Source organism: Lepisosteus oculatus, chromosome 4, assembly GCF_040954835.1.
Source record: "Lepisosteus oculatus isolate fLepOcu1 chromosome 4, fLepOcu1.hap2, whole genome shotgun sequence".
Classification (NCBI taxonomy): Eukaryota; Metazoa; Chordata; class Actinopteri; order Semionotiformes; family Lepisosteidae; genus Lepisosteus; species Lepisosteus oculatus.
Window position 1 is genome coordinate 60,230,838 of NC_090699.1, and position 144,179 is coordinate 60,375,016.

The window sequence follows — 144,179 nt, forward strand, 5'->3', positions numbered from 1 at the left end:
AAACGAAGATAGCTTTTTGTCATTTCAACCATTTCTTTTCAGAAAGGTACTGTAACTTACAGTATGCTTTGTAAAGTTCTTTTTTACTTTTTTATTCAGGTGTGACTGATAATCGGTTAAATACGGGACCATACATTGTACCCTAGGACGCGGCTGTGTAGGCATTTAAACTCTGACATGTTGTGAGACTAGGAGCCCACTGCCATTTTGGGCCAGATAGATTATCCAAATGGAATTCCAGGACTGTATGCAGAGTTTTGATTTTTGAAAAGTCTGTTTAAAAGTTGTAAGAACTCTACAACAAGTATGCTTCTTTAGACAAAAGTATCACCCGTACGACAAATCATTTGCCATTATAACTTTGTTTTTAGCTCTCATTAGAGAATAGATATCCATCTCCACCCCATACTCACTCAGGGGATAGCAGTGTTTGTAGTCTTTATTTCCTGTGCGGTACATGTTGTTTATATACAGTAACTTGTGACTCATCAAACGACACGTGTGAGACCATAACTGTTTTTAACAAATAACCTGGGAATTTTCAGGAAGTCCGAGCAAGAATTAAATTTGGTTTTAGTTTTGTATACTCAAATGCTAATAAATGTTTTACTTTTTTTTAGCACTTAAAAGCATAGCAAAGTTTTAAATTGTTCATTACAGGTTGTTTTGTGTTATTTTTTCCCACAAAACCAGCAGAGGGGACCCCCATATTGTGCACGCTATTGACTATAGTTACGATGGAACTGGAGGGGAGTTCCTTTGGAAAGAAACTCGAGTTATTTTGCCGTGGGGAACTTGAGAACAAAAGAAACATTACAAACAAAAAGCAGCCCATTCCATCCCTTTTGTTCATCTGGTTTGTATGACCTTATTTATATAAAATGTCATTCAGCAGTATCCTAATGGGATCCCTGGGTGTCAGTTCCAATGGAACGGCTGATGAGTGTGGTCAGAACATATGTGATGTTGTGTAAAGGAGTGCCTTGGGGTTCTCCTTTGATTTCTTTGACCCGAAATTTAATTAGGAGGAAAAATATTAGAATTAATTGCAAAGGTGCCACAGGCACAGAAAATATTAATACCATCTGTGTTTAGAGCAGTAGGGTATTTTAACTTTCATTTAACAGTATTGGGAAAATACAACTGTGAGTTACAAAGAGTAATAAATACACTCAGAATGTACGTATAAGTACATTAAATAGTAATTTACTTTTAAAAATTTGTAAACATATCGTGTTTTTTGCCATATCTTTATAAAGTGGTATCATTTCTTCCCATTTTAAACTCTCATACATTTTGGATATCACAAGAGCATATTGAGTAAGTTGTTGATAACATTAGAGAATGACACACAGACCTCGCATCCATCAAATGAATGTGTCTTGCAAGATTATTTTCTCAAGCCTGCTTGTCTGGTGCCTTAACGTGCTACCAAACACACACTTTTCACAGCCCCTCCACAAAGCTGTGGACCAGCACCTGAATCAACACATATAAGGACAAATGGCAAAAAAGTTTTTTTTTTTTTTTTAAATGTGCTCGGAAATCAACAGCCTGCTGCAGGCTGCCACTTCGGTTTTAGCTTGAACTTATGTCTGTGCCTAAATGCCACTTGGTCCTCTTTAGTTAAGTCAACCATGTAAAATATGGAAAGAAACGTTATGTACGGTATAAACGTTTTTAACGTTATACCACTTTGCCTGACCTCATGCTTCAAGACAAAGTAGTATTGTATATATGTTGAAGTAGTTCAGGTGATTAGCTGCATCAGCATGCGTTGTCTGCAAAGGAAAAAGTAAAAGGTTTATTCCATGCTGAAAAGAGATGAGAGAAAACACAATGTTTCAGCTGTGAAGCACTTCCTGAGTGGCCTTTCCGCCCCTCCTGCCTCCTCCCCTCTCCCAGCTTTTGTTCTTCTGTGCTATTTAATCTTTGCTGTCTTTCTCACACCTGAAGAAGGCTTCACAGCCGAAACGTGTTTGCTCTCTTCTCTTTTCAGCATGGAACAAACCTACAGTATTACTTGTTCCTTTGTATATACTGTACTGTATATTGCTTAATTGGTTTCAAATCACTAATTCACAGCCTTTTGTCTTGGATTATTTCTTGTGCAAAAACTTTGCAGTCACTATAATCATTATAAGACTTAATGTCACTTTGTCCTTTACACAGTGATTCACATTATATTGGATTTAGAGCCATGTTTTCTTATGTATTTGAGAACAACGTTTTACATTACCATAGCAAAGTTTGCTTGTATAGGATATTGTATCCAAATATATTTAGGACACCTGAGAGTGCACTCATGGAACATTTAACTCTTACTAAATCATTGGTATTTTTTCCAGTTTAACTATTGTTATTGATGTCTTAGTGGATTGTTACTGTATCATTACTACACAAAACCACAATTCTTGGAGCTTAATTTACTGTAACCGTATCCCAGATTTGATCTTTTTCTTCTATAACAGAAATGGTTCATTACGATTCTTACTGTACACAATGTGTTCAAGTAGTAGATTGTCATTGGTATTACAATGCTTCTTACTTTAAAGTTATATCTCATAATGTTCCATTTTGTACACATCATTGACTGACAGCTTTAAAAATGCACAAAAAAAGACAAAACAACAGACGTATCCTTAGAATTCCAAAATGTTTTTTAAATTTATTTTTTCCCATAAAAATATAGGGGTATTGGGACAGCTTTGCATGCTGTCCAAACACTTGACAGTCTATCAATGCCTCTGCTGAAGCAGCAATTAATTGCAAATAAGCATGTTTAGTAATTATGCAAACATTCTTTGTATCTACAGACCAACTATTTTAGGACAGCGGACATGTAAAATGATTTCAGAGCTGCAGGGCAGAAATCAATCACATACCTGCTCCTGCAGAGCAGCCTGTTGCATTTTTTTCTATTTCACATTTGTTTTAGTCTGTATTATTATCTCGTGCTTTGGAATGCAGAGTCATTTACTACTGCATACTAATGTATTCTGGGACTCGATTCTCTGATATGCAAGTTTGGCTGTTCTCATCTGATCAGTGGATACTGCAAAGCTGTCAAACATGATGAGACTGCACTCCTTCCAGACAATTTGTAGCTTTCGCCTTCAACAAAATTGCAAATGTAAAGCATTCAATCATGTGTAGGAATGGCAAACACCCTTTTTGAGAAAGAAAGCATTTTGGCTATATAACTTTAAGGGAAATCTATCTGTAGGATAAGATATTGACTTTTGCCCCATGGTTTATTAAAAACAAATACAGAATTTAAGCTTTATACAAAAAAAAGATATTTGCATTTTGAATAGAAAATTTTAAATTATTACAAAGTTTAACACAAAATGTCCATTCCAATGCTTCTCCAAAGTGGTCAGCAATTTTGATTGGAATTTAAAACAGCTATTCACATTCACAGTTTCTTATTTAAAAAAGTATCTTTCTTGTGCACCGCCCCACTTAGAATAGTGTGCAAATGCTCACTAGATGTGTATCCAGTTAAAAAAAAAGACTGATCATTTAACTTGTGAATGTAAGGTGGGGAGAAGTGACATTTTAAAAGTACTGTTTACCTAATGGTGAAATGTGACAAAAAACAAAACAAAAAGGCTTTTATATTTATAACCAGACAGCATCATAAAATGATATTTTTTCCCCTTTGATTTTTGCCTGACAACAGAACTGCAACAGTTAATGCCAAACCAACTTTCATCTCATTAACATTTTCTGCTTTTATGCAAGTTTACATTAAAATGTCTCCGCAACGGGGACATAAGGTCTGTGTAATTAAAAGATACCATGTTACAGTGCAGCTATTCCACAGCACTCTGTTACAGACTTGCTTACTTAGCAGTGAAAAATGGATCTGACCTGAAAGACCTAGCTGCCACCACTTCCTAAACACAGCTGCAGATATAAGCTCTGTTTCTTCCTTCCTTTTGTGCTTTGCCTTTGTTCACACACACATGAGCAAAACCTAAAGCTCTTGGAAAGGTGAATATAGACAAGAGTAAACGTATTAAGGCTAAAGCAGAGTAAAAGTAGAATAAAAAAGGTAACTGCCAACCCTGGATTATTTCTTACACTGTTTTCCTACAGGCACTACACTGAAAATACAGTTTATATTTAGTGACTTCACTAGAAGCCTTTGAGGTCTAGTCAAACTGCTACAGGCAAAGTGCAGCAATATATATTTGATACATTTAGGGTGACACCTTTTGCAGCCATTGTGGTGAGCACAAACCGCCATATTGAAACTTCCATAAGTTAACGGATTGGTTTAAGATGACTTTGACAGTTTGTAAATTCCTCACACAGTCTGACTGAGAGCTGCGGAGCTTCTCCATTCAAAATAAAGCTGTTGATGATTTAGTTTTTATTTTTTTGTATTAATCCAAAAAATGATATATATACAGTATGTGTGTGTATTTCAAAAAGAAGACAAACAGATATTTTAGTTCTTAGGAAAAAGGCATTAGGAGTACTTTCAATAAGGCATAGAAGGCATGGTGATACCCAGAGCTGAACACTCTGGCAGCAAGATTAAATTTGACCCTCTGCTGTATTTTTCTGTGGGTAACTTTCTCCAGAAATGGAGCGACCATCTTAAATGAGACTAAATTAATCTGACTTCAGATAGAAACTCCATAAGCCTAAAGGTTCATGTCACTGCAATGCCTGTTCCAGTGATTTCAAATCTGCTTGCTCTTCGTTAAGTTCTTTTTCCAACATACTGTAAATTAGCAACATACCTGTACTGTCATTGCAAACAAGAATTGAAGCTAGCAACAAATAAGCAACAGAAGAACAAAATTCTAAGAAATCTCTAATATTGTTATTTTCACAAAACTCTCTCTGCATAGTGTCAGAATATAATTTGACTTGCCGCACTAGTATTTAAAAAATGTCTGACACAAAAAGTGTGCATAATTATACAAACTGTACAACACTGGAGCCTCAATATTGCCAATCAGGATCATTTAGATATGTTGCATATTTCCATTTTTTTTTGTTTATGATTATGATTATGAGGATTTGTGATTGCACTGGTAAGTTTTAAGTAGTTACTCATTTTCAAATTTTTTCTTCCAAATGCATGTTTTTTTATTAGGCTGTATTATTACATACTTAACACTTTAATGTTTACTAATAGTGTAGTAAACCTAATATCATGGTGCAAATAATGTAAATACATGCTGATGAACATTAGATTAAAATAATTATCGCTTGTTGAGCAGAACTTTCTGATTTTTATGGAAAGTGACAAAGGCCCTAATGCTCAGGTCATATTCATAGCTGAGACCACACAAATTCCAAGATGAATCTTGTAGTTTTAGAGGATTTGTTATTTAAGACATAAGAGTGTGATTGCTTTGATATGCAATGCATACCTACCTGACCTACTGTAGTACTTACAGAGTACCTACTAGATCAACTAGCAATAAATAACGTTGATGCAAAAAACCAAAACATCAGAAAATAGTACATAAATACAGCCTTTAAGGCCCTCTGCCAAAAAAAATTAAATTGTGAAAAAAATTTATAAAACAGCTCAGGTAACATGTTTTCTAACAACCTAGAGTGCATTCAATTCAGATTCAAGCAATGTGTCTAAGTGGAAATACCAAATACCTGCTTTTGATGTTCTTTACATATCTTCCTATTGTGTTGTGTAGCACATACAGTATGTGATCACAGTAGCCCAGACTATAAAGTTATCCGAGCCAAATAACCTCTAGAATTAAAAAATGTTCTTTAATACCAAATGTGATTTGCTCGAAAGTGCCTGAAGCATTTCAGATATATCTGACATGTACGTGTATTCACAGATGCACGCTTAAATATTTAAGAGCATGGAGAGAAAAACTGATGTTGTTCAAGACAAGATTAATTTCTCCCCTTAAAATCCCCCTGGGCTATTAATTTAAAAGTAGTTTCAAAGCAAGGATCCAATCACATTTTATCAGCATACACACAGGCTCAGAAAAAGCTGAAAAAGCTGTACAAACTGAAATTTTAAATACAGAAGAATGAGAGAGTAAATTCATCTAAACTTCAAGTAGTAAGGTATGGAATAATTGAACAGCAGGAAGTCCATTTTGTATAAGTTGTAGAGTTTCTTCTGGTAGAAGGGACTGATTTTCCGGAAGAACTGGGCAGTCATGTCGTCTGTAGTCCTGGTGCTCTTGGAAGAGGCTGGGAACTGGACTGCTCCCTCAGCTCCTGCCAGCTCCAGGATATAGCGGGCATCCTGGTCCAGGGTCTCGTACTTCCCCACCACATCGTAGTGGACGATGCAGGGGTGGCAGAGGGAGTGCACGCGTTCCCAGTGCTCGTTGAAGGGCTCCTCGCGTTGGGTGTGGGGATCCACCAGGTAGTACACAAACTCCTCGAAGGAGACATCATCACCCTTCTCTAGGGCCTCCTCACTGGGGTCAGCCCTGTGCCTCTTGATGATCTTGGTGCCGTAGCGTTTGTGGAAGGCTGTGTTGTACTTGCGCGTAAACTTGTTGCGGTACGCCGAAACGAGGCGCTCGAAGGGCTCCCGGACGAAGACGAACTTCAGGTAGTTCCGCAGGCGGTGGTTGATCTCGGAAGTGCTGTACTCGGAGAGGGTGCGCAGGTTACCTGGAATGTGGGCCTCGTTAGCCGGGATCTTCAGTGGGTCTTGGTATTTGCCATCCCCTGTCAGCACCATCAGGACCCGCTTCCAGTTGGTGCAGGCCACCTTAGGTACATAGCAGTACAGCAGCCCGTGGCGGTCATCCACAATGAGGTGCTTGAGGTCATCGGGGATCAGGACCCGCCTCTTCTTGGTGTACGCCTGGCAAGCCCTGCCCAGCAGCTCTCTCCGGCCCTGGTGTAGCGCCTGGACAGCCGACAACTCAAACTAGGAAAGAAAGAGACAAGCCAACACATTAACAATAAAAATCTAAATGGTTCTCTTCGGCAGGCTTAGTCCAATTATAAGGCGAGGAAAGCACTTCAGAGAGGCTTTTTCCATCAGGCAGCAGACGACTTGGGCCAAACAACACTCCATAAAAAGAGAGAAAAAAGTTTTTAATGAGTTCTTTACAGGAGTCGAAGGAAATAGGATCTGAACTCCTAAAATAAGGGTAAGGGTCCTGGTAAGATCTGATAAATTGACATTTTTTTGTTGTTGATGACCAATGTGGACATGGCACAAATTCCAATAATGTGTTTTGAAAGTGTTTTACAAGACAATTATCTTGTTGCTCATTTTCTGTCTTCATAGGTCTATACAAACCTGCCTAAAATGGAAATAGAAGAAAACCAAACGCACAGAGGAACTGTGTTCCCCATCTGTAGAATACATTACTAACTTCCATGTGCACATTTTTTTCCATAGGTAGAATAACCTAAACATTTATTTCAGAAACCATTTCAAGGTTCAACATACTGTATGAAAGAATGGCTAATTTGCAGGGTATATTTTAACATTCTGAAATCTAAGCCTCCCAACAACGTATCTCACGCTGCTCCATCACACCATAGAGAGTCTTAGTCTGAAACTTGATAACATCTTCTCCAAAACATGTGGCAGTTTCTGCTAGGGCAGCACAAATGTCTTCCTTGTTCTGCATGAAAATAAAATTTTCAAGACTAGTGATAAGAAAAAAAAAAACATTATTGCCCAATGCCAATATAAAACATAAGGAAAATATTAAACGAGAGGAAAAACAGCCAGCTGGCCACAGTCCCAGAAGAAAGGAGGGTAAGTAGATATTGCCTGCTATATCAGATGCAGCAAAATGTGTTCCCAGTTTTAATGAAAAGCATGACTCTGCAAAGTGCTCTTTGCTTTCAGTGCATGGAGTCTTCCCTATCCAGATTCTGGACTCTTCCTGCCACCTAGGAGAATCTGCTACTTATTTGGATTTTTTGACTACCCTGGCGTAGGGTTAGGATAATCTAGGAATTTCAACTGCTGCACATGAGACATGCTTGCAGCAGAATTGAACTGAAAACTCTGCTGATCTATTTCTTATATACTAGTAAACACAAAAGAGTCAAGGACTTTGAAACAAAGAGGTCCAGTATACCCTTCATACCTTTCCAGCACTTGTCAATGAGTTACCGAGTGACATTACATTTCCTAGGTGAATGAAAACATGAGGCAGCATAACTGAAAAACAATTTATTTTTAACAAGTAAATTACCCACTATTCAGAAAGTAATCTTCTGGAACAAGCCTGTTGAAGTGACTTGTCTTTTGAAAATTGCACTGATATCTCCTCTCATATCAGACAGTAATGTGTGCTTCCTCTAATTTGATAATTAAACATGTATTTAATGTTTACACATTTTAAAAGCCCCACACAAGGGTTAGAGCAATAGTGTAAATCTATAACATCATTATATGATCTTTTCACCAATGATCAACATTCTACAAGAGAAGGTTCCAAGTTCATACCCTGATCCATTGCATATATAATATGCCTTGTATATAATCTCCAACACCATAGGTAAAATATAGTAAGTTAAACAGCAGTACAGTCCTAGTGAAGATAGTGGTGGATGTCACACATATCTCTAAACAAACAGGTCTATACAGAGCAAAAGAAGATTTATTAGCCTAACCATGGAAACAGCACAAAACACTAAGATCGACTTCTATTTTTTCAAACAGAACTAACACACCAGTGTTTCATGTAAATAACCATGCCATCAACTCCATTCAAATATATGGATGTGTAAATAAGGCTGCCAAACAAATCATACTGGGGAATTCTTTGAGAGACCTTTAAAAGGGTTGAAACATTGCTAACACCGTGATCTGTTACTTTTGTTGCTAAGGACTTAAAAAGTTGCAAGAAGACCTTTGAAAAACAAAAATCATAGTAATCCACAAAAAGATAATTACACGTAAATGGAATAATGTAATAAAATAACAATGCTACAGTATATCAATATCCTACTTGTGGTCCCTTTAAGACACCCATGCCTGAGCAGATTGCAGTCGTCTAAAGTCATTATGGACAAGGTCATCTGTATGTTACATTCTTAAGGTATATTTTTCCAGAAGGCAGCTGGCGTGTCTGTCTGAATGTTACTCCATAGACTTCCTCCTGTTATTTTAAAACCCTTGGAGGCAGAGTCTGAGCACCTTAAATAACACATCCTGACAGATAGCCAGTGTCTGACACTGACTGACAGAGTCGTGCTTTGTGAGTGGATGGTGAGTACATGTGGTGAGAAAATTAGAGCCTGAATTCAAGCAGAACACGCTCTCAGTTTATGCAATTGTTCTTACTTAGCATGAAGGATGTGAGCACAAAAGAGGTACAGTATATGTATTTATAAAGTAAGAGTGTCTGTTTCCAGATTTGGAGGGGCCATTTAAAAAGCAAAGTATTGTGGAACTTTTATCTACTGTACAAATACAAGAACTGAAAATGCATTTGAAAATATGTTTGTTTCTTTGTTCAAGTAAGTTATGTATTTTTTGCCTTTCTCAGAAGTGTAATACTAAGTTTTGTAAGATCACTTTTCAGTCTGATTTACCTTCAGTAGCAGATATATGTTAAATACAAGTTCGCTTGTATTAACAAAACGCTTCTTGCATTTTTGTCCAGCTCCAATGCAGTTAATGAACCAAAATCAGCTCACAAGTGGACTAATTTATACCAGCTTCTCTAAGGACTTCAGGTGCTGCCTCGTAAAAGGCCCTTAGAGGTTGGACTACCTGGGCTTGATATATCAAAATTGAGATCCCGGTTAAGTTACCAGACAAGCAAGATGTACTGAATGACTTCCTCTCATTTGCAAACTTTGGTCACATGTCCAATAAGGATTATTCTGTACATCTACATTTTTAACCACGTACTCTCAAAAACTGGTAAACACTGCCACCACACTCGTGTTTGTGGTTGTTCTCTCTTGTCATCCATAATGTTCTTTGGGTTTGGAGAAGAAACAGGAAATGGCTAACACTTGTTTTAAGATGCGTGGGGTTATGCCAGTAATTTGTCTGTACAGTACTTCCCCTTTTCACCGACTTCTGGGTTTGAGAAGCAAATTCCAATCACCATTCCAATCACCAGTTCCATTGAGGAAAAAGTTATATAAAATTCACGTACCGCAGAGCATAGCTGGAATGTACACAAGAAATACAGCCCTCGGTTTTACAGCCTGGCTTGTATGAGGATCTCCTTGAACCACACTTATTTTATCCTCAGACATTTTATGCCTTGTACCTAGTCTTGGCCCCTGACACAGCACTAAGAGGGCAATGGGGTCCTTTTTTTCTGAAACTGGCACGCATTAAAATAATCCTTAAAACTATGTTGCAATGTTATATGGCCTGTACTGTATAGTGACATCACAGAAAGCCCAAAGAAGTGCATTCAAAGCATTTACCATATGTAAAAATCCTGTAAAACAGGTGCATGGATTCCAGCTGTAACTAAAACAAGCTCTTAAGGGTAATTTGTTCAAATTCAATGATGCTGCACGCTTGATGTTATAGATGACTCTGCATGATAAATGTATCCCGATTCCATAACGCTCACTTTTACACATGGTTGCAATTCTTGCTTATACTGTGTATTCCCGTCACTGAAATCATAGGTTTAACCAAATCTATAAAACTTTAGAAGACAAGGCCCAGACATTACCACTTCAAATCTGGATCATGTCACCCGTCTGCTATGCCTGGGATTTCTTAAGTAGTGTCACTCGGTTGGCAGAGTGCTGCCAGGGTAAGGCAGGTGTCAGTTAGCTTTCTGCAACTTGCCAGGAGCCTGTGGATTTGCAGTAACATCAATGAGGCACATGTTGCTCCTCCAGTTGACACACACTCTTGTCAGGGCCCTGTGAAGCCTCCAGTAATTGAAAAGATTAATTGTTCTAACTGGCAGTTATATACTGTAAACGGAGGATAACTATAGGTCTTCGATGTCCCCCTAGCTGGACAGCCACATCTCAAAATAATTGAGGATTTTTAATTTGGGTTTATTTTTGAAGATAAACAAATGCAGACGCCATAACCAAAAGAAATGAAGCACAATAGCTTCCAATGTGCAAATTGGGTGGATTTCTAGAGTGGTGGGTGTATGGAATTCTGTCCAACTGTATTTTAGATACTGGTTCTCTGTTTTCCAGGAAACAGATTTACAGGTTTCTAGAATGGATAAGCTATAAACCATACAAAAGCAGTCAAAATGCTTCCTCTCATTATGTTTTTTTTATTCTCGTATTTTCATAAAGCTCTAATACATGAGCCCATTGAAATCACAACAGTCAATTCGCTACACTTTCTTGTGCCAATACAAATGATTTAATAAATCAGCGCTATTCTGCTGTTATTTGATAAGACTCGTTATTGCAACCATCTCATGCTGTACTCAAGAATTGTATTTTTAATTCCTGGAGGACCTAGTGTTTTGTGGCTTTTGTTTTAACCTGGAATTTTGACACTCCTAAAGTAAAAAAAACATGTTACAGTAAATACAGTATAAGAGTTTTGTTTGAATGAATTTTAGTGCTGTATTTATGAATTTAAATTTCTCAAGTGACTAATGACTATGATTCCTAAATATCTGCAGTGTTTTTAATCAAACAGAACAGCATTTTGCTGAAAAATAAAACTGCTCAAGAAACATGCACCATAAAGCTGTCAGAAAAAGGCTTTTGCAAAGCAACACACCTTCCCAGAATTTAAGAATTAGCTCTCAATGTAAACCATGTGTTTCTTGCATATTGTACATGCCCTACTAGGATAGCTTTGAAACAGTTCTGAAGGAGTGCTGTAGCTTGTTTTGAGGTAGTTTTCATCAGTGTGATCAAACCAAATAAAACATGAAAAATGAAAAAGTGTGAAGAGACCCAGGGAACACTGCCTGTCTATGTGTTACACTGGCTACTGAGCTGGTGTCAAAAGATGCAAAAAAGTAACTGAAAATGTTAAACCTATACCAGACTTCTTCTGAGTTCCTTTAACTCTGACTGTCCAATATACTGTACAGGGGCAGGATTATTTTTTGCAGAGTATTTAAATCACATTGGGACATTGATTGTGTGGGAATTTCATCTTCATCAACCATTGAACTGCAGCACCTGCAGTCTCCATACTGGGGTAATGGTTTGGAAATTTTGTGTCCTGATGAGTGTCATCTACTTTTCCATCGACATTATATCCAGCGGAAATTTTTTTTTTGTTAGAAGCCTTGCTTAGCTTCAGAGATCTAATAAGATCACCTGCAAGGTGGTAATGTTGCTGTCCTATCACTTGCCTACTGTATGTTGCAAAATGTTGTGCTCTGTGTCACAGTTTTGCATAGCTCAGTGAAATCATTGTGCACTGGCAGCCCCTCACTGTCAGAACAGAAGACATTTCACTAACAAGTCTGAGCAGCAACAAGCTTCTCTGTAAATCCCGATTTGCATACCAAATGCATTTGACTATAGGCCTTTTAAATGTGTACCCTAGAACACAAAATTAAAAAGATGGACTATAAAAGCACATTAAAACTGAAAGTTAAAGTACTATATTAATATTTAAGCCTTTTTTTGCTGGGTAATCATTTTACCTTTAAACATGGAAATAATTCAAGTTATCCTATTATTTTTATTGGTCTGTTCCAGATGAATACGTTTTGCTGAAATTACTTAAGTACTGTGTTTTTGTTTGAATTCAATAAACCGCTGACTGAACTTCGGAGGAATTTTTCAGCCATCTCGTAGCACAACTGGCATTCATCATTAAAAGCAAGATAATACTCCCTCTCACTGAAAAAAATCTAAATACTTGGGTGTATAAAGATAGCATTATCTTTGTTGACTTTAGTAAATCCTTTACGAGTCCCAAAATGGACAACAGATTAGCAAAACAAAATTTTCACATTTGGTCATCCCAATAATCCATTTAAATTCTCTGACAAATCAATATGATGTTTTTTTTTTACTTTGACTTGACTGTACGCAGAATTGCAAAATTGATTGAAAGTTTAAGCTTTAAGGTACTTAAAGTAGAGTTTTGCTGTCTTCTTGTTACCATAATCAAACCCTCATTTTAGCTTCAGAATTTGTTGCCCACTTAACAAGGAGGAAAAAAAAATCCGGCAGAGATTTGGAAGCAAAATGTATCCAAGGCTAAAACATTTGAGAGGAGTTAGTTAAAAAAAATATATGTTCCCTTTTTTCCCTGTCTTATGTGTGTCGATACCTGCTCCAATAGTAGTGGATTTCCAAAAGAGCACCAATATGTAATGCATACTGTATATACAGTACCAACAACTTAAAATTATTAATCATACTGTACTGTACATCCAAGGAAATACAAACTTTGTCTCCATCATATGAACCAAAAGGGGGATATTTGAGACCACAATAGTATTCATAACCAGATTAACCTTGCCTCAGTTTTCCCCCGGGGAATTTGTTTGAAGCACTTCATGAAGAAGGGGTATTTTAAAAATGACAAATTTCAATTTACAATATCTCTTACGAAGTCTGGTTTAGGATACTTAAAAAGTATGATGTAAACAAGTGATGAATGAGGGCACATATTTCACCACTCTGCAGTTTAAAAACCAATCCCGATGATACAAACGTAAACTGTTTCAGCATGTACTTTATAACAAATTAATTTGTTTAGATTTTGTCTGCCCACCTGGTCACTATCGTACAGGGTCTGCAGTGGACTTCTTCCAGATTTCCCTGGCCAGCTGTTCCCCAAAATAGTCTGTTCAGCAGCTGGAAGAACAAAATCATGGTTTGTTAGTGGGAGCACTCCATTTTCTTACTAAAACAGTAGCTTGCTGCTCACAATTATCTTTTTGCATAGTTTTAAATGTTTACACCATCTTTTTTAATAAGCTAACATTTTATATTATTATGATTACAGTTGCTTTTTGGGGATTGTTACTTATTTGGTTAAAAGATATCCACATATAGATTTAGCATTTATAAAAAGCTTTACCATGACAAAATGGTACGAGAAAACCAAAGGCATGTTTGCCAAAAAGTATTTAAAAAAAAAGCAGTTTAATACAATTACAAAAGAGGCCCAGACACGCTGCTAGTGTAAGTGCCTCCAAAACACAAAATAAAAATTGAAGTCATGAAAAAAAATATTATTATTTATTACCACCTGATTATGTTATGTGTGTCAAAACCACAGCAAACACATATACTGTAGATAGAGTTGATACAGAGCAGTAATATAAAAAACATAATAAAGCTTATGAATGAGAAGAATAGGCCACCGGCCCTATGCTGGAGCTTGTTTGGTTGACAGTAATTGATCTCATTCAGATGGTTTCCCGAATTAAACCAAAGCATCGGTTTTCACAACATGGCTTGATAGTTTCCTCCAGACTTTAATAACCTTTAGTTAAAGAACTGTCTCCTTTGGAGCAAGGTAGAGTGTGAGCTGCAGAAGGATTGGTTGCGAGCCTGAAAAGTGGTCATTTGGTCAGCTGAATGAACTTCTGTAGGTAGCTCATTCCACCACTGAGGATCAAGGATTAAAAATGAATTGGCCCTGGAAATAGGAGAAAAGAGACAGCACAGAGAGAAAATCTGGCAAAAGAGGAGAGGAAATAGGGCGTTTCAGGTGAGCTAAGAGACTGAGTGGTTGAAACAGCAGTAAGGGTGAGCAAGTGACTTGCCATACAAATACAATTCAACAGGGAGATAATAGAGGGACTGGAGCACTACACTAGCATGAGAAAAAACAAGGTGAGCCACAGAGTTCTGGAAGGGTTGGAGTAGGTGGATTGTATTTCAAAGGAAGAAAGTCAAGAAAGCTGCATTAGTCTAGGTGGGTCTAGAGCCTTAATTATAAACTGTATAGAACTGCCGGTAACAAAAGGGTGTATTCTAGAAAAGTTGCTTCAGAGAAGAAATGTTTTGGGAATAAAAAAGGAAAAAGGAGGGAGACAGGGTGGTGGAGTCCAAGAGGAATAGAGATAGGGAGTTCCATGCCTGGGGAAGAAGAGGAAGGGAGGAGGAGAAAGGCAGACATAAAAAGACTGAGTTTACGTTGATAGACGTGCGTCCAGAAATGCAGAAATAAGAGAGGAGACATTGAGCATCACAGGGAGGAAAAAAAGTTCAAGTGTTCTGCATTGTCAGCAATGAGAGAAGAGAGAAACCAGGCAGCAGGTATAGAAAGAATAACAAACATACAGTATTTTACCTGCTCTCCTAAACCCAGACAATTCAAAGCTGACTCAATCTTATTTTAGCAATCGTATAAGCATACCTGTAAGAGAGTTAGTATATATTGCAAATGCTAGATGGCTTTCTAAAGTCCACATGATTGCAAAGATACATTTCCCCTTAATCGAAAACATAGCCCTGTTCTTGAGCATTAAATTTGAAGGGCCTGATTGTAGAATTACAAGTCATAATGTGCTTCTACATAATTCACAGTCAGAAAAAGAACACAACAGATCTGATCTGGCACATGAAGAAGAGGTATGCTAGTCAGATCTCCGTACTGGTCTGAAACGGTGGTAGAGGCAGTGATAAACCTATGGTCAACAGTAAAAAATACACAAAGAAGTCTGGAAGCATCTAAGCACATCCTAAAATTCTTGACATACAGTAAATTAAGGTCATGCGAAGAATCTCTTCGTCTGGACTCTCCCTTATTCCTCCTTTTGCTTTCTCCCTGTGAGACCACCTCACCTAACCTGGGGCCCATTCTGCAAGAATGCAATAATTGGTTTTGCAAATGTGCCAACATTTGCCAACAGTGAAAAAAGAGATCACTTTACAGAAAAGAAAGGGGGCAATCAAACCACATGCCCCAGCCAGACGGTCTTAATGAATCTGTGCTACAGGTTCCTGCCTTGCCCGAGCCTTCAGTGTTAAATGCATTGCAAAACAGCGCACAACAGTATATCACTGCAAATACCTGATCATGGTAGCACTACCTTTAGTCTGCTGTATATTAGTACTGCGGCCTAATAAATAGACAATAATAATGCACTTTATTACCACCTGATTATGTTATGTGCTTACAAATCTCCTAAGGGGGAAAAAGTATGAGCCTAGTACATAAAAAAGGAATGTGTTGGCCTATTATAAAAGAAATATCCCTCATACAATAAGATAAAAAAGGCAGACGCTCTCCTGAGAATGTCAAATAAAATATGAAGGGTGTGGTCCGTGCTGTTAGGAAAAGCAAGTTATTTCACAGATGAACCCTTTAATTAGAAAGTGAACATCTTTCTGTAACTTACTATTGAAGGATTTTGAATATATATAGTTTATATATGCAGTTTCTAATAAAATGCCTGTAAAGGCCAGCATGTAATTTTCTCAGGACATTGGTGTTTTATAGCCATATGCCTAATCTGGCTTGTTGTGTAGGCGGTAGACCTACAGAGTACAGTGTAGATTTAGCATTTGTGAAAAATACAAAAAGTGGCTGGATCCATATCTTTAGGGAGAAACTACTGAAGGGTTATATGCATATCTTGTATGTAACAATGGTGTCCAGCATTTCTGCATTTTTCTAATTCTTTAAAGACAGCTTGAAGGAAACACATTGAAGCTTGTGACTAAGCTGAGGTAAAAAAAAAAAATAGAACACTTAATATCCTATTAAACTTTCATTCAAAAGTGCATAGCCTAAAACTGAACTCAATAGGTAATGTTTTGATAACTGAAGTCACATTTTTTAAAATGAGTTATCATTCCATAGACTACTCCTACAAGTAAGACACAGGAAATGATTTCATCACATTTAATAATGATCTGAAACGTTTGAGGGGGAGAACAGACTACTGAAAATTACACAATAATACTGAATTTACTTCTTACCCTTCAAAATGTTTGTGAAAACAACTTTAAGAAAATGTTACATTCTGCATATGCAAATCGGCGTGAAGTCAATAACATACAGGCTACAACACTACTATTAAGGTTTTGTTGGAAGATAATTCAATTTGAAACTCTTTTTACCTTTATTCTGAATGGAGATAAGCAACAGTATAATACTTTCTTCACAAACATTTTGCCAAAGGTAGGACCTTTTATTCTTATGTAAGTTACATACAGAAGTCTTACATGGCAGGTTTATATAACTCAGAATGACCAGACATTACTAAGTTTTAGTGATTCACAACAACTTTTACTTTTGCAAATGTAAAGGTCAATTACACTCTGAAATGTTAAAAGAAAGAACACAATGTTTTGGCAGTGAATACTTCTTCAGGTGACACCCAGAAGAAGGCTTGACAATCTTTTGTGTTTCTTTTTTTCTACTTTTCAGGTTTTACTGAACCTTTACTTGTACCTCTGCAGCCAACACACACTGATGCTACTCTCCACTTAACCATTTACTTTTTCCCATAGTCTCCACAGACAGACATTGAAACTGAAATCCTACACTGAAATTGTATAATTTGGCGGGTCTGTAGGTTTTATGGGTAGCTCAGTACTGTAATAATGAAATTAAATTCACAAGTTATTCTTTGTTTCCCACATTATTATCAGATACGCTGCAATTCTGCAATTTCCCTCACAGGATCAATGAAGTATCTATCTATTCTAACATTAATGACCATTTGAATTTACAGTAGGTCTGTACCTTTTTTATTTTGAAACGGGAACATTGACCAGTGTAAAATAAAATATTCCTGTTGCAGTTCTATTACTATTCCCCCAGACTAAGCACAGAAATTCCCACACGCACACAATCCACAGATGCACATAAAAATGTTGCTCCAGCCCTGTTAAAATATTTATACAGGAAGTTCTTGCTGGGATTAAAGACCATCTCATTACAGATGCTTTCACAAATTGCAAGACACTGCACACACAAACCAACATGAGAAGAATTTATTAAAGGCTACTGGTGACATTATTTCAAAGACTTGCCTAAACTCGCAGCAAAGGCTCAAGCTGTTCTGCACCTAAGTTGGCACACATTTCACTTTAATCGCTTAAAGCTTATACTAAATGTCACTATAAGGCACACTACTAAGTTGAGAAAATAAATATCCATATTAAAGATTTTAAAGAATTCACATTATAAAGTTCAGTAGAAATTTGGCACAGTAAAATCCATATAAAAGAAAAGAAAAACTGCAGTAAGCAAGCGATTTTTCCATGTAGATTTACCATGGTGGACATTCCAAAGCGGAAATCTATAAACTTTTATTGATGTTCATTTTATTACTGACTTTTTCTGTGAAAATCAAAAGACAGCTAAACGAGCATACAAACACCTGCAGGTTGTCACCACCCAAGGCACGGTCAACCTATCCACAGCAACATTAAAAACTATTCTAGAAATAGGCAATAGGGTACAAATCCGTTTATAAATCAAGATATGCTAAATATTTAGTACTCTATTCATTCATCAACTGTAGGGAAGAAACAGTGAGAAACAGTTTATTTTATTTATTTAGCACTAATAATTAGCACGTTAATAACATGTTCATTACAATGATACTGTATATGACAAAGAAACTGAGGGGCCTAGGGGTGTTTAGAATATAAAGGTATTTTAGGCTTCTGTTAAAAATGTCTTCGTTAAGTGTTTTTACCCAGATAGTGTAGTTGTATTTTGATGTGATTTCCCCTTTTTTAACAATAGGAGAATTAGGTTTTAAAAAAAAGAGAATTAGGTTTTTCTTATCTTCTGCAATCGTAGATAAAGCTTCCTTTTTTGCAATTATGTCAACAGTTTAAACATGCACATGACTGAGGTCTGGTGCATGACTCTGTAATATTTCCTTCTGATAAACATCCCTCTTTCAAATATAACTGTATTAACATGCTATTGTAACTATGCATTGCTCAACAGGTCCGTTTGTAGAAATAAGAAACCTCCGTTTAAAATAGTGAAAGAGAAATACCACCTTAACTTCATGGCTTCATATACAGTCAACTCTCAGCTGTTGTATTATATTTCAGAGACAGTTAACCTTTCGAGCAGCTACTGTATATGGTACGCATTCTGTGAAACTAGTGTGTACTTCAGTGTGAAAGACTCAAGGTCTTCCTTATATGAGTAAAAAATGAACACACATTTAATGCAGGAATCAGGGACAATGGAGGCAACTGTAAATCTGGATGGAATCCCTACATTTATCAGGAGTTACATTCTGTTCTGTAATATATCGATAAGCAGCAGAAATGCAATAAATCTATTGCTTTGAAACTGGATAACATACACTAGGCCAGTATATTTTTGGTCAGGTATCCAGGACTGTATCTACTACTCCACTTAAGGAATTTTAATTACCCTTAGTTTGTTTTCTGAACAACAACAAGCAGGTTTTCTGCATTTCGTCCGTTGTTTCTTTATTTAGTATCCCACTGTCAATAAATTAACAGAACTGATTGCTCCATCCTCAACATAGCAATTGGTTTCTCCCACATACAGTAGCTGTCTAAACAACCCTTCATGTGCAGAGGCAGGTGGGATTTAGATGGTCACAGACTCCACTAAGAAGCATTCTTTGTTTTGGATGCACTCCTGTGCTTGTGTTCCAGACACCTGGGCATTGAAACAATACCCCCAAAGAAAACAGAGCTCTAATACTAGCCACATAAAATTGCTAGTATTTGGAAAAAATCCAATAATGCCTTTACAAACCGAAGGTGAAGATGTAAAAAAAAAAACAGAAGTTACAAGGAATCACAAGGTCCTAGTTGCATAAAGCTTTGTAAGTATCCCAAATATATTATTAAATAAGAATTTCTGTTCCCTTCCATAGAATAGTGTTCAGCTACTTAGTGTAACACCCACTAAACTCAAGAGACACGTAAAAAGTGACAACAAAAATTCAGCTGAAAGCAGTTTCTGTAAATGTCCATAGGTCTGTAAAATTTTGTGCTTCAAGATTGATTTTAATATGAATGGACTGAGGGTGAAGCACTGCAGTGACTTCCCGCTGCTATTAGATCAGTGATTTACAGTTATGTGCAAAAGTGGTCAAATCCTACTGTACGTTTCCCTGAATCTCTCTGAAAAAAAGAAGCTGACAACGTCTGTGGAACACATACTTAAACATGTCATCTTTCTGTTTCTGTTTCAAATTTAACTGTAATAATTATTATTATTTACAGTCTTGTATTTAAAATACACATTTTATTGTGGTATTTAAAATATTAAAACATAGAATATGGCACGTGCTAACGTTTGGGCACCCTGTCAGTCAGTATTTAGTAACACCTCCATTGGGAGAAATCACAGCATCCAAATGTTTCCTGTAGCCAGCTTTAATATGTTCTATACTTGCCTTTGGATTTTTTTCCCATTCTTCCTTGCAGAACTCTTCCAAGTCTGGGGACTGTGAAGGCTATTCCAAAACCTTAATCTTTCATTCCTGTAAGTACTTAATGGTTGATTTTGAGTTATGTTTGGGACTGTCATTTTGCTGAAATATCCAATCTCTTTACAGCATCAATTCCTTCACTGACTCTGGGAAATTTGCTCTAGGATTTGTTGATATTTAGTTTAATCCATTTTGCACTCTACCAACACAATATTTCATGTGCCACTGGCTGCCACACAACTGCAAAGCATAAGAGTTTGACAAGGTGTTCTTTTCTTCAAATATTTCACCCGTTTTTCTCCAAATGTATCTTCTGTAGTTGTGGCCAAAACGTTCCATTTTAGCACTTTGTTCCAAAAAGTTTCCAGGTTAAAAAAGTTTTGTTTTGCATACTTTAGATGGTAACTTTTGTGATGAGGCTGTAGGAGAGTTTCCTTCTCACATTTTTTTCATGTAGATCATTGTAGTGTAAGCAATGCTTTACTACGGACCTGTGAACACCTATTCCAGTGTTACATAAACTTTTATACGGGTAATTTGTAGTGATCTGTGGGTCCTGCTTTGCAGATCTTCAAGCAATTCTATCTAGATTTTCAGGGTTTTCCACATCTTGCCTTGACTTCAACAGTCCCCATTAACTTCCATTTCTTAATGATGTTTAATTGCAAGATGGAAATGTTTAAAGACCTTTTTATGGCCTTCCCCTGCATTGTAAGAACAAATTATCTTTATTTTCAAGTCCTCAGACAGTTGCTTAGAGGAGCCCATGGCTGTTGAAAGTAGATCAACAATCACAACCTGGTCAGAGTATTTGTTCAACCACGGAAATGTTTACATGTAAATGTCTAAATTTTGTCAAAAAGAACCTAAATCTGAATCTACAATTAAAGAGCATTCTCCTTTAAAATCTATATACATAAAATCAGTGCAAAACATAGGAACACTACCCGGAAAAATAATAAAAATAAACATTAAACCAGGACTCATAAATATAAAATCTTCAAAAATTACCTACTGTATCAGTTTTACAAAACATCATTTGGTACTGTAATTTCCTTATGCAGGGCTGAACAAACAGAAGTGAGTTACCTGCTGCATTAGTAATAAAACTGAGAGTATTTATAAGAATGAGACCAGACTGCTTAATTTATCAGCGATTACTCCAATTGAAAACAGAAATGTCTGTATGAGACCCAGACATGACTTTGTCATCACAAACGGTTTGTATGTGTGGAGGTATTTGTTGAACATTTCCACTTAGAGGAAAATCTGATTCTTTCACACCGTGTTGAAAAAAAATAACAGACAAAGGCTCTGAGGTGTTTCTTTTAGGATTTTCATTTGAATACTGCTTGAAAACTGTTCGTCGTCTTCTTGCCCTAGTAATATTATAGAAATGTTTTCTTTAAAAGCATAAAAATATTAATGAAATAATAATCTTTCACTTTGAAATGTGTGATCCTGTAAATACTGAATAAATCTAAGTATCAATATGGAGGTCCTAAAAGTAAAAGCCAAGTGTCTCAAGAGCCCTGAGTGACAGACCTAAGAAAGAGAGGTTATAACCACTTCATCCAATTCAGGGTCACTGGAGGAGCTGGAGCCTACAGGGGATGTATCAATGTGGTGAAAAGGAGTCTCAAAGTAATAGTAATAGTATTAACCTGTTTAGTAGAATAGTGGGAAAAAAGAAGGAGTCTAGTACTACAGAGAACCTAAAAAATGAGCTACTGTAGTTTTGTTTTTTAAAATGACCTCAATGTTGTTCAATACTGCAGGTTTACCAACAATGAAGCAACAGAGAAGCAAAAGAGGTGGGTGGTTCCAACTGGCAAACAGCTTAATCTTCCACAAACCTCTACAGTACAGCTCCATTAAAATCCACATCCTGGTTAAATAACTAACAGCAAACCATCTCTAACAGACCCCTGCTTCTTTTAAAAACCTCTGAATTTTCATTTCAAGTCCATCTTTCTTTTTTAATGGGGAAAGATCTTTTTCTACACTGTTCCTTTCAATAAAAGTCTTTATTGTAGAGTCAACGTAGCTCCACTGTATTTTAAGGACGTTTTGTCTAATCTGGTATAAAAGCAAACAAATGGATCTTATATTAAACGCCCTCTCCATTTCAGACGATATGACGGGTTTAAGACTTTTTTTTTCCATTAACTACAGCTAGGCAAAATAATACCCTGTATTCTCAGGTCAATTAAAGCGGTCTTAAAATAATCTCCCAAGACCCTTAATGCATTTATTGTATCTTACCCTGCAGGACAACTATGCTGGTGAAAGATTTATGTCAAACAATTTCAACCTTCTTAAACTGCACTGGCATTCAGCAGTGGGTTTCTTTATATGAATGACTGAACAACAGCCATTCCAGAGATTTGCACTTTCAAGTAATTACTGAAATTGACTTAGTTACCCTTTTGCACCACATTTTGTTGGACAGTCATTTTGCACGATCAGATTACACATCAAGATAGGAAGGCTTTAAAAGACATTTTTGCAAATGGCAGCAACATACTGCCATGTTATAGCTAGGGCAGACCTGCATTATATCAGGACTTGAGCTTTTACGATAAAAGCAAAAAAAAAACTGTTATTGTAAGTAAAAAGTTTTGACCTCAGACTTAAATTTAAAACCTTTAAAAGCAGAGCCACTTTCTTTAAAAAAAATAATCTGGCCCTGTCATGTCTGGGGAAATATTACGTTGGTGGAAAACAAGAGTTAAATTAATCTAATTAAGTAATTTTTTTAATCACCTAATTAAGACCTTTGAAGGGATGCACTTTGGGATGCATTAAAATAGAACTTTTCCAGCTACAGTTTCATTAACCTTATAATAATAATTAGGGCCATTATTAATTAAAAATGGGAACTTCTATTAATTTTTTTGGGGAATTAGATTTTTGACATCCATAACCAACATCAGGCTACATTTGATATATATAACTAGTTTTCCAATGAAACAAGTTGGTGATTTGCTTGATAACTAATTGGTGAATTGTTTACTAACGAGTTAGAATTTTGTAAAACTAAACAGAGGCACTCTAATAGTAGGAATGATAATACACAATCAAAATTATACTTCAAAATAACTTTTTTCTTTTCTTTTCAAATGGACCTTCTTTGCCACTGAAAGACAAACAAGGAAAATTCATTCAGAAATGACAACTTTGTCAACTTTACAATGGTATTCATTGAAGAGCACTAGTCCCCTATTAGGAAAAATAGAAGCCAAGATGAATGAGCATATGTAACGCAGAATAGCAATAATTTACGATAAAGATATGGTGACAGGAAAGTGTACATAATGCAAAATTCCTTCTTTAACACTTTTGCCCTCAATGGAACATCTGTCTCCAAGGTGATTTTAAGGTACATAAGTAGCCACAACCTCATGAATTATTAACATCATCTTCAAATGTTGGTTTGCAGAGACCTTTTGAGATTGTCTTACTGCATTCTTTCTCTCCTCTCAGTAAGCAACACAAACAGTTCTGTGAACTAGGACAGCCTTTTTTTCATAACGTAAGCACATCGCAACAGTTTCCATCTCTGAATCAGGTTTTCATCTCAAACGCTCTCAGTCACCTTGTGACATGCTTTTTCCAGCCTGATGGCCTGTGTACTCGCATGGCAAAACGCCTGCAATACACACAGCAAAACAACAGGTCTTTCATAGTGGCACTAAGCAAAAACCCAGAGCTAGAACCTGCTCTGAAAAACAACTTACATGTACAATACAATTTTGGCATTAGCTGGTCGACAAGTTACACTCTATATAATGACTGACTTTTCATATGGAAACATATGACTCACTGGACAGGTTTACAAGCTGCAGATGAACATAAATCAACACTGGGCACTAGGTATTTAATCTGTAAGCTTATTTTGAATGCATCTGCATAGGCTTTGAAAAACTGTAAAAGAAATTAACTTTAAAAAAGACACACTAAAAAGGATCATGTTTAGAAAGCCCTAACTCAAAATTAATGTACAGTATACATATTTGTAATGATGCAGTTTAGGTGTTGATATGCCGCTCAGTGTTCTAAAGCAGGGCTATGTAACCTGCAGCCCTGCCTGTCACCTACGTGGCAGAAGATTGTTAACTCCTCCATTACTGAATTAGTCATCAGCTGGACCAATGCAATAGTTAAGTTGCTAGCTGTGTTGAAGTACAGCAATGGAATGGAGGGGGCTGAAGTTGAGTAGGCCTGCCCAGTTTTACCCAATTGCTGCCATCAAAAATCCACCATACTAATTACTAGCAATTAAGTGCTAGTGCTAGCAATTTTACCACAGCCGAAATGAAAACAGATTCTTACATGTTTAGAGGTTATTCCACTCAGCCCTCACTTGTTCAGCTCAAAAACAGGCACAAGGTGCTTTCAGCAACCGATTAGCAAACTTAAACAGCCCCTTATCGTTTTCAAGGAAACACAATCCAAAACATCAGGAGCAAGGAAAGGGTGATTGTACATTGAAAAGCAAAAAGAGGAAAGGCAACGTTTTGGCTGTTGAGCCAGCCTTCTTCAGGTGTGGAAGCTCACCAGCCCAAACTTTGTGTTTCTTTATTCTGCTTTTCTACCTAGAATTGACCCTTACTTGTTCCTTTGCAGCCAATGCATGTTAACAGAACTTCCCACACAAACGTCTTTGGTTTAAATTATCAGTGAATTGTCTTTTGTGTACATCAGACAGAGACAAAAATGAAAATCAGAAGACCTTAAGCATCACCTCCCGAAAATACCACTTAGCACACATTCAAATTCGATTCATCACTACTCAGTAGCAGGGACTCAAGGGACTGTCTTGAGTCAGCAGATGTCACATCTGAACCTTGTCCAAGGACAAACCTGGCAGAGAGCTGTCACCCTGATGAATCCTGAAAGCTTGCACTCCAAAAACAAAGACAGCACTGTATGCGCTTCATTTCCTGTGGCCAACTCCTGCCAGGAGTTCTTTTAGCAGCCATGCATTGTCCTTTTTAGGGAAATGGGGCTTTCCTTGACTGGCATTAACTTGACATTTAGTAGGGTAAACATGGTAAATATTTTTTCCAATATTTTCAACAGCAGGGTGACACTACCAAAATTCAGTTCTGTACGATTCTATCACTTTTATTTCAGTATAGGTTACTGGGCATTCCTCTTACTGAACCTCCCCCCCAAAAAACAGAATACAGATTTAAAACTCCTGGTTACACTGTAATCAACAGTTGCATTTGCTGTCAAGAAGTGAAAGGTACCACTGTAATTTTTAATATAAACTTGATTTTTACATTTCAAAACTCAAGTTCATAATCATAATTACATAATTACCATTATAGTCCGAAGGACATTTCATTGGGGACCCCTTTATTTCCTTCTGCATTTTGCATTTGACTTTTTTTGGGGGATGTGACCTTAAATTATTCTGGTGAAGTTAACACATGTTTCAAAATTCAAGGCACACACACAAAAAGGAACAGCTAAAAACTGAATAAGCAGTTAACAACTGCTGAAACAGAAGTTTCATAATGGATGCCTTCTGGAAGAAGACAAAGATGTGATAAAAATATTTTACTTTAAGGAAATGCTAGTGTCACAACACCATCAGAGCTGGCCTTCTTGCCTTAATCAGTCACCAAAAACGCTGTTCTTGTGAAACAGAAAGCACTCTGGTGGTAAGAGGAAGTGGTTAGCTATCTTATCTTATGGTACCTCATCTGTTGAAATGTCTCAAACATATCTCATACAGTTAAACGCTATTTTAACTAATATTTTATGCATGTAGATTCAAACACTTTGGTCCCAAAATTTTAGGTTTACTTTCCTTTCTTCAGTGAGGAATCACAAAAGCAAAACGTAAACTGAATAAACAGGCATTTTTTCCACATGTGCAAAAACAAGTTCTCATATGCTAATTATTTTGTCTGATGCTCTTAAAGAACTGTTATCACACAGCTATCAACTGTTATCATTAACATCTAATGACATGTTTATTTGATTGGGTGTTATCAATTTTTGCTGTTGTCTTCTACACATGGAATAGATCAGCTAGACAGGCTAATCACCCTCTGCTTCAGAGAGCGAGAGCTTCACTGATAGAGGTTTATAACCAATAATGCTGATATCTGTGATTCCCAAAACAAATGGACTGCTGTCAACTTTGGGTATTTCGTTTCAAGACCTTAACTAGTTGTATAAATACGAAACATTTCTGTTTGAAGGTGACAGTTCCAAGAAAAGCCTATTATTCACTTTTTGAGGATTTTTCATGTCATAATAAAGGCTTTTTGTAAGGAATGCTTTCCCTCACCATATTGTGTTTTGGTTTGACCTCAGGAAGGATCTTTCTTTGGTCTCTTTTCTTTGACCAGCTGGACACAATTTGTTTCAGACATTGCAGCATGTCATCATGAGTTATTTATCGACAGTTCTTCAGGTTACAGACATCTTGTGCCCATGTGTCAGTTGATAAACCATTTTTATTTAAGCTGAAGCTTTTCTTTATGCAATGTTCGGTTCGGAATTACTTCTTTACAGTATCTCCATACCTGGCTGTTCTCTAACATAGCTGTTGTCACTTGTCATCCTGTCCTGCCATTGAATTGTCATAATCTTTGTAAGACCACAGTGTAGGGTAATGACTAGGGCTCTAGACTTCCAGTTAGAAGATTATGAGATCAAGTCTCTACACTAGACACTGCTGTTGTACCCTGTGTGACCTTGTGTTTAAAATTACTCCAGCCCATCTTGCAATGGGTACGAAAATTGCTGGGACTTACTCTGCAATGGACTAGTTTCCCCATCAGCTACGAGTCTCACAGCCTCAGTCCACTTAATCCTACAGAGTATAAACCAGAATGAGCTCCAGCCTGATGAACCATTAGGATGCATCTGAGAATTTTTGTTGCATCTTTTCTTGAATATGTACTTAGTTGAGGATAAAACTGGTCTGAATCTCTTTCATGATAAATGTTTTGTAGATAACATGCCACAACCATTAGACGCTATGTACAGTATACCCTTCATACAACATGTGCGTATTTATACTAACCAACTGGAAGCACAAAGACCTTTCCATCAGAACAGATTTTGTTTTTGTGGTATTTGGCCCAGTTTGCATGCTTTTGCATGCTATCTTATAAGCCTCCATAACATTTTCCAGGCAGTATCACATTATTATTTTCTATTGCTTTAACCCTTATTTGATTTAAATAGTGCAAACAAAAATGTCTTGCATTTGTATACAGAATACCAGTAAACAACTTGAATCTTAGAATGTAAACATTCTTTTCCTATAAAATATTATTTCAAGATTTTAAGCCAGCTACACCAACACAGTGAAGAGAACGTCATATTAACCTATACAATATTGACTTCATTATTAATTTAGTACTTATCTTGTAATTACCTACTCATACCTAAAATAATTTAATAAGGGTTTTATTTGCTTTAACTGCTGCCTAAAATATTTTTAATCTAAAATCTACTAGTAGTAAAGTAAAATTCATTTAGACATTACTATATAGCATATATATAAAAAATTAATTACACCCTTCTAATAACTGTGTTTTTCACTACTCTATGTTGTTTTTACACTTAAATATAACTCTCTCATGATATTGCGGATACTGTATAAACTCATATGGTTTTACATATGTAATGTTATAGGAACATCTGACAGTTTGTTATTAAATTCAGTATTACCATAAACATGTTGATAAGCAAATATACCATAAAGCAAGGCATTGTGCAAATATAATGCTTTGTTAAACTTCAAAGATTACCATTAAAATAAAACTGAAAAGACCTACAATTAAGAGTTTTTGTCTAGAAAATCTAGAATGAGTACTTCAAAGAACAGCTCTGTAGGTGTTTCCTGTGAGATAAAAGACATTTTAAATACAAAAACATTAAATTCCGGCAGTGTTTGGCCGATGAAAGGTGCTTGAGTGTGGTTTCAGTAAAATACAAGGTGTACACCAAATGAATACCCTGGAGTAAAACTAATAAAAGTATTTTTTTAATGCACTGTACACAGACCCTGCATTGTATTACCAACTCTGGCTGCATTATTTTTTGGTAAGAAATATAAGAAAGATTACACATACTGTAGGAGGAAAGCATTAGAGTCATCCAGATAATTTGGTTGCTAGAAGTGATTCACAAATTTCCTTCTGCGAATTCTGGAATGAAGTAGGGGTATTAGCTTCAGCACTGCTGGGTAGTTCATTCCAGATTCCCATAAACCCTACGTAAGGTAATAGTGCCTGTTCTGAATCTTAAATGGAGTGCCTAATATTATCCAAAACAACACCAAGAAAACTAAGCAGAAGTATTTCTAGTACAGAAAATGGGAAGCACATCTTGTGTTGGAATGTTGTGGGCATTTGTAAGAAACCACCAAACCGTTTTTTCCCCCCTTTTTAACCCAATTCAGTTCAAACCTTTAAAATTTAACTTCTTGACAACATTCAAATCAATTGCCCCCAAATAAACTAAAAATATGAGCCAAATGACCATCTCATTTATAAAACATTTGATTTCATATGCTTTATGGCCCTTAAAGCACTGACTAACAAACTTAAAAAAATCTGTAATATATCAGCTGTAATATATACTCTCCTGACCATTAATAAAGCAGACAATGGCTGTTAATTCATTATATATCACCACATCCAGTAACCTTAGAACAAATGAATGCTGAGTAATGAAGTTTCAGCAACTGGCAACTATGGCATATTGTATCTCTGATGTTATAAAAGCAGTTGTAGAGGTATTACAAACATCTATGAATTTTTATTTCAAGTAAAAAAGGCAAGAGTGTTATCTGACATAAACACATGTTTCAACGGGCCACTACACTGTTTATATGTTGGATGGAATTAGCTGTTTTATTGTTTTAGGAGCCACACAACACATATACTGTACCCCACATACATACCAACACAGTATACTGTATGTAAACTGTATCTAGCTCCTCTCACTACATTCTAAAAATAAAGCAAGCACGCAAAGATACCCGCTAAAATTTCGTTTAAAACGTAAAAGTATACAATTCCATTGCTGTACCACACAAATACCGCCAGAAAGTACTCAGTAAAGGACTGATCAAATCCTGAAGTGCCACAGTATTCTTTGCACAAGACTGCCTCTGCACAAGACAGAATGTGACCTGACATAACAGCTTTGGGCCCTACATTACTAGCAGATGAATAAATGGCAGCCAGTTAGGATCCAGCAGGAGGATCTCATAATATGCGCTGTCATGCAGGAAAGCTATTTGCATTTCAATTTCAGATAAAATACTGCCTTACACATGCAAACACACTGCACTAATGAGGCATCTCCTGTTGATGGAAATTTCCACAGAATGCCCCACTGAAAAAAAAAAACATTATAGAAGAGACTATACGTATAGCTTATGACCAATCCTAAAAGTTTACTATCTGTAAATGTTTCTGAGGGCTGCACATGCAATTCAGTTAGACCCTCCCCAGTAGGTGTTTTTAACAGGAGCTCCACGTTGTTTTGTTCACGAGTGTTGAGGTTTCACTTGCTTTATTTTTTTGAATTATTTATTCAAATGGTAAAAAATGAACCCTTAAATTTGAGTCTGATTTTAAAAGACATTTAAACTAAGAAGAGATGCCACCTTCAAGGAGTGTGGGGCTCTTCTACTGTACTAACCGGTATTGGAGTGTACACCAGACCACACAATCCAAAAAAAAAAAATGACACGAGGGACACAATGAAAAGCAGTAAAAGCAGAAAAGGCAAACTGGGTTTCTGACCTAGACACCACGGGATGAAAGTGCAGGCAGGCCAGCTATACACAGTCCAGTGATGACATGTACAGTAAGTACACAGAGACAGTGGTTCACAGACCGTTAAAACCTCAGCACCATGTGACCCCCTTCAAAGAGCCTGGGTGTAACGTCGTCATCGAGAACTTTTCAGCTCGCAGGAGGAACAGGCGGTGGAGAGTTCAATTTCTAAGTTTTTTAGAGCTTCTTCTTAACTGTTAAATTTGGCTAACTGGCGCTTTTAATTGATTGAGGGAACTGCCCAGTGATGCCTGTTATGACATAAATAAAATATACACTCTTTTCACAAATAATAATGTCACAAGAATACTAATGCAGGCAAGATACAATTGGAAACGCAACAGATGGAATGCTTAAAATAACGGAAAAGTACTACAAGAGACAAAACTGGAAAAGTATTCCTTCTTTTGTTAAACATTTTGAGTTCTTTGCCGAGTTCTGTATGTGGTGGACATGGCAACACTTCTATAAATGGTGGTGGTCAAACTGTTTTCTCTGAAAACGGATGGGGGAGCCAAGGCGAGCAGATTTGGGTTACCTCCTCTGTAAGCAGAAGTAAACAAGTCTGTTGCACACAGGGACAGCTTGACCCTAAAGTGGAGACATCTGAGCTGTGATGTTACATGTAACACTCCAGGGAACCAAATACAGTGCCTTGGAATACACTGAAATACACTGAAATTGAGGCAAACAGCTTTTAAAAGCCAAGAAATAAAAAAAATAATAATAATTACAAGCTGTTACAAGCTAGTATCAAGAGTTGCAGTTCTTTAAAACGAGAGAAATCCATCAAATCTGAAAGAACATGAAGCTAAAATATAAAACTAAAGTGTCGCGGCAGTGCGGATGCACACTATGAACATGCAGGCGTTGTGCGTGTGTGTCTACACGCATCTCTGTGTGTCTGCGAAAGAAGGGAGTGTGGATTCCAACGCTGGCAAGACCAGCATCTACGTCGTAAATGTGTCTCATGCTGCCAGAAGTTATTGTGGTTCCAAAATAAAGAAATCTAACGTTTAAGGAGAATGTGTGTGCCATTCCAAGTAACTCACTAGAGAGCCTTATACTATATTTTGTGTTCATATTCTTAACGGTACTGTAATAAAAAAAATCAAGATACCAGAACATAAAAACATACTAAAGAGTACAGACAAGATGAAGTCATTCAGCCCTTTCTGCTGTTTTTGGGTGCTAGTAGCCTATCAATGAGATCCAAAGATCTTATTGAGACATTTCTTGAAGGAACAGTGAATCAGCTTTAACAACTAGAGGAATTTGTTCGGGGCCGCTTTGTGTAAGGAAGCAGCTCTTTATTTCAGTCCAAAACAAACTCCTCCTTCTTGCACAGTGAACTCATGTAGTGCTTCCTTGGCCTGGTCATCAAACTAAATCATGACCTGTAATTTTTTTTTTTTTAATGGAAAACTGATCAGCCCTTAATTAAAAATACCCTATAAATGACAATGACTATCTTCTACTAACTATGCTTTTAGAAACCAAGCATCCTTTGCTTAGTTCGCAACTGCATTAGTGTTCCAATTCAATACTGCACCTAGATTACAAGTCACAGGAAAGGAAACTGACCAGACCGTACAAAACCGTTAGCCAGTCTAGGGATGACTATTAAGATGACCAGCGCTCAGAAGAAGAAAAGTTAAACTGTATTCTCGCTGGCTCCCAAGTCAAATTCTTATTAGGAATATAATGCTGCTTTTGTGCTTCTTTTCCAGTGAAAGAATAAAAACGGCAAATTCACAGGATTTGAGCCCATCTTACAAAAACATGTTAAAGAATCACTTAGTATTAAACCGAGAAAAAGTTTCAATTAGCTAGCCAAACAAACTTTCCATTTGGAGCAGCCAGGATAGAAACGTTTTTCTGTCCTAAGGGAGGCTCCTGCAGCAGCTGAGAAGGGAATGGCTAGAAATCTCTGTCTTGTAAAAGTTGTGAAATCGGCAAATGGAAGACTGCATTTGCTCTCTTGTTTCCATTGTCTTACTTCACCCCTGAATTACTAATTTTATAGAAAAACTGCAATTTCATACAGTCCTCTTGTAGCCAGCAGAAAACTTTTAACTTTATTGCATTAGCATTGTTCTTTTCAAAGTAAAACAAAACTTAGAAAATAATAATCATACTTGACATATCAGTTTCCAAGAGTGTTTTTCCAACCTTCAGATATTGACATCACTTTTAAATAAGTTGCTCATATTATCCAGCGAAGTCAAATAACTTATTATGATGAAACAATCCAGAAAGAACTACTAGACTGCAGGGTCACTCCCAGTAATGTAATCTACAGCAAGCACATTTCTTTGACCAACAAAATGTAGACAGGTCAGATAATAATGACAAAATGTGTCCCAGATCATTTTAAAAAGAACCTAAATGGTGAACTTTTAAGCAAATATAGAAGTTTACAAGATGGAGTAAAGTAGGCTTTCACAAAAGAATTTGTCTATCAACATCTAAAAGTACAACGGAAAACACCTAAAATACATTAGTTATCAAATCTCATGTCAGTAACTTTATCCTTTGCAACTGACAATCACAAACATCAGTACAGCATGTCTGCAAATTGTAGGTTATGTGAGGTAGCCTAAAATTACTTAAAAACAACATACAATTTTTCAAGTCCTGCCCAGACATTCTGGTGACAGTTCACTGTAAATCCAAATACATTTTTTAAACTTGATAATGAGAAAAGAACTGTACACAGTGTATATGAATTTCTACATAAATTTGACCTAAAATGTGATCAGATCTCCATCTAAGTCTTAAAAATAGATAAAGAGAACCCAATAAAACAAATAACACACAAAATGATGTACTTTGTCATTCTCTTCTTGATCAAAATGATCCAACATTTAATGTCTTTGTTGGAAAGATTATGTGAACGTGTGGTTTCAGTAACTGGTGTGACCCCCTTGAGCAGCAATGACTTCAACCAAATGTTTAAGGTAATAGTTGCACATCGGCTTGGAGGAATTTTGGCCCATTCCTCCTTACAGAACTGCTTCAGCCCAGTGATGCTGGGGGGCTTTCTTGCATGGACTCCCCACTTCAGGTCCTGCCACAACATTTCTATTGTTAACTGACACCTCAGAAAGGTTTCCCATGTGTGTGCCCAGTGATGTACTGTCATCCCAGCCAGGGTGAATTCTGCCTAGTCTCCACTATCATCCGCGTTAGACTCGCCACAGTTGTACTGAAATAAGAGGTTATTGAAAACAGATGGACAATAGTTGGAAAGTTTGATTTGGAGAGTGAAATGTGAAGCCTTTCTTGAAAAACTGCAGTTGTCTTAGTGGCTACTTTGGGATAAAGTGAATGGAACAATGGAAAGTATATTATATGAATAGAAAAATATAATACACAACAAAGTGATCTAACGACTCCTTATTTTCCACTCTGTGAAAACTTGTGATACATCATCTATAGCATTGATATTAACTCCTGGTGTTGGAGGGCCACCCTGTCTTCTTGTTTTCATTCCATCCTGGACTCTTGACTAAATAACTTTACTTGAATCAGCTGATCAGTGGACTGCAGTCCTCCAGGACCAGGAGTTAATATCACTGGTCTACAGAGTGGGTAGCTGACTCATGACACCAAAAAATGACTCATATGGCCTATTCAAAAAACGTCATGTCTCAGGTCATGAACAAATTTAGCGCACTTTTCTGATCTACATCACGTCTTTTCACAAAACGATTTAGTGTTTAATATGAAACACCTAACCATACTATGGAAATTGTTTCAAGGGAAGCCCTTTGGTCACAGACTGATGATGTCAATGGACCAATAAGCTACCTGCAACCAAACGAGTGAGGCAGGCTGGAAGTAACATCTTCTTACAAGGACTGTCTTCATAGGAAAGCACTAGCACTTGCCATTAACGAAAAACAGGTATCCAGTAGGGAAAAAACAAGAATGTTACCTTTTGAGCTCTTTTATTCTGACTTTACATTGATCCACAGCTTCACATTATACCAGGGCTACCAGCTGCCCTGCACAGAAAGTCTGTGGTTAAGAGTTATTACAAACCCCTTGCTTAGGCTGCATCGCCAGCTGACCTGCCTCCTGCAGCAAGAAATCTACAGAGTCTTTCAACCATCACCTTCCCACACTGCCCTTTCCTCAGGCTTGATCTGTGGTGCCAGCCTGGGAGTCTACACAGCTGGAAAAGCTGTCCAGTCCATTCTCCTTTTCACAAGGGGATACTGCTCCCTTCTGATGTTGTTTTATCCCACTCTAGATGTGCTGCAGATGTTAAAAAATTTGGATGACCAATGGAACTTTGAGGTGGAGAGTGAAAGAAACTGGGATAAAAGAAGAAAAAAAGCATATTTACTTTCCAAGTTACTATTGCCTAATTCACAAGCCACTTTTTAATTAGCAATGCTCTGGGTGTGCACTTAATTATAAACACATGACAGTACTTGCTTTCATCATTCAAAACTTAGACTGACACAATAACAAAATATTCGAATTATCAACTCTACATGATGACAAACAGGCAGTAAGAAACTCCTAGTTTATCAAGAAATGAAAGCATGACTGTACATTTGGAAGGGATAAAAACTTTCCGCTTAAGGGTGACTCAGAATACGGCAACTTTCTTAATAAATAAAATTGTTCTAAAGAGATATCAGGGAAGAACAGAAATCACCCATCTTGGTACAGAGCTAGAGCTAATGTTTAAATCCGTTCGGGGTTTTAAGAGCTTAAACAGGCTTTTTTGGAGAACAAAGTCAAACCAAGTAAACAATTCAAATAAAGCAATGAATGAACATAATGAACCAAAATGAAAAGGCACTGTTATCAGGTGCTGATTATTAAGGAACTATGGCATAGAGATGTTGAGAGAAAGGTTTTGATTTCAGAGGATTAGGGTAGAGACTCAGGTGCACACCCGTGGATTATGAGTGTAATGCACATACCAGTTTGTACAGTAGGTGTTAGTGTTACTGATCTAATATACAATTTCATCCCCCATGGATTTCTGTCTATAATATGTCTATTTTGTCTATTGTATAATTCAGTCCATTTTGGTCTATAATACGACCTAAGTATATCCTGGTTCTCTAATAAATTCTAACTGACTTGACTGTGGAAAAAATAAATTTTCTAGCTAAAGAAACTAAAAAAAAATGCAAAGTAGCATTAGCTAAAAAAGAATATATAAATACTTATTTATTTTCAATCAGTTTTACTGCACTTTGTTTTTGTTTTTTTTAAAGCTCTCATTTGCTCCTGTCCCTGGCCCTTGCTCGGAGCAGAAAAGGCTTGATTCATGGGTCTCTGTCAGCGCCAGTGTGAAATTTGGCGTGGGCTGCTCACTCCTGCCCAGTCAGGCTTGCAGAACAGTGATGGGCTCACAGACCGTGCCAGCGCCAGACTGGCATTGATTAATGCGCCGTCTCCCAGTGTTCTTCCCATTAAACACACAACGCTCTGCTAATGCAACCTTTTAAAAAAAAAATCATATAATCAAGAGCCAGCTGGCTTAGGAGAGTTTGTGCAACTTTTCATTGCAGGAGAAAAAAAGGGCCTGTTTTATTATTTTGCCTGATATAACTGTACCATGGTGTTATCATGTGAGAAATTACAAATCATTTATTAGAACAGACAATCTGACACAGGGAAAGTTAAGCTCATAAAAATCAAAGGCTTAAAAAGGCTGTGCGGGATGGAATACAGAATGGACTCTTTGTTACAGTCTGTCTAGCACAATAACACTTTTGCTACAGTATTATTACAGTGGAAAGGTTGCTATGATTATACAGTAATCCCTAAGGGGAAGGGTTTTGATTGTACAATAAAAAAGAACGTATGATGTATTTCCAGTAATCAAGGAAAGAAGGTACCACATCATAGAGCACCATGTTCTGCACATTTAAAATTTCATTTTTGGAAAAAAAAAATTACATTGGAAGTTTATTATAAATTGTTGAGTGACAAAGTACAACAATTTCCTGTTAATTATAAGTATTTCAACATTTCAAATGGGATTCATCACATTAAGTTCCCAAATACATTATTGTCAGTCATAAATGATATTAGAAATGATGTGCCATGTTAAATTTATACACATTTTGGAGTGAAATCTAGAGCTAGGACTTGGATAGCACTCAGCGCACAAGGGGGTTGGTTAAGCAGGTTAGTCTCTAATCCTTGGTGGTCCTTTGATCAAAAAATCACCAACTCAAAGCAAATTGCCTCTTGTTTGAAAGGCAGCAAATAGACATTTGTTGAGAATGTTAAGGTTTTCAACCACAACACAAGGTTCTTATAGGCCCATGCTGATCACATTAAGTTAAAACACACTGACAAGCACCACATCACCTGACACATGAGTAGCGGCCAACCCTGGAATTAAAGACCAGCAATTCAATAGGATTTAGATTGTACAGCATTGCTTCTACTGGCAGTTTTGGAAGAACAATCCCCCTTGACACTTAATTTTTTTAATTCAATTTCATAAATTTGATAGAATTTTGGAATTAAAATAAGAAAACCATTCATACAGCTTGCAAAGACCAGAGGCTGCCACTTCTGTTTTCAATTGAACAATCTAACTTGCTAAACAGGACCACAGTCTTTAACAGTTTAACAGTGAAGGGAAACTTATCTGCTGGATTGCTGGACTGTGCCTCTCTAGGATATGGATCAGGCACCATTTTATAAATTCTCATGTAGCAACTTTTAATCATCTTGTCAAGTGCATGATAATGTGTTTTTTGTCTCAAATTTGTGCTTCATGTTCTTCCTTCTTGAAAAACAAGCAAGATTGAGCTTAAAAATACACCCTTGGAAGTCCCATTCCTGCTTTGAAAGTTTTCTGAAAAAGTAATTACTGTGCACATACTGTAATGCAAAGCACTGTAATTGTCTGTTCTTGTACATATGTATGCTAAAAAGGTAGTGCCTGGAGGTGCAATAGAAAAACAGCTGCTATTATTAAAATGTAAAACATTCTTTGGTCAGAATGAAAGTGGTATTTTAGGTGGTATAAATAATGAGATAACTAAATTATTTTCATGCAGTTCAAATCCAGCAGTAATATTAGGATATGGTGTTTTGAAAGGGCAAAATGGGGACTACAGAAGTGCATAAAACCTTAAGTGTTAGGCACTCTAACTTGGTTAGTTACGGTGACACAGTGGTTAACATCACTGCCTCACAGCACTGGGGTCCTGGGTTCAATTCTGGACCTGGTGGAGCTAACTGCGTGGAGTTTGTAGTTCTCTCTGTGTCTGACTGTCCAGTGATGAGCTGGTGTCCCGTTCAGGGTGTACCCAGCCTTGCACCGGTTATTTGCCGGTACAGAATCCGACTCCCCTCTGGCCCCGAATGAGAGGAAGCGGTTAGAAAATAAACGGATGGGTTAGTCAAAAGACCTTCACATGGCAAAGAAGAGGCCAAAAGAAGAATGAAAAGTCAAAAATAATAAATGGAAATGAAAGCAGAACCTTTCATGGAAAGTCAAAGCAGAAGCGTAGATGAGCAATCCAGACCACTGTTCCCTTATGAGTTTCTGCTGCAAACAAGGCGACAGAAAAACCGAAACTCAAATCATTTTTAAAAGGCGCAACCACAGCTCCACTTCTCTAGTGTCGGAATCTCATTGCATTTCTAGAGCTCTTTCATCAGTATCAGAAGACCTGTAGAAAGCATAATATTGGTCCTGTTAAGATAATAATTAGTTCAATAAGGACATCAAGCGTGGAGATAGAGAGAAAGCACAACACAAGAGCTATCTAGGTTAACTTTGTTGTTATTTTTGATGTACTGTATATTGCTAAACTCCACCTACAGTATGTCTTTCACATGAGGTATATCCACACATTGTATTGTTTACCATTTTTCTTCATTATTGATACTTCTGTATTCCAATTACATCATAATCACATGCTTATGCAATACGAGGTCCTATTTCTGTGCAATTTGTTCTTAATACTATTAATTTAGTATTAGTATATTACTATTTATATAAATAGTATTTAGGCATAAGCACCTAATTACCTGGTCCTATGATAATTTGTTTTTTGTTTTTTCACTCTACTCTCTCTTGCGGATCTTGTTAGGATCCTCTCCTCTTCCATTTTTCTGTCTAAACACTTGGTAACATTTAAACATTAAAAATGTTTATGATGTTTATCCTTGCCCCTGGCTTTGGCTCTTTTAAATCAGATGTAATCCATCATGTCTGGATAACCAGTTTCAATCACTGAATTTCCTGAAGCAAAGATATAGAGTTGCTCTATAGAAAATTGATTAATGCTTTAATATCCATATACTGTACGCCTATTGTCATACAGAAAATGCTTATGCAGCATATAATTATGTTTGATTATTTGTACAAGAGCAATTCTTCCAGTCTACATGTAAGGACTCTACAAAATACAATTGTAACACTTTAATGAAAACCAATTTTATATTAGTCTTCTCACAATGTACAGTCTTGAAGACTGGTACATTTAGGATGATTGGGAAACTAAGAAAAGAAACAATTTTATTAATTTCTGCATTGTCTTAGGCAGAGATGTGCAAAATGACATGGAAGAAGTTTAGACTTGGCCCAGGATTTCTAGTTAGCTAGATCAACCCAGATACATTATTTCCTGATTAATCAAGTTATCAAGCACTGTGCACTGGTCAGTCAGTTTTATCAGCAATGCCTAACATTACCAGATTGCTGAAAAAGCTGTAAAATGCCAGCTCTAACCCAATGAGACCCACAGGCATCTTCTAGCATGTCCAGGCAAAGAAGGTATGAAAACACCCTACCCTCGATGTCAGCTTGATGTGAACATGTCACATCTCAGATTTAAACCACTTTTCATATGGAAGCCCTACACAAGAGACTCAGAAGCAAATCTGCTTCACGGTGGATACAAGCAACCTTTTAAATCCTTTCATGGAAGCAAAAAAATTATTGGAATTTTTTCTTTCAGCACTGCAGTTTACACCATAATCACAATTCACATACTGCAGTGTACACTAAAACTGCAGTATGTGAATTGTGATTATGGTTTGACAGTTCCAGACCACTTTTGGAACCCCAATAAACAACATTTTTAATGTGCTGACAGAATGGGTATTTAAAAATAAATAAACAAAAATGTTTATTTCTAACCATCACAGTCTCTTCTAAAAACTACAGATCGAGGATTGAAATTTACTCTGATTAGCTGTCTAACATGACTTTCTGATTGTAACCTAAAGTGTAACCAAAACTGTCTACTTTACCTATGATGAGATGTAATTAAATGCCTTAAGTATTCATGAAAACAATGTTGGAAAACAAAGGGGCTAAGATTAATATTATTTCTTCCTCAAGGGTACAGCTGAATTCCATTATGAGCAGTTAGAGCAAAAAAGCACTCAGCAAGCACAATGCATGCATATTATGTGTGAACACTCAACCAGGAAAAGCTCTGATGTCATCATATCCTCCCTGTCAACGTTGTTGAGATTTAGGCTGATGTAACCCTCACAGGGGAGTTGTATACAATTGGATTTAAATACTTAATGAGATCATGTGGTCTCTATTTAACTTGCATGCCTCCTACCTTTGTTTAACAAAGATCCCCACATTGTTCAGACATATTGAGGTTAGCCCCAAGCACTGACAGTCAGTTGAGGGTTCCCAAGACCTAAAACAGCAGCCAGGCCTTTGTTAAAGAATATCAATATTAAAACAATGAAAGCAACTCTTAAAGCCTCCTGGCCTTACCAGAAACATATCTTCCATTCCATGCCAAAAGTCTTCCTTTGCAGGAACCAGCCTGTAATAAACTTACTTTATACTTTAATACCAGATAAAAATCCCAATCCTAACTGCATTGAAGAATTAAATTTCTTAATTATAGAAATCTGATCGCTACAGCCATGTCCAAACTGACAATGGAAAACTTGTCCCATTGATGGAACTTGAGTAAAAGATACAGCAGGCACAGCTCACAGAACCTGTGAGCTATGTTAATCCATTATTGATTAATGGAGAGGCTACAGTATACTGGCAATTATATTATAAAGAAAATCATTCAAATCCCAGCCTTTTAATGCATGCTCCTAAAGATGAGATAAAGGTAACATGTACAGCCCTATATGGTGCACATGTTTCCATTGGGATTAAATGCGTTGTTCCATATCTAGTTCAACATCAAGTACAAATAATTAAAACCATCTTAATGAAGGAAATGTGATGCTCCCTTCAGCTGAATTACCACATTCTGAAGCAGCAATGATCAAGCCGAACCAAAGCTGGGGTGTATGCTTTCTAAGGAATAGCCAAAAAATATTAACTCTGATAGCACATAATAAACAAAACCTCTCACGGTAATTTAATTGTTAAATATTTACTTCAGATTTCAATGCTACCATTGTGTCTGTGGTGTAGGATCAGATTCTTTAGGGTCCCCTGAGATACAGGGATGAAAGACCTGCAGGTTTTTTTTTTTAATGCTTAAACAGTTAAGTTCATATGAACACTGTGATATAACAACATATTTTACATTTACAGAAATCCTTTAAGAGCTTTGTGACAAACCACAAATGCCATTTACTTACTGAGCTACCAAACCCCTATTTTTTATACCATGAAATGACAACAAAGGAACGTCCTTCTGTTTTGTGCACTTGTGTGAACAGAGTAGAATTGAAAGTGTCTCATGTGTGGCTACAAGAGAAGATGACAATGTGGCTCTTGGATCACAGTGATATTATTATCTACAAATTTAAGACATAAAACAGCTTAACCTTACTTTACAAAAGTAGTATCAATTACAAAAACTGATACACTTGTAATGAAATATCTCCGACAAGATTTTCCCTGGACAGAAACATAGTTCTTGAACAATAATGACCAGTCGACTGGATCTAGTTTAATTAAAAACATAATACAGTACGGATTTTAGCAGAAGAAATAGCCTTAATGAGAAGCAGTCCATTAGGATTTAAATTTAGAAATAATGTTTTTCCTTATGACAGGAGTAAAAACGTTTGGTAATTGGACTTTACATGAAGCAGAGAAAGCCTGTAGAATTTGTGATTGACTGGGGATCACACACTTTTTATAATACAAATAATGACATCAGATGATTCAGGTTTCACATTTTCTACATGCTTTTGTTACAGTTTTAGTGACTGTGGATACTAAAAAGAAACATTTGCCATGTTAGTAGGAAGTAAGGACCAAGGACTTGCTTTAGATTGTAAGACCCAATAAAAGCACATTACAGATTAAAATACTTCATCACAAGATAAGGCAATTTAGTACTTTCGCTCACTAAAAGCAAAAAGGTTGTATTTCTTCCTCTCAACTATAATAGTAACTAGTCTGCAGTAAGAATATCCCAATAGCCTATACTATTTACAGGCTGATGGTAACATAGTGTTTCTCGTACTTTTCTCTTCCAAACAAATGCATCTAACTTATAACATCTAACATCTAACTGATTAATTGCTGAAGTCACTTTTATTGGTTTAAACTTTTTTTTAAAGCTGTGTCCCCAAACACAGATATAAATTAGTATTATCCTAAGGCAAAGTGCTAACTGTAATGGTTCCATCACTTAGTGAAGACCATTCACACAGTTAGACCAAGGCAGGGCCCGATCAGCACCAGGATGGGGGATTTCCAAGCAAAAACAAATAACTGTTGCAGGACCAGTATACCAACAGCATTCCCCCATCTGGACGAGAATTTCTAAAACCAGTGCAATGTACAGTGACAGCAGACACTGCGCTGCAGGGCGTGCTGGGACGTACAGTGATTAATCCAAGCCCTCTCCTATCAGGGGATCCTGATCACAGGGAGGTATTAATACCATCCATTCAACCATCCATTTTCTCACTGCTTCATCCAATGCAGGGCTGTGAGGTAGCCGGAGTCTATCCGGCAAGCAATGGGTGCAAGGCAGGGTACACCCTGAACAGAATTCCAGTCCATCGCAGGGAACACACAGATACAAACGCAGACGCGCACACACTCACACCAGGGCCAATTTTCCCAAAGCCAATTAACCTACAGAACCAGTACATCTTTGGACACTGGGTAGAAACCGGAGACCCCAGAGTTAACCCTCGCTAACATGGCATTCAAAGTCGTTGTTGATAGCACCCCAGGAAATGGACCCAGAGCTACTGTATGAGGCAGCAATGCCTCCCCCTGTACAGAGCTCTGTTTTCTAAATACCTTAGAAACCACAAAATGCACTCATCCATGTGGACCAAATGGTAAATACTCATGTCCCAGTAAACTAATAAAAAGGCTTTAAAAAAAAAATCTCACTAATTAAACTGTTAAATTAAGAAATCAATTAGCCTAAATATGAAGGTTATTTGCACAAAAAACCTGGATGAATATGCTTTAGAAAGTTCTTTTTTTCTTCTTTATGGAAATAATTATTTATCTTATTTGGAAAGTATGTTCTAAACCTAAAGTCCAGTCTTGGTTCCTAGAAGAATAATTGGAAATTATGCCATCTGAAAAGCTTTAGCTGTTCTGCTAAAAGACTGCTAATGTGCAGTATTTCAGTCCAACTTAAAAAGGGTGTTGTAGACCCATAAACCAAGGCAAAGATGATATTTTCTACCTCTAATTAATCAATTGAGAATGGTGCTTTGTTCCCAAAGCATACAAGCATGTTCATGTAATTTTTAAGTAATCTGTTCACGTACAATTAGAAGAGTACAGGTATGTCTTTTAATCACTGTTGTGTTTGTTGTGTTAATCAAATTCAGCCACAACAAAAAAAGTTTACACAGAGAGTTATTCACAGTGGTTTGAGAATGAGACGAGTGCCGAATATTTCCTCATTTGGATACTGGACTCTGTCCCAGAACTCGAAGACGACTGTGAAAAGACTGAGTACTCAAAAGCCAACAGCCTTACTGTGATGTCCAGAAGTTCACAAGTGACACACGGGGTGTTTTCCCAGCAGTGAACGTATACAGTACTAAAGCATAAAGACAAAATGACTTTATTCACTTGTTTAGCTCTCAGGGAATCAATTATGTTGTGGCAGGCCACTGCTGAATGCCAGTAATGTATGACTGAGGAACAAGAAAGGAGCGATTAGTTCTGTACCGAATGACCAGAGCAATTAAGAACTTGGATAAGCATTCATTAAAATTGTCTCTACATTATTTAGTACACGGACACTCTAATTAAATGTTAAGCACGGATTTTCCCGAAGACCATGTGTGTGCGCATGACATTAATTCAACGTCTGTCAAATGTATTTTATATAGCGTTCCTCGTAAATCCCTGATGTGTTCATTAATCTTACATATTTTTATCAATCCGATATTTATCATATCCGCATTTATATGTTAAGAATACACCCAGGAAGAAAGCAAAGGCTGTTTCAAAACATATCTGTTCTTACCAGAAATACTGTTCCTTAATGCATTAAAAGGTGAACAGTATTAAAATGTAATTTGCGGAACAAGATTACACCAAGCGTTCTCCTTCAGAACAGACGTTTGCTTCTGAGACTTCCAACGGTAAAAATAGTACATTAATTCGGCACACAGCCATCAAATATACGACCCTAGCATTCAAACATTTTAATAAAATCAGAAATTGAAAAGAGAGAGAAACTCAGGTGATGTCCTACACAACTCGCAGTGTGAGTTGGATAGCCGACGGATCCGCTGGCACTGTACAAGCCAGAAGCGTTTTCCGCTAAGCAAGCCAGTCACAAGTGACAGATCCGAAGTTCAAGAGAATTTCTGCACTGAGTTTTTAAATTAAATGGAAATAACCATATTGTAATACATAGACCTACATATAGTTATTATATTTCAGAACTAGTCTAGACTGGTGGAGGACTATAATGTCCAAAAAAAGAGGTGGTCAAAATAGGTTGGTCTCTTTATATATACTGTAATGGGATATCTCTACAATAAACGTTTGTTTAAAATTCTGATGTTAGAACATTTCAGGAGCTAATAAAACGGAATTCTAGAACTACCTACTAAATATAGCTACATACAGTACATACTTTTAAAGGTAAGATTCTTACCTTGGTTTACGTTACCGGTGTACTGGAAGTAGAATATCACAAGGACAAAAGACCCCAAACACATAGCCAAAACCATCCGGCAGATCTTCGGTTTTCTCATCCTGAGCTTCCTTTGGGCTGCAGATCTTAGTTCCTGACGGGTAGCTCATGCGAAATGTTTGGGTGTGCTTTACTACTCCTGCGGAGATGACAAGTTTGAGGGGACCTCTCTGCCTGCAGGTCATCTTCTTAAAAACTCCATGATCCGGACCACAACGAGTCCCTTACCCCCGGCCGGCCGCACTCGTAAAAAAAAAAAAAGATCAACTTTGTACAAGACAAAACCACCATCCGATATTCACATTTATGGTTCCCACGGTCTTTTAAACGAGGCTTTAACTACAGCATACAGTATATTCCTCTGCCTTTGCACAAAGACGCTAAAGTTAGAGTACCTTTTCCCGTTAACTCTAAACTTCCCCGAACATGGCAGTGCTACAGAAGCTCCCATCACCCTACAGTGAGCTCTGAAGTTGCCACCCCCTTTCAATGAGTTACTAACTAGTAGTCGATGAACGTACGTGGTTACTCAAGGTGGCTGCTCGATAGTACTGCAAGCAACCCCGAACAGTACATTTCACCAGTGCAATGCAAACTTGTTTTATGTGACAGTACATTTATGCAATCTTAATTTTTATGCACAAAACGCTTCATCTTTAAATATCACTTGCGATGCCTTATTCCATATAAAGCACAAAACGTTGGCAGTCCAATTAGATTGTAAAACGAATTGAAATGGTATTTATGCTCTTCTTGCTGCAAAAAAACTGCACAAAGAAGGATTTACTCTGAGTCTCTTGATTTTTAAATGACCGAAAAGAGCTTTTCATACGACATCAACTTTAACGTGTTGATTGAATTTGCTAAAATAACGATGTCTACATACATCGTTGAATTACGTCTACAAATGTGTTTATTTTTTTTATTTTCCGAGTTGAAGATCCCCCTAGTGGATAAAACGTGTAAATAAAGATATATTTTCATCTAGAACCTGTTGTCGTGCGCTTGCATATGATGTACAATATAGGGCCTTATTAGATTAGTCCTTTTAATGTCACACTTCTAAAAATTACTCTAGATTTCTCCGACTATGTCCCTTTTGTATTTACGCACAATTATTATAAAAAAACATTAGAACTGAAGACAGTGCCAATTCAATCGCTGCTTTTCATATAACGTAGGAAGACTAGAATCTTACAAGCATTCAAATAGAAGACGCTCCACCCTGAAAAGTGTTCACTTGATGAACACATTCTTAACCCGCAAGCAGTAATATTGGTGTTCAAAAAGAAAATTATACACTGTATCCGATACTTGCATTGGAAAAAGACAGATATCTAAAACTAAACGATATCACACCACTAACCAGCACAAATCAAAGGCATTGAATGTCCCAACAGATGTAGATGCTAAATAAGCATCTTCTTGGAGTCTTTCCCAGATGTTTGCAAACAAAATTCTACACTGATTCCGCAGGAAAAGGTGAAACATACTGTGAATATACTGTATAATACTCGACTCCACCTCCAAAGCAGTCAATAGCCATTGCATTTGTATTAGAATTGTATTCGTATGACTAAAAGTAAAGATATTTGAACACTTTAGATCTATTTATGCTGTCTTGGGAATTCTCAGCGCCAATATAAATACTGTATACGCAGATATTATGGAGGCAGTCGTGGTGTTCTTCGGCCTGCGGCTACTTTTAATGCAACACGTTGAATTAATTTAATTAAAACGAATTAATATTTGCAGTTTCTAATGTGCTCCGTTTAATTTTTAATTTAGGGTTTTCATAGCGCCTCTCTATCATAACAAAAGGCTAACATCTAACACTGTCCTTCACCTTCGGTCTCACAAACATGACAAGATTTGTACAATTACTGGGCATTTCTATTTAGCACCCAGCGGGGACGGAAGTCTCCGTCGTCCACATCACCGAACCCTGAATAATGATGGACACTTGGAGTGGCAGGGGCTACCAGATTGGAGTATTCTTTCCGAAGGGAATGATCTCTGATGTGGACATTGAAGGGTGTTATTCCTGCTGTTTCCAGGGTTGTTTTTCAGAGTTTCGATTAAACACAGTGTAAAATATATTGTCTGATTTTGATTGCTTATTTTTTTTATACTATGTCTTCGCTCATTTAAAATGAATTTTGGCAACATTGTTATAAAGAGGATACTGATGACTGGAGAGAGCTCAGAGAAAAGTGACTGGAATAATTCCCAGTCTTAAAGGAAGATAGGTAATACAGGCAGATTAAAGGAAATTCATCTTTTTAGTCTTGAACAAAGGAGTCTATGAGGGTTTTTGGTTCCATGATACAGGATGCTCTGAAGTATTAGTAATCAGCCCAAGGGAATATAATGTAAGCAGAACAAATGGAAAGCCAGAGAAACTGCACAGAGAAAGGAAAAAAAAATGAACATTTAAACAAACTACCAGCCATGTTGTTAACTTATTAGCAAATTATCTTGTTCTTACCTAATTCAATGACCTTGGGTTTTATCTGCTGTAAAAAGGGTTGATTAAATCCAAATGCTGTCCTTGTATTCAAAATAATCTCATCAGTTTCCTAGTGTATATTTAATTTAGATTTTAATAGTGTTGTGAAAAATAATAGCAGACTGTACACTTTAACATAGCAAACATTTAAAATATCTAAAGTCTTTAAATATTGAGGCTGTTACCATAAAGCATTTATGTCACATTCAGTCTATTACCCATTTTGAAAAAGTCGTATTGCAGGTATCTTGTATGCTGTTTCCTTTCTAGGATAAAAAGGTGGTAAGAATTTTGCTTTGCAGTAAAATTTTACTAATATAGCCCAAGACATTTTAATGATTTGTAAAATGGCACCCACATTGTTACACTAGCTTTCCATACCACAGTGGTTAATGAAAGTATCCCCTTCTACAGAACACTAATCAGAAATGGCATGAAGCCTTCAAGTTTCTGCAAGCTTAGATGTAACCCAGTAAGGATTTTTTTTTTATTTTTCACAATGGGGTGCCTTTTTTGATTTTTTGAAAGTAGCATAATTGGGTTTCAGAAAAGGAACATAACAGCTCCAGACTTCAAAGGCAGCCCCCTGCCAGATGTGAGAAGCTTCTTTTGAACTCATTCCAAGACTTTACCTGTAAATTGCTCTGATTATCCATCAAAATTCCAGACAACTTTAAATGCATCACGACTCTGTCTCAATTAGGACATAAAAGGTCTTGTTGCGCATTGTAAATTGCAACCTGATTTAAAAATAACTGGCAATATTTGATAAGTTCTTCTTCTGGGCAAATGATAGTAATCTCTGTTAAATTATATGAACAATACATTATTTGTAAACTCAGTGGTTTATGCATTCAATTCTTAGGTATTTAGTACAATCCAGTATACTGTAGATGTGAAATCCATCTCCTTTGCGAACATTTAAGAGCAAATGATCCTTACTATTTTGGTTAAGTCATAAGAAAACCTTTGAAAATTGCTGACATCAGATGTGTTTTATATCCACAGAATGACAACGGATATTCAGTGTGTCATGTGTGTATCTTCCTTGTCTTTATTATCCAATTTCCAGAAAACATAAGCATCCATAGTTGTTTTTAGTTTCTAATAACAAAACTGACAATTCCCCCATTGCACTAAACCCACATTACAGTTCTTCAGAAACTGACTATGAGTTAAAACATTGGGATAATGCTCTACCAGTTTTCGATATCATGCTGAATCACCAATTAAAACAACAAATCTACTCTTCAGTAGTCCACAAATGTGACCCAAATACTTACTCAGTGCCTTACTACTTAGTGCCTTGTTTGACCAACAAGTTAAGGTTCTCAGCTAGTGAGTCTGAGTTCTCTAAAGTGTATCAGTATACAAAATATGTATATGTTTCAAAGCATTCTTTTAGAGAAAGTCAGTGTACAATCAAAGTGATCAACATTTTCTCATTTGAACATGTACAGGTATTCATAAAAGAGCACAGTACTTAGAATGTATCACATACTCTCAGTATTTCACACCTCCTTCAAATGAGTGAAAGAAAAATGTGAGCAATTTAATTTTAGAAAAAGGAAACTATCTCAGTTAAAGGCATTGTGTCTATCCATCTTGACGGTCTATCAGTCTTGTCAGTTGATCGATTTAGGTGGTAAACAGTCAATTAATGGAAACTGTCTTTATTTTCAGCTGGAAGTAATCAGAAATGTAATTTATAAGGTCCTCTGAATTACTGTATTCTAGTTCACTCTAGGTTTGGACAAGAAAACAGTTTAACTCAGAATAAGTAAAGGTTTATTCCATGCTGAAAAGAGAAGAGAAGAAACAAGTTTCGGCTGCAGAGCCTTCTTCTGGTGTCCTACACCTACGCAATCTGACGCAGCTACAGTAGCTACTTGAATTAACTCAGAATAATGTGGTGTAGTAAATTCATATGTGAGGAGGGAATCATACTTCTAAAATTATAAGTAAAAGGTTTATTCCATGCTGAAAAGAGAAGAAAGGAAACACAATGTTTCGGCTGTGGAGCCTTGATACACCTGAAGAAGGCTCCACAGCCAAAACGCTGTGTTTTCTTTCTTCTCTATTCAGAATGGAATAAACCTTTTACTTGTTCCTTTGCAGCCTACAATATGCATCCTGACGCAGCTACCTACTTGAACTACTTCTAAAGTTATTTATTAAACCAAAGGTTAAAAGTTAAATTACTTTTGAAACTATTTTGAAGAGTTTTGTCATAATCAATTCTCATTTGTTTAATCTGATCATCTTTGATTGTTCTTGAATTCATCATCATGCTAAACCCGAATGAAAAAATGTTGGATACATGTAATTCAACCAAGAAGCAGAACATCATAAAAGCAATACGAACAATTCAGGAAACCCTTGTTCATTTGTTGCAAGTGTGTACAGTTCTTCCCGAAACTCCTCTGTTATTGCACTTTACAAAATACAGTACAGTATAATCTCATCTTGTGTCCTTATATCTACTGTCTCATTGATAAGTAAAAAGAAATGCGTTGGACTGACTCCATTAGTATTTTTCACATTTTTTAATACCTGAATCTAATTCTTTCACATTGGCCAACAAATAAACATAAACGTTGTGTTTATTTAAGGCTTTTTGGCTAAGAGTACTTTTAGATGCACAGACACTTCTATTTTATTTAAAGCTTTACCTTATTGTATTGTACTTCATATGACAAAAATCACCCTTTTTGTAAAGTTTCTATCATGATCAACACAATTTAATTTACATGAACAGATTAAAAAACAAAAACAAATTAAGAAATAAAGGAGACATTTCATCAGCAAGACCTATAAATTGTTGACAGAACATGTTCCATCCTGCGGCTAAGCTCTTCACCTTCTGAGCACTATTTATAAAAAGTTCAGCTGAGGTCTTTACAGAAGGCAGCTTGCCCATGTTTCTTGCCAACCTAAATCACTCTCTGAATGAATTCCCTGTGAGGCAGAAAGAAATCTCTGCTACTACAAACAATTATAATGAGAAGATATGTTCTCTGGATTGTATGTCATCAACTGAATGTAAGTAAATTGCAGTTGCCTTTTAAGAGAGGGAGTGAATCGACTTAGTCAACTAAGTGCGAGACTATTTAAATGAACAGAGTAGTTTAAATTCTGCAGAAACATACCGTAAGAATACAATTAATACATCACAGTGAACTACATCAAAGTAGCAAAAATTGCCACAAATTACAAAACAATGCTACAAATTTTAACCAATCCACTGCAAGAAAAGCCAAATGCATACAAACTGATTTTGACATCTGAATACCTTTCTTATCCGTTTACCATCACATTCTGTTTGGGTGGATGCACACCACTGTACAGTACGTCTCCTGTCCTCAGCAACGACCAAGGCCATCTCAACTCCAATTCTTTAACATACTGTAAACACTATGTAATTCACATATTGCATATCACTATATATATATATCACTATATACTATATATATATGCTACTATATTTGACATGTAGTAAAATGAACAACATACATTGAATACCAGTGCAAGACATCCACAGAATGTCCACGATGTTCTGCAGCCTTGCTGGGCCTTATTAATCATGAATCAATTTTCTCAGCTTCCTTGGATCCCGCTGGGAGTCCCTTCAACCTTATGTGCAAACCTAAGCCCAGGAAAGTGTGATCATTAAAATGCAGCATTTTTTTTTCAGAAATAAATCTATTATAGTAGTTCAGTTTTCTCAATTTAATGTTATCTGCAATAATATTTCCCCTATTTATTAAGTGACCACTACACATGACATTTTTTCCTCCTGAATAGTTCTGCACCAATATGTACTGTAGTTACTCCTCATTACACCACACCTTCTAAAAACCCATTTCTCCATTATCCTAATTTGTAAAACACATCCAAATGTTGGTTGTATGTATCAGGATAACTATAATTAAAGGGATATTAATATGATCAAAGTACTACATCTGAGCAGTTTATTTTGTACAGGACAATACTGGTATAGCTCACCTTGCACAGAATGGCTTTGAAAAAGTGTACATGTACTGTACGTACAACTGTACTTTTCTACCATGTTGGAGGACTGTCCAATGAGCTAATGTAATACAACAAAGAGAAAAGATAAGCCCACCTTTTGCTGGGGATGGGTTTACTGGACTGTGGTCTCTTGAGCATTGAACAAACATCAAAGAGATCCTCAAGTCTCTTTGTCTCTGCTGGCTTCATAGATATTGGCTGCATACAGTATACTGTATGAGCATCTCTGTTGCAGCCTGAAGCACATATTGGCACTAAAACTGCTGAGCCTGGTTCCAGATGCAATGAATACACAAAACTATTACTACAGTGAAATAAAGGCCAAGTGATTCTGAAGCAAATGTGAATATTTTTGTGATTTTGTAATGTTACAGCTGAACTTTTATAATACAATTACAGTTACAGACCAAATGTTTTGAATTGACAAAGTTTTTGTGTACAGTATGCAGACTTTAAATATCCATGATCTGTAAAAAACAAGTTTTAAATGTATACTTCACTGCTAATTATGATATTAAAATAATAGGTTTTAAATTGAAATGGGATAATAAGGTCTCAAACCATATACTGTATATAAGAAGCTAGATTATAGGACAATATACAATGAAGCAACATAAGCAATAACTATAATGCATATCTAAAATCCTGTGCTCTATTATGAGAACTTTGAAGAACTGAAAGAACCACAGTATACAGTACAAACTATAAAATGTTATTAAAATAAAAGGTGGGAAATTAATAAAAGAAATGGAATAGAGACAGCAAAAACAAACTGATGTAGACATCTCAAATACAATTGTAATATTTTGTCAATATCAAAGCCTTTATTCTGTGTCCAATATAATCAGGCTATCCATTCAAAAATGTTAAGGGGACATGCTTGAACAATTTCTACATTCCAAAGTTTACGGCTAATTGCAGCATCAGTGCTCCCTTCCTTTGGATCAGTATAGCTAAATCGCCAAATGAAGCCTACACAGAAAGCACTTTAAATGAAGTGTGGTACTGGTGTGTATTATATACTGTAGGGTTCTAAGCAACATGACAAGAAAGAGACATATGAAATAAGTAAAAATGAAATGAATTGGCAGACGTGTGAAGAGTTTTGTATGAAAAACAATTTTGAAGGTTAACTCTCAATTTTAAGTTTCCAGGTATCCTTTAAGATGATTAAGAACCTGCTGTATTTTTAAACGGATTGCCTGATTTTCCTTCATTTTAAACATACTGGACAGTTTGTGCTCCAGTTCATTCCAATCAGTGGTGAAGGGAAATCTTCCAACAATCTAGGTAATCCGTAGTACCATTCAGCACATTTCACAGGATAATTGCTTTGGTGCCTAAACTAGTCAGTTTATCCAGCACTGTAAATCTGGGTGAACAACTTTATATTTTTATCTGACTTCAATTCCACCCAAACCAGAACTATGGGATTAACTAAATCAGTGAAAGACCTTTACAAGCTCTTTAAGAAGATGCCGGGTTAAGACCTTCAAAGATTACTTGACTGTGGTTCTTTAGAAGTGTAGCTAAGCACTAATGGTATAGGCTAACATTGAGGAGGGTGTATCCAGCAATCCTCTTAAAGAAGTATTTGTTGTGAAAAAGGAATAAAACACTACTAAAAACTATCATTGGTAACCAGATCAGATGACCATGTATTTGTCAGTGGTGTCACTGATCCTATAGCCTGGAGCTGCCCTGTTGTGTCTTTTGTGGATTTACAATACTGGAGCTAATTATATCTACTGCAAGAACTAGAACAATCTCGGCCAATGGGATTAATATTCAAACACACAAGGATTGGTTAAAGCAGCATGTCTTGAATTTATGTTTGTACTTATTGTAGCTCGTACTTCGAAGGCCTGTCAGTTTCGTTGTTTACAGTACTTCTTAATCAATATAATTTAATCCTTGAGCATTTTCATAGATTTCCAAAAGCTGCTGCATATAGTAAATAACATTTTTCTTACTGTATATTAATAAAATTATAGTTATAATCATAATGAGTCGATATGGTTGTATTACTAGTTGTAGTACTGCTGTAAATTAATAATAATTGCTTACACTTATACAGTAGAGCACTTTTCTGGACTCTCCACTCAAAGTGCTTTACAGGTAATGGGGACAATTTAAAGATGGGGATTATTAGGAGGCCATGATTGGTAAAGGCCAATGGGAAATTTGGCCAGGATCCTGGGATAACATCTCTACTCTTTTCATAAAACACCCTGGGATTTTTAATGACCACAAAGAGTCATTGTGTCTGTTTTCTTTTCAGCATAGAATAAACCTTTACTTGTTCCTTCGCAGCCTATGCATGCTGACACAGCTACCTACTTTGAACTTTGTTTCTTTAGACATCTTTTTTGTACTCATCTCATTTGTATAGCAGAAAAAAGCACAACATGGTTTGCTAATATATCTGACTAAGTATGGTTGAGCTGGTCATGCACATACTGTTTACAGTACAATTAAAAAAAAAATCCTGGAAATCATATTGTAATTCAAAGCAAGCATTTTGAAATAATAAAAATTAAAATCAAGTATAGTTGATCAGAAATTAAGTGATAATGTAAAGTACAGTCCTGAACATCAAACCAGTTACTACAAAGTGGCACAAGAACACTTTGCACATATGTCCCCTGCTTGGAAAAAAACCTCAAAAGAGAAAGTAAGATTAAATGTGGTAGATCTTGAGGAAAAAGTTTCACTAAGAGTTTAATCTGTTGCAAAACTAAAATGAATGCTGGTGTGTAATCTTTGTATCATGAAAAAGAAATGTAAAATACTGTAAACATGACGTCTGAACACAAAATCTGTAACAATCATTTTACCACTTATTAAAATCTTGTAAAAATCAGACTGAGCACAGATAAATGAGAAAGTCAGTGGTTGGAGAGTATTAAAGATACAGATAAGTGGTTACTGTTTTATTAATAACTGGCTATTCCTTATGTGCTACGCTACAAGGGGTTGCTGTGAAACTACTGTTGCACTTTTGTGATCATCTCCTACAGGCAATAAAGCTAGAAATCCCTATAAATTAAAGTGCTCTAAAAATGCAAAATATAATTTTTAATAACAAAAGTTATTTAAGTGGAAAACAGTCCAGGGAGTAACAGTATATAGAAATTGTGTTTAAATGCAACACAAAGAGCAGACCTTTAGTAAATCAACAAAGCACTGGCATTCATAGACTAAACCAAACTTGCTTTTAGAAGTGCTGGTGAAAAGGTTATATAAATGTGTACTGTGTACAGATGTGTATAGATGTGTGATGTTCACCTTATGGAGCAGTAATGGTTAAAGTTCTAATACTTTCTGTGCAATAATACACTAGGGTATAGTTATAAAAACATTGCAAAATAGAATAAAGATTGTCTACAGACTATTTTTAGATCCACTGACCCCAAAAGATTCCCTTGAGTATTATCTTATTCATCTTTAGCCTGCTGAATGAAATAATGTTTTATGCATGAGACATTTGGCACACCTCTAGTCTAAAATACCACAGTGTAATCTTCTTTTTATGATAAATATGAGAATAATTTTAAAAACATTTTTAAGAAATCAAAAGTAAAAGTGACTATGTAATAATAAAGTGCAAGTCATTATTCTGTTTTGTTTTTCTCAACTGTTATTGTCATAATCAAAATGTTTTTTTAAAAGAAAGTAATATTTAATTAAGATATAAGCAATTAAGCTCCTTATCAGTTACATAATAGTTGAAGTCTCATTCAGATCCAAAAGCTTACCTTAATTTCTTGGCTAAGATTGGGGTGTTTCTTACTTCTGCATCTCACTGTTGTGCTTTCCAGCTTTCCTGAGGTCTTCTTAGAAACACGGGAGGTCTGTAGTTGAACACTTAAGATGAAATTGTATATAAATGTCAAATGTGACCATTCTAACTGCAACTATATTTTTGTTAAATGTAACCAACTAGTTTACTTTTGGGTCCAGTTTAAATAGTTTAGTGTTTTACAAGTAAAAATTAATTATTGAGTATTATTTATCCAATATGAATCCCACAGTTTATGACCATTTCCTTCATGTTGTGAAAACTGGTCACAAACAGCAGTTAAACAGGCTGTTAAGATTAATTTTCACAAAGGTCCAATGGGACAAAACCCATTACCCCTTCTTCATCGCAATTGCTGTATTCGACTGTTTAATTATCCCTTAGTCCTTAAAGATGAAAGTTTGGCTCATGTAATGTCATTATCTACATTTCTTTGAGAACAGGGTTATATTTTATTGTTTGATGACATCAATATCTTGTGTACAAATGGTTTCTGGGGCCAGGTTTATTTTGATATTTACTGCAGTCTCAGCAAGTGCCATCTTATTGTCCAGGCACAGTTCCCATTGCTCTGCGCATTATGAACTGATTCATCACTGTACTGTGAATGGTAATTTCCCTCTGTAAAATGAGACATGAAACACAAGTGTACATGACCATGAAATCTTATACCAGCATCATATAGGAATATAAAAAACAAGTCAAGCCAAGTGTGGAATACATGTCAGAATACACACTGTTTGATAGAATTATATTTTATGCTCGGCTCAAGCTACACAGTGTGTTTTACCACAAGGTCCAACAGAGCATTAGAACAATAACAAACATTAACAACAAGAGATATAGTAAGACTTTGTTGTAGATTATAGAACTACATCTGAAAAAGAAGAAATTATTCTGTACATTGTTTTTTCTAATCAGTTTCCTGAAGCAGCCGCATTCCTCAATGTTTGAGGTGGATTATTATTAGATATAAAAAAATTCATAATGAGTGGTGCTTAATGGGGAATGGTCCAAATTCGTTCACTTCCTCCCCCATTTTAACCCCAAACAAGGACACAGCAAAGGAAACGATTGATCAGTGGAGTCAAGGCATCAAAGACTACGGAGGTCATGTTCTGACACGCACATTAAAATGTCTTTAAATCAAGTACTTAAATTAAGTGTGACTAAGTGTTTTTTTTTTTAGTTTTAATATATCTTAACGTTTGTGATGAACTTCAGTATTTCCTTTCTAGGGCTCCTGTTTCTGAGGAGCTGATTGAACACTTCATGATTTCCTTATCTTTCTGTGAAGTGAAAAAAATTGCTTTAAAGAGCTTGATAACACAAATGGAATGTTGTGCCCTGATGGCAGTTTTTGTCCTTAACTTATTTTCATAATTTAACTCAATGTTAACGGGAACCTATTTTTTCATGTTCTGTGTTTTAAGTGTTCGTTTTACAATGATATACTGTACCTTCCTTTAAAAGGTAATTAGCAGTAAGTACATCTTTAGTAAATCTACAGTACTTATAGAACCCACAAGCATGTAGGAACAATTTAGAGACAACTATTAACCTGCAAGTCAGCAGCACTAGCCATCAATCTATTTTAACCGTGTACTGTACGTATACTGTACAGTATACAAGGCTACTTGAGGGAAATGATTAGGCAAAATGCTCAGTAGGTGTCTCATTGACTCACAGCAGTTTGCAAGTGTTTTGTGATAAACATATTTTCAGTGTTTTAAACTGGGAAAGAGAACCAGACAAATATCAGTTTAAAAGGGTATCAAATGACAAAAAATAATAAATGAAACCATGAAACGCTGATTTGTATAGTAATGTAGGTTTTACCAGCAGATGGTGCCAACAATTCATAACTTGCCTTGCTTTAGTGCACTTTGGCACTGCATAAATACTATTAAACATTTAATAAGCCTAAGAATTAACTGTCCTTCTAAACAGCAAAAAATAAAATATTCATTAAAAAGCTTAGAAAACCCTTACTAACAATGTCAGCTTTTGTTTTACTTCAGCCATTATGTTTATTTATGCTACAATGCACTTCATAACAATTCAGCTGTGCAACAGATATGCTTGAAAAGGCCACTTGGCTATCATTTTGTATTCTAATGAATGCTTATGTCAGGAAATGGACTTTCAAGTCAAGGGTGTCAGATATCATGCAAATGTAAGGACCACCCACTATCACTAGCTACTTTTACATACTGTATGTTTTTCTGATATCTATGTTTATGATGGAATGTTATCATATACAATTTGTACCTACAGTACAGGTATAGAATGCTTTTTGTCAAGTGTTGAAAATGCTTTTTTTTTGCACCTGTCACAATGTGACAGTGATTGCATTTTTTGATGTAGACGTGACTGAGGAGACTGAATTTTAAAATGAAATCCACAGATGAGAGAAAAAAAGTAAGAATATGTTTTGCTGTAGCTGTTTTACTGTAGCTATGATCACCTTCAGTCTGAAACATGTAACATTTGTAACACATTTCACATTTATTGTATATCTGTACCTTATTAGTTAAAAACATGGTATCTGATATTTGGAAGGTGATTTCTCAGTTGATGAATCATCCAGCCCTACAACATAAAGAAAATCTTTTCACACCACTTCTTTTGACTTTTGCACTAAGTTCTGCAAGTATAATGAAATATTTACAAAATGTAGTGCAAAAATAAATTCACAAATTCACTTTTAGAGCTTTTTGCTCCTTCCCCCCCCCCAAGATTTATTCATTACATTTCTTCTTTTGTAGAAATGTTTGCAGAAAAGTTTTCAAAACCTCCAGAATTTTTTTAAATTACAAGCACAGAGCCAAGATGGTCATATTTGGACACATTTTCTGGACAGAAATAATCTTCTCCTATTCACAAGCAAATTCATCAGTAATGTAAGATCACTGCATAGGATTAAAAATCATTCAAAAATAACGAATTTAGCTACATTCGATTAGCTAATATGATAAATTGATACATTCACTTGGCTCAGTTACAGGTGTCATTGAGAATACTTATTTACCAAACTTTTCAGCTACCTGTAGATACAAACAATTCTACTAGATGGAATTATATGAGGGGTTGTTAACTAAGGCAGAACATTACTGATCCAATAGCAGTGACACAACTAAAATGAAATGGACTTGGAGGCAATCTGACATTCACAATTAGTTTATATTCTGAGGGACTCCATTCAACTTGTACTTGGAAGCTTTTTGAGTCCCACTCTAGAAACATCTACTTTGGATGCTTTCAAATGAGAAGCGATGGCAATTGTTGATATAGCCTGTGTGACCACATGTAGATTTATTCAGGATGCCTGAATGTACAGTACATTTTAAGAATGTAAGCTGATGGAAAACTCTGCAAAGAGCTGTCTATATTGTTAGACAAAGTGTAGAAAATGAAATTTAATCTTTCAGACATTTGTATAGTGTTATTCTGGATAATCTCCATTTATGTATTGTGTTAACTAATGTCATAGCCAGAATGGTGGTTTTTGGCAGTTTGACCTGTTTTTTCTATGAAAATTCTTACACTGAATTAATTACTAAGTATGGCTAATATGCTAGAGCCTTTGAAAATCTATCTTGATGCCTCATGTTATACAGTAGATGCACTAAATATAGAGGATAATGGTAATCTCGTTCTGACAAGAAAACAAAATGATCAGTGGTGCCAATGCAGGGATACCTGCCTCTGGACTGAGTTCTAGGGTTCCTTTATTCTTACAGTACATTCCCGTTTCCTCTAGATACTGTACATTCTGTCAGCAGGAAGTCAACTGTAGCAACAGCCCCAGATTTATAGCCCAGGAACAATGAGCCCAGCTGAAATTAAATTATTACATTAAGGTAAACATTCAGCATATCTTTCCATCTGTTATTTCACTAAGCAGTTAGTATGGTGTGGGACTTTTCTGTATACTTCTACAAGACAAATGAAACACACATATATCCTCTATATTTTTAACACTTCAAAATCCCCCACAGTTAAATGACTGATGGAAAACTGATGCAGCTCTCATTGATATTAACACACAAGACTACCAACATCTGACATGACAGAAGAATCACTGTTGATGCTATCCAGCTGAACACTCCACCCTTGCACTCTTTCCAGGAGAAAACAGCTATTTATAAAACAAAGAGCTAAACCATAGATCTCTGGACCACCTGAATTCTAAGCTGAACCTTGAAGTCACCGCTTACATTTTTGATTTTTGACTCCTGGAACTGTATATTACTACCTGGGTATCCATTCTGCCAGCATATGGCTGAATCACACCTGCCTTCTGCAAACCTTGTGTTTCTACCAAGGATTTTAGCACTGCATTATCAGTAACACCATGTGAAAAGTAACAATACTAATAGTAATAATAATAATAATAATAATTATTATTATTATTATTATTATTATTATAAACTTTATTTTATATAGTGCCTTTAAAGGTGGCTTCTCAAAGCACTTACAATTTAATTATAATTTAATTTTATTGATGATAGATTGGCCAGATGGCTTTTACCAAATATCACAATAGGCATTTATCATAATAATAACTCTGCCAATAGATAAGTGAAGACTGTAAATGGAGTAATATTGATTGTTTTTCATTTAACTACATTTTCCACAGTTAAACACTAATTAAATCTGGCATAGAGATATTCATTATGAGTGATTCAGTCTCATGTAATGCAACATTAACAACTAGAAGTGCAGACTAATTTAACACTCAAGATGGTATTATGGAACATTGGTTCATAATTAGGATAATTAATATCTCGGAAGCAGATGAAGTTGTACATCTTTTTCTAAGAAATCTCTAATTTATACTTACCTTCTTCCTTTATAGTTTTTGCATGTAATTATATCCAGTGTTATTTTCTTGTAGGACCTATACAAATGTAAGACAACAATAGGCTTTTATGATAAAACACTAAGTCATAATAAAATTAATTATTCTTATATCAAAAATGCCTTTTTGGGTCCTTAAATCCACATAGGAAATAATGAGGGTTAAAATATTTAAATTCTTGGAATATACAGTATAGCCCAGTAGTTTTACTTTAGTTAATGCATACTTGCAGCTTAGTGTAAGTTTTAAACCTCAAAAATAATATATCACAAATCAGGAAATTTAGCTTGTGGCTGTTATTGGTCTGCATGAACTGTAAGATTCACAAATACAAAATTTTAATGACAGTAAATGGGGAAAAAAAGATCAGTCTTTATCGCAATCACCAAGCATCCTAGTGAAGGCAGTCACACCATTAGATATAGCAACCTGATATGAAAGCGTAAGCACTGGCAGATTCCAAATTTGTATCAGCTTGCTTGTTAATTCCTGGCACATGTTCAGTAACTGATTGTGATCAACAGCATGCCTCAATAGAACCACCTGTTTGAGAATAAGAGACAAAAGAAGCTTATGAAGGGTGGTGCTCTGCTCAAGAGAGCTTTTCCACAGACAAAACATTTACAAATGAGTGTGAATGCTTTTGATTATGTCATTGAAATGAGCCTTTTAACAATATAATATGAGATAAGCAAAGTGAAATTTGATCTCTAAAAGTAACCGACACTATTCAATGAATTCTGCATTTAATAACACACCCATAAAAAATATATTATTAAAAACAATGCTAATAAATAAAATCCAGTTCTCTTGCACTTTGTTTCTGAACAGTTATTCTACTATAACAATACTGTAGCTTTTCCAGGCAATAAAGCAATGTTCACACAGATAAATAGATGAAGTGTTATTTTTTAACTGCTCTTCTTTCCTAAAGCATAGAAAGTTACCAATGTGTTCAATGGGAAAGAACTTGACAGGGTCAAAGCAATTGAAACCCTAAAATGTACTATATTTAAAAAATGTACTGATATAGACAATCCCTGTATGTACTGTACTTCATTAAATTATATTTTATTTTCCAGACCTTTTTAAGTACAATACGCAGTTGTATCTAAACAATCCTTTTAATTCAAGATTCTTGACCTTCTTTATTTGCTACATTTGTTCATGTTTTATTCTTATTGTTATTCCTATAGGATGAGATGAATTAGTCACCTAGTTTCAAAGTCTACCAAGGCAAGGACATCTAGGAGCAGGGGGAGGTGGAAGATGATAGAACTGTACTCTTGTGGGTATTCTTTAGATGCAGAAGCAGGCTGCCATTCATATCATGGCACAAAAGGCCTGGATCAGAAAAGCAGAACAACCTCTGCATAGGGACATCTAGCTCCATTGTTGCATACTGGCTTCCATCAACCAGTTGATGCTCAGCTCTGCAAAGGCGACAGTTAATCAATATCATAAAGCAGGGATGGTGTCTTTCGTGTCTCAAAACCATAATTAACATTGTAGTCTCTGAGTACTTAATGGAACTCAATAACAGCTGTTTCTGTTTACTTTACCCCTCAATTAGGCTTAAAAAGAAGCAGATTTAATTTTGATATATTCCTTGAATGATTCTGATTACTATACCATCAACTGTATCATCTTTTTTATGACCCCAAACTGACATTTCCAAAACTATAGGTTCTCTCGTCACTGTTTAAAAAAAAGAAGAAAATATGTTATTTTCTGTAGGGTTTAGAAATTCAATTTCTGACTTATAATGCTATATTTTCAGTATAAATGTACCAGTTTAAACTTCTGCCGTATCTTTTAAATTATTCCTTTTTGGATATTTTATCTTCCTTCATTTTTTAAACATCTGGCACTCAATAATTTACACTTCCCAAAACTTCAAACAGTAAATTCCGTGAGGTATTTTTGTGACATGGAAAACATGTGTTTAAGATGCAGATGTTTCATGAACAATATAAAATTTGAATATAACAGTTTCAATGTTCCAAAATACCAAAAATGAGTTTGAAAATTCTACTACGAGATAAATCAGACTTTCACAATTGATTAGTATCTGAGGTGACTGGCTACAGGATACAGTACATAAATCTGGGAAGCATTTTTCTCTTGAATAGGAAGGGTCAGCAGGCTTGTATCTGCCATGAGGTGGGAGCTGAATTGGTTTTTAAAATACCTACAGTAGTGCTGACAATGCAATATCTCCAGAAGGAGTCATAGATAACTAAAACAAACAATCTGCCAAGTTCTCACAAACAACTCTCTCGAATCTATAGGTGAACAGCTGGATAACCTTGTATCAATTTAAATAAATTGTTTTATAAGGTTTAAATGTCATTTTACGTCTAATCTATGAGATGTACTTTATGCACAGATCTGAAATACATTAGAATGTTATTACATTATAATATATACAAACTAAATAAAATATTTTAGATAAAGAATATAAAGTAAATCTTGTAAACCAACATTTATTTAACTTAACTGTACACGAATTGCTGAAAGAATGGATGCTCCCACTGGAACAGCCCCAAGAATCCAATATTTCAAACATTTGAGTTCTGCTCTTGTACTGTAACTAGTTGAAAACAATTAAAAAAAAAATATTTAGCATGCTCTATTTTTGCAGATGCCCGAGAATAGCAATAATTTTATGACTCGTGTTGTAACAAACATATTAAAGTTCAGTCTTGAGCACTACAGATAGATTAAATTATCCCGCTCACCATTGAATTTCAGAGGGCGTTAAATGCGTAGACTGCAGCTGACAATGTAATGATCAAGTCTTGATTCCAGCTGAGCTCATAACTACCTAATTCAATGTTTTGTGGTCAATCTCAAAATTTTAACATTTTATTTTTGCCATTTATGTAAAAGTAGGGGGGTCCTCCTTCCCTCTAGATAGAACATCAACTTCTAACCAATGCTCCAGATTGGTGCAGTAATAGGAAGCTACTGTATGTGCTGTTGCTGGTGGCATTCTACAAATTCAATGTTAAAGTCCTGACTGCTTGGTCTTAAAGATCACATGGCAATGTTTATAATAATAGGGGTGTTGACCAGTGTGCTGACTTAATTACACTTTAAGCTTACAGAATTATGTACTACGTAAATTCCCTTTTAATTTAACTAGAAATTACATCTGCATTGTTGTCTATTGGCACATAAAGGCACCATAGTGTCATCTAGGTAGGTGCTATAGGTGGTCGAAGAAGTGGATGCCTTCCAAATTGTAAGCAGCAATGAATACTTTTGGACTAAAAGCACTACATAAATTAAAGGAATGTTTAATTATTATTTAAAAAAAAATTCTGACTTCAACCTTTCAGGACCACATTTGTGCATTTATTTTGTAAGCTTGATGGTTTATTCCAAAATTACACAACTCCTGTGCTACTGTCATCATTTCCTAAAAAAAGTGGTGAAAGCTGTTCAGGCAATAATTAGATCAAACTCGTCGTTAAGAACTCGGGAGGAAAGAAAACCTGCACACAGGTGGCGTTCTGAAACAAGAGTTTTCACCAGGTCTTTGTTTAATAAACGGTGGCACTGTGGCTAAGGATCTGGACCTGTGGCTGGAAGGTTGCTGGTTCAAATCCCACGGCTGGCAGAGGAATCCTACCCCATTGGGCCCCTGAGCAAGGCCCTTAACCCCAACTGCTCCAGGGGTGCTGTATAAATGGCCTGCGCTCTGACCCCAAACTTCTCTCTCCCCATCTGTGTGCCTCATGGAGAGCAAGCTGGTGTATGTGAAAACACAAATTCTTAATGCAAGAAATTGTATATGGCCAATAAAGTGATCTTATCTTATAAAGTATAATATGACAATTGTCTTCCCAAAGCATCTCAAAGAAGGAAGGAACCTATGAGTAATTAATACTTTGACGCTGTTGACTACTGAAATTGAATTTTTCATGACCAAAAAGCCAGAACATGAGTTTAACATCATGTGTAGGACTGTACCTCCTAGAGCACAATATCCCCTATCACCATCCTGGTGCATTGGTATGGAAATTCTGGTCCAGAGGGGACAGTGCCACCTAGCGGATTCCCAATATCACCTACAGCAGTAATCTTCCTTCGGTGGAAGAGTTTCCTTGGAAGGTCAGTATCTCTTTACTAACCAAGCCCAGCCTTGCTTAGCTTCTAAGATCTAAACATATCAGGCTATAAGGTGGTGACACAGCTTTCAATTAATTCCAGCAGTTATATCTTCATGCTGTTTCACTAATTAAGCCAAAAAGTATTCCTCCGTTTGCTTAGTTATTTTAGTATTCTATTGCGTTTTTAACCTGAACTCTTGGTTGTTGCTGTACAACATTGTGCAGGAAACACAAAATGCATAATTTCCTGATGAAAGGACCACTTGAGAAATGAAAACGATTCATCCAGCCTACCTCCTATTATGTCTGTGCACTGCTTTGGTTGGGTGAAGGTTTTCACTACCCGAGGACCAAATTTGGGTGAATGAAATGATTTAATCATGTTCTCTTGTGATCTGGGAATATGCTGCTCCTGTTCATTTATAGCAGAATTGTGGTCTCCCATCTCTATTGTTTCATGCTGACTAAATTAAAATATTAAACGCACATCAAAAGGAAGCAAAACCAGACACCCAAGATCATTAATATTTCACACAGATCTAATATTAGCACAATGTGAATGCCTCTTGATAGCAAAATAATGTGATACAGTACATTTGTTTCTAAAAAAGACAGTTTGATACACCTCTTATGGCTTGGGGAAAGAAATTAGTATATTTTCTTGAACCAGTCCTTCCCCACGCAGACAAATGTAAACGTTATTACCACTTAACTGTGGCAAACTGTATTCTGGATTCTTAACATAATATTCTCAAACACAAATTAAAGACTAAAATCTAAAATCTCCACAACCACACAAAATATTTGTTTATGTAAATTATATGTTTATTACTACGTAAATGTCATAATTGAATTCTGGGATTGAAGAAAAATAACAAACCAATTCATATCAATTCAAACATATTCATATCCCGCAGCCGGCAGAGGAATCCTACTCCGTTGGGCTCCTGAGCAAGGCCCTTAACCCCAACTGCTCCAGGGGCGCTGTACAATGGCAGACCCTGCGCTCTGACCCCAGGCTCTCTCCCTATCTGTGTGTCTGTGTGTAAGCTGGGGTATGCAAAAAGATAACTCCTAATGCAAGAAATTGTAAAGGGTTAATAAAGTAATATTATTATTATTATATCTACTGATCTTCAAATAAAACTTGTCACTCTTTTCAAAACATACACATAATAATGGAATAATTTTGGTTGATCAGTGCACTGAGGTCACTCGGATTGTTGCATAAACACAATATCAGATCATTAGTGAGAGCTGACAGGATACAACTGATGAGGTGATTTTACCTGTTGAATATCAAGTCTGTTCAAGGTTTGATTAAGTCACAACAGCTGGGCTCACTGGCAGTGGGGTCAAACTCAGTTTAGCAATGAATAAGGATTGTGTAGACCACACTGATGGATAGCAGTGAGTGTGGCACAGATGTATAAAACAATCTAAATTCCATGTCAGACAAAGCAATGGGGGAGGCCTAGGCGTGTCTAATCACTACAGAACTCGGCTTGTAGTTAGACCTCATTTGCTGCCCTTTCTTATGTACAACATTATTCTGATATCTGATGCTGCTTGGGTAACAAACACCTTTCTTGGAAGAATATGACAGTTATGCCAAGAATGACCTTCATACTTTGTACTCAGATCCAATTAATGCATGTATGATAATCTGTGGGACACAGGATTCAAAGATCTTTGAATATGCTTAACCAGGCTCTACAAGAGGTATCGAACAGAATTCCACAAGACCGTTTCAGGAAACCCATGTAAAGAAGGCATTATGAATGAGTGTTTTGCTTGTAACTTTGGCCACAGATACTACCTCCCTTTGACTTTCATTGTTGACCCACTGTTGATCACCTTTTTTTTTAATGACAAATTTTAAAAAGCATAGTTTACCAATGCTGTGTCTCTTCGACAAAAGGTCTTTGTACTATAAAAGTACTTTCCCAACATCTACAGTGTATGTGAGAGTTTCTGGGTTATGAATGATTAGTGATAATGTGTTTTGTGCAGCCTTAAACCTGAGTTTGACCGAAACGATTGGCAATTATTTCAGGATTTTGTTTAAAACGTTAAACGTTTTTCCTCACAGTACTTGAGAAACTTAACATCTAAAAAAAACTATATACAAACTATAGAACTGTCAAGAGAAATCAATTATATTTTTAGAAAAAAAATGTACACTGATTTTTTTTTTCTTGTTATAGTGAAGGATAAGAGGAAAAAAAGAAATTGACTCATTTTAAGTTGCACTTTTTCCAAATGAATTCAATTTTTACCGTGATAACGTCTAGATCCATACGGCAAGAAGAGTAAACGTGAGCAAACTCTCTGTATTGCATGGTTAATACAACGGAAGGCCAACCATTTTGATTAAAGTATTAACTAAATCTATTTTAATTTTTCAACAGGTCAGGTTAATATTAACTTATTTCATGACTTAACTGTACCTGATACCGGCTAAAGGTAGATCAGGAAAACCCGAAAGGGAAACATACAGTACTGGTTGCTAAGCAACACCTACATTTAGTAATTGCTTACACTTAACATCGCTCTTTTCTGGACACTCCACTCAAAGCGCTTTACAGGTAACAGAGACTCCCTTTCACCACCACCAATTTACTTTTCCTGGAAGGAAAAGTAGGCATAGCATTAAGATAATACGGAAATCGGTTTGATTTTGCACAACTCCCATGTATTGTACAGTCCACATAAAACGTGTGCCCCATACAGATGATTTCAGCCTTCTGAAAAGACGGTACTGAAGAAGGTTAAGATACTTAATGCTCGAAAAGTGCATAAAACAGCCACTACTTTAAATAATCCTTATTGAGGTATGCACGACTCAACAAAAAAGAACTAATGTTAAGGTGTAAATAAAAGCACAACCAGTCTTGTTTAGAGGTATTGGCAATGTCAAAGCCGACGTACAGTATGCAGCCGCATGAAAACGAGTTAAAAAAAGGCTAAATCAAGAACAAATAAAAACACCACGCAATCATCAATGGCGCATTTCTAAATCTGCAGTACAAACGTTTCACTTTTAAAACTTTCCAGCACTTATTTTAAAAGATAGCTCCTTTGGTCTAAGTAAGTCTTCGCAGGAGTAAGCCTTTGCCTTTAAGAAAGTTTTATTAATATGCCAGCTTAACTACCAAGTACTGCATTACACTACATAACAGCGGTTATTAGGTTAAAATCTATTATATTAGGTTTTCCTATCAAACTATAATCTCTTTAAAACAGGCCACTTAACTGTCAGAGCTCAATCCAGCTCTGAAAATACTGGATAAACTGGATTTCAGATCTTCAATAGGCTGAATTCATAAATCTATTAAAATCCAGAAACCATATGGTTAATGGGTAACTATTAAAAACAGAAAATACACAAGGAAGATATATTTTTTATTAAGAACAAGAGATTTCATCCCCAACTATCACCTACCCTTAGGCAAAAGTGCATTTAGGACTGGAACAAAGGAAAATGTTCAGAGCCTACTTACACTGAACCATGTGAAACAAAACCTTCAATATTGTTGAAAAACATTACAAGGCACAACTTGAGGATAACTCCTGGATAAATACATATCACAATGGGCTGGATGCCTTCCTTTAGTTTGTAACATTCTTTATCGTGAATTAAATGATTCAAGTAGTATCACATCTTCTGTACCTCGGCAAGGACCCAAAACCCAATTCAGTTTTCACTTTTACATATTTTAACTTTATTTAGAACAGGATACATGTCATCTGAACATCATAGCAAGATCAGGTTGATAATAACAGGCATTCACGTTGTGAATGAATACTTAATTGTTCCATGACAGAGGGCTTAAAACATTCATAACATTTACTGTAATTGACCAAAATACAGAAAAATAGACAAAACAGGCAGCTTTTAAATGAACATTAGGTAGAGCTCTATGAAGTCTCTATAGCACTTGCACATTTAAAAATCTACCAACATACCCTTAGCTATTTTATCTTCTTTTGTGATGTACCCCCTTGATAAAGGCTTTGGTAGATATGGGGATATTATTTCTTTAAAGAACAAAAACCAATGTGGAAAAAATAAGTGCCAAGAGATTCATAATTCAGTGAATAAAAGCATTAAAACACATTAAATAGTGCTTCCATTTAGCCCAACGATGCCCACCGAACACGTTCTTTAAATAAACTAGGCTGTGACTGCAGTCAAGGTATTTTCACACACAAACTAGAGAAACCTTTTCCTCAAGCACACAAAACAGTGAGCAGTTTTGTAAATGTGGTACTTTTGAAATGTATTCTGGAATGTAAAAATACTACCACATCTACCAAAGACTACAAGTTTATCTTCATATAAGGATCCTAAGCTTCATGACAGTCAGGAACGATATGTGCACTGATGGTCCTTCTGGAAAGAAGTGTAGATATCTGAATGGACGAAGAGAATCCTGAAGACCGCTTAGAAGACATCAGTCTTGGCCCACCTCAGAGCGGTTCCTGGCCAAGACGTCAAAAAAGCACTAAAGTACATTTCTAAGCATGTCCAGGCGGAAGGCTTATAAAGATAACCCTGCTGATTAACAGACTTGTCCTGCAAAACATCTCTAACCTGTGACTGACACTAAGTCTGTCTCTATGAAGTGATGACTTTTTGCTGTTGCTTAAAATTACCTGAGAGTATTCAAGTGTAGTTTAAGCCAGTCACAGGACATTACAAAGAGATGTTATTTAACAAGACAGCCGTTAGTATCAGCAGGGTTTAACCTCAGCAGCCTTTCTGAGTAATATCAGCTCCTGACCGCTTGGTGATTTCCATCGTGGTAAATATCTGCAATAGAAAACAGGGAAAATCCATTTGATCATCTTTTAACAAAGACCTATTAAAATGCACTGAAAGGAAAGAAAAGCTTAGTATTGCTTAATGTTGCCATCGTGGAGGCAGTGCCAGAAGTGGGGGTTATTCATTTATGACATGTTTTTTCAAAATTATTCTTATGCTCAGATTGATAATGCTTAAATATTGATTTAATTTTCTGTAGAAATGCCCCCAAATGATCCAATCTGAAGGGCAAAAGTCACTTTGTAGCAGGTCTGCTACAAAACAAGGAAATAAAAGTTCTTACATTTTATGACGTTTTGATAATAGCTACAGATTAACTGTTCCAGCTAAATTTGACCAAATTCTAAGTATGAGGGGAGATTAATACTTTTAGCATGGCACTGTGCTTTAGGAACAACACCTTACATGCAAAACACACAGGACTGAAGAAACCCATTACCTCAGCACAGGTTGGATGGATGCCAATGGTGTTATCAAGCAGTTCTTTGGTAAGTCCACACTTAATTGCAGCACCAAAGCCTTGTGTCACCTCTCCAGCATTGGGGCCCAAGTAATGGAATCCTACCACACGCTCCTGAGGAGAGAGAGGCATGAAGAACATCAAGCCCAGGATAGGTCATTCAGTCCTTACAGTGCATAGCGGGTTTAGGATTGACACTTCCAAAGACATTTTGATTAGCAGCCCCCCCTTTTGGTATAGAGAAAAAAAATACATTTACAGTATGCCCAGTTATTCTACTATGACAGTCATACAAAACTGAAAACAATCTGTAAAGATAAATCAAGATATTTCAATTCCAAGTATTTCTATCAGGCAAAACACACTCAACCCTTCCTAGAAGCAGCTTTTGATACAAACGAGGAAGTTAGAAGACAACTTCCTTATGCATGTCATTGCTGTAATGTTAAAACATGAGGATATTAAGACCTCAGGGACACTTGGACAAAAGGAAATTTGTAACTGAAGAAACAATACCCTCCTCAAAGCAGCTCTCATGGTCTATTCGCTTGTATCTTTGATACACGTTTCTAGCACTCCCTAAATTCACGTTTGCTGTATTTTGGAACAGGTCTTGAGGTAGAAAAGCCCCTACCATGATTTCATAATTTAGCACGTTTTGCATTTTTGTATACAGTTAGTAATGAATTAAATCTGTAAACTGTAAATGTCCACCAAAAAACAGAGCAGGGAGGTCTGTCTGAATCGTGTTAAAAGGTTTGAAAATACTGTATTTATCATCTAAGTCAAAATTAAATATACTGAACTGATAGCTGCCATTGACGATCAATCCTATGGAATTAAAACGGTATTTCCTCTTTAAGAGCATACATGGTTATTGCTAGAAGCTGCACTCACATTGTCCAGTTTATTGCAGATAATCTTGGAGTAGCATTTGTTGTTGTCCCTCCCCGGGACTGTGCATTCTAGTGGCCAAAACAAGCTGTGGTAAACCTACAGAGAACAAAGAAAAAAAAAACCCACAAAACATTAACTGAGGCACATTAGCGATATTCTGTTCCATTATGTATTCTACTGAAGTAAATGAGTAACAGAAGTGATGAGGAACTGCAAGTTTAATGAAATTAGGCATTGAAATTAGGTAATAATTGTTCATAACCGAGAATGCTATGCCCGCATGATTTCAACATTTTGAGCGAGAAAAAAAAAAGCTACAAGACAGCACTAAGTGGAGAGAAGATTGATGAATGTAATTAGCACACTTTAAAATAAAAACAAATGCAGTTCACAAACAGACCAGATACAGAAGATGCTCGCTCAGAGTTGACGCTTATCTCTACAATGCAGATATCGATGGCCCAGACTTCAAGTTGCCAGGAACTCAAGTCTCTATCTGCACTTTCAAAATTTGAACGGTATATAAAGTGAGCGTTTTGTTTTATAGTAGAAAAAAAAAGGAATAAAACTGCAGACGGCAAAAGGAGGACAAGGACAGTGCTGCTTATTAATTCTTTCGGCATGAAACAGTTTTCTGGCGTGGTGCACTAAAAACATTATGCCAAGTCATTCTACAGAGGAAGTTATATAAAGGGAAAATCTGTTCCGACAAATCAAGATAAGGTAGATCTTTTCTTAGAAAAAGGCACATTCATCCCTCAGTACAAAGCAAACAAGCCCCAGTATGACTGGACTAAAACAAAATCTACGCTGGTTGAAAACGTTTGGCAGCACGAACTGCTGGAGATTCAAACTTTGTTTAATGATGAATTAATGAAATTGATACTTTGCTCCTCTGTCATTGGCTTTCTTTGTTCTGTTTCCGAAACAATACAACAAAGGAAATCTGAAAGTCACATCTGCTAGAAGATCTCGATCATGCGCACAAGGAACTCTAAAACTAACCTCAATGTTTTCTTCCCCATACAGTTCGATGGCCTTCTCCTCTGACAGGCCACAGCAGCCATATTCCAAAGGCGTAAAGACTGTGGTCGGAACATTGATATAATCACACTTAAAAAAAAAAGAGAATCAACTTAAAATACTCTTCCAGCCTTTGTTAACATTTTGTAGAAAATGCCCAAATGGCATTAAAAAGTGGATGCCCATGACAAAATAAAAGCTTAGACTTTCATATTCTACATTCATATTTAATTAACACTGAATAAAGAGATGACACATTAAAAAAAATCAGCCTAAATACTGTCAGGATTTTAGGTTTTAAAGCATGCTGGTAGCTTTACAAATTAAAGACTGGTGATCACACCTCAGTAAGCCAGGTCTTTCAAGATTATGAAGTGTGTGTTATGTACAGGCAAACATCCTACACACGTATCGGCAGATCACTAATGGTTAGCCATTGAAGCAGGTGTCGCCAACACTGACTTTTCTCAAGGGAGAAAAAGTTGAGGAAGACAAGTGCTGGGGCAGCTCACAAATCTTTCACACACTGGGTAAGGGTATAGCCAGTGGGTTAAAAAGCGTCTTACTTTCATTGAGGAGCCCCCATAAAGCCTTCTTGCCAAAAGTTTTCCAGCCTGAATAGCGACTGGAGTCAGTTCCCACTTGCCCTCAAGAATATCCCCAACGGCATAAACGTAGGGCACGTTGGATTGTTCGTTGTCGTTTACTGGGATTTTGCCATTCCTGGAATAACAAACAAATTACGGGATATATTAATTCCACCACATTTCCTCACAAATGTTCATCCTTGTTTGCCGATATGTTTTTCACAAGGAAGAACGCCACACGATGAGAAAAACACATTTAGGAATGTTAATTGAGAAGTTAGGAATAGGAAGCGTTGGTATAACCCTCTTGGCTAACGGCAGACCACCAGGCCCGAGGACGAGAGCATAGTTCACCCAGAGGTGGCTGCAATAGTGGAAATGAGGTGGAAGAAGGATGCAAAAAGCTGAAGCAAGAGAGAGCCCAACAAGGATATATAAAGCATAGGACTTCAGAATGTTATACCATGGAGAACAATGAGTTAGAGTAACAGGCATGAAGACGTCATTGGTTATAATCATCCCTCACAAACTCAAGCACAAAAAAAAAACCTTATTTTCTTCCAGAGTGATGTTTGGCATGTCCTGAAAGGGACAGGGGTTGACCAAGTGAATTACAAAAGATAAATCCACATGTCAAAATACGGAATTGGATCAATTAGTGAGAAATATTTGGTGGCATTCCAAAACCTTGCGCTTTGCAGAGCATTTGTTAAACAACGTAACCAGGCTTGCATCATTTCAGAAGTGAAACACCCTCTCTACAAGGATCAGATGGGTCATAGCACATGACTTTTTAGTGGTTCAACACAGTGGGGAGAAGCAAAAAGGTCTCAAGTTCCAGTCCATCTCATCATGAGTACAGATCAGTAAGTTGCTGTGGCCATTTTGTATTATTGATCATGCATCTTTTTCCAAACCGCTGTGCAATTAGACTGACCGCATCTATGCTAGAGATCAAGTTCAATGATACATTTGTCTGAACTGATAAAACTCAGAAAAAATGACCAATACTAATTTAACAATTTGGGTTTTATCAGTAGGAAAAAAAAAATACTAATGCATATATAAATCTTTTAAATATTTTCTAACACATCCGCATTAGTAAACTAAGAAAGAGCATACTGTTTACCTCGTCACAGTAACTATTTTTGATCTAAATAAAATGCATATGATTCTTGCAAGTAAAATAACCATCCACCATGGAATTTGACCTTAATAACATTACAATCCTGCAGTAATCTGCAGCATGTCAGAAAAATCAAAGTGTAAAAGATCATGTAGTCACTCTATTACTGCTTCAGCAAACCCACCTCCACTTAACATCCAGACAACATCAGCTGAGTTGTATTAAAGAGGCTTCAGGGGCAGCAGTCTCCTCACGCACAGGCGCTTGGGCAATCACTCAGTCTCCCCTGCTGCAGGAGCTACTGCCCCTGCAGACTGCAGATTCTGCTGAATCACCGTGACCTCTTGGAAGCTAACTGCTTTAAAGGGACAGTGTCCCTTTCCTCTTCTAAAGGGGATGAATTAAAAAAAAAAAACAACTCACTTTTCATTGACTTGAACTCCAACTTTATCCAGACCGATTTTGTTGGTGCAGGCATCGCGGCCAACAGCTATCAAGACCTGCAAAAAAGGACACTGTTTAAAGCCTCTACTGAAAGTGTTAAGCACTTGAGATGTTAAACATTACCCACAAAAACCTAAAAGTACTTTGACTCTATATAGTCTTACTGGTTATTATTTTTGAGAGGAAAACTTTTACTGACATTACTCTACCGTTCTAAAAGATGGAAAATACTATTATAATTTAACCATATCTGACTTGGGCTGATTTAGGCTTAAAATATTGACCAAAAAGAAAAAAAAAATCCTTACAGTGTTGTATTCTCCTTCAATAATGTCTTCACTTTCTGTCGACTTTGCAGTCACCTTCAGTCTGCCTGGAGTGCCTTTCTCCAGTTCTTCAACCTTTTGTGTAAAGGCAAGAGAAAAAGTTTCAACATTAGCTAAAAATAAAACATGCCAAACATCTGATATAGAAGACAGAGGGAGGGGGGAAACTCTGTGCCAAGCAAAATCTTTCATTTCCTGCTCAGCCAGTGCTTTGGGTCATCCTACAGTCTCACAAGCCAGCTCTCCACACGAATCAACCTCTACTTGAAGCATCCAATGGCCTACCTTAATGGGGACAAACTTCCTGATGAACTTGACCCCGTGCTCCTCCATGTAGGCTCCTGCTCTGTTCGCCATGTCCTGGTCGAAACCCCGGAGTAAGATGGAGCGCACCATCACGGTCACATCCAGCCCAATTCCTGCCAGGAAACCGGCACATTCCAGGGCAACGTAGGAAGCACCAACCACCAGCGTCTTCCCGGGGCAGTGGGGCAGGTAGAACAGATCATCACTGCAAACACAAACCAAGACACCTCAAACAGAGCTCTCGCGCAGCTCGGCTTTCCAAAGTGTGCTTTTGCTCTTACAGCCCACATATGCGGCTCATTTGTCTTCGTGGCACTTCTGCATTTAGCAACACCAAGCTGGAGGACTTACAAGTGCAAAAGCACATCTCCTGTACCAACAGCTTCCCTACAAAACATCACTCATCTTCTTGTATTGGGATTTGCGATCTGCAGCTCTGATATGCAGTTTGTTTCCAATCCAAAGACCACCTCCGCTTTGAAAAAAAATGATTAAATCATTGGTTTTTTTGACGTTCTGCATTTTAAGCCAGCTAACACCTTGCAAATTATGCCGATAAGAAAATTCTTTGAAAGATTAAATAGAATAAAACAAAAAACCCACAGCTCTTATAGTTGTGTGATACACTGTTGTTATTCCTTCTGGCTAATTCCATTTAAAAGTTACAATTCCCTGCTGGGGTTTGTATCACATAAACACTAATGAAAAGAAATTTTGCAATGCCAGCATCTCTATACATACTTCCATAGATGGAAGAATATCCATCTTTATGAATCTCTCAGAACTGTACTCCTGGCAATACAATCAAGGACATTTAAATAAATGGATGGCCAGGTGTATTATAGCATTCAATATTTTGTTACAAGGTGACCTGAAAACCTTTAACTATGTTCCCTTCTGAAGCTACCGCTGTAAAGAGATCTGATTCAATGAACTGAAACATCTCTTTTCCAAGCAAATCAAAAGGTGATATCTGCCAGAATCAAAAGAATCCATTCATAAAGCTCTCATCACGATAATGAAAAAACAAATAATGCATGGGATACCACAACATGAATATTCACACTGTACTCATATTCCTTACACAATAGGCCCAGCGGGGCTGCTTGGCACAACTAGCAGAAAATGGCAAACAGCTTTGAGCAATACAATTCATTTTCTCTTTTACAAGTGCAAACTTGCTTCCCTCAAATTCCTTTAGCCAGCAAATTTAACAAGCTGCAGATGAACAACCGATCATGAGAACTGTCAAGAGTACTGAAGAAAATGTTAACCTCAGGTTATAACAGCTGCCCATCGATATGCGTGCATTGACAACGGCAAACAAATCGGACTAAAATCAGTGACATTCCCATACTTAATCAAGAAATCACGTACTACCAAAAAACCAAACATGTTTGTCCAAACTGCTTATTTGGATTCAGGAGCTTCTATCAGAGCTGAGGCCGAGAACGCCAATTCCCATCCGGACGTGCAGCCATCCAGGCATAACCAGCTCACCTGGTAATGCAATGTTCTCGGTCTCCTGGGATACCCAGATACCGAGGTCGCTCTCCTGTTGCTATCACAAAGTTTGCTGCTGTATGGAACGTCTCTTTGCCACGCTTGTTTGTAGCCTGTGGGAAAGGGAGCATTCATAAGTTCAATTTAATAATAGACATTTTAAAACCACACATTTTGACAATGAGAAGCAATAACTAGTGGTGTGGATGGATTTTTCCCCAAAAAATCCATCATTGAACATAATGCTGATTATTGTAATTTGAATATTCCCTTCTCTGTGCTGTTAAATGAGGTTTTCACCTCAGCTCTCAAGTACTCTGTAATTAAAGAAAAATATTGCCATATTGACTCCATTACCTTTATTTTATGTGGTTCCACAAACTCAGCATATGAATTGACATAAGTGACATTCTTGTCTCTTAGATCAACTCTGTAGCCCCAGTTCAAGGAACCAATGTAACTGGAAATGGCGGTCTTCATTGTGTCCCAGTTGTGCTGGACTGAAAAAAAAAAAAGAAAAACATTTTGAAGCAGATTTTTTTCTCCAATATGCTTCCATACTCTTACAAGTCCTACTAAGGGTCATGGCAAGGTTGCTTCAGGAGCTCATGACTTCCCGGAATGTGTGAAGACTGCTGAACCAGGAAAAATCTGACAGAGTCCTACATGAAATTGTGTTTAAAGTGGTACAACACACTACAAGGCATCTGTATCTCCTATACTGCCGGAGGGAAGAATGACAACCTAGAAATACAGATCGGATTCCCTTACGCTGAGCGACTGAGGGCTCCCAGAGAGCACTGAAGGGTAATGGAAGAGAATGACAAGGGTTAATAAATGTGTTTGTACCAGAGGGAAAAGGGCTGATGGCTTAGAGTAACAGCATTTTCAGTTAAATTAGACCAAATCAAAATCTAAAAATAATATATTTAATCCAGTGTCACACCACAATCAATATTTTTGACTCAATGACATTTAAAACACTTTGCAGATGACTGCTTGAAAAGTGTTTAAAATTATCTACAATACACATGAATAATAAAAACTGGGTATATTAGCACATCTGGAAAACAGTCTTCAGAAACAAAATTCTATAGCCATAGTGATAGAGCTCACATCACTACTTTGGGAAGGCATTTTTTTTATTCTAAAAAAATGATTTTAAGCTGCTTCTAGGTGAGTGACCACATATCTTCTGCTACAGGATGCATACTGCTCTTATTTATGGTTAGCTGATTTAAAAATATCTAGGTGTACTGCGACATCCTTTCCTTCCAGACTTGAGAGGCTTCAACTCACTTTGTGGTCCCGAAAAGTCACCCACCTTTCTCCTCGTACTCCCAGCCAAAACTGCGCGAGTCCTTAAGTGCCGTTCCAAGAAGGGCTGCCTGATGCATCAGTTTCTTAGGAATGCAGCCAACATTCACACATGTACCTCCCAGCCCTGGGGGAAGGAGCAAACCTCCAATAAACAAAAAAAACTTACAAGCGAAGCTACAGTATGACAAGTGACAAGGCTCCAATTAGCAAAGTCTTGTAATGGCACTTTAGACAACTGCATAGAAAGAAAATAAATCTGAAACCTGGGCGTTAAAAATACCACCCTTGCAATAATGGACCTAGGTACACTGTTTGAATGCCAAAGGATGCATGACAGACATTGTTTAACATACAAGATAAAGATGACCGAACATTCAAATAAAGTGAAAGCAAACTGAAACAAGGCTATTCTTACCCCAGGTTGTCCCTTTTGGTGTTGGAACAACATAGTCCAGGACCATCACCTTTTTGCCTAATGTAGCTGCTTCCTGTCAAAAACAAAAAATTGCATCGCTTGTTACATCCCAGTGTGTGGTCTATGTGTTTGTTGTTATGCTCCACACTGACTTTGATTGTTCTCCCTTCCCCATTGGCCCACCATTACACTATTGTTTCTGTATGACATCATCTTCAATTAGCTTCTCGACCAATCACAAGTCATCTTATCCACTATAAAACATGGAGGTTTTCAGAAGGAAGGGGCCTTTCGTTTGACTTCAGTCCTGCTCGGCTTTGGTTTTCGCTTCGGCCTTGTCGGTTTGTCGTTTTGCTTTGCGTGTTTGCATTTTCGTATAACTTCGGTTTTGTTGGTTTCCGTTCGTCTCTTTGTCCTTTCGTTTGTTTGCGTTTATCCTCGTTTCACCATTACCTTGCCAAAACCCATCACTGCATCAACCTCTATGTTCTTTTATACCTTGTTCCTTGTCTACTCTCATTTGTATTCGTACTTCACTTGTGTATTTGTGTGAACTTTTGTGTATATAGAGTTAGTTCAGGTTGTTGGGTACATTTTGCACACACGTAGTTGATTCTTGTATTAGTCACACTAGTTCAGTACGGGTGCCATTTGTCTTGTATGGTTTTGGGTAGTCAGTAGAGGTTAGCTAGGGTGTTGAAGACACCAAAGACCATGTGTTTTGGGTTTTCTTTTGCAGTCAGGTTAGCTTTCCCTCGCTTTTCTAGCCAACTATTTTGTTTATTTTCTTTGCTTTGGCACCACCCTAGTTCCCTTACCCCCTGTGTTATTGTGTACAATTACAAACCAGTCACTTATTCAACTTAAAATCATCACTTTTGCACCGACCCTCGTTATCATGCTTCCTAGTCCCTAACCGTCCAAAAATTATCCTAAATGTTACACCCCTTTACCCCTAGACACTTGGGGTCATAACACTTATCCATCCATTATTTTCCATCAGCTTCTTCCAATTCAGTGTTGCAGTGGAGTCAGAGCTGATAGGCAACAGGCACTCGGCAGGGTACACCCTGGTTGGTACGTCTGTCCATCATGGGGCACACACAGACATGCACACACTCACACCAGGGCCAATTAATCCACCAGTCTTTGGCATGTGGGAGGAAACCCACGTGAACTTTGGGGAGAACAAAAACTCCATACAGGTAGCACCCCAGCTGCAGAGGCAGCAACGCAGTATTTGTTAAATTACATGATATTTATTGAAGTCAACTTCCAAAACAATAAGAATGCAAGACAGACAGTGCAATGTTGCAACTTGTGACACAACCCAAGATTGGTAAATATACCACGTTGAGAACAATAAGGCACAGCAAGGAGAACAAACGATGTAAAGGACAAGAGCAAAACTCAAGCTTCAAATCTGAATAGAAAAAGCAAGCAGCAGGTCTTAAAGAAATAGCTAAAACATCAGAGCTTCATTTTCTTTTCAGTATTCTAAACATACTTCATCAGTATATCTAACGTCTTGGTTTTGCCGGTCTTATTAGGAAATAATCACCGAGCATCTGGGAAAGAGCTAAGAATCTTTGAAAGGTTTGAGAAGGCGATAAGAACTTCCATTTTCTTTTAAAAGAAAGAAACACTGCATTTACTATAGGGGGTCTGACACAGGTGGAGAAATGTTGCTGGTAAAGGACCATTCCTCACCTTTGAGCACGCCAGGCCTCCCGAGCCCCCTCCGATGACAATGAGGTCATAGTCATACACCTCCGTGCTGTCCAAGAGTTTCTGGAGCATTCCGTTTTTATGAGCCTAGAAGACATCCTAGTGGTTAATAGCTGTGGTAAAACAGCTTTACATCTAAAGAAAATGTCAGCATATAGTTAATCAGTCTCTGATTTTGAAAGTTATTTGTTCAGTGAAGACAAAGCTGTCCATATATGCCCTTTGAAAGCTGCAGGATATTCAGCTTGTTTTGCCAAAGGTCTAGCACAGGGCTATGAAAATATGCTTTGCACTTCCAGTCAGAGCAAAATACAGAACATTTATTATTTTAATACATCCATTAATAAAATTATTCTTAACCATCAAAAGATGAAGTCTATATGGAAATAAAGACCTAGACATTGTAATAACAGCTGTTAAAATCTGGGACTGCCAACCCTGCTTCTACAGTATCCCAATCCAGTTAACACTTAAACATACCACAGTTATGAAGGACAATACAAAGAATTCGGGGCAAACTATGGTATTTTGTCCTTTCTGTGCAAATGCACGCATTAGCAAATATCAGATTTCAGTGGAAGATTTCGCTTTACTTCCTGTTGTTGCAAATGTAAGCAAGAGGGTTATCTAACTATAGACTCAACTGTGCCCACGTACACAGTGCACAAATTAGGCTTTGGTGCACTCATTTCAAAGAAATGAAGTAAATCCATACTACACCAAGACCATAAAAATATGGAAGGTATGAAGAATCCCTGCCTACTGTTTCTTGTGCTAAATTCAGTTCCACTTAAATCACCCCTAGTCCTTTCTGGGGATTTTCACCATTTAGCCTGAAGCAGTCCATTTGATTGATAACCATTGAGAATTTGGGGATCATGTGGTCTAAGTTCTTATCTGGCTGAGGGGGGGGTGGAATATCATTTGTCAAGTAATTTCTTTTCATAAGCACAACACAATTAGGCACTTAGAACCCCTGAACCCAGGTTATTTCCAGCCCCACTGCGTGAACACTGCTGTTATGGGATTATCAAGGACTGCAAGTACACTAATCAGACCTCTATCAGGGTGGTATCATTTATCAAACATGATGGCACCCATTGTTTCTGAATGGATAAGTTTAACCATCCTGGCTTCTGCAACCATCAAAAACAAGTAATTTCAACTAAAGTCTTAAAGTACACTCCCAAAACCTTCAATAATAGAAGGAAATTAAAACAGTTGAACACACAAGGTTTAATGACATGCATTATGTAACCCAGTGGTCTGAGAAAGTATGTAAAAAAAAAGTATCAAAAGGCTAATGTCTTTATACTTGGGAGTGTGCAAAGATATTTAATTATACATATTCTAATCCATTAGAAGTGAATTTACAAAGCTGTATTGCAAATTAATTTATGCAAACAGAAACTAATGCCTTTTAAGCACAAACTGAACTTCAGTCAAATACCTCATTCTAGCTACTGCTATTAAATAGCTGACAACAGCATTTATGCCCTTATCTCGAAAAGGATGTTGGAGGAAGACTCAAAACCAAAATGATTTATCTATAGTAAACAATGTAAGTTTTAAAAAAGGCAAAGATCTGCTGCAATACGAGGGCTCTTAATGTTCGTAGATCACACATACATTTTAAAAAGATTTTAAAATCAAGTTATTTTAACTTGATTTAAAATGAAATGTAAGAGTAAGCAATGACTCCACACTTAACAGTAGTGTGCATGTTGAAGAAAGGAGATAACTAACAAATGAGCAAACCTATCCTGTCCAGGGTTCTTCAATACCAGAGTGGGCTCCACAAGCAAACTTCACAACATTTTTCATTTGTTGGAAAACAGTCAGGAAGTGTCTATGCACCCACATGCCATGTGATGCTGTAGCTGTGGTCTACACCGATTCAATAGTCTTCAAACATGGACTGAAAACACCTTTGGCTCACAAGCCTAAATAGACATTGGAAAGTTTGCCTCCCAATGAAATTCCTGCCAAAGCCAAAATATGTTTTTAAAACAATCCTGTTCATGAAAAGCATAAAGGACTGGATCTGGCTATTGGGTTCAAGTGACCAAGGATATTTTTCTCCAATGTCCACCTACCATTAGATACTGAAGAGTTTTGTTGGTGCCCTCCACACTAATCTCTGCCTAAATTCCTATTAGCCTACCCTGAACAGTTTCGTAAGACCTAGGAACTTACTAACTCTTGTGCAACACAAGCACTTCTGATTCTGACAACTTGCTCAGTGTCCCAAAGTGAGTTTGTTTCATCCAACTGCCCACAGCAGAAATTCTATTAAGGAGGCAAGCTTTTAAAAAGTATCACCCGTGCAACTGGCTATTGGCCAAGACATTTTGTTTCTCGTTTTATTAAAAGACCTTCATTTATTACCCGTATTGTCTTGTCGCATCCACCCACGTGAGTTTTATTCACAAAGACATTTGGGACTGTATTCTGCCCAGTCATTTCCAACAGCACCTCCTGGAAGTTGCCACCCTCATCTGAGAAAAACAAACAAACGGAGTCATGCTTTACACAATGGGTATTTAATCCTGGTTCCAAAGCTGCAGTGAGTATGCAGAATTTCTAGGTTTCCTACAAAACACCAGCAACTGATTAACATGATCAAGTCTTTAAATCAATCCAGTGAAAAATTTAATTATGGCTGTCAAAAACTGGGTTGGAATGAAAACCTGTGGTCAGACCAATCCTCCAAAATCGTGACTGGAGATGCCCTCTTATACTACTGTCTTGTAATAAATTCTGACAATACTTAAGCAGATAACCAATAAAAATTAAAAGTTAAACATGTCCTGGAGAACAAATAGGGTATTTTTACATATAGAAAATAGGTAGAGAACCTATCAATTTGCATTTCATAGATCTTTAATAAAAATATTTAAGTATCAGTCACAAAGTATACCTGACAAATTAGAAGTAAAAATCCAAGAAAAAAAATGACAAGACTTTTAAAATATTTAACATTTTCTAGGAAAAACCAAACAGTAAGAGAAACATGAAGAAGTACTACATACTCAAACTATTATCGTCATAAAAGGACTTAAGGAAAATGAGTTATATTTCTGAACGGCTGTAAATGGCGATGGAATGAAGCCAAGCAGCTTCCCGAGAATGATTCAGCAAATTTCTTGTTGCCTGAAGAAAGTCAACAGTACTCTCAAATGTAAAACATTAACACTTTACACTGCGGAGAACAATGTTCAAATGAAAGAGGAGGAAACATTCATTCATTCATTTAGAGAAGCAGCAGAGCAACTGCTCAGGATATATTAATTTTGTATCTTTAAAACACCAAGTAATTTTTTGGATAACCCTTTAAATTCACCTGAATTTAGACCGGCTATTACTTGATGAACCTATTTTAGCACATCTTTCTGCAAAATAGAGAATTTTGCCCTGAAATATTGCCAAAGCTATCCCACCCCATTTTCCAAGCAAATGAAAATTAAAGCTCTTAATTTAGTTAACCAATAAAGCAGAGGCTACAAACCAATAAAAACCCAATACCTGCATATCCTGCCTATTAAGCAATTGTGGCAAACCAGAAAAGTTAATCACTTGTTCTGCTGTGCTCATTGTAGCCCTTATCACAATCCAGGAGTGGCCTTGACCACTGCCCCAAAGAAAGTGATTTCAGAGAAGAGGAGGTGAAACGCTCATGTTCCGATCCCAGTCACTCCTGCCTAATCACGTGCTGCACTTTAAAAGTAATTTCTGCATTATTCTTTTAAAGCAGGGGCTTTAGACTTGGATCCTGGAGTACTCCAGTTTGCTGGTTTTCATTCCAAAAGAGATCCCAGCCTCTTAATTAACATGTAGGGCACTTGTTTACGTAATTAGATCCCTTCTAGTTTTTAAGTTCCTACAGGTACTAATACAGTTAAGGATTCGGAAACCCACATCTATTAAACTGACCCCTCCCCTCAAAGTTATTTCCTAAATTAATGTTCTGTTAAATAACTAATAAAACACTCAAACCATACCATTTTAAAACACGAGACAGGCCTTCCGTAACACTTACCCATTAAATCCAGCTCCACTGCATTGAACGCTACGTTCAGGTCTTTAAAGAGACCCTTCACCTGTCAAGCAAAAGAAGTGAGTTGTTAAAAGAAACTGGTTCTTAGGGATGGCTCCACACGTATTCATACACTTGAAACTACGAAATCAGTTTTAATAAAAGACTATTTGCAAGAAAGACCTCGCATCTCTTTTCAACACAAGTTTTTAGGAATGGACACGTGTTGACCCACATCAAGACAATTGCAGTGATCCTACAAGTCTAAAGCATTAAAAACAGGCAAAAGGCTTATTATTTCCTCCCTTTGAATCTTGCCTTTACCACCCAGTGTAATTTAATTGCAGCACAACCAACAATGAAGGTGGACAAAAATACTGGATCAACTTCTCTTTCCAGAACGGTCAGCTTTGACGAGTCCTAACTTGAGGGAAGGGTTATGAAGACATACGAGACACCTAGGTACTTTAGGTCACCTCCTGTCTTTTCTTGGATCGGTAGCATTGAAAAGGCATTAAACCTTAATATTTTTTCGAAACGCTGTAAGAGAAATATTTATCTCCTTCCTCGGTGCAGTATCAAAAAAAAACCGCACTGGCGCAAGAAAACTTTGAAAGTATTGTGTGTGAAACGCACGTTAAGCAAAACAGCTGGCGTAACAGCGTTTCAGAAACTATTGCAGAACACGTCTTTCACAACTGGAACAAGTCCATTATTAAATTTCCATTTGGATTTTGAGATCCCCATTGCCAGACAATTCTCTTTAGTTGGGCAAAACAAGTTACACGTTGTTTGGTAATGGAACTCCGTATACTACAGCTTTTGCTGTACACCAAGCTTTATTGGAAAAGCACAATCACGAACGTTTTAAAACACACACGACACCCCTTACTCAATCGGATGAGACGACCTTCTCTGCACGTTGAAAGATTTACAGCAGTTCCTGTTTCGCAATGCAGTGTCACCGTTTGATTAGGAACTGTACCATCAGTCTGGGGCAATAGCCTTACGCTAGCGTTGCTTGAAACACAACTGAACTACGTTCAAAGTTTGGAGGAAACAATCTTGATATGCCCGATGCACCTCAGTAGGAAAGGTTTTCTCCTGAACAGTGAAAACGACGCCTCTTAAAGTGACTAAGCAGGATCTAAACGTTAAGCTAAAAATTGCTGTTATTAAAGAGTAGGTGAATTTAAGGTTAGTGTGGAGGGATTTGCCATCGTATTGTTTCTTTGCCAACATCTCAGCCGTGCATTGTAACAATACCGGCAGGTACAACATTTACAGAAGACTTCAGACGTCTACCGAGTGTGTCCATTCACGTCGTGACAGCTGCTGCCATCCGTGAGTCACAGAGCAAAGTATGCGCTGACTCAGTCGTGTATTAAGTTTCACATCGCAGCAGGGGATGCGTCTCACTACAACACAACCCTGTTGTAACCACCTCCCCAGTATCTACGAAAATGAATAACATTCTTTTCATCAGAAAACGCTGTACCATTTCAATACGTTCACACATAAAAAAACAACAACAACAACAACGACTTGTACTTCACTTAGGGTTAAGTTCAACTACGGACGTATTATTGCGAGCAGGAAAAAACAAATTAAACGAGTTTCCAATCGCAGTAACCCAGGCAGACTGACACACCCGCATATCTCCTTTAGTGGCGAAGGTGGTCACAGCTGAGCTACAAGAAACCCATTTCAGGATCCCCGAACTCCCTTATCAGGCAGCTCGTAACCCCAAACTGAACGTGAAGACAACTCGACAAAAGATCGCACATACCTTGACGCAATAAGGGCAATAGCTCTTGCTGAAGACCAGCACCTGGTTTGACTCGATTAACTTCAGGATCTGGGATTTGATCACATCCCGCCCCGAACCGTCACCCGTCGGAGGCATGGTGGAGCGAATCCTACCGGTCTGCTGCGAAAGGAACTGTAGTTTCACGCTGTAGTCGAGATGGATCGACAGACCTTAGGGGGGCAAAACGAAAATAATCTTACTAAAGGAGCAGAAAGTTCGTCAACATCATAAACTGCGCTGCCCCAACCTCGCCATCTTCAGCCCCCGGCTGTAACCCCGCGAAATGCTTCTGCGCGATTCTTATTCTCGTCGTGATGGGCCTGAAGGGCGGTCAAACGAGTGCCTGCTTAGATGTACATAATGTCAGCAATTGAAAGTTATAATAAAAAAACGAATTCGACCAATTTAAATTAATGAAAAAAATCTATGTTACAACGTAACACTTTAACTTATTTATTTGCGATTTACGTATTGCAAGGACCTTCAGGAGATCTATAAGGCCGCCTAATCCTCGCCAACATTTTTCACCGTCTTGTGTGGGAAGCGCCATCGTGTGGTACGGTCGTGAAATAAAATGACGGGTTTTTATTTATTGCAAATTAAAGTGTTTTGCGGTTCATAGAAATGTTTGAAATGTTTTTTTATCTCTTAGGTTGCTTTTATCAATTCATTTTAGCATATTTTTTGTTGTTTTACATAAAAAATAATTTTAAAAGCAGGACACAATAGTACAAACCGCTCAAAGACAAATACTATGGGCACAACATACAGTAGTTTAAAATAAATGGGAAAAATAATTTCAGTTGTCATAATGATTCACTGTAAAAACACAAAAATGAACTTATTTTACATAGCCATTTAACAACAGAGAAGCAGAATGAATTTAACCACATACCTTAGTAGAAATCAAGAGTAGTATAATTTCAAATAACAAGAATTCTTAAAAGGTATTATTGAAGCTATTCCCCAGACCTCTTGTTTCGTTTTAAGACATCGCATTTCTCCTTTTCTGGGAATCTGTGAGACTGAAAAAAAAATGTTTTGAACTCCATATGAGTACTTCATCCATTTGAAAATACTTTGATATTTGTGCTTTTTATCCCCGCAAATCATGTAAGACGTTTCTTTTAGCATTCAACGGTTTTCACAGAAGAATGTTTTATGTTGAGTGTTTTCCCCCAATAAATATAAATTACAGTGTCTTTCTTTGTTTTTCTACTAAAGAGGTTAACATTAAAAAGTAATAAAGTAAACTAAATAATTCACAATTCTTGAAGAAACACACTTAGAAGCTTTGCCTAAGTGTGGATAAAAATAATTTTAATTAATTTGCCAATCACAGCAGAGAGAACAGAATATATTACCCTTGAGTAGCATTTGCAAAACGTGTAATTCATTTGGGCTTAAATGGAACACTGATACTGGCCTTTATGAAGCACTTTGAAATGGATTTGTGCTTCTCAGCAAAACTTTCGTTTGTGCCATGGAAACCAGATTCAATGATAAATAACATCCAGCCAGTCTAAGGCATCAGCAAAGGTTACATGATGCTTACTGACTGAGGCTGCATGCACAGGCCTGTTTAAAATGCCACTCAGAAATCTCTGTAAATGTGGAACTACAGGTATGGCATGTAATTCAATTCTTGACAAGAGACACTTGTTGCGTCTTGTAGTCTTTTAAAGATGCTGGTATTTTTTTTTTTACATTATAAGTTTACAATAAGGCCTAGTGGTCCAGTGATCAAGAAAAGGACTTGTTACAAGGAAGCCCCTTGCTCAGCTTCAGAATCACTCTCTGTTCCCCTGAGTGACCTGCTCAACATGTCCTTCTGTCCTCCAGATGAGACACTAAAGCAAGGGTGTTTTGTAAAGTGTAGCTTGTGGATAAAAACCTTTCCTAATTGACTAATTTTGTGATTTTTACTGTATGACTTACACTGCACACTAAATTACAAATGTTATATCTAATTTTTATAGCCTCTGCTGTAATAATTTTATTATAATACATAGAAGGGAAACACTGGGAACCTGATCCCTAATAAAAATGTACTGTATGATCAAACCCATTTTTGGATACAGTAATGGTGTTTGCATTATTTCTATAATATGAGTAAATACTGTATGTTGTGTTTTGGAGTTTAATTATCATTCCAGTTTTCACAATTAATGACAGTACTCTATAAAATATATATATATAGTTTTAAAAGAAACTACTTTATTTTTGTATATTTTTGTATGTTGTGTAATGTTATTGATCCCGGAGTGACACTAGAATCTGATATCATGTATTACAGTGCCATCACCTAGTGCTAGTGATTCTCTACAGTAGTTTGCAATAAAACAAGGTGGTGCTGCAGGGGCTGAACTAGGTTTTCACAATTGTTCATGGCTGCAGAATTATTGTAATGTACAGTAATAACGATCTGAACTAAAGTGTGTGCATAAAACTGCAGTTAACATGGAATGGTTATTGTGGATCTAACCTAATCTGCAGATTCCTATAAAATGTAACACAAAGTATTATGAATAAGATAAAATGTTTACTGTTCATTTAAACATTGTGTACAATACAAAATCTTCCATTTCTTTTTTAGTCATTTATTTATACACTGTCTGGATGGCTAGATAGTTTTAGTAAAAAAAAATCAAAAACTCTCCATCCATCTGTCCATTTATCCACCTCTGAGACAATTTCTGTGTGTTTTGTCAAGTAGAAATGCCAACTTAATCCACCTCTGGGTAATTGTGCAACATTATATACAGTATGTACTGTATAATGATTTGAAAGCCATACATCTTTATTTAAAAACATATTCAAGAAAGCGGATGATATGAACTGTTGTACACCAGTACTTTAAATATGAACTGAAATGTCTGCCATTCTTTTTAGTTTTCTTGAGAGTCCAGTCCTGGATCACTGCCATCTAATTCAGCATCCAGGTGGATGCTGCACATTGGTGGTGGTGGAGGGGAGTCCCCATTACCTGTAAAGTGCTTTGAGTGGAGTGTCCAGAAAAGCGCTATATAAGTGTAAGCAATTATTATTATTATGTCTAATTTTCTAACATTAGGGAAATAAAGAGTGATTTTCATGCAACTTTCATGCATGAAAGTTACATAATCTGGACACATGACTCACTAAAATGTATTTTTTTTCACTCAGAAGGGATATGGGACAAGTAACAACTAAGATCAGATAATTCAGAAATACTGTACAATTCAGTATTCAGTATGCCATTTTTCTGCCGTCGATATACAGTAAAAGGAAGCGATAGGATTCTACCACTGGAGGGAGCAATGACATCATATATCTGAAAGTTAATGCATAGTTCTTTCCTGCCACCACACTCTTCACAAGCACTCATTTACAAGAGCAACAAAAAAACAACCAAGAACTGATCAGATAAAGGCAATATTTTACAACAAGCTAATAAAGACAGTATAAGATAACTTTGCATGTCTGCCTCAGGTAAATGTACAGTGATGATTTTGGATAATAGAGAAAAGGGACCTGCATCTTCTTGCTGGAAGATCCATACAGTATACATTGTTTTTTTTTCAACAATTACTTCAGCGGATGACATTAAGAATCACTCAGATTCTTTTTCGTCACCCATTACGTTTCATAAATAAAAATTTGGATGTCAAATAAAAATTTTACAGAATTAATATGCTCATGCCTCGTGGATTGGGATCATGTGTATTTGCACAGAAATGCAATTGGTTATCTTTGACCATGCAAACAGTAATCTCTACTGCAGGAACTTCAGCTTTATAAATCAATATTCTTTCCCCTTCTCATCAGCCTCCACACTTGCAGTTAGACAATGAATTTCTCACCAAGATGTTCTATTTTTTATTATTTCTTCATAAGGAATGGCGCAAAGAGAAACTATACATTAATGTTAGAAGAAGAAACATATGTATTTTAAAAACTAACATTTATGAAGATAAAAAATGTTATTTTGCTGCAGTGTTACCTTTCACAAAAAGACTGTAAAAATAAAAATCCTGCAGGATCTTTAAACAAGATACTGACTCCATCTTCTCCTTTAAGTAAATGTTTGCAGGACTCATTAAATAAATAAATCATGGACTCCTGAAGGTGTCCCAAAGAATAGGTTTTGTCATCATAATCCTGAAGAAATTCCTTATGAACCCTGTACAATTAATTTTTTATCATGCAGGATTATTTTATTTGTGAGCTCCTGTGAATTTCATATTCACTAACTTACACCTACAGTGTACAGTTTGTTGCATTAAACCCATTGAGTATGTGGAGGGACATTGTACCAACAAGGTTAGGGATTATACATGAAAAAATCTACAGTACAAAATCTATGTTTTGTCACTAGGCTATTATTAATAAAAAATAGGAAAGGCTCATTTGTAACTTGAAACAATGTAATTTGTATGCACTTCTATGAACGAAATAAGGCCCAAATATTTTCCATATACAATACCTATTTGGTGTTTATGGCAATTGCAAAGGATGTCACTTTGACTTTGTGAGGTTTGCATTACGATTAAATTTACATTCTCCTGACGATTTTGGTTTCGAAAGAGAGACTCTGAAGATGAACCTGCTTTTGAAAGTCTTTTTGAAGCCATGCATTTGTTTGAAGAACTCACTGTGCCCACATGGCCTTTGTACAGAAGCTGGGAGATATGAAATGTTGATAAATCTTTCATTAAAACCCCATTCAACTTTGAATAATAATGACTGCTGTGTGTGCCCAACAAAAAAGAGGAAAGGAAAGACTGCATAAGAGGAAAAAAAGTTGCTGGTAAAAGCATGTTTTATTGTTCGAAGGTACACAAAGGCCTTCTGAATAATTAAAAGTACACTATGCAATACTGAATTGATGAAAAAACATTAAGAACATAATGCTTCAATTAATTACTTCTTTCAGGAGTCTTCTGTAGAGGAAATGTGTAAATCCTTCTTATTATTTCAACATTTAAACCCAATAACCACAAGCAAGAGGATCAACATTTAAAAGGGAGAATTACTTTTCATTTGACTTATCCTGCTTGGGCAGTCTCATTAGTACAGTTCTCATTCTTTATCACAAAGCTGTTTTGCTGAATAAAATGTGTGTTTACGTTGTTATGCTCGCCTTTACTGTTTTCCAGTGGGGCATGTTGCAGTTTCAGTGGCTGGAGGCCACACCCCTGCTCTTCCTTGATCGCCACGGAGACGTCTTACTCTGGCTCTAGTTACTGTAGATCTCTCACTACAGCGGGTTCTCTGAGGGTATTTAATCCCTCCTCTTTTTCTCTTCGGTGATACGGCATTGTCATATTGACCTGACCTGGTCTTTGGGGGAGACCCCGCCTTGAATCATCCAGCTCCTGGCTCCCTCCAGTTGGACTGCCCTGGACTGGAGTTTCCTTTCCGGCATGGGAGGTCAGACCCCTCTGCACTGAGATACCTTCTGGACTAAGCACAGCTCCAGTGCACTGGTCATATTCAGTGACAGAACTTCTTTTTGATTTAGAAAACCTCCTGGTAACAACCTCTTCTCCTCCACCTCTAGACAACTCAGACTCCTGAATCAAGTGCAAGCTGCATCAGAAATCTGGGTTTTTAGGCCCTAGCTCAGGACTGGTCTCACACTGATCCAAAGGTTTCATTGAAAAAGAAAAGATTTGCACAGCAATTAATGTCATGTACCACAATTTTCTAAGTATTAAATCACTTGTGGCAGCATTTTGTATTAGTAAACAGGTTCTGGAAATTAAAATGGAAATCTCCTAATGTTTTGTTCCTCACTAGGTTCTTAAACATCTTTTGAGAGATTGCTAATTTATATCTTTTATATTATTCGAAAACTACTGTCTACTGAGACAGGCCATTGACTAATATTCTCAATGTAGGAAAGGTCCCCAAAGATAGTTTGTCAAGCACCGCAGACAGTTTTCATACTAAAAGGAGGACACTGTTATAATTGTGAGATGGTCTCTTCATCAATATCAATAGCACATTTTGAAAGAAGGAGATGGATATCTGCTCAGTGCAAACAGGATGTTTTGTTATCTAGGGGTGTGAGTAAGAAAAAATGCTTTCAGAGTTCTGGCCAGGAGTGCACATTTGACATTTTGAAATGACTAATTTACAGAATTATATTTGCTTTTTTATTTGATGGTAAAGTATATATTAGAACTTCCAATAACAACCACACATGCCATTTTTATATGTTAAGATGGTCTTTCTGTTTAGTAAAACATTTGCTAAAAATGTTTTAGTTTTTGTTTAAAAGAAATACAACAGGAATCTTATAAAATGTACTACATGGCACTGTGCCGTTATTGCATTATCCTTAACTACTTTCCTGTTTAGAGATGGCTAGCAAACAGGATAACCCCAAAAAATAATGTTCATGTTTTAAATATTTTGTTTAAGAGTATAGGCTCAAATACAGTCTTACTCAAGAAAATAAAAAACTCTAAAAAAACCTACTGTAACTGTCCATAACTGTGAGTAAATGAGGAATCATTCAAATGCTGTATAGCCAATATTCAATTTGTATACAATTACTTTCAGAATGGTCGGAGAAAATTTAGTTATTAAAACAAAAAGCTTTAAAAATGATTTGTTAACTCTAAATATAAAACCTCAGTAGGAAGAGGGCTAAACCCACTAGTTACTGTAGGATCACCTTAGAGCATGTGTTCAAATCTATAACTACCAATCATTTTTATAACTTCAATTTTAACATGCTTATGGAGCTAGGCTTAAAGGGACATTAAGGAAACTACTGTACATCTCTGTTTAATAAGCTAGGTAAAAACTATTCTTTGCCTTAGTGTTCTGCACCTCCAGCCCTTTATTTTGTGTCTTTAAGCGTTGCTGAAAACATGCAGTGTTTAGTGTTTCAGATAATGAATTTCAAATAAAGTCCATCAGCCCTTAGCATCTAATAAATCAAGACATTTTTAATGAATATTCCTTCACATTCTAAAAAGGATTTGGCTGCTTTGGGATGAGTTCTTCTATAGAAGAGAGACCAGAGTTTCACTTAGCCTGGAAGATATGTCAGACAGAAAATCTCTTGAGTCTCCAATCATTCAAAATCCAGAAAGGTATTGATGATTTGAAGACTACTGTTAGGACCTACAGTAGGTAGAAATTTACTACATATATACGTTTATAAATGAAAATTTAAAAACATCTGGATTAAAGTCCCAAACCATTTTTAAAAATAGGATTTTATGGGTTCCTTCAAAACAAAACTGGTAGAGATTCTGTGATTAACTGCTAGTAGCCACTAGCTACTAGCAATACAAATAGGCTTGCTATTTTTATTTCTGGCTCTTAGCACAAAAAGAGGTTGGTGGTATGACAATACATGCATATTGTTTCTCCCGGTCCAGGTCTGATAATGATGAGGTAAGCTGAGTAATAACTGTCCTTTTCATATTGATAGGTTTAAAAAAGTAAAAAATATTATTAGTCTCACATTTTGTTGCAGATTTCAGTTATATTACTGCCTTAAAAATACCTATGCCTAGCTCTGTCTGGATTAAAACACCCTTAGTGATGTTTAAAGTAGAATAGACTCTATAATACAATACCAATTCACTTTAATGTTCTGAAAAGGTGAAACACTTCAGACAAAAGCCTGCCAGTACCATGGAGCTATGATGAATGTAATTTGGATGTTGGTTTTCACCAGGAAATGAATAGGAACTGTCACTGAGTCACAAACTGAATGTGCTTCATATGAAATAAAATACTGATGATATCCATGTAGCCAGCCTTATTTGAAGAACTTGCGCAAACCAGTCAGAAAATGCATCCTTTGATGTAGGGGATTTAAATGTACACCTGTAAAACCTTATAATAATTTAAAAGTAGCAAAACCTAATGTTTAATTAGTTGGAAAAAAGTGAATACATGGGAATGATTGAAATGAATAGCACAGTACTTCAAGGATGTGTTTCACAGAAAATATACACAGAATGTTTTGTACTGTACTACCAATGCTAAAGCACAGGTTACACTGTACAGTACATTTCATATTGACCATTATTCAGGCACTAAGATAGATAATTGCTTCAAAGGCACTCTTTGATTCATCTTTTATAAGGATGCTTTTTAATGTGCAGCTCTTGAAATCAACCTGCACTCTTAGTAATTATGATTAAAGTATACATGTTTTTTTACTGACCTACATTTTGGTTTATATTGATAGCAATATTCCTGAGAAAGTTTGTGTCAATTATTTTTTTTCCAGTGGGCTTCAGTAATCCCGTGTAAAACACATATTTGCAAAATTAATATCATACTGTCTATACCACACTGATATTTACTTTGCAGACAATCTCCCACTTTTTTGGCAATACTGTAAGCAAATTGCGTTCACTGTGTTTAACATAGGAATTTGTCTACAGACAAATACAGCTAACAATAATTGTTTACCCACCTCGTGATCTAGAACACTGATGAAGGCGCTTGCAATATCTCAAGTGAAGATTGTTTTCCTGGCTTGATTTATTTACACAGCCAGTGAAAAGATTACTCTTGGTGCTATAACCCTGCTGAATTTCCAAAAATGACGCCATGTGCGAGCTGTGTGAAAATCAAATGGTCAGGTTGCTCACAGTTAAACACTTGCAATAATGACTAAAGAACGCATACAACAAAACAAATGAAATGTATTAAACTGTGAGAGGCATGGCAAGCCTTGGTGTTGAGAGCTGGAGTTGTGAGAAGCGAGTCAAAAATGATTAAAAAAGTATTTTGTGAAGTTTCCCTGCAAAGCTTGACAGGTCTCAGCAGACCTGTTCCTCTTCTTAGTCTTTCAAAAACTCTAAAGGCAGTGTGGGATTATGGAGCTACTGTAGGATGTTTAGCCCGTTTATGTCATGATCTTGTAAGAGCTCTGGGCTTTGAATGGTGACACACAAGCTTTTAAAAAAAAAAATTAAACAAGTATATTAAAGATTGCTTTCTCAGGTTAGAATTAACATAAGTAGATTATGAAACATAAATGAAGACTGTCAGCTATGACAGTCTATTAATCTGGAGGTAATTCTTTCATGATCATATTCTCCTTGATCTTTCTGCAAGTACAGGTATAGCTGAATGCCTTTGACAGGGAGGTTCAGACTTACTTTAACTTCCTTGGTGATTTTTTCTGTATACATCCTTGAGATGCATAGAAACGTGAATGCCTGAATAAGCTCTGATTGTTGAACAATATTTGCATTTCCATTCCTTTTTATTTGAGGCAGAGCATGGCAATAAGTACAATTCTAAATGCTTTCATTGGTATGGATTACATTTAAATAAATCACTTGTTTGTACAGTAGGAGTTTGTTATTTTCTCATATTCAGAGAAATGACAAAAATATCAGTGGAATGTAGCTGAATCCTTTTTAACTTCCGTCTTTTATTGTAAAGAAAAAAAATCAGCAGGCAAACTAATTGCAGGTGACTGATTTCAAATGTTTGGATGCACTAATATTTACTTCAAAACTGACACATGATAAACTGAGAACATGATAAAAACTGTAAATCGAAACATGTAAAAAACTGTTTAAAACATAATCAATAACTGAGAAAATGGCAAATATGTTGTTACCCATGACATTGGTTTCTTAGCAATGATGATAAAAAAAATGACCAGGGACTCATTCAGATGTGTATAGACAAAGACAATGGCACTCATTTCCCTATTACTACAGTACATTCCTTATTATACAAAATAAGAAACACAGAGAGCAAAGATGGATTTATTCAAGCACAAACTGAGCAAGGTGATGCAAGCAACATGACAGATGTCAATGTCAGGCATTGCTGCAAAATTCAGATTGGCTCTAGAATTGATTGGCTCAGAATTGGTGCTATTGCAATAGAATTGGTGTAATGTAGGCAATAAAGTGTCATTATTATTTGTCGAAACATATATATTTAATACAAGGGGTGTTTGAATATGTCCTGCCTCAATGCTTTACAAATTGACGGCAGTAATTAAGCAGAACATTAACAAGACATAGTCACTTCTCCAATGTCAAAAAAAACTTTCTCTGTTTCATGTCATGGTAGAGGTCATATTAACAGGCTTTAATAATCTTGGAACGAGACCACAGTAGCACAGTAGCAATTTGTCAGAAATAGCCATAGAACTGAAAGCTTTGTAATGAGGATGAAGTGCTTAGCTGTCTTACACATAAATTAAGGACCAATTGATTAAGAACTACATGACATTAAAAGTAATTCCAGCTTTTAACAGAATAGTATAATTTATCTTATCTAATACAGTACCTTAGTTTCCTAAAGAATATCAAGGAAAAGTGCTCTGTCTTTTCTGACTCTACATCTCAGTTCAAAAATGTAAGAAAACACTTCATATCCTTCTTCTGCCTGAATGTATCTCACTGATACCACTATGAACTCTTCCATCCACATCAACTGAGAGATCACCTTAATTTATCTTTCAGTTGATGTGTCTGGAAGAGATCATAAGAAAAATGTTTCAGTATACAGCATGAGCTCAATTTGGAAAAACTCTGAAAATATTAATGACGTGTATGAAACAAAGAATTGCTTTGGTACCAAGCTTAAGAAGGTTTTATTCAAATAAACATACTACCAGCTCAGAGCACACAAATTATGTATTTAGTTTTTTCACAATTTCCTGTGATATAATCCAGATTTTAATGAGAAAACATTATCATTACCATACTGGTGCTCGACAGAGAAACAATAGTTAAAGAATTGATGACAAGAAGTGAAATCATTTAGGACAGTAGTATCTCTAGATGCAGTCACATTTTGTGACTCAGTGACTCTGAATGTGTAAATCTTGAGGTTTTGTCACTGTTGTTTCTTCACTAGAAAATTCTACAATATACCATACTGTAGTAGGGCTTCCATTTGAATTTGAAAATAATTTAAAATAATTAAAAGTCAGTGTATTTCTTTTACTGTTACAAAAGTACTATATAAAATATGGCCAAGCTTTTAGAACTCATGCACCACCCAATGTCAAATAAATGAATTCCCTTGGTATTTGTTTGGCAATGCATAGTTGCCTTGAGAAGTTTCTTCCATCCCCAAGAACATTCTTCAGATCTAAGTTTTTCCTATGAAAAATTGGTGGAACTATACACACATAACATTTTCTTTGTCACCATCTGATTCGAAGGACATTTTGGAATACGAATGGGATTGGATTCAACTGTGAATACTTCAGAACTTTGTGGAATACACACTTAACTCCTGTTCCAGCTATTTTTGCTGCCTATAGAGGACTCAGCTGGTAAAGGTTACCAATATTTTGAAAGTATGTTGGTTATGTTTTATTGACTTTGTTTGTGAGCAGTGTATCTGCAAGTCAAATGTTATTAATCTATTAAAATGAGTGCGAACGTGAATTCCCTTTTCTGCTACAGTATGTTGAAGTGGCTGTTGAGATCAAATCTGAACCCCTGACAGCGTACTTCATCTCAATGACAAATTAATTTAAAACATCTACAGTTAAGTGCATTTTACTAATTTAATACATTTCTTTAGTAGGAAAGTGAAAATATAGGAAGCTCAGGACCATTATTCTTTTTTTCTAAAAAATAATTTTAGTAGAAACAAGTGTCCACATAAATCCAACATAACTCCAAGCCACTGTGTGTCAGTGATCGCTCATTAAACCCCCCCCCGACTTTGCTGACATCTGTCTCTTTTTATATACAGTAAGTTCAGAATAAAACATTGGCTACAGTACTTATTGAGAAGACCAAGTCTCAGAACAAATTGTACAACAATCTGAAGTCCATGTTACAAAGAAACATCAGAAATCACTAAAGCATAGTATAAAATATTTTTTCCAACCAATCTGAAGGGCAAGTTAAAGGGTTTTAAAAACTAGATGATTATTATATATAACATTTTTTCTACTTCTGTTTATTTTCATAGTTCAGATCTTCTTCGAAATAAAAGAATTGTATTCAACTAATTCTGGATGCCTGTTCTTTCACATGCTCTTTTTGATAGAAGAGGATGACCCCCCATTTTGATATGACCTTTGATCCCTTCTTACAATTGCAAGAATTGTACTGGCTGATTTTGATGGCCTACACTATATCTCAGATCACGCAAAACACAAATATTGACCCATGACATGAGATCAAGGGGAACAGAAATGACACTTCTTGATTTGTTTTGAAAATATCCAAGGAAATAATAGAAGGACACTCTATGCCCCCTGTACCTACAGTAAAACACAATGAGAAGAAAATTGGATAGAGTTCAGCCCTTTACTTTATTAAAAAAAATCATGATGTCTGATTTGGAAAGCTAGACTTCAGGTGTGTAACGTACTGTATATACTGCTTGTCTTTAACTCATCTGCCCCTTGAAAGAATTTGTTTTCACTTGACACCAACAGAAGCCACTGTGATGACAGTATATTTTTTGCAGTTCTTATTTTCAAGAGAAGCAACCTTGACATTTGATTTGACACAAATAATAAAGGAAAAGGAGTGTCCACTACCATGTCCTGTCTTTAAATCCAGAGTAAAAAAGAGTCTTGATAATAAATGACTGACGTTTTATACTTTTCAATCAAACAGCACTAAAATTATATGCTTACAATTTATCATGCATTTACAAGCTAAGGGGACAACATTCTCATTCCTCTGGCCTGCATATTCCACCTCTAAGCCTCTAAGCAGATTATAACAAGAACTTCAGCTTTCAAATCATACTGCACACATGATGATAGGAAATCTCCACAACACTGGATTGATTGAAGTGAACATCAAGTAAATGTGAATTAACGGTGGCTCTCTGAGGAGATACACATACTGTACAGTAAGCCCTTTTCACGAAACAAAAATAAGGAGCTAAAATGAGAAAGTTTCTTGTGCGTGGTAATACATTTATACATTCCTTTCTTCCACTGTCTCCTTCGGGACAGGCTGGAAGCTATTTAATTCAATATATTAAAAAACCCATTGTTGTCATTTCAATTGAGTCTCACCCCATAGAAATTACATTGATTGAATGGGGAAAGAAAAAATAACGCCTTTCCTCTAAAGTATGACTTTGATACAATTTGGCTCATCGCACAAACTTCAATTACTGGTTTAAGACAGATAATCTGATGTGCTGAATGGTACTCATTGACACTCCAAAAAATTGCATGGCTAACCGGATTACTTTTCTTAGTAGAAAACTCAACTTGAAAGGATGCATCACAACATAAACCCTTTCTTCACAAAAGGGAGAGGATATTGAAACTGTTCACCCAGACCTTTAAGTAGAGAAAAAGGAAAAAAAATCAAGAATTGTTGAATCCTCATTCTGCTGCTAGATTTGCTCAAGCACGTCAATCAACAGATTTCGCTTTGATTTATCCTTTGTGAATGAAGCTTTCTGTGCATTGTTAACAGACACCAGGTCCTTTTCTTAGAAGCAGTATGAACATTTTTCAAGTTTAAAATATGTTTTGAATTGTGCAAATAATTGTTCATGATGTCCAAGTAGGTTTTAAAATCATAACAAGAGAAACTGTGTTTTGTTAAGTATTAAGTAAGATAGCTTTTTTCCATTTAAAATAATTACATTCTTCAGTACAATCAGTGGCTTCTGATTTTCATCCTCGTTCAGTCCTAAATTTCAAAATTTACTTTAATTGAAATAGTGACATGCTAATTTGACCTTTTTAATTGTGCTCCGCTCTGAAAGAGTTGATTTTAAGTTCCCAGCAAAAAGGAAAAGATTTTGCCTTTTATTTCTTTGCTAATGGATTATTACAGTAATGTGTAGGATTATACTCTGGGATAAGCCTTTAGTAAGAGAGTTGCTTTCAAGTGATAGCAAGAGTTTTCAACCATAGTTTATCCATCTGCAAATGATCAGATGATCAGCTACATTTGCCATCTTTCCACATTACTAATCAATTTTGCAATATCGCCTATAACTGTAACTTGAAGATATCACCTTTGCCTTTAATAATGGAATTTCCTCATCCTCCATGTATTTGAATGGGTGTTATCTGATTCCTCTCACTTCCTAAAGACATGCTGGATGTTAATTGGTCCCTCTAAATATTGCCTGTGTGTGAGCATGCCTTAACACGAGCTGGTCTACTGGATCTAGTACACAGTTTGCACCCTTACACTTTTGGGTTAGGCTGGGTTGCTATGATCCTTATCAAAAACAAGTGGCTTTTGGTTAATGAATGAGTGGGGCAACATTTTACTATGTACAGCAGAAAAAATATTATTTTACTGCATTCACAAGTTTTGTAGTTACTTTCTGTAGTTATTTGCTTCCAGTATATGGTACATATTACAATTAAGTTGGTAATAGCATTATCCTTTTCTTTCAATTTGCTTTACTTGTTTATGAGAGGGAACTCTTTTATAAGAAAGAGCTGGAACATTGTTCTGCGCTCATTACTATGATTTGAAACTTCCACACCATTGAGGGGAGAGCTTGTACAATATAGTCTTTCATTTCTGCCTTCAGAATTCATGCAACTGCTTGGTTACAGTACGTATTAGAAATGAACGCGAGAAATGAAGAATGGGTCTGACAGCACAACTTTCTAGCTGGTGGTGAAGACACAGGCATGATGGTTTCTTAGGGAATCCTTCACAGGATGAGGCTGCAGATGAACTGCTGGTCTGTGCGCACAAATATGACAGAAGGGAGTTTGAAGTGACATAAAAATGAATGAGGATGAAGTTTAGAACTTTCCTGTAAGTTCCATTTTTTTCCCAAGTGTCTTGTTAGTCATTAATTTATATGCATTTGGAATATATTGAATGCAGGTAGATGATATGGATATTTAAACTGAAATTTTAGTTTTTATTAAGCACAAGAGGGAGGCACAAAAAAGCAAAATGATAGTTTACATTCCTTACCTAGAATTTGTATATGCCTTGCAGCTTACCTTAGACAGCTCTGTTTTTTTTCTTTCTTATTTTATTAAAAAATAAAACAGTGACAACAACCTTTTCCAGGGGGTTCATTTTATTAAAAGTGGTCAGGATTTATAAACGCTCTTAAGAAAAAGGTGAAACGCATCCTGTTTTTATGCCCATTCCCTTGAGAATCCAAACAACAAACAACACATACCCTTTAAAAATGCATTTTGTTCCTTTGACATTTTAAAGACCAATGATTATGTCCGAGTGGTTTTATTTCCTTCCTGAAATATGATTTAATCTTGGATTATCTTCAATGCACAATTTTTAAAAATAAATATATTTGTACATTAAAACATATGACCGTGTGTTTCAACTTCATTATTGTCACCTGTAAAAAAAAGAAGAATCTTTGATCAGCAATTTTATACTCACTTATGGAAATGTGCATTTAAAGGGAACTCCAATTGCATACTACTTTTGATTCATTTTAGATTTTAAGACCTGCAAGTTGTTTTACAAAAGTAATGAAGAAAAGCAATAACTTTGATGACATTTTAAATGTGCAAATGTTTCCACATGTCCACAAATGCGTACACATGTATTCACAATAAGGTAACAAGGCTAACATATCCAGCACTTGGTGTTGATATATGTAAGAGCCTGCAGCTTAAATGGACCAGTTTGCTACCTTTATATAGTGGGAGTCTCATTAGTTTGCCTGCTAAATTCTAACAAAACCTGTTCTCTGCACTGCAAAAGTCATACTATGTGTATTGATTCCCTATGTTTGAAAAATTATTTGTGTGCAGAGAGTACCATTGCAAGCTCCTACAGCAGCCAGATCCAATATGTTGACCGTCATAAACAGAAACACAAAGCCTTCTTCTATCACTTCAAATGATATACCCTGTTGCCAAGGAAACAAACTCTAAAAAGAGGATATTTTGTCATTCTAGGAAGCACTTAAGAAAAAAGAAAGAAAGAAAACAGACCGGTCAGTCCAATGTAAATATGTAAATTTGTTACCTGTGGATTCCAACTTAAAAAATAAAAAACACAGGGCTCAACCAACATCTCCATTGTCATAGTCATAGTGCACACTAGATTAAGGGTGACACACACCACAAATCTGTTCCTCTGCAAAGGAATGTTTTTTTTCCTAGAGGCATAAATTGCTACACTATTTACATCATAAGATGACCCCAATGCAATGTTATAATGTTATAATATTCTGTGAAGACACAAGATTATTTTCACTATTAATTGTTTATATGTCTATACACTTGAGGACAGGTCAGTGCATAAATATAATTTGTAACATATCCACTAAATACACTATAATACAGGTCAGGAAGATTCTTCAGCATAAATCCATTGTGCACCCATACAGTACATTTCTGCAGCTAGTTGGCAAGGTTCTGGGTGATCTCCTAATAAATGATGTCTGTTAGTCATTAAACTATCCCTGGACCTTCCTGAATCTTTGTAGTCATCAGCAAAATTATGATCTCTAAATGCTTCCTACAGAAATGTACACATACAGTAGCACAAATGAAGGAACATATAATTGCTTTGAAATGTGAAAACTATACAGTTGGAGATGTTTAGTTTATGTCCCTCAAAAAATGTTTTATATAATTTGGGAACTAATTTGGGTTTTAAAAGTTAAAATGAGAAGACTAGAAGCCTATGACGTCTTGTATGATTAACCTGGATCACACAGCATACAGAATATACTGTATTGTCTGCAGGATAAAAAGCATTGTTACAACAACAGTTACACTGGGTAGCATGACAGCAGAATGGTTTGCATTGAATGATGTCCCCGTGTATGAGTGGGTTTCCTCTGGGTGCTCTGATTTCCAACCAGAGTCCAGACACATACTTGGAAAATTGGCCAAGGTGTTTAAGTCTGTGTGAGTCCTACTTCCTGTCCAGGGTGTATCCCATCTTGAGCCCATTGCTTGCTGGGATAGCCTCTGGTTCCCTGTGACCCTGTACTGGATAACATGCTTAGAAATTGATAGATGGATAATAATTCTATATTAAACACAGATATTCATTTTAACAATGCAAGTTTAATTTGTGTCAACTGCCAGTAATCTTGAATAACTTTACAATAAAAGATTGGCAATGAAATATATACTTTCAAATAAATATATATGTGAACCATCAGGTCCATCATCTCAAATAGGAGTAATTGTCCAGATACAATCACAGTCTTTGATGTCTCATTTGGATTTATGGTAAGTCAGAACCCCCTGCTGGTGTTTAAACTCTGAATTAACTAATAGAAAATGAAGTAGCCTCAATGCTTTATTGTTCCACTAATGGGGCCTAATAGATTTCATCTGAAGAAGAAGTTAAATATGATTGCATATTAAAAAGAACCTTTGAGTTCAGATGACAAAGAGGAAAAAAAAGTGATCAATTAGGTTGAACAGCTGTGACTGCATATGAATTAGTCAATACAATAAGGTGATAACTATAGAGGAACTTTTAATTTACTTATGTTTTTTTGCTGCCCTTAGTTGTTGATTTAAGAGAAAAATATGAGGCATAAAGCAATGAAATTGATTTTTCTTATTGAGAAGAAAGTGGTTAGAAAGAAGAAGCAGCTGTGCATTTTTTATTGCTACTATAGAAACAAAGAAAGACAAAAATCTCCCTCTATTAGGACTTCATCCTTTTTTTCTTCTTTTATATCAGAATAAAGGACAACAGGTTTTCAGAAATGTTGTCAGAGAAATATACACAGAAAAATTGTTTAGATTTATTGTGTCATTTGGTCAGTCTTGGGATTCTTACTGTAGTCTTTGATTAAAAGGAATCATAAAGTTTCAGTGAAAAAGAGCAATTTTCAGATTTTTTCATGGCCGTTTGTTGCACCCCTGTACTCCTTATATCATAATCATTATGACAAGAATAGTAAAATGTCATAAGTATTTTTATTAATATTAAAAAGCATACAGATGTTCACAATAAAAATGAATGCCACATATATCCTATAATTTATTCGCATATAAAAAGCTGTCAACCAGTCTACCTTCTTTGTATTTAACTCAGTTTTAATGGATGGCACAGCAAGCAGTGTGCAAAGATAATAATACCTTTTTTTGTATAATAAATGCTTTAGCCAATGGTAAGCCATTGAATTTTTGAATCAAAGCACTCATCTTTTTAGTATCTTTCAGCTGGTCGATACCTTGTTACTACTGAGAAATCAATTACCTTCGTAAAGTCGAGAGAAAAGGAGTAAAAATATTTATTTTTCCAAAGGTATCCCTGCTTCCCAAGTGATAAAAGGAAGGATTAAATATACGTTCATCCCTTTAGAATTCTGCAGTATTGCCAAGTTGTGAATTGGAATACAGAATGTCATTCCTATTTGATGTATATTGTTTTCACAGTTTGAGCTGGGTGACAAATTCAGCAATTAAGTTATAACGTTTAATAAGATAAATTTATAAGTAGCAAAACCATTTAAATGTATTCCATTTTGAACATGCCCATTCGACAGGCCTACCAATGATTTATGCTGATTGCTCTTTTACTCTAATGTGGATTTTTAAACATGATGAAATATGATATGAATTCATACCAGATTGTTCTTATTATCTTATAATTCATACAATAATGTCCTTATTTAATTTCCTAAGCCGAGATGACTGCCATATTGCTTTCAAATTTGAAACTGCCTGTATTAAAAAAACACTTGAAGAAGGTACTGTATCTCCAATCATGCTAGACAACATCCTTGGCATAAAAAGAAATGTAATGTTTTAACCCTAGACAACTCCACCCCAAAGATGCATTGCATTCAAATTTGAAACTATCTGTATTAAAAAAACACTTGATCTCCAATCATACTAGACAACATCCTTGGCATAAAAAGAAATGTAATGTTTTAACCCTAGACAACTCCACCCCAAAGGTTTGCAAAGGCAACTTCTGACTGGAAGAACAATCTTAAAACATCTTGAAAAGTATGTACTGTACAGTACATACTTGTTTAGACCTTGTTTAGTTCCAAAAAATGTTAGTCCCCTTTTTAGGGCCAGTAAACACTTTTTTTAAAACATAACAAATTGAATCAACATCCACACCTGCCTTACTTGGCTCAGTGTGCTGTAGGTCGCTGTGATAAATTGTGATGTTAAAACAGCAACAGTATAATACTGTAATAGAGACATCTAATTTAAACTGCTCCTGTTTAAAATCTCTTTAGTCAATTAAAAAGACATTTAACATTGATCTTAAAGGGGTATGCGTCATATTGTTTAATGGTATTCATGGCGAAACCAAGACAGACTACACAATTTGATTCAAAGTCTGAAACCTAATGATCTTAATGATGAAGTTTCACTCTTTGTGAACACTTTTTGGGAAAACAGATCTGTTTGTAGTTTTCTGGTTTCTGATAAATGCATCAATATTTTGACTATTATCAGTTAATATCACTATACTTAAAGTAGCACTAGTACAGCTTACAATAGTACGATGTTACAGTTTATTTTTTGAAGGGTTTTGTCAGTCTTTTGAAAAAGTGTAGTATATAAATTTAATTCAGACCAAAGCCAAAATGATTAGAATTGGAAATTTACCAAACATCAGTTATTAATTCACTTGAATTTAATACTTTACTAAGGCACTCATAATTATATTTTTTGTGACTACTATCTATTCCTTTTTTTAACTGTAGTATTTCATGACAATTGAACCAGGTTGGAGGTCATCAAAACTGCATTAGTTCTTGATCTGGATTTTTCTTCTATTGGACTTTTGTCTTAAAAATACCAAAACAAAACCCCAAAATATTATATGCTATAGAATCATTTTAATTTGCATGTAGTGAATACATATCCCTTGTATTTTATTTTGGTTTTGTAGGAAAAGCATGGCTTTCTCCTTGAAAAAAGATCTTCTATAGATCCTGACAGAATGTCTTATTATAGAATCCATGTTACAATATCTACCCAGAAAACGTTATTATCCATGTATCTTACATTGTTTATGCAGTGAAATGTATGTTATAGTTGAATGTCAGTTTACACAGCCTTACATGATCCTCTCTGTCCATAAATAAAATAACACAGACAGAAGAAAAGAAGATTACCTTTTGTCTATGGTATGTGGCAGCAGACTCTAAATTTAGCTTGTTTCATTACTTTTCAAGGACATGGCACAGGATATAACATTGACTCAAACGTGGACAAAATGAAAAAAATAAGAATTTTGTATTAAATATGCAATGAATTAAATAAAAGGGAAAAAAAAGCAGATGAAACTTCATCACTGCATAAAATAAACAGAAGGCAAGCACTCTTAACTGCAGTTCTATCTCTCTGCCTCATACTGAATGACACAGATAAAAACATTTGGTTTACAAGGACTGAGTCACTTATCTGTATCCCTTAATTAGCCAGAGTAAAAAAGTAAAGTAAATCCAAAAAACAAAATAAAAAAATCTGTGAGGCTAACATTGCTGTTGTAATTAATATTGTCTTGCTTTGTTAATATATTTGCACTGACAGTGTCAGACATGATTGTTATCGATGCTACTCTGTTCTTGGTATGATAATACTCAGCTTTAAGCAAAGCACATTAAAATCTTCTTTATGTGCAAAAAACCGACAATAATTCCAAGGATTTCTTTGCTAGGTGGGACCAAACATATTTCCGTCTTTCACAGTGTGACACGGGAGTATCAAAGGAAGAGGAAAAAATGTGAAGAAAAGGGATTTCTCAATTGTACAGTCTGTACAATGGATTTGTGCATGGTGCCTTCATATCTCACGTATCATTACGAGAGATACAGTATGGCAATTAACATCATTGTCACATCACTTTCATTAACCACTTGCCCAATAGAGGGTCTCGGTGACCTGGAGCACATTCCAGGAAACACTGGGTACAGAATACACCCTGGATAGGATGTCAGTCCATCAGAGGGCACACACTCAATTAAGTCACTTAACCTTCACCTCTCCCAACTTCACACCACTTGAGTACCTACTCTGCTTCCCTCCTGCTCCCCCCTCCTCTCCACTCCTGGCTTTTGTCCTCCCATGCTTTATCAGCTGCTGATATCCCTCTCTTTCTCACACCCGAAGAAGGCTCCACAGCTGAAACGTTGTGTTTCTTTTCTTCTGCACGGAATAAACCGTTACTTGTTCCTTATTAAGATAACCGACCCTTTTACCAAACTTGGTAATGTATTGGTCAATCTGGTGATTTTAAGATGAGCAAGAGCTTTTTTTTTTCAGTTGATGCCGAAGCCTAGGCAATTCAATCCAGGATAATCTTTGCTTGCATATTTTGGTGTGCAATAAGTAAAATCACATTTACTGTACATCTGCGTTTTTTTCTCATCTGTCCTTGAGTATAGTTTCCACAATGTCAGGATAGACCTAACAATACTACAATCTTTAATGAATGAGGTACCAAGATCTGTTTACAATACAGCACTGTGACCTTTTCGGGGAAATCAGAGATGTGCTTTCAGGTGCTTGCTGAACAAATACGTTCGAACAAATCAATCTCAAGAAAAACTGCTACCTGGCAGAAATAAACAGCCATTGCTTTCATAATGTTTTGGCACATTTTATTACTACACATTCTTTTATCTTCTAATTTAAGAATACCCCATATTTTGAATATTTGTCTGCTGTTAGTTTGATTCTAAAAGCAGTTCAGAAACATCAGTATCTAGGTACACATAAGATAGAATAATGTATGTTTTATTCTTTTAGATTTAGCTCTGAGATAACTTCTTCATCGGGAAACACATTTCTCACATTTAAAAACCAAATACTATGTGTTTTCGAGTCTGGTACACCCAACCAGACTCGAATGTGTCCCCAACAATGCTGTGTCCGCTGTGAGCTCTAACTGAAACATGAAGATGAAACATGAATATGCACAGATAATTTTTCTATCATTCAATCTGTCAAGGAGCTGCTAGATATATTTTGTTATATGGACTCATACGGAAAGTACTGAGTGATCTGTGCTGTGGATGGACATTGTTTAAAATGACACTAGTGATGCTGTAATAGTACAGTAGGTGAATGAAATTTCAAAATATGGTCAATATTCTGTAAGACCATTCATTGAGATTACCATGGACAAAGAAATCCCTTAAATTGGAATTTATGGCTCCACACAATTATGTTGCTGCCAGCAGCCATATCACCCTGCAGCTCTCAACTGGCTACCTACTGAAGCTAAGCAGGGTCAAGCCTGGTCAGTACCTGGCTGGGAGACCTCCTGGGAAGCTATGGTTGCTGCTGAAAGTGGTGTTAGTGAGACCAGCGGGGGGGCGCCCACACTGCGGTCTGTGTGGGTCCTAATGCCCCGGTATAGTGGCGGGGACACTATACTGTAGTGGGCACTGTCTTTCAGATGAGACGTTAAACCAAAGTCCTGACTCTCAGTGGTCTTTAAAGATCCCAGGGCATTTCTCGATAATGGCCCGGTGTCCGGGCCAAATTTCCCCTCTCGGCCTTTACCATGGCCTCCAAATTGTCCCCTTGTATGATTGGCTTGCACTGGCCCTGCAATGACTCACTGTCCAGGGTGTACCCTGCCTTAAGATTGCTGCTTGCCAGGTAGGCTCCGGCTTTCTGCGTGATCCTCCTGAATTGATCAATTCTTTGAGTGGTTATATGTGATTGACAGCATTTAGCATACCCTAGTGATTTCTTCTATAAAGTTTCAGTCAACAGTATTTCTGAGGTGCATTCTTTCAACTTCTTCCTTAGTGTGGCAATGACGCAGTGTGATCAAAACTAATGAACTTGTACAGCATGCATTCTTCAGAGGTGTCAGAGGTACTGTATAAGACATGTGTGGTACATGTGTTATTTTAGGGACTTCAGTTGAATTGTTCAGGTAATCAGTGCAGCATAACTGTAACTGAAGACAAAAATAATGTATGTTGAAAAAAAGCAATTTGAGAACACGATGCAGTATGTATAAAGTTGTCTCTATTGTAAGGCATAATCACAACATCTGTGCGACATGAGCAACCTCTTTAACTTAAGGCAAAAATTGTCTGCTTAATACCAGCAGTAAACCTTAATACAAGAATACTACAGCAGAGTTGCAAAAATAGGAGGCAAGAAGGTCACATGTAAACATGACAGAGTCTTACAAAAACCTTAGTTTTTGTGTTCTTAAACAGTATTAATTCTCGGTCTCTTTGAAAAATAACACACAGAATATGTATCGGTTCTATGGAAATGTCTCTATTCTTTAAAGAAGCCAATCAGTTTCCTAATTGTTTCCTAAGGGATACTAAAACTGGACAGCAAAGCACTAAGAGGAGCCATGTAAAACTAAACCGATAGAAAATGATTTGTTGGGGTTGAAGGTTGAAGTATTTTTGCTGCTTCTTGTTTTATTTAAAAAAATAAATCTCATAGTACAGTCTGTAAGCAAGCAGATATATCCAGAAGGTGATTTAAGCTAGAACCGAGGCAAGTGGTGAATAATACCACCCACATAATATGGGTTGTTTTTCACATGCATTTCAGACATTGTTTCTTATAAAGCTTGACTGGCATTGAGCAGATCAAATTTTGTATGTCACAAAAGCAGTAAGTAGCCTGTCCTTTTCCTTGTGTAGCAGCTCGTTTGAGTCCTGGCCACTGGCAGCAATCCCCTGACCTCAGCGATCATGCGGAGGACCAGGGGAAAGTGTATCTTGATAATTGGATCATGCTTAGCAGCACTCTGTCAGATGTTTAGCGATTTGTGTTTGACTTGTCAATGCGCGGGCATCAATTAAAGGGCTGAGTGCAGCACAAGGTACTGGAGCTGAGTCTTGCCATTTGGGTTCATAATGAGCATTTAACAATGAATCTGACAGCTGTTTGTGTAAGAGCAGTCAGTCTCTGGAAGGAGGAAAAAATGCAACAGCTCTTAAGGCAGCAATAAATTATGTTTTAATGGGAGATCCATACCACCAACCACTCAACCGTCTGTTGCATCTGATGCCAAATTGTGCAGAATAAACAGGTTTGTTGTGCAGCTGCTTGTTTTTTTTTTCCTTTTTCTACCCCAACAAGAAATTATATGAAAAAAAATATATATAAAATCTTTTGATTTATTTTTCTCCTCAGCTGCACACATCTTTTTCATCAGCTCAGCTGAACGGCTGATTGCGGCGGGGGTGTCTCGTCTCAGCTCTTTGATTTTGTGCTGTGGGAAGAGACCTGGATAAGATCCTCTGGGGAAAGCAGAGCAACATTACACCTGAAAAAAAAACTGTGGTAGCTGAATGTACGACAGGAATATGCAAAAAAATGAAGTGGTTCTGCGTGTAGAATGTTGATTCCCAATCTTAGAAAAGGCAGCTGAAAATGATCTAGGCCCAGATAACCATGTTGTTCCACATGTACTGTAATACATCCAATACATTTCTGCGCTTTATTTCTGAATTACCCAATGTCTATAAAACCTTTACACAGTTGTATGTTCCTTAATGAGTGAGATCGTTTTAAGACATTTGCCATTTCTTACAATTGTGTCTTATAGAGAGCCCTTTCTTGTAAAAGGTAATTATGGACAAAAATAATAATTTATTATCTTGCTTCATGATAACTCATCACTCTTCTTCAGAACTAGCAAAAAAAAAATCTTCTGACTGTGAGAAATACACCCTATTAAAAGAAGCAATAGTTTTAGTGGATTAGCTGGGGTAAAACGTCAGTTAAACAGAATGATATGTAATTGCCATAGAAAACAAATAATCAAAAAGTACATTTTGCAATACAGAGATAGGATGTTGCTTCTCAAAAATGCCGTCCCTATATAAATTAAATCTTTCATAATTTATTTTGTTTGTTCAGCCTTTTCTTTGTTCAGCTGTTATTGAACTTTTGCTTTCACAAATTTGTGAAGTGACATCCGTTTTTAAGAAGTTTTATTTAATCATCAAAGAAGCCATCATTAGCCCTTCCGAATCAGACAAATGAATTTATTTTTTGCTTGGATTGAAATTATCCATTAAAGTTAATGATTTTGCAGGTGACTGAACTGTTAATTACTGATGAGCTACAGTTTGTAGAAAAAAAAATGATTTTAGTCCACATCTTGGCTGAGAATGGGAAAAGGTTGGTATTTTAAATTAAATTTAGAACAGTTTAATTGCTTAATTGCACTGTTATTTTATTCGCTTTATTAACATAAGCAATTCATAGTCAGTTGCGCTAGTATAGCAGAAAATTGGCATTTGAGCCAGAGGGAATTAAAAAGGCAAATTGTGTAACAGAAAAACGGCGCTCTAAGCTAGCAGAACAGACATTTGAGCCTTTTCTCAAATTATTATCTGTTATCCCGCACCCCACTCACCCTCCTTTCTCTAGTACTTGAAAAGTAAAAATGTCAGATATCAATCAAAATGTTGCCTTCTTATTTGTGAAAGGTTGGTTAAATTAGGCTAACCGTAGACTAAGGGAGCCAAAACCCAGCTATGTTTCGAAACACGTTTACATCCCCAAGGTAATGTCCTTAAATATAAAAAGAATTGGCAGGATCCTGTCTCATTACTTTTATTCTGGGCTGAGGCTCTGCGTTTCCAGCTGGACTAACAGTCAACTTGATAGATCGACATCACAGCCCTGAAGACTTCAGTCTTGCAAATACAAAACAATGTGCTGCCAACTTGAAGCTTTTCTCTTTTGAACCAAGAAGCCAATTCTGCTGCCAAAGAGGCACCTGGAGTTAACAAGAAAAGTTATTTAATCAATTTTTTTTAATTGGTCTTGTCCTTGTTACTCTTCTGTGTCTTCAGTCAAAAAAATATGAAACTCCCTGCATTTTCATCACTGCTGGTTTCCTTTTAATCACCCACTGACACTTCACTTTGATAAGGGGGATTCAGCCTATTTTTGAAGCAATTATTAGTAGCTTTTTTAATTGTTACCCTTCTTAAACATTATGGTTCTATTTTGGCTTTTCTTGCTTACATTTTGCTTATTCATCCAGAGAAAAAGATTTTTAATGAGACTTACATAAGCATGTAATCTTCCTAAAATGACTGGCGAACACATGCTGCTTTATGTGAAAATGTAATTATGCCTTTGGTTTCATGTACTGGGCCGTGTGCAAGAGTACGTGCATCAAACTGATGTGAATATGAAGAGCACACCAAGCAAATAGAAATCTAGCCAAGTTGTTTAGACATTTGTGTTAATCCCATTGCTGAATCATTTACCGATAGAGAAATGGTTTTACATGCTAAAAATGTGTTTAACATGGGAATGTTGCAGGTTCCCATTTCTTCTGCCTTTCCTGCTCAGTGTTGTGGATCAACATCAATACTGTATGGCTCAACATTCTTGTGTTTATGTGTGCATAGACTTTTGTTCTTACAGTAAGAGTGTCAGAAAAAAAAAACATGGACAGAAGCAGATAATCGAATTCAGAATCTTCTTGTCAAGAGGATCAAAAAATGGATTCCAGGGAAACAACTTCAGCAATATGTCTCGGTAGTTTATTTCAGATTCCCACAAAAACGGAATAATTAAATATTCTCCTACCTGTGCACAACTTTTACTGGTTTTCTCAGCTTCTTCTTTTTGTTTCTTTTCTTTTGCTCATATACCTATCACAGTGTGTGCTAAATATTTGCACTTGCAATATACAGTATGTCAAAAAACTTTTGGCCCGCGCTTTTTTAATGCTCCTTATATAAAACAATAAATTCTTTATTAATCCTTAAAACAGCTTCCACACATAAATGCTGAAGTCAGCTGCTTCTTCAACCCTACCTCTCGCACAAACCCTGAAAGGTATATTCATTTCTCAACAAACCTACTGTATGTTTCAAACAAATTGGTTCAACCTACATACTATATAAAGGATAGGTTCTAGGTGCAGGAATGAAAAAAAATATTCTGTCAGTCCAAGAGAGAAGTAATGTGAAGTACCCGGATGATAATGAACCATTGAACTGAATCATAGTGTTTTTAACTGGTCTGCATCCAGATTTGGAGTCGGGAAATTAAACCATGTTGAATTAAATAAAACCTATTGGTCCTTTATTTCTAAAAGAAATGTCCTGACATTTTGCACAGAAGCAATAACAGTCACAGAGAAAATGAGAAGAGATTCCAGACCATTTCTCTCTTTAATGAGCCACTGGTAATTTTCATTAGGGGCACTAAAGCAATTACATGCTGCATACTGGCCCCAGGTGTATGTATATGAATTAGAGCCACAGCATGTGATGCATTGACGTGATTTGTAATTTGCAACAATTTTTTTACATTTGCATTTTTTATTGCTTTAAATCCTCTGTACAATTGCTAATCAAACACTTACACTGTATGGAAACTACTGAACATCAATACAACAACTCCGTTTCTGTGGCTTTTTAGATCACACATTCACAAAGGTAATGAAACCAATGATGAAATCAGCTGATTTCAAGAGTTTGCTCTTCAAAGGAATTACAGCTCCAAGTGCTTCACTACTTTTTTGAGAAGTATTATTCCATGTTAATTTTTTACTTTTTTCATTCCATCTCATATCCCTGTAGATCTCTCTTATGTATTTTCTATAAAAGGCAAAACTTTAAAATACATTAATATAATACTGAAATATGTAATTATACATAAATTCTATGTGCATAGGCTCAGTGAAATTAACATGTCATTTATTTTACTGCTACTTACAAGTTGGAATTGTTATGCTTATTTAAAAGGAAATATATAGTGGCATACAGTATGCTTGTGAAAGAATTTAATGTGAATTACATTTAACAATGCATAATTTAATTATGAGTAATACTCTATAATTAGAAACAATAAAAAACACAGCCACTTCAAAATCATCATGCAATGGTTATTATACACCCCAGTTAGAGCATAACACCATGAAGTAGCTGAATGCTTCATAATATACTGTAGTTTAATAAGTAAAAAAAATACATAGCAAGTAAAATGCAATGAAAGCAATACACATTCATATAAAATGGAAGAGAAAAGAATAAAGAAAATGACAAATCTGCAAGGGCAAACTTGAACAAGAAAAGACAACATTGGAAAAAGCAACAGACATTTCTAATAACAGAGACACTTAAAGCTACAAAAGCACAGGAATTCAGACTACTCAAGCTAGCAGCACAGCCCAGAGGAACATAAGGATTTTTGCTCTGTGGAATCACTTGTCTGGAGGGAGAACAGTAGTATCCATCCCCATGCGCCTCAGCTTTAGTGTATTGTATTGCTATTGCCCACAGACACGATCAATTTGCTAAATTATCTGAATGTAGCATTTATTCTAAAAGCAAAAGAATTATCATCAGAGATTGCCCATTGTGATTCATGTAATAACAGAGCAACAGACATCTTTACATAAAGAACAGAAAATAACTAACCGAGAGAATCAATTCAGAAAAGGCTTTCATTTACACTGAAAGCTTGCAGGACAGCAAAAGAGGCAGTTTGACTTTTTTTTTTAATTTTAGAACTTGTATGACTTTTCAGAGGTCTAAAATCAATACACAATATCATACATTTCCCATGAGTCAGGAATAACTGCATTAAACCCTTTACACAGATAGAAATGTGTCCCCCAACCTAGCTAAAATGAAAATAACTGGAATGACCTGCAGGTAATCTCCTTCAGAAAGAAAAGGAAGAAGTGTCACTCATGAGAAAGGTACTATGCTTTAGGGAGAGTCATTGTGATTATGGTTTTGCCGGTGGTACAGTAAATTAAACTTGATAAACTATTTTCACTAGTGTTATTTTAAGAAAGGAATGCCTTGGGTTTTTTGTTTTACAGTATAAAAAACTACATCACCCGTTGTTCATTAATATTTTGATTAGTCTTGTTTGCCCATTTCTAGATTGTTTTTTTTATTGTTCTATATTCTGAATCACTTTACAGCACTATGAAACATTCATCAGTGGTCTCCTTAAAATTAGCCGTTGAAATAAAGATGACAAAATTTTCTCATTCCAGCGACTATATGAATTCTCCTTGTGGATGATTCTTTCCTGAACTTAATAGCACCTTTCTAAACAAATCAGTCTAATTAAAATTTCAACTGCCTGATCAACATTCTCAACAGCAAAATCCGAGTCTACGCATCTCCACTGAAAGGCAGATTATATAGGCTTTAGCATTACTTTACTGAGCAAAGTGCAAGAACAATTAATATTGAAATATTTTGCAATGCAAGATAAGAAAACATAATGTTGTCTCATTTTCTCATTGATTTGACCTTTTCTATCATACAGGGACTCTACAGAGTAGAAGAGTGGTGTGTCATAGTAAAAGCCATACAATATTTTAAAGATTACAGATTGATTAATAATAATAATAATAATGTTTCTTTATTAGCCCTATACAATTTCTTGCATTAGGAATTCGTCTTTTCGCATACCCCAGCTTTTTCTCCATGGAGACACAGACTAGATCCTTTGTGAAAAATACTTCCTTGCAGCCTTGTTTTTGTGATGAACAATATTTAATTCAACATTTTTAATTGATCAATTGTTAATTAATTAAATTGTTTATCCATAATAATTGTATATAGGCTAACAAAAATGTTACTTTTCTGATTTCATGAGTTTTTTTGTGTTCTGGAGAATGTTTGCGCTTACTTTAAAAATGGAGTAATTGTCCTTTGTGTACTCTATTTAATAGGCCTCTACTGTATATATTGAAAGTTCAACCATTGACAGCAATGTCTAGATGACAACAAGCACATACTTTAAGGTCTTCTGCTGTTAGAATGGGATCTATATGGAGGCTACAAAGAGAAACAAATCCGTTAGCAAACAATGCCTTTCAAGGTTGAAAGAAATGAAAGCAAAGGCAGCCCTGGATGTCTGATATTCAATTTTCATCTTGGTGAAAGGCCACTACAGATTTAGCTAGTTGGAAAAAAAAATCTTCTTTAATGCTGTGATTGTTGCCATTTAACAAAAGGACAAAAAAAGAGGCAAAGTTCGAAAGGCAAGAGGGCAGCACTTTAATGACTGACAAACGATTGTGCCCAGCATGGAAGTATTAAGCTCTTAATGCCTGATAAATCTTCTGGTCCATTAAACCAGAGAGCCCATGGAGGCTTTTAATTGGTACTCTCATATGGCAGATGGCTACTTTAATTTGACACATATTTTTATGGACCACTCCACCCCAGTTTAGAAAATGATCTGTGCTTTTTTTCCAAGTCTTTTTCTGTCAACTCTTTTCCTTCAGAGGTCACACTGCATCAAAAAGAAAATAAGTATATGTTTATGTTCTGGACAAAACCTTTGTCTTCTGAAATAGAAAGGGTCAAAACTGCAAAGAATGATAGTCTTAATCTTGCACAGTGCGATGTTTCTAACAAGATGAAGAGAATTTGAAGACAGTCCATCAGATTTAACACACTACTTTAATCCTAAAAGGTACAATGCAATATCAAGGGTTTGAAATTAATAATTTAACTAATAGCTATAATGTCCTTCAATAACTTTTGATGGTGCCAAAAACAGGGCAACCTGATGACATTTTCAGTGCATTAATAACATTTAATTTAAACTTCAAATGTCTCTACAATGTTCTCAAGATGCTGGAGCACAGGAACAAAGGAATATCACTGGAATGTCGTTAATAACTTGCCTGATTTATTTCAGATGTTTTTTTTAATTATACAAATCCAAACCTATATTTCCCTGAAAAGGTGATTTTTAATTGGTGAAACCAGCAGCTGAATCCAAGAATCTTGGTGCTTGAGAGGTGTCTGTGTGAGACAGCCACCTGTTAACTGGGAAAATCTGTATGTTGAATATTTAGCATTCAGAAGGAGTTAAATTCCATGTGAGGAAAGGGAGCTGTCGGGACAGTTTAATTCAGAATTAGCCATTCCTCTGGGCTAATTAAGAGTCTTAAAAGAACAGCTACAGTAGAAGGAAAAGAGCTTCAGTCCATGTTTAGGCTCCAGTCTACATGGAGAGAGTGAGAGTTCTAGAGCAGGGACCTTTGGATGCTTGAGGATAAAAGTTTAAGCTGTGCCGAGGGAAGTCACAGGATCAGAATGGATGGGTATCATGATAGCTTGGCAAATAAACTCAATGGATTCTAAACAGCAGGGTTGGTCATCTTGGCAATATAGCAAGGCATTTTATCCCTAGAGAGATTTAAAATGGTGGAGGAGTTTAAACTTGATTATTCAACAAATAAGTGTTTTAACCAGAAGGGCAGACAGAAGGTATACTGTATTTAAGAGTAGTCTCAAGCTGGTAAGTTTGACTTAATCGCAATTCATTTTATCAGCGTATCATGTTTAACAATAATGGGGGTGGAGAGATTTACTCCTGACCAGTTACTGCACAACTATATTAATGGACTGCCCAGCAAGTACTAACCTCTACTTTTACCCTATTGTTCTGGATGGATTAGCTGCAAGCAGTATGGCTGCACCATTTCTTGCACACTTTAAACACCTTACCAAAACTAGCCTGTTCCGACTTCATATGTACAGTAGATGCTGGGATGCATGCGTCTTATTTCTCAATTGTTATTACAAGCCTTACACAATATGAGCCCTTTTTAGAGAAAATCAGATCAGAAGCCATTTTTGTTAATTGTTTTGTCCTGTGTTATTCTCTGGAATTCAAGATTGTATATAGTCTCCATTTGTTTAGTTGTTTTGCAATGCACGTCATATGGTAGTCCTGAATCCACAGTAACTAGGAGTCTATTTTGACATCAGATTATCTTCTGATCTTAACCTGGTCTGAAATGCTAACGGTGTTGAAAAGAATTTTTATGCATTGACCTTAACATCTCTAAATCTCTTTCAATATGAGTCATAACATAAACTGAAACAGCAGAAGATTTGTCTTGTTGAAGTCCTACTGGGATGTAACACTAAATGAAACATAAATGTTTTAAGTTACAGTACAGTAAAATCATTCTGTATTACAATTTAAGTTACATGCTGTATTGAAATGGAAAATGTAATGAGCATCTGATATGCAAAACATACCTACCTCCTTTGGCTTCTGCACATTTTTATGAAGGATTCTAACTAAATGAATTACTATTCTAAACCTTTAAATGAAAGAACGGAAGGTCTTTTTATCTTACAATTCTGTATATTAAAAGGTTTAATATAAATTGCATTGAAAGTAAAAAAAAACATGCATAAAGAAATTGGCTAAAAAGATACAGAGTAGCAAATTCTATTTGTGATAGCTTCCAATATAGTAATAGTATATACAGTAGTAATAAATTGCTGAACTGTTTGTTGCTGTATATAAAGCACTTTAAGAACTGTCACCAGGTTTTTGATGTTATGTAACTACATTTGGTGCAGAATACTGATGTGAATACTGACGCTCTGCCTTCTTTCATGGATGGCCTTCAGCTCCAGAAGATACTTTTGTGCAATTAATTTAAATAAAAATCACATACAATATGTAGAAACATACTTTTTGTCCTTCCTCAAAGGCTCTGTGAGTGGTTCTTGCCCTAGGCTTTTGTTTTGGTTATTTCGGAGACATCTCATGTTCCACTGTAAAATAAGGACGATTGCCACATCAAAGTTCATGGGAACTAATATTCATCCATTAATTTTCTAACCACTTCCTCCAATTCAGATGTCACAGGAGTTTAAAATATCACCTTTGTAAATGCACTGTAGAAACCAGCACCTTACTTTTAATGGATCTCTTAAAAAACAGACAAATACAACCTGAATAGAGTATATCCGCTATTTTAGTTGGTATATAATGTGTAGGAATTTCAATCAAGGTAAAATCATACAGCTTCACTCCATCTGTTTCTCAAAGCATGTTGCAAGAGTCACCTGAATGCACAGTGTCAAAAACTGCAGATACATCTAATAAGACAATTATGGGGGGAGCTCACTACTCCATATTTATTAGCAGATGACTGCATGCCTTTCGCTGTGCTCTCTTGCTATTCCGACCTTTGCAAATCCCAGCTGAATGTTTTTTGAACATACTTAAATGACAGAGACATTTACATTTGTGAAGCCACTGTGTTCTTTACAGGCTTACAATAGAGAAAAAAAAGGTTAGAAATTGCTCTAAAACTGACAGCATACGATTGGAAAGATGTTTCTTCATTATTAAAGTTATCAAAGCAACATTTTCCAGCAGAACGAAGAGTCGTGCACTCTACAAACATAAAATCAAAGCACCTGAAAAAAATGAAATCCAATAAGTCTTTGAGGAAACGTTTCGGATAGTGTTCGATTTGACAATGGGCACGACCCAGATGAGAAATAAAGCTCGCTCACTATCTTCAGTTTACCTAAGCTTAGCATACTTTAAGGAAGCAGAGGAATATTTTAAAGCTCCATATTTTCAACAGCTTGATTTGTGAAGGACAGTGACACATTCAAAAAGATGTAAGTTGTTAGTCTTCTTTTTCAGAAGCAATAATCTGAGGTAAACCCAGTTACAAAGTGAAAAGAAGACATGAGGTGGGGAATCTTGTACACTGTTGTCATAAGGCAGAAAGAACAGCAAACCGCAAGGTCTAAATTTATTTAGGAACCTGAAATACTGCACTGTTTTTTAACACAAGCGATGCTCTCTCCCTAGGGAGAAGCACTGGTTGGAGTTAATTCTGCACACAAAGACGTGCAGTGCAGTGAAGAATGCAGTGCATGTGAGCTATGCACTCTTGCATGACCGCCAAAGCAACCAGGGGCAAATCAAGCTGTCAGCCCCCATGATGGCTCCATTAAAGCATAAAGAGAAGCCATGCTCCAGGCAAAGGGTCTTCCGCTGACACAAAGCCAGATGGAATTCAGGTTGTCTGTTTCTTTTTTCTCCCCACTTCTTCTCAAAAGCTCCCAATAAAAATTGAATTTAAGTAAGTGGACACGACAGTGTCTTGCAAAATAATTCCTTTATTCCAAACAAAATAACATTTGACACTAACCGTGAACCGTGAACATTTACTTCACACCTGAATATTTACGTCACTGCCGTACCCTGCAGTATTAGATGAAAGATAAGAGGAGCACATACAGTACTGTACGTGAGCAATGTTTTACAAATGCAGGGACTTCAATGCTGGAGTCTGTTTGAATTTTCAGGTTCATCGAATCAAAATCGCATATCATTGATCCACAGGTGAGAAGGCTAGAAAAATGGTTTCCTGTCTCATAAAAGTGGCATTTACTGTGACACATTTTATTACTGTGGTTTCACAAGGAGCAGCTTTAAATGTGCCACTGGAATGTGTTGTTTATTAGCTCCAGGAGCACTTACATTAATAGCTGCCGTTTGTTCAATTAGTTTCACTGAGTTTTAAAACAAACGTACAACCCAAACATCACACAGGACAAAGACTTTGAGGAAGAAGATATTTGAGTAGGAATTGTAAACCTATATTAACAGTACAGAAATCAACACAGAACATTCCTCTGTTTCTAAGAACTCTCAGTCATAAACAGGTGTTCAGAAAAGAGTTCAGTATTTTATACTTTACATCTATTCAGTCCTCTGTTAAACTGAGGCTAAATTGACTATTGATTATTGATTACTTAATGGACATCAGTGATGGCAAGTATCATTGTAACTATAATGTTACTGTACACATTTAAAATACTGTTTTATGTGTTTTAATAAAATTAATGAAGGGTGGTGACAAATTATAGCTTGCAGGATGAAATCACACTGTTAGCGTTCTTACTGTATATTTCCATTCACTAGAAAACCAGGAAGTGAGCGGTGAAGATGTGTGGAGTGGCTGTAGTTTACAGTGCATAAAAAAATCAGTTATTCTCATTACAAGAAGATATGAGCTAGTAGGAACGATGCAAAATGTGACTCGGAGGTTGTACAGGTACAGTACATACTTTTCCTTTGTTTTTCCATGGCATTCAATAACATCTTGAACATGATGGGGCTCAGAGCACTAGCCACCTCAGCTTGCAGTTTTCGCTCACAGAAGCTGGCACTGTAAGTGAGCAGAACGTGGTGCGGCGATCAGCACTGCTGCCTTGCAGTGCTGGGCCCTGGGTTCAGTTCCAGGGGTGCTATCTGGATGGAGCGTGTACTGTATGTTTTCTCCCTGCTCATGTGGGTTTTCTCTGGGTGCTTCGGCTTCCTCCCACAGACCAGAGGTGGTGCTTGGGAAAACTGGACCTGGTGTGAGTGTGTGTGTTTGTGTCTGTGTGTGTGTGTGTGTGTGTGTGTGTGTGTGTGTGTGTGTGTGTGTGTGTGTGTGTGTGTGTGTGTGTGCATCTTGTGATGGACTGACGTCCTGTCCAGGGTGTGTCCTGCCTTGTGCCTGTTGTTTCCTGATATAGGCTCTGACTCCCACAAAACGCTGTATTGGATAAAGCAGTTAGAAAACGGATGGATGAAATCTGGTAATTCCAGTGTTTTTCAGTTTCACTCTTTGTTTTCACCACAACATATTCTTGCCAAGATGTAACTAATTGTAGTCGAATATACTGTAGTACTGTATATATGTGTACCTGTAAATATTGTAAATAGTTGGTTGCATAACAATTAAGCACCAGTACTAATAATTTAGTTTTGTATCATTATTGTCAGTACATACAATTTTGTTCAAGGAAATATTATTATTTTGTTCTAACAGGTTACCAACAACTAGGTGTTTAACAACAGTGATTCAAAACTGAGATAGACAAGAAAGCTGCAGCTCCTAAAGAATCTGGCTATTAACTGTTTAACACATGATACCTTACATTGTCATGTAACATTTGAGTTAACTCTGTAAAGGCAGCTAAACTGAGTGAACAATGTAACTACTAAGTATAAACTAAATATAAACAAAAAAATCTAGGAAATTCAGCTGGAATCTTTGCTTTAACATGTCAGCTTCCTTAACAGAATGATGAATTCTGCAGCAGAATATTGAAACATACGGAAAGTTCATGGTCTGTCAATAAAAAAAAAGTCAATCTCATTATTAGCAAGAAGTTTTCTGCATTTTGGAGCTGTTGTTTGAGCTACGTAAGACTGTATTCATATAAAATGTCATCAGAGAAGACCAGAGATTCCACCTTATTTTGTATCTTTTATGGAGGAGACTTCTATTTCAGTGATTCTTGACATGTTTAAATCCTGTTTAAAGTGTGTATTTAATAGCCAGAAATAGTTTTAAACACCTATATCCCCTTTTTAAAATAAATATCACTTAGTAGATCGAAAATTTAATAACCCTATTCACATGAATGGGTCCATATTGAAAAGTGGATAAAACATTTAAATATAATACTCACTACAGCGGATTAGATTTTAACTTCTTAATAATTCTCTTGGCTTTGTTAAAGTGTTTTAAATAAAATTACAGAACTCTGTACATGATATCAGGATCCAACTGTCAAATTGATATTTAACCAATGTATTTTCTGATAAAACCTGGTTTATACAACAAAGCACCACAAGTCTTATAAAAAGTCCATTCTCTTTCGTTGAGCTTTTTCCCCCACTTAAGCATGCATCCGATTATATCTGGCATTTCAGAAGACAGAACTGCAAATATAAAACCTGGAACTATTTATTTAACATTTTTCCTTCCAGACATGCAGTTGTGAACTCACGGTCTTTTCATTAGAGCAAAAGTTCGCAGGTCCTAATCCCTCCATCACATGCTTGAATAGACCACAGCTTTTTAAAATTCCAATTACTGATTGTAGGGGATTTTCATGAATAAACAGATAGCAAAGGGAGATTTGCATTTTATGTTTTTTTAAATATCTCCATTTAAGTGTTTAGTTGCAGAATACACCACATGTTTTTAAAGATCCTTGTTTTTTCATATTCATATTGAGAAACACAATTTAAACACAATTTAAGCTACGCCATTGCCAGTGATGCTTTGAAAAGAAATGGGAAATGTTTTGCACTCAAGCAAAGTAATGTGCATTTTATTAAGGAAATTAAATGATAAAATATAGATATACATATATAAAATATAAGTAAACAGACACCTGAAGACAACTTCAAATCATACACAGAAAAGTTGAACATGTTTTATAGGAAGTAACAAGGTTCCAGGAAAACACTTCTTCAAGTTCAAGTTCTTCACTACATGTGCAATAATAAAAAAAATGTGTTTGGTTACTACAAGGTTTCTAAGCAATTTATCATGATTTATGAGATGTTTGTTCTTAAAAATGCTGTCAGTCTGATGTCACTTGTAGCATCTAAAGTGCAAACAAATGCTTTTATTCATTACAAATCTTTTTTTGGTAAGCTTCCACTTATTGTTTAATGCTCTGTTTGAAGATATAGCTTTACGTTACTACCATAACAAATTTTTCTTCACTCATTTAAATAATCTGAAGACTTCAATTAGATCCCTATCAACAAGGACTGCTTTGGGCAATTCTCTTTCAATTCAAATCTTGAGGCTTCCTTAGTCTCTTTAAATCTCAACTGGTTCAGTTATGAGAAAAAAAACCCATTAAATTATCCAGGTGGAATGAAAACCTCTAGGTCTTCAGCTATAGAACAATGGTTTGCCAGAAAAAAGATTCAGTTCTTTTAAAGTATCATTATTGCTCATGCCCTTTAAATGAGGTAGAAGTCTGTCTGCTCTTATTTTAATCTTTTCCAGGTCACCTACTGTATAACATTTATCTGATTAAGCCTAAACTTGAATGCATTATTCGTCATGTGACATAACCAGAGTATTAAGCTGTTTCATCATAAAATTTCCAGGACTGAAATCTACACTCACAACAAACTACCCAAATGTCCGATTTGCTTTTTAAATGAGCTTTTGTACAGTGCATAGAAGGAATCCACTAAGACACCCAAGCCTTTTTTTTCTCCACACCATTCTTGTTCCCTTCCTTTGTTTTCCTTTCTGTCCATGTAGAAAATGAATAGTCACAAATGGCAATACACATGCAATTCTGTTGAAACCTAAGCTCATTATCCAGTTTCCCATAATGAGTCTCGGTATTGAACAGCATGTCCTTAGCCTGCAGACTAGTCCTGGAGCACTCATTATAAAAGACAGAAGAGCAAGCACTGCATCATTCCACAGTACAGACAGTTTTGTGTTCTCCATTTTTATGCTGTTTATTATTCTTGCCAGCAGTAGTTATGTCCAAGTTAGATTATTGCCAATCAATGGAAAAGAAGCTTATAAATGCCATGTGTGATGCTTTGCTTTTGACCTTTGCATTATTCCATTCCTGACCCTTAAAAATAACAGTAATAAAGATTAAAAAAAGAGAGATGAGTCTGTACTAATGATGTTTTCTTAAGGTTATGCTGTGAACATTTTTAGCATTTCAGAGTCCTCACAGTAGGCAAGCTCTCAGGAACACAGAAATGATGCTGCTTTTGTGCGCTGAAGTTGTTAGCTGATATGATCAACCATTGTTCAGAACAAATACTGGTATAATAGAAAAAAGTTTAACAAGAAATTCACTAATGTGTGTCAAAATATTTGTCATATAAACTACAAAGGATGGTAATTAATCAATTCCCAAGGAACAATAGTCTCTTATATCAGCTTATGTGACTGTCTTCATTGTCAATGAAGAAATGCTACACAATATAATTTAGAACTGCATTTAAGAGCTTTTAGAATTTTATTATGAGCAATGCTGTTTTTCATCATTTAAAATGAGTGAAAGAGTAACACTTTATGTTAAGAATATTCCCCCAGATACTGGTATTTCTCAGGTTACATCACAGTATTTTACAACAATTACATGTTTCTGAAGTATTGAAGAATGAAGTTCTAAAGAAGGTTGCTTGGATGTTTTAAAGAGAACTCTTCAGGTTACCTTTAGCAAAAATAGAAGTTAGTATCATCTCTCAAGTTAAGAAATCACACGGTACCAATATAAGATATTTGCAGTAGTAGTAGTAAGTAGAAACAAGAACCTTTTTATTGAAAACTTTTAGATGTGTTTACTGATACATTTGTAGAGATTTTGGGAAGATGGTGGTTTCTTTTCTCTTTAGCTGTTGCTACAGTATGTATTTTTTGTCTCAGGGAAATGCCAACCAGTCTAATGCTGATTCTGGGGCAAATGGTTCTTTGGGCTCCTACAAATAATGAAACACATTATGTTCTGTTATTGAAAGTTGAGACAGAATTGTTTTCAATTTTCCACCTCAACTCATTACGATTACGCTGTACAGTATACAGAAGAGATACAGTGTAGTTGGATAAATGTAATCTTTCTATCACAGGAGCCCCCCAAAAAAATTAGAAACTTAATTGCTTTTGATATCTTAACAAATCACCAGTACAGCAAGCTACAATTAAAAAAAAAAACATCTTAATAATGGATAGTTATGTTATTTAGATATTCCTCTTTTCTCATTCACATAAGTTTCTGGTTTGTACTGTATGCATAAGTTGTAATAAGCAATAAAATAAAACCCAGATCAAATTGAATTGTTAAAAAAACCAGCAGCATTGCAACAAACTATTTTTTTCATATTATTTTGAGGCATTCCAATTTCAGAACACTGATCTTGTGTTTATCCAGCGAAAAACAGATTACTCTGCTTCCCTATTTATTGGACAACTATCATTGTGGGTCAGTTGTAAACACAGTCTTTTGAACTATGGAATGGGACGTTTGCCCACTAGGAAAAGGAGGACCAAGTTTCCATTAGGAAACTTGTACTGCAATACTTTACATCTTGCAAAGACGTGAATCCGTAGAGGTGAAAAACCAATCGAATATATTGCCCCAGTTTTAAAGTTCTCTTACAGGTTAAATTTTACGGTCTGAGTTGGTAGGCTAAATGCCCCACTTAACTTTAAATTCCTACAAGGACTGATCCCTTCTCATTTAATTGTTTTTCTCCAAGGTGTTACCCTGTACTGAGCATTGGACTAGTAAAAGTCTAGTCCATCAAGTCTATCTTGAAGTCTATCAAGACAGTCTCTTGATAATTTCATCCCTAATGTTAGAAATGCCTTTCTGAAGAATATGTACAAGCAGAATGTTCTCTTTTTGGGCACTCATTACCTGTACTGTCAAAATTACTTTGATCTATTTCTGTTAAATTTTATAGTTTAAGGTTTGATTTAAATTTATCTTTCCATGCTTCCAAATTGTTGGAGCTTGTCAATTTCTCTATCAGCTCAACTCCCCATTACAACCCAGCAAGGGAAAGATATGAAGACACCTCACCAGCATCTTCTGAAACACCTGATATCAGGCCATCAGCTACTTTGTGCACTACGACTTCATGACACAAACAGCAGAGCTAAGCTTCTGGTAAAGGGAAACGGGACCTTTACCAGGTCTTACCAGGTGTCAAATTTGCCACTGGGGTTACATTGGTGCGATCTGAGAAGCCCCTGGAGAGTTTCAAACCCCCCAAAACTTGATAATCTCTGACAATTTTGCACTGTGCTTTGTAGAAGTCCCAGTTGAATACTGACAATGCCCAAATCCAAAACAGCTACAGTATGCTTGCACATATATTTTCAGAGCAGAATCCTGTACTAGTTAAGCTACCTGCAAGCACATATATTCTTATAGTGTATGTGAAGTACATGAAGCACTCTGCCATATGTCTACATTAGAACCAATATTCAGTGGATTTGTGATGCTGCCATCATTTGTAGATGTACTGTACTTATAATGAATTCAACTGAAGCCTAGCAGTGAGCATAAATCCTCACAACTGCTTTGAAGGTGAGAACATGTTTACCTACAATTTTGCAACAGACAACATCAGTTTTCCCACTTTATTTACAGGCTCTACTTTTTGAAAACAAGATATCTACGATGCATATGATATTTAAATATTTGTTAAGAAGAAAGCTTAGCTTAATACAAGAATGCACTTTTAATGAATGTATTAAAACATTAAAAAACATGCTCTGTAGCAGAGAGAAGTCTCGCCATTATGAATGAATGTTTATTAATTATGTTTCTGATTTATCTAATTATTTTGACTAATTAGGATAAATATGCGTGATGAAAATCATTTCTTTATTTAAGTTCCAAATGTTTCCAAGTATCTTCACAATCGCTTTATGGATACAATAAAATATAGGTCTTGTGCATAAAGGCTGATTTCCATAATCATTTCTACACTTTAAAATGAATCAGGCAAATATGTCCAGAAGTGGCCTTTTTAAATTTGTGCAGATTTATCATAAGTGTTAAATCATGTTGTCTGACACACTGTTGAACTTGGCTATTTCTAAATGTTAACTAATCAAGCCCACAGCTCTAAGACTTGTCAGTAGAAATGAATAATTGCCATCATTCGTAGTGCTAGGGTCGCAAAACGTTATTATATTTCTCATTTCCTGAAAAATATCTTATTAATTTCTAATGAGGAAGACCTACATCTCCATTATAAAGGAATTTGTTTGGGTATTTTAATACTCACACAGTGGTAAATTTAAAATTAATTATGCATGAATGTGATGCATAAATTAAACAAGGGGGAAAAACAGAAATCGCAAAAGCTATCAAAGGACAGTGCCAGAAATCTACGACGTATGCAGAAGATAGGAAAATAAATGTTTATTTTCGGGTCAGTGGGAATGTTAATTAGAATAGCATTTTTCGATCACGTAAGATGCCAGCTCAATGAGAGTCTGCTATCATTGCCGTGTTTCTGATACATTATAAATGACAGCTCTTCAAATGAAAGGACACTTTCAATGACAGGCTGCCTGTAATACAATTTCAATTCTTATCTCTCATTTCTGTTCCCCCCTTTTTTTCTCTTGAACACTGAGCTGCTCAGGACTGCATTATATAATGTTTAAAAAGAATGGACGACTGTTTCGATTTAAGGTATACATTTTTCCTTTGCTGAATTAGGAATTTAAATAATTGTGAAGTAAAATAATTTGTTGTATTCCATTACAGTAAGTTTCTAACTGTAAACTGTATTTCCTGAATACAAAGTAATTTCCCGAATGCTAAATATTTATCCTATGTAAGAACTTATTAAAGATATAAAGGGCACAAAAACGTTTATTACAGCTACTACAGATTATCTCTGACTTGCACAGAACATTCAGTCACTGATATATCTACCTTCAACGCAGATTTATCTTTTCTTATTATCTGTCATTTGTGAACCTATGGAGGATTAAACAATAGTGGCAACATTATTATAATTGTTAATTTTATAATGGACAGTAAAAAGTAAAAAACATTTTAACATTGTACTGCTAGAAGATTGTTACAGAGTACAGTTTGTCTTCATTTTACCCATTCACAAATTGAACTAATTGAACGGCTAAACTGGTTTGTTTTACAAAAAATGTTTGTAAACTAATCGATACACATTTGATTTCTACTGTACCCTTCACCATTTTGGATTACACGGTACTTCACGTACACAAAGACCTAGATGAAATCATGTTTCATAACTCACCTCCCAGTATTAAAACATCAAATATGTCACTTGGAGATTTCCTGCTTGCTATATGCTTCTCAGAACTACCCTATGGAAGGCACTCAAGGGGTAGGTACAGTAGATCATCCCTAACACGAAACAGCAGACTCTGAAGAAATGTTTTCTGTGTGAAGGAAGAAATAGAAATTGCATATATACTGTCGTTTCTTCAAGATGGGTGGTAGACACAGTAACAGAAGACCCTGGCGTTAAATGATTTAAGGAGAGCTCCAGCATGCTCCAGGACTTTGGAACGTCAGGAGACAGGAGACCAGAGGAGAAAGGGAAGGTTTTCACAGTCAGGAGCCCTGTGCTTTCTGGACATTAGAGTCCAGTCTGTTCTCCAAGTGGGGGTCTTCACTGATGAGTCCCTCAGTAGGGTTTTAATTTGTAACCTAATGTTCTCACACCACATATACAGAGATGTAAATCCATTAATTTATGTTTTGCTTTAGTTCCAAAAAAGAGAAACATCATGGGCAACGATTGTAAGATAGCATAACAAGAGCTGGACTAATTTTTGGAAATTACACAGGAGCATAGCAGAGGCAATAATGATAACTTTTCCCATTTGGGGATCAGGGCACACCATCTACCCATTGAACTCCTATTTAATTAATATCCACTATTAATGACTCATTTTCATGCCCACCAAAAGTTTTAAGACATATATTTTCTGTATAAAGCTATCAGAAGTGATATTAAGTTGTAACTTTTTTGAGGTGTGTTGTGTCAAGGGGATGCATTTTCTGCAAATCTTTCCATGTAAATGTTTTAAAAATAATCACTTACAACAAAAATTAAAGCTGAGTTCATATTTATTGTGAAAAGCATATAACATATATGTAGAACCTTCCATGTATTTTAAATAGGCTAACTTCTGATTAGAGCAGCATCTAATCTGCTCTATCTAGGATGATATGGATCATGCTATGTGCTTATAAATTACTGTACAATAAAGGGGTATTTAAGTGCTCTTTATTTTCTTCCATGCATGAAATACTGTCAGTTATTTAATTCTGGTTAACTTAATTGGTAACAGCACAGGTTTATAGACATTGCGGTGATACTGTGTGAATTTAATCTTCTTTACAAAGAAAGAAATAATGCACTCCACATTTCTACTACTGGATGAACAAACACATAAGCAATCCAATAAATTATTGTATGAAATGTGCTGAGAGCTTCAGCAATGTTAATCAGCAGATAAAAATGAAAGAAACAGTAACAAATATCATCTTGCAGTTAGTATCTTTTTTTCATTTCCTCTCCATACAGCATAAAATGTGTTTAATGGAGGAACATACAGTATCTAGCATATTGTATATACTGTAGGAAATATTCAGAAATTTCTTTAAAAACAGATGGAAACATCTTGAACAAAGCACACATTACATCAGAAAAAATAATCAAAAATGTTTACAAGGATGAGAATATGGCCTGTTTCTATGTGTATGAGATTTAAAAAGGGCCACACCAGTACTTATGTTTGTAAAAATAAATCTGTAATCTAGTGAACGTGCTCAATGACTACTGCATTCATTGCAGTACTTGGCCTCCAAGTGCTTGGAACATCATTCACAGAATAATAATGTTTGACTGTGTTCCTCCTTTGAATATTAAGCACGCCGGCTGTCAACTGTAAGCAATATTCATCTATCTGTTAAAACAAAAGCCAGTGGAACAACAATAGCACCTGTAATTTTAGACCAGCCTGAGTCAATATGCACCCTCTCCTTAAGGCCATCTCCTTACTCTGTGGGTGCTTACTAAATAGGGTCTGTTTTGTAAAAATACAGTACACACGCATTCACAGCAAGATAGATAGACAGATAGACAGAAAAACATTTCATTTTTCAAAAGCAATACCGCTTTCAGCCATGTGTGACTGAATCTTTATCTAGTTGGGTATAGGGGCTTATAACTAGATCCTGAAAGGAACCAGAGTTTTTAAAACATTATTCACAGCAGGTTATTTGATCTTTATTTGCTGAATGCACTGAAGTGAGTCCTCATCTCAAACAATATGAGGTAGAAAATGTGTGGGGATGCTTGATTGGACACAGGGCTCATCTCCACATTGAGAGAAAATGATGCTGTCTCTGCACTAACCTTCCACAATGTAATGTCTTCTGCAATGTAATTTCTTTTTACTGGTTAATAGTTTTGCTTTTGGTAACATCCAGTTCTCCCACATGTAGAACAACCTGATGTAGACTTCCCAAACAGGGTGGACCACAATTATTGCTATTGGGTGCATGGGAGAAGTAATTATTCTATTTCCTGTTCTCTTCCACTTAATCCATTTCGAGGTGACAGAATGGGACAAATGTAAAAAAAAATCCATGTTTTACTTTGGGGAAAAATGTACGGTGGAGGAAAAAAAATCAATAAAGGTGCACACTCAGAAAATGGGTTGAGAGCTCTGCCTCAGGTGTCACAGGTTTGAACCTGGGTCATTTCACCAGATGACTTACTGGGACCAGGGGAGTATGCCTGCAGCTCCTCATTATGCCTATGCAGTACAGAGCTTGTAACCATAAGCCTACAAAAAACCATGTCACCATGTCAAGATTGTCCACCATGTCACGTTGTTTCCACATATCATAAAAAAGGAATTCCAAATTCTGAATAATAAGAGTATGTACTGACTGATTCACCCAGAATAGAGTTATAACCTTCAACTATTCTTTTTATGCTGGGTGCTTTTTTTTCTGTTTAGCTACGGAAGGATGACATTTCATCTACAGTATCTCTGAAGGCATGTCTGGGCTCCAGGGGTCAGTTACCTCCTCTTGAACAAAGTTCTGCATCTAGAAAATTATGAAATTGTGCTGACTTTAATCTGATTTAAAAAATATACATATTTAGAAAACAAAGGGACATAACCTAACCTAACCTTAATTCATCTAATTTCTTTTCTCAAACTAGAGCAAAGTGAGTTTAAAAGTACTACTTTTTTTACACCTACCGATATTTTACTTCCTTCTGATACTACAGTATGCACCTATGTATTGATCAAGGTGAGAGACATGCACTGTAACTCTCGATAACAATTTAGTATCATGTTAAAATTCATATAATTGGGCCTCTGGAGTAGTTAAAGGTGTTTGCTCTAAGCACAGCTGGAGCTTTATGATGCAGATGTTGTGAGTTTGAGCCTGCATCATGAGACCTGAATTCCCCCGGTGGTAGCATGTCATTGGCTCACTGTTATCATGGAATGTGTTGTGATTGGTCATTCTCCTCCGCTCCTAGTGAAACTGTGGCCCTGCAATTTCCCTGATGGCTGTAGGGTCGCACTTATAGTACTTTAGCGAAAAGTAACTTCGTAAAACACAAACCTTTACTGACTTAACGCTAGTATATTTTATACAATAGTATAGTTTAACTGAGAGGTACACAATAAAAATCCTGAAAACATGCTGTAAGTCACTTACTTTAATTACCTGGAATTGTCTGCAGCTTAAAGGGCTAATCAATCATAAAACCATAGTAAAAGCACTTTAGCATACTGCATTCTCCAGACAGTATTTCCTTCAACTGCAAAAACAGTTCAACATAGTCTTCTTAATGTTAACACACCACCTAACAGAAAACTGTAGGAAGCAGTGTATTGATTGCAGACGGCCTCAGGTAAGTATGGTTTTAAAAGTAGCTGAAACACCTAAGCCATGTAAGTCAATAATTGATATGTTCAAGTCATCAGGTTCTCCAGTGTAATAAAATGGAAAGATACTGCACTTTTTACAAGCAAGGCACTGAGTTCTGCAGATACAACTACTAACATGCCTACAAAACAACAGTGTACAGTACCTTCAAGTGCAGTCAACCAGTGGTGTTTCTCACCATTACTACATTTCAGGTTGCTGGCTTTGCCTTTCCCTATTCATTCCTTTGACGTCCCGTTTTGTGTGCCGATTCAGCTCAGTCACCTGAATGCTTTATCTCCACCTTGATTTAAATATGCATTAGTCTCTCCCACTGCCGCTGATTGTTTCTGACAGTATTTTTTTAAATGTCACCCTCTTTTGACAGCAGCCTCTTTTCACCTCTCTTTCTGCATTCGCTCCTTTCATTAGTAACGGCGACGTGTGCTTGTCAGCACTCTGCTCCAGTGCAGTGGAATTATTTTTTTCCAACAGAAAGATGAGTCAAAGACATGCATTTGCTTCTAAGCCAGATCCACAGCAGCAGAGAAGGACATCATTTTAACACATACTTTATTTTTCATTTACAGTATATCTTATCTGTAGGACTACGTCTATACAGTTCCATATTAAAAAAAATCTCACTTAGACACTGTAGTTCCTGCTGTGAACACCATGATTTTCTGTCACTCTAGTGAACCCACAACCTGAGGCTTTTTGCTTTCAGGCCTGGGTCTGCTGGTATTAGAGAGGAACACGCCATATCCTGTCTGGAGGGAGATTGCTCAGGAGTTTATATGCCACCAGCTGTGGAACTGTCTTTGAAAGCCAGCAGCAACATGTGTGCTAACTGTTCAGCCCACCTCCCATGACAGCAGACCCTGTCTTGACTGTTGTATAAATGAGTGATACTCAGCCATATTGTCAGCCAAGATCACATCACTCAAGAAAGAAACATATACTTTTTTAAAACTATAGTTCTGACAAACTATGCTGCGGAACCCATCTATTCAGACCTCACCAATACTACTTATTCTGCCTTGAAACCTACAGTATCAACCATTTCTGAACTGAAAGTTTTTGTACTGAAATACCCAAAGTTATTTATTATTAGTAGCCCAAATTATACCCCATGGTGTAATTCTGATGTAAATTCTGCAGTTATATTAATTATAACTAAACTGCAAATAAACAAAATAACCACCTACTCTAAATGTATAAGGAAAGATAATGTATTATCTTAAAAGATTAATTTATCAAGACACGTGAGCTGTTGTTTCAGCTTAGATATTCTTTTCTGATTAGACAATTATGTTATAACTGTAGTATTACAAGAAATAAGACCAACAAGGTTCTTAACTCAAGGCAGCACTCAATTCTTGATGCACTGTGATTTAAGTAAGGTATAGCTGATTTGGATTGAGAAAACATTTAATTGATCCAGAAAAACAAGAACAAAATACTTTTTAAGGCATTTATCCCAGTGTTGCCACACACAAGCTCACTTTTAATTTCTTGCTTGTCCTCAACTATTAAGATTAGTGACAAACAATTTAATTTTGTTACCATTAAGCATCATTTTCCAAACACTGTAGGAAACACGCCTTTCAGTCTGACTTGTACTTCATCTTCACTTATATCGCAGCTTAGAAAACAAATCAATTCTACCTGATGCCCAGAGAGCAGTGGAGTTGCCTAATATATTCGCTATCATTAACCATTAAATGTCACTAAAGTTCATATTACAAACAATGTAATACTTAATGAATGAATGAGAAACACCTTGGAGATACAGCATTGAAGAATTTGCTTTACCTCCATTTGGACAAAACAGTGTTTTTTTTTTCATTTTTACATCAGACTGCATTACGGACATTTTTAATTCTCAGATTTTGGTTTTTCTCTCTGAGCAGCATGTCCCCTCAGGAGCAGAGCTGTGGCGGAACAGTCTGTCCTACACTGTTGAAAGCATATTCTTTTACTCAATACAATTCAAGGGAAAGTCCCTTTCGTTTGGAGGGATTTTACAGTAGCTCGTCTAGCAGGTACTATTTACACATTATTTAGTTGATAGTTTTTAGCCAGAATTACTCAGATGGGATTGCAATTACAGTACGTGTGTTCTACATAGAAAATATTCATACCCACTTGTTCAGGCAGGTTTGCTGGAGGAATCTGGGTAAAGAACTTTGCTCAGGAATACAGCAAAAGTATTCACTTTAAGGAGCTGAAAATCTAATCTCCTGGTCAAGTAGCCCAAAGTTCTGTCCACTGTTCCACACTGTCATCTCATTATTAAATCTAGAACCAAGAATTTAATCATTAACTTTAATTAGATCTCTGCAAATACTTTTGTTTTTGAAGCCATCTGCAAAGGGCCTGTCACATCCAGTATCATTCAAGTTCTATGTGGCATTACAGGTGCTGCAAAGTAATTTTAGAAACGTGGTAACAAGAGCTGAAGTTTTAGTTTTAGAGGTTTTGGTGCCTCTCTACTCGATTTGATAGCCAACATTTTTCATATGTAATAAAAACCACCACATGTTTCCAGAACTTTGGAACTAAAATGAACAAAGTGCGGAGAAGACTCATTCTGGTTTTAAACTTACACAAAGATCAAGATCTCACTTTCAGAACAAGTATACATATCAAAGTTTGCTTATAAGATGTAACTTCATTGCCCATCCAAAAGGGTGGAAATTTGTCTTTGGCATCAACATAAAATACACATTAAAAACAAACAACAGTCCTTGACAGGAAACAATACACATGAATATACAGTACACATCTCGCTCTGCCTATATTACCCTACCAATACATATAATCCGATAGCTCCATGCAGGAAACACTCACTTACTGGGTTTAATATACAGTACCGAAAGCACAAGGAACAAAGGATTTCTCGTATATATTGTATTTTTTTGGGGGCCACAGGGTTCTAAAACGCCTCACTGAAGGTAGCAGTTGGAAATGGGAATGAAAAGGGTGGGAGGGCTCGTCAGCGATAAGCTAAGCTTTCTTTTGAATTGAAATATAATACGGCTCTTTAAGCTATTTCTGTGGTTGACCAATTATTTTACTAGCCCTGCAGTATGAACAATTCTGGCCAATTTCCCTCTTAAATGCTCAGGTTACCTCACCATAATGTTATACCAAAAGTAAGGATGCTTTTTACTAACATTCTATAAACCCTCTAGAAAACGGCTTAACTCACCCCACAAATGTGCATGCATTTTCAAAATATTTTTTTGCTAAATTTAATAATCATTTTATAATTACTGTACCTCAAATGAGTGAGAATCTTGAGACTCTGTGATAGATATGAATATGTAGCTCATTTTCTGTATGCTACAGTATTTCACTGTAAGGAATACAACTAGCACTGCACACAAATGATGTATTCTGGGATATAGAATGTATACAATATATAATGTATTATGGGATATAGAAAAAAGCCTTGAAAGACAAGCATAGAAATGTAAGGCGCATCCATTACCAACAAGTTTATTGATGGAAATCTAATGCTTGTTCTTTGACATTTGCTGAGTATTTTTATTATTTTCCACAGTTTTCAGCCAATGATGATTAAACACGTCTGTAGTCATCTAATTGTCACCTTTCAGTTTTATCAGCTCACTACCTTTTGCATCTCATTTGCTGAGCCTTTCCATCATTTTCTGACTTCTATATTTTCCCACATCCCTCTCATTTTGAAGAAATTTGTCTGCATCTTTGCTTTCATTTTATCAAAGTACATGATCCATTGAGCTAATGCTGGAGACCAATTAAATAATTTAGCAAAGCAGTCACCCTAAACAAAATGGAGCCCTGATTCGCAAATGCCATTTCAGTTAGAAACTCATGAATTCTTAATTTTGCTAATGAACCAGAACTTGCAAGGGTTTTTTTTTGTGTTAGACAATAAAGGCTTGTTACTTCACTAGTTAACCAACACTTACTCCATTTCACTTATCTAGAATACTTATTTTTCTTTGCAGACCTATAACAATTTCCACTATATTGTTGTTGAATATCAATCTTTGAATAATAATTGAATATAAATCTCTAATCTTTTGCAGACATTTAGAATACTACCAAGGATGTGGAAGAATTATAGAAAGGCTAGAGGAATACTTTAAAAAATGGTTATTGGCTAAAATAAATGGACAAAAATACTGAATTGTGCAATATATTATAATGTAAAAAATCAATAGGAGAAATAGACAGGCAGGTAATTCTATTCAAGCCAAATACTAAGGCTTATTGGGTCACAGCCTGGTTTTTAGGTGTGTAGCTATTAGAAAGCATATGACTTCCTCTTTGAATGGGATACCAGTCCATCACAGGAACTCTCCTATACTATCAGGAATACTAGTTCTCATTAATACAGCTGGGTGAAAAGGGGGCAATTAGGGTAAATTACTTCTCTCAAGGCTTTGTTTGTTTAAAGGTAGCATTGTTTGTAGCGGGGAATTGAAATCACAACCCACCAGTTATGAGTCCAGGGAGCCCTGCCTGATATTGTTTTAATGTTGTCATACTCTGTTCTGTTCTGTAATACCCGATTTTGGGCCCTTTTCCAGCACATACTGTATGCGTCAGAGGTTTTTAGCTGAGGATTGAATGAATGAATCTGCGACCTACAAGAAATAAAAAAAACAGAAATGTTATCAAGTATCAAGTTTGGCATCCTTGCTTGGTTGCCATGGAAATACAAATCAGGGATTCAGAACACACACCAAAAAATTCTTTGACACCACATTTTAGGCTGAAATGACAGAATGAATGGGAAAGAAAATTAATTAAAAAAGTGAAAACCACAAGGTACCTGAGGCCTGCAGGGGGGACCTTTGGTATCAAGCTTCCAATGCAGGAAGCTGTGGAACCCTTAGTAGAAAGAACTAATGTACTCAAATGGACATATTAGTGGTACTGTGTAAAAAAATGGCACTTTCAGATCAATATCTGAAGACAATGAAAAAAATGATATTTTTACCTTTGTAGGATATAGAATTTTTTTTCACAGACAAATATATTTTTCCAACTGAAAAACATCCCCTGACAAATCCCGGAAGCTTCCAGTCCAGTTTATTACACCATTCCATTTAAAGGGAGAAAAGGAAGACAGTTTACATTCTACTGGTAATCATTAGAATACTGTACCAATAATTATCAGTCCCAATCCATGATAAACCATTGACTAATGTCTGATGGAACCATATATATTATTCTGATAAAAAACTGGGCAAAATCCATGAATATTTTAAAATGTTTTCCTAAATACTCTGTAGGCATTTTTTTCTTTGTTTTCTTTTGCCTACCATCTGTTGACAATTATACATCACTTCTGTTTAATGGAGTTTATTGTTAGAGGAAGTAATTTAATTTAAGAATCACATGAAGATGAATTCAGGATAAAATGCTACATGAATGTTTTAGAATTACTTAAAACAGGTGGCATTAAACTTGAGTCCAGACATGAAAAGGTTACACAAATATTAGTATTCGAATTTGTCCTTCATTGTAAATTCTCCCTGCCTGTCTTATTAATCGCCCCCCTGCTATGCTGGTATATAAATAAGAGACAATGACTCTTACACATTAAATGTTATTTAGCTGAAGCAGAAGTAACCACAGATTATTCATGTCTGATTAAAAACACTATTAAGCAGAAAACCTGCTGGTTGCTATGATGAAACCATAGTACTCTCCTAAACTAATAAAAAAGCAAAGAAATCAGAAATCGTTTTAGAAAAATTCAATACAAATCATGCTGTATGTATAAATAAAAGACTAAACATTAATAACCATAATTATATTGCTTTGTTTACAGCTGATTGCTTCAATCTGTTTCCTTGCTCTACCAGTAGGTCTCAGAGATTATTTGTCTTAGTAGGTCTTCTCTCTCATGCTCTTGTTTTTCTGATCAGATATTGTATTGCTTGCAGTTAATTTTAAAATGGTATGGGACAGGTATTAGGGTGTGGAACTATTATGCATATCTTAAACAGAAAACATTTAGTAGTAAAACTACACACAATAAGTTATCTCCATAACCAACATCATAAGTTGCCTGATGGGAAATCAACCAAGTGCATTACAAACACAATTAATATCGATACCATATAAACCAAAACAACACAGAAACCTGAGTGCTTTCCTTTTCCCTTTGAAGTCCATTAAGCAGGAGCTTGTTCATCTTATCAAAGGATTCCATTTTCATCAACTCAATCAAGATCAGAAAGACCAGAGAGGCAAGTGAGAGCTTGCTCTGCTCTGGTATAGCAATATAAACTACTGATGCTCTTATACAGTAATATCAGGAGAGTTTCAAGGGTAAGAATGCTTTGGAATCCTGTCATTGATTATTAAGTATTAATAAGTATATCAGACACTTTTAAGGTGATTCAGAGTATTCAATTCCACCTTACTGCATACCTAGAGGAAGGTGTAAACAAAATGTATCACAGTTACAAATTTTAGGCTACATCTTAAACATACTTCAAAACGTTATTCAATTCAACTTTATTGTCATTAAACTTACACAGGTGCATAGTGCTGACAAACATTCAGCACAGGACAACTACTGATTGTAGAAGAACTTAAGAATTAAATATGCTGGTATGTCAGAATATGAGTGTCCAGCAGAACAAAGTTTGACAGGAGTTGGCTTCATGAACTGCAGTTCCACACTACAACAGTTCCGCAGGAAACAGGTTTAAAGAAGTATTTTTCTTCAGGACTTGTTTACTGTATGGCTGCATGTGTCTAAAAGCGAGTGCAACTGAGGATTAGCAAGGAGAATGCAATTTCTTTCCAACAAAATTCTTGTTTGTATTCTAGGCCTGCATAGGGGTAGAGAGGAAGATGAGGACATCGCACGTCTTGCAGAAGACTTGAGCCTTGTCCTTCCTCTCCCCTGGGTAGATGCGATGTGAAGCCGTGATTGGGTTGATTGGTCTTTGTTTTTTCCTCACTGGGGGGAACTGCAAATAAATTCCATGATTTTGAATAAAAGAATACATCTAAGATAATTTGCCCTTGATTAAATAAAAACCACTTGTCTGCCTGTTTCAGATTCCTAATGAGTCACCTCATGGGTGCATGTTGTTTGGCTTCTTGACAAATTCACTGTTGGTCACCTTGTGAAATGGTGTCAGTCAAACGAGAGAATGAATGATATTAATCATCATCAAATGAAAATCAAGATTTGATAACTAACCAGACCATTTATTTTTTTCATGCACTTAGCAGTTGCAATCAAATTCAAACATCTGGTTTATTAGATGGAGAGTCTGTGTTAAAATTAAGAAAATATAAGAATCAGGATGTGAAAGTTGCAAATTTGAGTCTTGAGTGGAATATGAAAAATAAAAGCAAAAATGTGTAATTTAAGCAATGAATGCATGTCTTTAAATTCTGAAAAAAAACATAATTGTATAGTTCTTTTTATTCATTAATTTGTTTGATTAATTAATTTCACCTCTTAGTTTTGCTATAAAATATCTTCAATGGACCTCTAGGTAGAAGAAAGCAAGGACACATCTGCTTTTTTTAAAAAAACACCACACTTCTTGAACACTAGAGGGAACTTCAGCTCTCTATAATCGACCATAAACATGATTGTTATGCATTATTAGACACTGGAAAAAGATGTTTTCATTTGGTATTTTTTTCTTGAATTGCTCAAATGCTTAATAGGAAATCTGAAACCACACATGGTATCTGGAATCTAAAATCTTTGTCCTAATCTTTTGTTTCTACAGTGTTTTGATAATTGTATTGCTTAGTTATTTCCTAATTTATGGTACTGCTGTTTCATTTTTATTGTAATTCATAGATGCAGCAAATGCTGGTGTACTGCATATAAAATAAATAGATTCATTTGAAACAACAATATTCCCTGGGTTTCAAAAGAAAAACACAAGTGAATGCAGAGGGATTGGTGAAGCTAGGGGTTCCTTATATAAACAGTGCGTCAACCAACAATCAACAGATAGCAGCATGAAGCAATTAGACATGCAGTGACAAAGAACCCGCATCACAGGGTTAGAATTAAAATAGTTGTAGGTACTTACAAAAGCAGTGTTCCATTCTACATCACTTTCACAGAGAAGAGCCAAAATTGGGAGATATGAGGGGATTAAGATGCTTTTTTCTTTTTCTAAATACAACTCTCAGAGGTAGTGGGCAATCAAGCATAAAGCAAATACAATGCTCAGCTGCATATTTCATCACCAACTGTATGTCACTTGTACATAAAACATGCCTATTGAGAAAATCCTCTAAATTCAGAGCACTACCGGAAGTAGAGTACAAAAAAAGGAGAATTTACCTAAGGAAACAATTCAGGTTTCAAATTAAAACGTTCTCCCTACTTCCTGAATCCATCTGGAGAAATTCAAAGGTGTTCAGTTTACAAAACCAGACGATAATTGTTGGAAATGTAGGTGGAGTTGAAAACATTCTGTTGGATTTTGTACTGAAAGAAAGATTTTTGAAGTCATCACTGAGAAAATGTAGAGAGGAAGTATATCATACTAATGCGGTATGCAATCTGTTTGCATGATATTTGTTTAGACTGTATATTTTAAAGATAAATAAAGTATGTGCAGAAATTGTAAATGTAATTTGCATAATAAATTTAAGTTGCCTAATATATTGCTGGATAAGTCTCATATAAAGAGCAAGATACTTTAGAGAAAATCACAATAAGCAAAGTATAGCAGGTATGCAGTACAATGCAGTAACTCTGAATGGACAATGCACACAATATAGATTCAATATAGATGATTCTGAAATGATCTTTTGTACCAGATGGTTTTGTAGAGCTACACTGGTAATAATAGTTCCTAGGCTGCAAGACTTTGAAGTTAATTATAGGATGCAATATACTTTAAAAACAAGACAATATACAGTAAGCGGAAATGGTGTTTTTCCTATCTTGACCGAGTAGCTAATTCTTGAATGAGGGAACATGAAATCAAAGAGACCTCTTCTTCTGAATAACTTTATTTTCTTAACTGAGAAAGATGTCGAAATCCTCTTTCGCATTTGTTTCTTCTTTTAAAAAAGGTAGACTTCAGTTGAGAGCCTACAGTACTGTTTGTGCAAATGTAAGAGACTGCAAATTTTATGAATGAATTTGGATGACTAGCCTGGTTTTCAGTCTTAACTTTCGGGATGCCTATGAAACTGTTCTTCTGAGTGAGAACTAATACCTGTGTCTTACACATTAAATGGAATTCAACTTACGTCACCTACTATAAGTGCAATAGGCCTGGAAGAAACCTAATTGAAAACTGAAAAGAGCCTTCTTGCTGTCAACCACCGAAAAGTTGGCACACTAAATGCCTTGATACTGCAGGTTTACACTACATCACTTAGAGAATGGTGCCTATACCCTCTATGAACAGGAAGTTAATGCTGAAAGCTTGTGCATCTCATTTGCTTGATATTTTGAAGCTCTCCCCATTGCAAAGTACAAGGGCTCAGTACAGATTCCAGATTAAAGATGGCGAGCTGAATCAAAAAAGCCTCCAGTTCTCTACCACAGCTAAAAAAAACTTTAATTCAGTTATAATATTTTCTTCACACTACCTTTAAAAATAAAAGACATGGACCTTGCCATTGACCCTTCTGTGCCATTGATGGTGGGTCACAATCATGCCACAGGCACATACTGCAATAGGTCTGGAACTGCAAAACATTATGCTCCTATGAAATAGCTTACATTCAAACATCAAAATGTTCACTTATTATACATACATCTCTTAAAAGTTCTGTAAAGCATTCCCCCTGTTTTTTTCAAAAGGAAAAAGACAAGCACACAAGAAAATATACTGTATGTATGAGACCTAACTTATTGATGCCAGATAAGTGATATGAGGATGTCATCCAGCCATTTCTTGAAAGAAGGAAAAATATCAGCTTCAGCAACATGCCATCATTGCTGGATATGTGTTACAAACCTTTGTTTCAAGAAGTGCCTTCTGATCTTGCTTTTAAATGGACCTCCCTACACTTCCCTTAGTTCCACCTGAGTCCTCTTACTCACATTTCAGTGTTGAGTTTGAGGACTTTGTCAGCATTGCTGAATACTTTATTTGAATCCAGTGCCTTTCGGGCTTTGTTGTTCATTATTAAAAACATTCAGTTCTTGTAGCCTGTCAGAGTAGGATATCCCTCTAGGTTCAGGATGTAACTGGTTGCAAATTTATAATCAATATTCCTGAAAATACAAACCTCTGGTTTGGACTTTACCTGCACAGTTTCAAAATCTACCTTCAAAGCATTCCATATTATGATCACAGCTCCCTAATGGTTGTCTGACCTCTATTTTCTTTACTTTATCTTAATTGCTGTCAGGTGCTCTGACAAGCTGCACAGGAAGGCAGTCATTAGCTATGTCTAACTTTTCAGTTTGAAGCTGTTGATATTCTTGATGGGTTTTTCTCAATCTGTATGACAAAAAAATCTGCCATAATGCACTGTTAGAAAAGTTTCCATTGCCCAGACAAGGGCAATGTCTTTAAATAAAGAACACAATTTGTGTCACCTATTATTAAAAAGATGGAAATCTAAGTCCTAAGTCAATGGAATGAGAGACTCCCTGAGAATAAAGAATCTTATTTTTAGTGCAGACTTTTACGAAGGGAAAGATTGTTTTATACCAGCGCTATGTGAGTGTCGGGTCTTTTGCTTCATTTGGTTGTTCTAGTTTTAAACAAATTTAGTTTTGACAAAGCCTCCCCACGCCATACACTCCATATGCTTTCTTGAACACCTGAACACTGAATTATGTTTCTCAATTATATTTTTCAAATTCTGCTTTGCGTATATTAAGTCAAGGTAAGCAGTCATGGACAGATGTTTGCCCTTATGAGGGCTTATCAGCTTGTATAGGCTTACACACAGATTTTACAAGGAGCACATTTTATGTTTTCAAGAGCAAAAGACATGAATTGTGGAATATATGAATATTATCTCTTACTATTACATACGACACAACACATGTGAACAGACTTTTAATTTTATAGTGGTTTGTATTATAGCATTTCGTAAAACACAATACAAACATAAGTAATTTAACATTACTTTAGATATTAGATTTTATTCAGCTAATAAGTTATCAATCTACCTGTGTGATGAGCAACTTTTTATGTGCAGAAATAGCAGTGGCTAATGATGCCACAAATAGCAATGGCTAACTTTGCTAAATAGCAAAGCATCAAAACTGAACTGTGTAAGTACACATTAACATTTTGAAAAAAAAAAACGGAGAAAGTTTTCTAACTCCATTATGTCCATACATCTAACCGTTTTCTAACTGCTTTCATCCATTTCAGGGTTGAGGGGGACCTGGAGCTTGTCTCAGCAAAAAACTGGCACAAAAGACTGGAAATCATCATTTGTTTCTGTATTTTATCTGCTGAAAATCTTTCAGACTGAAGGGTAGTCAGGAAAGTAACGTTGTTATACTGAATGATGCTACAGTAAACTGGAAACTAGAACGAAACAGACAAACCAGTAAAAACACCCAACTCCCCAGAAGCCTTATTTTGTTGCTTGTTCTTCTTTAAGTATGGCTATTCCTTCTTCCTGAGGTGCCTATACAAAGACAAATAATGCCCTATTCACACTAACCACAGTAAACAATTTCAAATCAAGGCATTAAGAAATAGGCTTGCAAATGAAGTCAATCTGTAATCAGCGCACTTGGACTGCGTATTATTTTACTTTAGGAGTTTGAATAGCTCATAAGCATCCTGGAAATACTGTCTCAATTGATTATGAATAGCAATCCCTCCTTGTCTGCGTCCTACTGTAAATAGTGATATGTATGATTTTTTTTAGATATTTCAACTATATAGCCCCACTGGAAAATGATATATTACTTAATTGAGACACTTATCCTACTCTGTTTACTGAGGTGCCCCACAATTTGCAACATAGGGAAAGATATCTCCATTTGCCAGTTTTTTTTAATGAGAATCTTGTACCAAGATGTTCCTCATTTTGTCTACTGGCCATATAAGCTGGTTGCTTGTTCAACGGAATTGAAACTCAAACCAGTCGTTTGGCTGGCCCTAATTATTACAAATCCTGGACTGTGTTTATTTACAATAGGTACTGTAAGTGAATCCAGGAGTCTTACTAACCAGGAGCTAAAGATATCAAAGCCAAGATTACCCTGATTGCCAAACCAACCCTTTGGGTTGAATTTTTGGTGGTGCACTAAGAATCTACCGCTAAATATTAAGAAGAAAATGTTTTGTTTTAAAACTTTTTGCCAATTAATTTTCTATCCACATTCACCGAATTTCTTTCCATTTCTTTATGATGTTTAATTTTAATGTTTAAGATTATGTTTAAGGGCATTTCTTTAATGTATCCTTTAAATATTTCTATACAGTATTATACTTAAAATTAGTTCAAAGTTATTATGCAATTACAATCCAGAGCTCATTGGATTGGAAGTTTGTGTTGTGGAGTTTTTCCACAGAAAACATACCAAGCATTAGTATAAGGCAGCATCCTGTTGTACAATTATCCTTCATTAACATATTTCTGTTTCTCTCACCTAAGGTACAGGTTATTGAAGGACATTTTGATATTATATTTTCAAATGCAACCACAGCAAAATCACTGCATTTTAGGTTTTATTTAAAAAAAAAACAGATCTAGTTCTTTGTAAAGATAAGGACAAACGTAAATCTTTCTCGATAGTTTTGTCATAACCTTGGAAACACATTGCTTTTATACAATAAGTATAGTGTAGTGTGTGGAAAAGTGACTATTTTACAGTCATTTGACATTGAAAATAAATGCATACTTCAAGGCTAGCAAACTACTGAAATGCACATCTGCCACTACATTTCATTATATAGAGTTTTTCTATATTAAGTCCAATAAATGTCTTTGAAAGCCACAAAACTTGTGCATTCTTCCAATTAGCACCTCAATACCACCCACATGGTCCATCCAATTTCTTCAATTTCTTTTAACCTTCAGCAAGCACTACAAGGCATTTACCAAAACATAGAGAATTCCTTTTATATTGCATCCATTATAGAAATAAATTCTTTCTCATTAATTTCTGCATGTAATCTACATTGCCTGACTCGTATGAATAAAGAGTAATAGATTGAGTAGAGGATTGCCACTTATTCTTCCAAACAGGAACAAGGCAGTTAAAGCCCCAAAGATCTTACATACATTTCTGGAAACCATTAGAAAGCTGACCTTAATTGCTTCATTTGGAATTATAAAATTAGATTTTTTTTTCCAATTTAAAAAAGATCTGCACTGCATGAAAAACCACTGCTCTCATTCTACAAGCTGTAGTATTATTATTTTTTCAGCAGTCGCAGAGAAATACATTAGGTATTTAATGGTTCTTCATGGTCATCTCAAACTCACACAAACTGAATATTATTATTAATAATATTTTTTTAAAATTCTGTCATCATAAAATTGGTGTGCATAATCAACCAAAGAGTTTGAAATATGGTTTCTCAATTCAGACTGGGACTCTGGTATCTTCTTCTCTTCATTCAAACAGCAGTCAAGAGCTCAAGGTTTTTTCAGTTATTACAGGTACAGTAACTTGAAATTTTGAACTTTTTTGGAATCTTTAAGAAAAAGAACTGATAACAGTGAAAACATGTAATAAACCTAAATAAATGTTAAATAAAAAAGTGATGTTATCTCCTTGTCTGACAATTACTACACAGGCCACTAATAATTTGTTTGATGTCATTTGATGTCATTTTTCCAGAACTCATTTTACAGCAAAGAACCAAATGACTCAGTAAAAGCACTCTATTATATTTTTTCCTATTGCTAGGCGCAGCTGAAGTGCTTGTAGTTGTTTAGCTCATTGCAGTGTATACAAATTTAAAAATGGTGAAATTAGTCAACCAACACTATTCTATTTGTTCACACCCACTGCCAGACTCCTA

General features: G+C 36.1%; 2 protein-coding genes across 3 annotated transcripts; both read right to left on the reverse strand.

Annotated features, from left to right (window-relative positions):
- Positions 1–2,642: 2,642 nt before the first annotated feature.
- On the reverse strand, positions 2,643–44,657 carry si:ch211-236h17.3 (carbohydrate sulfotransferase 11). Its single transcript, XM_015348316.2, has 3 exons — positions 44,134–44,657; positions 13,640–13,722; positions 2,643–6,895 (listed from the first exon to the last, which is right to left on the reverse strand). The coding sequence occupies exons 1-3, from the start codon at positions 44,231–44,233 to the stop codon at positions 6,050–6,052; spliced, it is 1,029 nt and encodes a 342-aa protein (XP_015203802.2). The 5' UTR covers positions 44,234–44,657; the 3' UTR covers positions 2,643–6,049.
- A 22,541-nt stretch (positions 44,658–67,198) lies between these two features.
- txnrd3 (thioredoxin reductase 3) lies at positions 67,199–84,607 on the reverse strand. Of its 2 annotated transcripts, none has more exons than XM_006631007.3 (16): positions 84,286–84,607; positions 82,500–82,560; positions 80,849–80,958; positions 78,443–78,547; positions 76,733–76,805; positions 76,322–76,441; positions 75,355–75,497; positions 74,995–75,110; positions 73,474–73,699; positions 73,171–73,263; positions 72,842–72,918; positions 71,272–71,428; positions 70,688–70,795; positions 69,683–69,778; positions 68,765–68,899; positions 67,199–68,313 (listed from the first exon to the last, which is right to left on the reverse strand). In XM_006631007.3, exons 1-16 carry the CDS (start codon positions 84,400–84,402, stop codon positions 68,251–68,253), a joined length of 1,800 nt encoding a protein of 599 aa, XP_006631070.2. In that variant the 5' UTR covers positions 84,403–84,607; the 3' UTR covers positions 67,199–68,250. The 2 variants fall into 2 exon arrangements, with proteins under 2 accessions (XP_006631070.2, XP_015203793.2); XM_015348307.2 differs by lacking the exon at positions 84,286–84,607 and adding an exon at positions 82,973–83,026.
- Between the last annotated feature and the right edge of the window lie 59,572 nt (positions 84,608–144,179).

What these genes read in the sequence shown, in the direction of transcription:
- si:ch211-236h17.3 (XM_015348316.2), bottom strand. Translation starts at nt 44,233, where the DNA reads ATGAGAAAACCGAAGATCTGCCGGATGGTTTTGGCTATGTGTTTGGGG. An exon ending in CACCGGTAACGTAAACCAAG is followed by an intron (nt 13,723 to 44,133) that starts GTAAGAATCTTA and finishes TTGTTCTTCCAG; the next exon opens with CTGCTGAACAGACTATTTTG. An exon ending in CCCTGTACGATAGTGACCAG is followed by an intron (nt 6,896 to 13,639) that starts GTGGGCAGACAA and finishes TTTCTTTCCTAG; the next exon opens with TTTGAGTTGTCGGCTGTCCA.
- txnrd3 (XM_006631007.3), bottom strand. Translation starts at nt 84,402, where the DNA reads ATGCCTCCGACGGGTGACGGTTCGGGGCGGGATGTGATCAAATCCCAG. An exon ending in ATTGCCCTTATTGCGTCAAG is followed by an intron (nt 82,561 to 84,285) that starts GTATGTGCGATC and finishes TTTGCTTGACAG; the next exon opens with GTGAAGGGTCTCTTTAAAGA. An exon ending in ATGGGGGCTCCTCAATGAAA is followed by an intron (nt 70,796 to 71,271) that starts GTAAGACGCTTT and finishes TTTTTTTTTAAG; the next exon opens with TGTGATTATATCAATGTTCC.